Source organism: Eretmochelys imbricata, chromosome 1 (genome assembly GCF_965152235.1).
Source record: "Eretmochelys imbricata isolate rEreImb1 chromosome 1, rEreImb1.hap1, whole genome shotgun sequence".
NCBI lineage: Eukaryota > Metazoa > Chordata > Testudines > Cheloniidae > Eretmochelys > Eretmochelys imbricata.
The window spans coordinates 213,315,778-213,459,956 of NC_135572.1; the positions used below are offsets into that span (position 1 = coordinate 213,315,778).

The following is a 144,179-nucleotide window of genomic DNA, read 5'->3' on the forward strand; positions in this document are numbered from 1 at the left end:
GTTGTATGCCACTGCCATCAATCCCTTCCTCTATCTCCTCCGGAAGAGAATGAGAGGGTTGGTGTGTTGAGAGCCAGACTTGCAGGTGGTCCTGTCGGCATATGCCAATGACATGCACCTTGTGGCTCAGGACCTGGGAGGATTGGGCCAAAAGAAATCTGATGAGGTTCAATAAGGATAAGTGCAGGGTCCTGCACTTAGGACGGAAGAAGCCAATGCACAGCTACAGACTAGGGACCGAATGGATAGGCAGCAGTTCTGCAGAAAAGGCCCTAGGGGTGACAGTGGACGAGAAGCTGGATATGAGTCAACAGTGTGCCCTTGTTGCCAAGAAGGTCAATGGCATTTTGGGATGTATAAGTAGGGGCATAGCGAGCAGATCGAGGGACGTGATCGTTCCCCTCTATTCAACGTTGGTGAGGCCTCATCTGGAGTACTGTGTCCAGTTTTGTGCCCCACACTACAAGAAGGATGTGGATAAATTGGAGAGAGTCCAGCGAAGGGCAACAAAAATGATTAGGGGTCTAGAACACATGACTTATGAGGAGAGGCTGAGGGAGCTGGGATTGTTTAGCCTGCAGAAGAGAAGAATGAGGGGGGATTTGATAGCTGCTTTCAACTACCTGAAAGGGGGTTCCAAAGAGGATGGCTCTAGACTGTTCTCAATGGTAGCAGATGACAGAACGAGGAGTAATGGTCTCAAGTTGCAGTGGGGGAGGTTTAGGTTGGATATTAGGAAAAACTTTTTCACTAAGAGGGTGGTGAAACACTGGAATGCGTTACCTAGGGAGGTGGTAGAATCTCCTTCCTTAGAGGTTTTTAAGGTCAGGCTTGACAAAGCCCTGGCTGGGATGATTTAACTGGGAATTGGTCCTGCTTCGAGCAGGGGGTTGGACTAGATGACCTTCAGGGGTCCCTTCCAACCCTGATATTCTATGATTCTATGACTCAACACCGAACAAAAGTGAAATCCCATACAAGCACCAAAGCAGATACAGGAGAGTAAGTGTCAACTAGACATTTCAAAAATCTAGAAACAAGCGGATGAGAGAAGATGGCATCTGTTGGCAGATGTAATGCTAAAATAGAAGCCAGGTGAACTCACAGAACTATTTGAGAGCCCTGATTATTTCAAATATAGGAGTAGTCCAACACACCTGTAGTTTCAGTGTGATGGGGTGATAAATTGTGGGATTATGCCCATAGAGAAAAAATCTCTTCCACTTTCATTTGCATGTGGACTCCTTCTGCTACTCACCAAGATGGCTTGGACCTCTTGGGAGCACAGTTTCTCATGAGTGTTCAACCAGCAATCATCCATGCAGTAAGGTGGAGACGTGAGGTTTGGATGAAGAGATTTGTCCTGGTTCTGTGACAGAAGATCTGCCACTAATGGTAAAGTTATCAATGAACAGATGGAGAGGTGATGTAGAGCTGTGAGTCAATATTATCTTGGCAATGCTGGTGCTATGAGGAGAAATAATACTTTGTCCTGTTTCAGCTTCCTGAGACCTCTGGGAATGAGATGAATTAGAGGAAATACATACAGGAGCTAATTAGAACAGGGAAGAAGAAATGCATCTGTGATGGAACCTGGACTGTAGCCAGCCCTGGAGCAAAATCTCATGCATTTGTTGCTTAGGATGACTGCAAACAAATCAACTTTCAGGCACCCCAGCATCAGAAAATCTGGAGGAGGATGTCCTTCCTGATTGACCCCTGGTTATGGTCTGTGAAAACTCTGCAGAGGGAATCCACTAGTGTATTTCTGAAGGTGAATAGCCTTCAGGGAAATGTGGTGAATACACAGATTCCAAAGGAGAACAGCTTCTCAGCACAGCTGAGTCGATCTTGCATCTCCCTGTTAGTTCAAGTAGAAGGTGGCTGTAATGTTGTCTATGAGAAGTTGGACCTACTGGTTTACAATGGAGGGCATAAATAACGCACAGCCCCAATGAACAGCTCTGAGTTCCAACATCTTTATATGGAGGGAAACCTCCTGAGGTGACCAAACAGCTTGTGTTTGGAGATGACTGAGATGATAGAGGCTTCTGTTACCAAAGTCCAGGTCAGTTCTGGGGACAATCCTTGGGTCTAACCACCAATCCAGATAGTGAAGCACCCGGGCAGGTATGCAAATCCGCAAGTCCAGAAGATGCCTGATAGAACAATGCACCAAATGAAGCCAGGCTTACATATAGCAAAGATGAAGTCTGGCATGAGGCATTACAGACATCCACAAGGCCTTATGGCAGTAGTTCTCAACTCTGGTCCACCGCTTGTTCAGGGAAAGCCCCTGGTGCGCTGGGCTGGTTTGTTTACCTGCTGCGTCTGCAGGTTTGGCTCCCACTGGCCCCGGTTCGCTGCTCCAGGCCAATGGGGGCTGCAGAAAGCGGCACGGGCTGAGGGATGTGCTGGCCGCCCTTCCCACAGCCCCTATTAGCCTGGAGCGGCCAGTGGGAGCTGCGATCGGCTGAACCTGTGGACGCAGCAGGTAAACAAACCGGCCCAGCGCGCTAGGGGCTTTCCCTGAACAAGTGGTGGACCAGAGTTGAGAACCGCTGCCTTATGGCCTAGGAGCTGCAGATATGTACACACTGTCATTATAGGGCTGGATCTGAGGCCATTGGAAAGGGCAGCTATGGTTTGATACCCTTCTACTAGGAGATAAGCCATGGCTGTTGTGAAATCAAAGTCTGCCTCTATAAAAGGTGTGTGTTGAGTGGGTTGTAATTGAGACTTCTCCAATTTAGTTTCAGGCATAGACAAGAGAATACCTATCTTATGACCATGACACTGTCTTGGATCTGGTCTCTCAAAGCTGCCCAAACCAGCCAATCATCCAGGTAAAGGAAAATATAAATGTCCAAATGGGAGGTGGGCTTCTATCAGTGACATACACTTGGTGAAGACCCTCAGGGCTTATGACAAACCAAAAGGGAGCACTGTATACGGGTAGTGGTTGGTGCATACAACAAATAGAAGGTTTCAGAGTAACAGCCGTGTTAGTCTGTATTCGCAAAAAGAAAAGGAGTACTTGTGGCACCTTAGAGACTAACCAATTTATTTGAGCATAAGCTTTCGTGAGCTACAGCTCACTTCATCGGATGCATACTGTGGAAACTGCAGAAGACATTATATACACAGAGACCATGAAACAATACCTCCTCCCAACCCACTCTCCTGGTGATAATAGCTTATCTAAAGTGATCACTCTCCCTACAATGTGCATGATAATCAAGGTGGGCCATTTCCAGCACAAATCCAGGTTTTCTCACCCCCCCCCCCCACACACACACAAACTCACTCTCCTGCTGGTAATAGCTCATCCAAACTGACCACTCTCCTTACAATGTGTATGATAATCAAGGTGGGCCATTTCCAGCATAAATCCAAGTTTAACCAGAACGTCTGGGGGGGAGGGGGGGAGGAAAAAACAAGGGGAAATAGGCTACCTTGCATAATGACTTAGCCACTCCCAGTCTCTATTTAAGCCTAAATTAATAGTATCCAATTTGCAAATGAATTCCAATTCAGCAGTTTCTCGCTGGAGTCTGGATTTGAAGTTTTTTTGTTGTAAGATAGCGACCTTCATGTCTGTAATTGCGTGACCAGAGAGATTGAAGTGTTCTCTGACTAGTTTATGAATGTTATAATTCTTGACATCTGATTTGTGTCCATTTATTCTTTTACGTAGAGACTGTCCAGTTTGACCAATGTACATGGCAGAGGGGCATTGCTGGCACATGATGGCATATATCACATTGGTGGATGTGCAGGTGAACGAGCCTCTGATAGTGTGGCTGATGTTATTAGGCCCTGTGATGGTGTCCCCTGAATAGATATGTGGGCACAGTTGGCAACGGGCTTTGTTGCAAGGATAGGTTCCTGGGTTAGTGTTTGTGTTGTGTGGTGTGCGGTTGCTGGTAAGTATTTGCTTCAGGTTGGGCTGTCTGTAAGCAAGGACTGATCTGTCTCCCAAGGTCTGTGAGAGTGATGGGTCATCCTTCAGGATAGGTTGTAGATCCTTGGTGATGTGCTGGAGAGGTTTTAGTTGGGGGCTGAAGGTGATGGCTAGTGACGTTCTGTTACTTTCTTTGTTGGGCCTGTCCTGTAGTAGGTGACTTCTGGGAACTCTTCTGGCTCTATCAAACAGATTGATACTACAGGACAGGCCTAACAAAGAAAATAACAGAACGCCACTAGCCATCACCTTCAGCCCCCAACTAAAACCCCTCCAACGCATTATTAAGGATCTACAACCTATCCTGAAGGATGACCCAACACTCTCACAAATCTTGGGAGACAGGCCAGTCCTTGCCTACAGACAGCCTCCCAACCTGAAGCAAATACTCACCAACAACCACATACCACACAACAGAACCACTAACCCAGGAACCTATCCTTGCAACAAAACCCGTTGCCAACTGTGCCCACATATCTATTCAGGGGACACCATCACAGGGCCTAATAACATCAGCCACACTATCAGAGACTCGTTCACCTGCACATCCACCAATGTGATATATGCCATCATGTACCAGCAATGCCCCTCTGTCATGTACATTGGTCAAACTGGACAGTCTCTACGTAAAAGAATAAATGGACAGAAATCAGATGTCAAGAATTATAACATTCATAATCCAGTCGGAGAACACTTCAATCTCTCTGGTCACGCAATTACAGACATGAAGGTCGCTATCTTACAACAAAAAAACTTCAAATCCAGACTCCAGCGAGACACTGCTGAATTGGAATTCATTTGCAAATTGGATACTATTAATTTAGGCTTAAATAGAGACTGGGAGTGGCTAAGTCATTATGCAAGGTAGCCTATTTCCCCTTGTTTTTTCCTCCCCCTCCTCCCCCCCAGACGTTCTGGTTAAACTTGGATTTATGCTGGAAATGGCCCACCTTGATTATCATACACATTGTAAGGAGAGTGGTCAGTTTGGATGAGCTATTACCAGCAGGAGAGTGAGTTTGTGTGTGTATGGGGGTGGGGGGTGAGAAAACCTGGATTTGTGCTGGAAATGGCCCACCTTGATTTTCATACACATTGTAAGGAGAGTGGTCAGTTTGGATGAGCTATTACCAGCAGGAGAGTGAGTTTGTGTGTGTGGTTTTTGGAAAGAAAGGGGTGGGGGTGAGAAAACCTGGATTTGTGCTGGAAATGGCCCACCTTGATTATCATACACATTGTAAAGACAGTGGTCACTTTGGATGGGCTATTACCGGCAGGAGAGTGAGTTTCGGGGGGGGTGGGGGGGTGAGAAAACCTGGATTTGTGCTAGAAATGGCCCAACTTGATTATCATACACATTGTAAGGAGAGTGACCACTTTGGATAAGCTATTACCAGCAGGAGAGTGGGGTGGGAGGAGGTATTGTTTCATGGTCTCTGTGTATATAATGTCTTCTGCAGTTTCCACAGTATGCATCTGATGAAGTGAGCTGTAGCTCACGAAAGCTTATGCTCAAATAAATTGGTTAGTCTCTAAGGTGCCACAAGTACTCCTTTTCTTTTAACAAATAGAAGGTATTTCCTGTGGGAGGGACGTATTGTGACATGGAATTATTCATCTTGTAAAGGCGAGGGCAGCGCACCAATCTCCAGATAAGGAATGACAGAAGTAAGGATGACCATCCTGAACTTGGTCTTTTTGATGAATTGGTTCAGCTTTCTTAAATCTAGAATAGGATGGAGGCCCCCCAGATTTTTTCAGAATCAGGAAGTATCAGGAATAGAAGCCTTTCCCTCTGTGCTGGTGAGGAAATTCCTCTATTGCTCCCAATTACAGAAGAGACCGTAGCTCTTGAAATAACACTGTCTCATAAGAGCTGTCCCTGAAGAGGAATGGGGAAGGTGGGTTGGGAAGAGGAAGGAAAAGGAATTGGACAACACATTTCTCCTTTAGCGAGTACCCACTTGTTTAATATGATGTTTTGTCAAGCATGGAAAAAAGAGGGATAGGCATGATCCAAAAGGAGAATATATTGTTGGTACATTGTCCTTCATTAAAAGTGAAAATGACTGCTTTGAAGTCATAAACATCTGATGAGAATGCTTCAATCAAACACAGCTGGTGATGTCCAGGATGTCTTGACCTCTTCTTAGGGGTATAGTGAGGTCTGTATTGGAAAGAGGAGCTACAGTGATACTCCCGCCTAAAATTGCTTTCTTTTCATAACTGGGGTGTAAAACCCCTAAAGAGTGAAGTGTTGCACAAGAATCGTAACATGTGAATGGCGTCATCTATTTTTTTCAGAAAATAATATAGAATGGTCTAAGTCCTCTATTGTGGTCTGCAGCAACTTTCGGATGCCAGAAGCTTGCAAACAGGAGGAATGCTGCATGGAGACTGCAGGGACCTCAGAACTAGTGACAGTATCACCCACATCTATTACAGCCTGGAGGGATATATTTGGTATCTGAGGGCTGTAAGATGGCCCTCAAAATTCAAAAAATTCCTCGGGTAGTTTATCAGCAAACTTGGATATAGCAGAGAAATTAATAAAATCGTATTTAGATAAAAGAACCGATAGTTGGCAACTCTCATTTGGAGTGTGGCAGTAAAGTTTACAGCCATAGAGTCTAGCTTCCTAAACTCCTTATCATTTAGAGTGGATTTAGGATGGGTTTGGCAACAGTGCTCATTACAGCTGCTGCTGCCAGAGAATCAGGAACTGGACGAGTAAAGAAATGCTTGAAAACTTGCTGGGGAGCCCGATACCACCTATCCACTCACTCAGCAGCTGGGGGTTGTGACACTGCACCCCATAGTCGTCTTAGTAACATTATAATAATATGGTTATGGCATAATTATGATGCATTTTGTGCCAGATAATTCATGTGAGGTATCATTGGAAAAGTTATGATTTGCTGAATATGACTATCATGTTTGTATGCATGTATCATTTTTGTATCTGAAGTTATAAATACTATGTTTCTGTACTTCAAATGTAGCTACACCTGGGTAACGCCCACTAGACAAGATGCTTTCAGTCTAGATAGCTAATTTGGAAGGGCCTACTCAGGGCAATGAGCCATTAGGGAAAACAATGGGCCTTATGAGAAGCTTATCTCCCACTTAGTGAGCCTTCCTGAGAATGCTACAGACAGCCTTTCAGTAATGGCTGCTATGACTCTACAGGGACATGTGCTCAGACCACATGATGCTGGACTCCATCTTGGGATGTCAGTATTTTTCCACAAACCGGTCTGGGAACCAAGTTTTGAAACAAAGGGTTCCCTCCCTATGCTAAAGCTATATAAGGCAAGGAGTGACCTCATCCATCGTTCTTCACTCCTCCCATAAGAAGACTCCTGGAAACACCTGAGGAACAAAGATTGAACTGGGGGAAGTGTTGGATCCAGGGTAAAGGGATTTCTAGCCTGTGTATGAAACACCTGGGGATTCCAAGCTGCAAAGCAAGTGTAGTTTGCCCCTTAAGCATTGGTAGCCTGCCCGTACCATCAGTTAGGGTGAGAATCTGCTATTCATAGCCAATCTGTTTAGTATATTAAGCTTAGTTTGCATTTTGTGTTTGCTAGGTAATCTGCTTTGCTATCACTTAAAATCTCTCTTTTGTAGTTAATAAAGTTGTTTTTGTTTTAATCCAAACCAGTGAGCTTTGACTGGAGTGCTTGGGGAAAATCTCTGCTTGGTTATCACAAGTGTGCATGGTCCTCGTCACATTGAAAGAGGGGCAGACAGGGTGTTAAACCCATATACTGGCCAGATTTGAGCAGGGCAGGACGGTACTGCTCTGGGGTCCTAGGCTGGTAGTTAGAGAGCCTGTATGTAACCGCAGCTGGGTGTGTCACTACCTGTGTGAATGCTGGTGAAAGTGCAAGCTTGGAGGGCTGTGCAGCTTGTCACATCAGCAGTGTGACACACAACCAGGCTGGTGGGTCAGAGGGCTCAGTGGTACTCCAGTCCAGGTGGTACCCCTGGGGGAGCCCATCACAGGGGTGTCAGACCAGAGTCTGCCCAAGAGGCTTCTCTGGCTCTACTTAATAGGAAAGAAAACCTTTCCTGGATCAGGAGTTTGTAGAATAGCCAGGAGGGTGTGGCAGCAGCTGGGCTTTATTTCACACAGCTGCTCTCTCACTTTCACCTTACAGCAGTTGGTATTTTCCTCCTTCCCACAGGAGGTCCCTTGGCCTGGCATTGTATTTCAAGCAGTCTCTCTGCAGCTTGTCTTACGGCAGTCAGTATCTCCTTCCTTCAGACCGGAGATCCCCAGCATGCCTGCTTAGAGCTGGGGTTTAGGCCAACTCCAGGGCTTTAGCCAGCTTCTTCTTTAGCTGGCCTACTTTCCCCTCTCCCTCCCCCCCATTAGCCCTATTAGGAGGGTTCAGCAGGCAGCCAGTTCTATTGCCAGTGTGTGCCCTACTATGAGGGAGGAGAGCGCTTATAGGCAAGTCCCCCTCTGGAAGTTGATCCCCATGGTCTGGGAGAGGGGAGTCAGGCTTGGAGGCAGCTTCCTAGTCATTAGGTAAGAGTGGGTGGGTGCCACAGCATGGTATCCAAGCAGTAAAGAAATAAACTAAATAATCCAAGCTCTGTCCCCAAGTCTGTTGTAGCTTCACAGTGACAGCTAGGCACCTAAAGTCTCTGAACACCAACATTCACTGTGGGATGAAAAATTTCCTCTTGAACTTTCAGAGGAACAGATGGAACAGACAGATTATAGGAAAGAATCTCTGCCTGTAAGAGATGAAAACCTATCTTTACTTGGTTATGACACTAGGGGAGGAGAGTAAATCAAGTCCATCCTAGAAGGATATGGCAGTATTACTACAATGAGGAAATAGAAGCACTGAACATTCTGTATGAAAAGCAACTACAGCGTCTGCTCAGTTTTAGCACTTTCCTTGTTCTTTTAAGCTGTTCAAAATAGGCATTTTGGTGATAGCCCAATAAAAAAGTCAAGACAGATTTTTAGTATTACTACAAAATAATTTATTTGTCTTTCCTAAAGCATAACAGCAGAGGATTATAACATAAAAGCAAAACACATGAAGATCTACCACTCGCTCATCAACGAAGAAAGCATTTGTATGTTTTGTATCCTCCTTCCCAGGTCTCCTCCCTCTCCTAGGGTTTGGCAGATGCACTCTGAGCAACCTCATCTCTCCAGCGAGCTTTTCTTTCCATGTTTTGGGTTGTAAGGGATTCATGCCTTCCGACAGCCTACAATAGTATGATCGAGAGCAAACATGTTACTTATGGTACTGTAGAGATGAAGTTTGAACAAGCAATGAACAAACCATCTGGTAGTCTGAGCTATACCTCTGAAGAATACTCCCTTACAGAGATACAGCTCTCATGCCTAGATACTCTTTTGTAATATGCCAGCTTTAATGCTAGGAAGAGCTAGAGGGTTAAAATAAACTCTGAAGGCACAAAATCCTGGAATTCTTTTGGTTTAAGTTAATTATTTCCTTAGGGCTGAATTAAGCCAATATACTGATGGCTCTGGCAGATGCTTTCCCTTTTTCTGTTCAATGATAATTAACTTCTTTCTTCGTGGAAAGCCAGGAGAATTTGGAAATAAAGTAAAGGTAGATAGTCCATATTCTAGTAGCAACTGCTGCTACAGTTAAGAACAGCTTCCATTCTAATCCCCCTTCCCACTCACTCATAACTCTCCCAAATGTTCACCTCTAGGGTTGAAACTGCTTTTGGTTGGTGTAAGCATATCTGAACCACTGTTCTTAGGGATCTTTTAATTGCTTAACTAAAGAAGCTGACCTGAAAGCTGAATTTTAATTTTTGGAGAGTTTTACTCAGTATTGTTAACAGAAGCAACTAATAGTATAGGACAGTGGTCGTCAATTATTTTTTGTCAAGGTCCAAATTTCTTGGTAATGGTATAGTCAAGGTCCAGACCGACCCCCCCCATACCTAGCTCCCCTGCCCTCCCCTCGCCCCCATGACTGCTCTCCCAAGCTTCCCCATCACCTGCCAGCTCCCAGCCCAGAAAGTAAGGTGACCTTATTTGCCTAAACTGAAAATGGGATCCATGGGGCTGACCTGAGCTCCCTAGCATTGCTGATTGCCCCCTCCCCCAGAAAACATTCTTCCATGCCCCCAGTTGAGTCAAGTAACAGAGATGGGAGGAAGGAGGAGGGGGAGAGGAATGGGTATGGGCTGGAATCTGGTCAGCAAAGCAGGGTGCGTGTGTGTGAGTACTTCTGAGCTCGGAGCCAGGAGGTGAAGTTGCTGGACTATGATCCAGCTAGCTATGTGATGCCCCTTTGGGGGCTGGGACAGCAGAGGGGTAGGAAGGAGGTTCTGGGTGGCAGGAACCAGCAAGAAGACTCCAGAGAGAAACCCTGGGGAGATGTGGGGAGGACAGGATGCGGCACAAGTAGGTGACTGGAGGTGGACTGGGGAGGGAAAGAGGCCAGTGGGGGCAGGGCAGCTGGAGAGGGCTCTGGGGATGAGAGATTGGGAGGACGTGAGGCCAGCGTGGGGGGCTCTGGGGACTGTTCACGGGTGGGGGGAGCATGAGGTTGGGGAGGGTGGGCTCCGGGGACTGCTTGGGGGTGGCAGGAGGGTGTGCTCCAATCCATTTCCAGCCACACACACACACGGTTCTGCATGGCTTCAGCCCCAGCTCGGCTTCAACCCGAGCACAGAGACGACATGTAGTTGGGGGAGAGGGGGACCTCAGCCAGCCACTCTGCTGCACGGACACACAGAGTATAGCTGCCGGGACATGATGTCTCCTCACTTCTGGGCATATCCTCCAGAGGCATCCAGAGCAGTCGCGGGGGGAGGGGAATTGCGACCCCCGCATGCCCTGCCCGTGCATCACCTCTGCCCGCACAGTCCACTGAAAAGCACCTGGCGATACAGGTTTGGGTCACAGTCCGCCTATTGCCTCCCTTGGTAGGGGCTATAAAATGAATATTGAACTATGATTTAGCTAACAAGCTAGAAAATTGGTGAAAACAAACATTTAGGTGTTCAGAATTAAATCTCACAACCACGCTAGTGAGTATAAGTGTTATTTTCTATTGTGGGAAGGTGACTTTGGTTAGATTTTTGAAAAAGAGCCCCTCAGAATAGGGCCTCACTTGTGCCAATTGGTTATCAACTCCAGTGCTGCTAACACGGGGCGGGGAGTCAAAGCAAAAGTCAAAGATAATTTGGTCAGTTACTTCCATGCTAATTCACCAAGGTCTCCATCCTGATAGATCTAGTAGTAGTCAACCCTTTTAACCTACTTACCAATGAAGGATATTAGTTCCAGGATCTGACTAACACTCCTAACTACGTAAAACTACATTTATGAAGACTGTATAGATTGAGTGCTGTTTAAGAGGCTTGAATGTCGGTCTGCTTTATGTCTGTATGCACCTAGAAGTTGAAAGGCAGCATGAATCCTTTAAATATGGTAGACACAGGTACAGTGTCCTACAATCTTAGTTAACAGGAACTCATTCAGTTTAAAAGCTACTTTATATCAATCTTAATTTGAACCTGTTACAAAACAAGAAGACACACTGTAGCTCTGACACTCTTTAAATCACAACAGCACCTATACTTCCTTATCAGTTAGGTACCCAGTTTCAGGAAGTGGTAAATTAACTGATTTGAGTAGTCACCCAATAAAAAGAGAGAGAGAGAGAGAGAGAGAGAGAGAGAGTGTGTGTGTGTGTTTGTTTTTTCAGCTCAGTTTCCATTCACAGCAATCACAGGTAAGTGAAGAACAGCCATAACTACAGTGCTTTCTGGTGTCATAGTAGGCAACCCTGGAAAAGAGACGCACATAAAAGTGCCTATCTGAGAAAGATACTTGATGTCACCAGGACTCCCCCCAGCTGGCCAATCAAGGACCTCAGTCTTCTCCTTTCCTGGTGACTTTGGGGTTTTGGAAGTGATGTGCTGAAGGAAACAAGCAGTTTTATCCTATTTCTGCTGGGTGATCCAACTTCGTTCATCTTCTTGGAGGTCCTGCTGTGGACCAGTCAGATGGTGACCACTATTTCTTCCAAAGATTGAAAATATCCAACCAAAATAAGAATCCTCCTCTCTCACCATCCAGTCAGGGACCAAGACACCACCTTTTGAGCTCTTGCAACTGGAGCTGGAATTTTCTAGTATTTTTGTTCAACACATCTTGTCAGACCAGCTTGTATATGACAAGTTAGGGCATAGCTTTTGATACAACCATCTTGGGACAGACCCTGAACTCAGATTGGTTTGCTTTGGTCATCACCTTACTGCCACCAGTCGCTTCCCGTGAGTCCCTTTGTGGTGCATCCTTTGTCCATCTTTGCAGTTGTGCTTGCTCAAGTTTCAGTTTCTCCATCAACACTCTGCTAGCTGCTGAAGTATCTAGTTTAGCGTTCGTATAAATTATACAAAGTCCCTCCATATTCTCTGATGCTCTTTAAACTTGTCTCACAGTACATTTTACAATGTATTCACACATTCCAAAGCCAGAAAGGACCATTGTGATCATCTAGTCTTTTGAGTAATACAAGCCATAGAACTGCCCCAAAATAATTCCTAGAGCAGATCTTTTACAAAACTTCCAATCTTAATTTTAAAATAGGCAATGATGGAGAATCCACCACGATCCTTGGTAAATACCAACACTGGACACTTCACAAGTACTCCACAGAACTGCTAAGTTCACTGAATATTTTCATATATCCAATAGATTAGTAAGTGGGACTGGTTTACGAATACTTCCGAAAGCCAAAACTAATTAAATTTTGGATCATAACCCGACTAGTCCTACTTCCCAGACTGTGGAGCTTGTCCCCTCATGAATGTAGGCTGCAAGCTACTCAGGCACGGAATGGCTTTTAGTGTGATTTTGCACACTCAATGGGGATCTGATCAACTGAGCCCTGTAGGTTCCATAATTAATAATAATGCTAATACGCTCTGATATTCTCTCTCAGACTATTTCATCAGTGCTGCTCTGAAATAACAGCTTAGGAATAACATTACTGGATCCATGAGCATAATACACATTTGTTATTGACATTAGAAACCCATCCAAAGCATTCTGGGTAATGGGAACATTTCTGACAGAATGATCAAAAGGAGGGAAGTGATTATTCCCCTCTATTCAGCACTGGTGAGGCCACATCTGGAGTACTGCGTCCAGTTTTGGGCCCCCCACTACAAAAAGGATGTGGACAAGTTGGAGAGAGTCCAGCGGAGGGCAACAAAAATTATTAGGGGGCTGGGGCACATGACTTATGAGGACAGGCTGAGGGAACTGGGCTTATTTAGGCTGCAGAAGAGAAGAGTGAGGGGGGATTTGATAGCAGCCTTCAACTACCTGAAGGGGGGCTCCAAAGAGGATGGAGCTAGGCTGTTCTCAGTGGTGGCAGATGACAGAACACGGAGCAATGATTTCAAGTTGCAGTGGGGGAGGTCTCGGTTGGATATTAGGAAAAACTATTTCACTAGGAGGGCAGTAAAGCACTGGAATTGGGTTACCTAGGGAGGTGATGGAATCTCCAACCTTAGAGGTTTTTAAGGCCCGGCTTGACAAAGCCTTGGCTGGGATGATTTAGTTGGGATTGGTCCTGCTTTGAGCAGGGGCGTTGGACTAGATGACCTCTTGAGGTCTCTTCCAACCGTAATCTTCTATGACAAGTTTATTAAAAAACATGAGTAACTAAAATATCAGTTGTTTTTAGAAATAAAAACCTCAACATTTTGGCATACATCCATAATATGATTTTGCATGTTGTCTGCACTGCAAATCATGAAGCCCCTATGTATAAAACATCTGAGTGACAGGAGACCTACAGAAACAGCTTACTATACACTTTAGTTTTCAGCTCTGAGAGAAAAAAAAAGCAGTGACTGAATTAAAGGGAAGACAGAAATATCTACGTTTCCTTCAACAATTGTTTGTTTCTATTTAAAGATCAGGCTTTAGAAAGGGGGTGGGGGGGGTGGTCTGCCAGGACTGTTGATGGCAAATATTTGGGGGCAGATCCTCAGCGAGTGTAAATTGTCATTGCATCACTGCAACAACTTACTAAGGGTTGTGGTGGATTCTGCATCACTGAATTTTTAAATCAAGACTGGATGTGTTTTCTAGAAGTTACGCTCTAGGAATTATTTTGGGGAAGTTCTATGGCCTGTGTTACACAGGAGGTCAGACTAGGTGATCACAGTGGCCCCTTGCAGACTTGGAACCTATGAAACCGCAGTCACGTCCCCCCCAGTGTTGTCTCTGTTAAGCTACATAAATTGAGTTCTTTGAGTCTATCACTAACCTATATGGCATCGTTTTTAATCCTTTAATCATTCTCTTGAATCACTGAAGTCACTTCAAGAACGATTGTTCTCCAGCAGGCCAGAAAAGCTATGTAAGTTTACCACTTCTGTTCTCTTTGTTATCACAACAATGGTGGCATGCTGGGACATGTAGCTGAGCTGAGTCCGTGCACTATTAATCAAAGTTACACTTCTGATTATTCCACTCTGTGATCAAGTGTCATCATAAAAAACATACTATTTGGTTTAAGGTCTTTTTATTTACTGCGGGGGGGGGGAGGGGGGGTGTCTGCATTGGTCTCTGCCAGAAAGTGAATTTGTTTTTGGAAAGTCTAAGGAAAATCCCTTCAGTCATTTGTTAGTTTAGAGAAGTTGAAAAAAAAATGAACACTTTACCCAATATGCAAAGGTGTTGTACACCTTTTAATTTCAAGGTGGAGGATACCTCAGACATAGCTGAACTTTGACATTTTACAATATCAATAGTCTTGCACATGCTGGACCATCTTAGGAGCAAGACCCTTTGCCCGTATACAGCAACTTAAATTTGGGCCTTTCTACTCTGTGACCAGGTCCCACATCCTCCCTAAATAGTATTATTTGAATGTAGGATTAAATCAAGTGTCCCAGGTTGTCTATGTTTTCTCCCAAAATACAGTGGACCCTCCAGAGAAATTTGAAGAGATGACCAACCTAATCACTGCAGCATCTAAATGACTGAGAGGGGAAACACCACCACCCTCTTCTGCCTCATTTATCTATTGGGAGGGTCCTCATCCCTAAACTCCTCTCAGGATGACTTACTGGAGGTATCTGAGAACACACCGCAGTACCTCTTATTATGGACCCACCACCAGGAAATGACAGGCATCCTCAAATCCCAGTGAAGTTGTAACAACAGAAGTTGCACAGCATCTCACCTCCTATGTATGCACTTCCAGGAGTGCTACCTCAGCACTTCCAGGAGTGCTACCTACACACATATGAAGGGATAAAGTAGAAGTGTGCACATTCCCACAGAGGCAGAACTGCTGCATTTGTAAGAAATGTAGCTCTCGGTCTCTCCTGGGAGGGCACATTTTGGTGCTGGGTGAGTTTTGGGGGAGTCGTAGAGTGTTCATTTTAATTTTTATTTATTGCTTTAAGTAGTATTTGTTGTTACTTCATTACTGATCTCAAGAGAGATCTGAGGATTGTGTGATAAGGTTCAGCTCCAGTCAACTATCCAATACTGTACTCACCCGCTTTCCTTCAATGACCATCACGATGCATCCCAGTATTGTCAGGGCAATCATCAGGTAGCTGATCTTCACACGCAATTTATTTCGCGCAGCATCAATCAGCTCAAACCTCATGAAGCAAAGGGAGGCCAAAATCATTATCAGAGACCTTAGCTTCTAATCTATTGATATCTCTTGTCATGCTGATAAACAAGAATCCATACAATCTACTGTCAAGAAACTAGCATTTGTATCATGCCTTTTACCAGCACCTCCCAAAGCACTATCCCCATCTTACAGACAGAGAGAGGTAGCTTGCCCAAGACCACAGAATGAATCATTAGCAAAGTTGAGAACAAAACCTAGATTTCCTGACACTCCGTCCGTTGCTCTAATCACTAGACAATGCTGCATTTTCAGATCACTGGAATAGCGAATCCCTTTTGTTCTGCCTGACAGTCAAATCTTGTCTTCAGTAAGGGGGAAAGAAGTGTTTTCTTACCACTAGCTTCCCCCAGTGCTTACTGCAACCTGCTAATCCATGTAAAAACTACAAACCGCCTTCTCCACATTAGGATTTTACCATGTTAACACATGGTAGACCACCTTTTTTCTAGTTTGGGCACATCCTGAAAGTTTTCAGGGTAAAAAGCAAGATTAAACTGTGAAAGAGTTGAGCTTTTGGGGATGGGGATGCACCAAAACTGGTTTATATTTTTTTTTCCATTGGGCTTCAACACTCTGCACCATATATTAAACTTTTCAGCAAGATGACTTCCTCCAGCACTGGGTTTGGAAATGCTAGCTGCAATTAGAAACATTTTTAGAATACAGATTTCATGTCAGCTGTCTCCAATATGTTCACCAGCAATTTATACCCCTGGGAAAATCTGAGCAGCTCTTGGTAGAAATCTAAAACTTCACTTCCTACTGTCTTCTGGAACAGTTCTCAAGAGGGTTTAACTGAAGATGGAGGATTATTTATACCATGCAAGTGTTGCCCTGTAGAGACTTTCTTGCAAATTTTAGTACATCTTATCTAGATACACCCAACATCTGCAGCTATATCACTTGCTTCTGAACATTTGCAGCCTGGCCTACTGTTAACTCTTAAGGAGGTACAGTTCCCTACAAGGCCAGTCATCTTGATCTTCCAAATGCCCTCCATGGAGGGCAAAGAAGAAGAATTAAAGGATTTGTGTTGTAAATACTTCAAATATCAACAATGAGTCAATGGTCTCAGGTTGGGCTAAACATTAAAGATCATACAACTGAAATTTACTATTTCAGTTACAGCGGACCCCTACAAAAGTGAGTAGTGTTGGTATTAAGGATCTAGATGCTAAATAGGCCTCTGTGGTACAAAATTTGTAGGCGAGTTTTCTATAAACAGAGACATACAGAATTTAATAGAGACAATAATCTTTTAAAAACTAACCTATAGAGTTCAGAAAATGATATCCCTCTAATAGAATTCTAATACTCCAGAAGAGAGTTTGTTTTTTTTAAAAAGTGTCAGACTGGAGAAGTTACAGATGAGTGGAAGAAAGCAAATGTCATGCCAAAAAACGGTAAATGGCATGAACCAGGTAGATATAGGCCTGTTAGCCTGACATCAATCCCAGCCAAAATAACGGAACAGCTGATCTGAGACAGTCAAAAAACTAAAGGATGGTAATGTATTTAATGCCAACAAACATGGTTGACCATGGCAGAAAGGTTTTGTCAAATTAACTTTGTAATTTTTTAAGATTACAAATTTGGCTGATGAAAGTAACTGTGCTGATGATGCATATTTGGACTTCTGTAAGGCATTTGACTGCCTGACTTTCTGATTTTAAAAATTTGGCATAACAGCCAGTTTTCAATCCATTAAAAATATGCTCTAATTATTTTCTAACCAAGAGTGAGGAATCATCAATTGCAAGTGTTTCTAGTGTGGTCCCACAGCGATCAGATTCATAGAACTTAAGGTCTACCACCAGATCATTTAGTCTGAACTTCTTTACCACAGGCTATTAAATTTCACTCAGTTACTCCTGTATTGAGCCCTGTACCTTGTGTTTGGTTAAAGCATATCTTCCAGAAATACAACCAGTCTTGATATGAGGACATCAAGAGATGGAGAATCCGCTGCTACCCTCCGTTTGTTCAGGTGGTTAAATCAACCTCACGGTTAAAAGTACGTGCCTTACTTCGGATTTGAATTTGTCTGGCCTCTGTTTCCAGACAGTGTCTTGTTCTGCTTTTCTCCACTACTATAAAGAGACCTTTAATACCCAGTATTTTTCCCCCCTGTGGTGGATGCTTGAGTCACTGCTATTTAATAGGTTTTAGGAGTGACCTGGAAGGAAATATAAAATCAGTGCTGATAAGGTATGCAGACAGCAAGATTCTGGGGTGGTAAATAATGATAACGGCAGGTCACTTAAACAGAACAATCTGGATCCACAAGTACACTGGGCCAAAACAAAGAGCATGAATTTTAATACCTAAATACATTTCTGAACAAAGAATGTACCCCTTACTTTCTGGATGGGATATTTATCTTAGGATTGGTCTATACTTTAAAGTTAGGTTGGTATCGCTATGTCACTCAAAGGTGTGGGGAAAAAAACAAAACAAAAAACCCACAACCTTGCTTTTCAGCTATGCCGACAAAACCCCCTTCGTTGGTTCAACTATGTCAACAGAAGAAGGCTTTGATCAGTGTAGCTAATGTAGTTTGGGCAGGTGGTGTTCCTACACATACAGGAAAGAAAAAAAAAAAGTCTATGTAGGCTGCACATACAGTAGGAGGTTGTGCTGGCTCAGTTATGCCGACACAGCTATGCCACTACAGACTCCACGGTATAGACATACCTTTGAAAAGCAGTGACTCAGAAAAAGACTCAGTGGAATAGGGAGGTTACCTCTGTATAGAACACTAGTACGAGACCACCACTGGAATACTGTATCTAGTTTTGGTGTCCACACTTTAAAAAAAACAAAAGTTTAAAAATTGTAGTTCAGAGAAGAGCCAAAAAGAAGGACCTGAGGAGTGGAAAATCTGCCTTGCGCTGAGAGATGTAAGGAACTCTATTAGAATTCTTTGAAGGTATCAACAAGCATGTGGACAAGGGTGATCCAGTTGATATAGCGAACTTAAATATATATATAGTATACCCCCAAAATGACACTACAACATTAGAAAAATGAAGACACCACATTTTTTGAGCATCAATTGTTTTCTCCAATTTGACTCAATATTTCCACAGAAATTCTATCTTGGCACAAATTCATGCCTGTGGAATTTCAGGTGGATTGGTTTAAATGTAGAAAAGTCTAGCTTATACTGGTAGCCTTGATTCTGCCTTAGCTCTAGAGAGATGGCGTATGACAGTTAACAGTCCATCCGTAATATGATTTTATGTTACCAACTACTCTCGTGAAATTTTTAGGATTGGAGAATTCAGAGACTAATCAGTTATGCCATAGCAGAGCCTCCGCATGGCAGAATCCCCACTGTGATTTTAATCACTCTCATCAGGTAATAAATAAGATTAAACTGGCAGAGCGTCAGCAAAACATTCCACTACTCTGCTGCATATTCCTAGGTATGAGGCTCTTCAGTTCTTCAGCTGTCTTAAAACAGGGAAGAGTAGTCAAGACCTCCAATCAGCTAAGCATTTCTGTACCACTCTGTTCTGCTACTAATACACAGATGAGCAGATAGTCCTATAGGACAAGGGCAAGAGTCAATGGAGATAACACCAAATATGAGCCCCAGGATGATACAGGATGGGTTGCAGAGGATTGCAAGGAACAATAGGAATCGAGAGGACTTGCAGCCAGATGGAACAGGGGATAGACTGGAGAATCGCACTATTGCCAGGAAAAGGCAGGTCTATGTGGTTGGGGACTCATTACTGAGAAAAACAGACAGGCCTGTAACAAGAGCTGATCCAGAGAACAGAAGGGTGTGCTGCCTGCTGGGTGCTAAGATACGGGATGTGTACCTGAGGCTGAAGAGGATCCTAAGGGGAGCGGGAAAGAATCCATTGATTATCCTTCATGTGGGAACAAATGATACGGCTAGATTCTCACTGGAACGTATCAAGGGAGACTATGCCAGGCTGGGGAAGACGCTTAAGGAAATCGAGGCTCAGGTGATCTTCAGTGGGATTCTGCCTGTTCCTAGAGAAGGGCAACAAAGGTGTGACAAGATTATGATGATCAACAGATGGCTCAGGCAGTGGTGCTATAAAGGAGGGCTTTGGGATGTATGCTCACTGGGAAGCATTCATGGACAGAGGACTGTTCTCTTGGGATGGACTTCACCTGAGTAAGGAGGGAAATAGACTTCTAGGATGGCACAACTGATCAAGAGAGCTTTAAACTAGGAATTCGGGGAGATGGTTGGGAGATGTCTAGGTAATCTCCACACCATATTTTCTCTTTGAGAGGGAAGAAAATGAAGTAAGAAAGGATACAGCCGTGGGTAGAATGGACATAAGGTGGAAGGGCAGCGTACATACCAATCCAATAGGTAATATTGGCGGTAGAATGTCTGTGCCCAATTGGGTAAAGAATGTGAGCGAAACCAAACAGCAAAAATTAAGATGTTTGTACACTAATGCGAGGAGCCTAGGTAACAAAATGGAGGAACTAGATCTACTGGTGCAGGAAGTGAAACCAGATATTACAGGGATAACAGAAACATAGTGGAATAGTAGTCACCACTGGACTACAGGTATTGAAGGGTATGTGCTGTTTAGGAAAGACAGAAATAAAGGCAAAGGTGGTGGAGTAGCATTGTATATCAGTGATGAGGTAGACTGCAAAGAAATAAGAAGTGATGGAATGGACAAGACAGAGTCTGTCTTGGCAAAAATCACAGTGGGGAAGAAAGCTACTAGAGCCTGCTCTGGGATAGTGCTTGGGGTGTGCTATAGACCGCCAGGATCCAATTTGGATATGGATAGAGACCTCTTTAATGTTTTTAAAGAAGTAAATACTAATGGGAATTGTATGATCATGGGAGACTTTAACTTCCCAGATATAGACTGGAGGACAAGTGCTAGTAATAATAATAGGGCTCAGATTTTCCTGGATGCGATAGCTGACGGACTCCTTCACCAAGTAGTTCCTGAACCGACAAGAGGGGATGCCATTTTAGATTTGGTTTTGGTGAGCAGTGAGGACCTCATAGAAGAAATGGTTGTTGGGGCAACCTTGGTTCGAGCGATCATGAGCTAATTCAGTTCAAACTAAATGGAAGGATAAACAAAAAGAGATCTATGACTATGGTTTTTGATTTCAAAAAGGCTAACCAAAAAAAATTAAGGAAATTAGTTAGGGAAGCGGATTGGACTGAAAAACTTGTGGATCTAAAGGCGGGAGGAGGCCTGGAATTACTTCAAGTCAAAGTTGCAGAAATTATCAGAAGCTGGCATCCCAAGAAAGGAGAAAAAATTCATAGGCAGGAATTGTAGACCAAACTGGATGAGCAAGCATCTCAGAGAGGTGATTAAGAAAAAGCAGAAAGCCTACAAGGAGTGGAAGATGGGAGGGATCAGCAAGGAAAGCTACCTTACCGAGGTCAGAACATGTAGGGATAAAGTGAGAAAGGTCAAACGCCATGTAGAGCTGGACTTTGCAAAGGGAATTAAAAGCTATAGTAAAAGGTTCTATAGCCATATAAATAAGAAGAAAACAAAGAAAGAAGAAGTGGGGATGCTAAACACTGAGGATGGAGCGGAGGATAAGGATAATCTAGGCATGGCCCAATATCTAAACAAAATACTTTAATGAGGCTAATGAGGCGCTCAGGGATAATGGTAGGATGACAAATGGGAATGAGCATACGGAGGATATGGGAATCGGTAGATATTACCACATCCGAGGTAGAAGCCAAACTCGAACAGCTTAATGAGACTAAATCGGAGGCCTCAGATAATCTTCATCAAAGAATATTAAAGGAACTGGCACATGAAATTGCAAGCCCATTAGCAACAATTTTAATCAATCAATCTGTAAACTCAGAGGTTGAACCGTATGACTGGAGAATTGCTAACATAATTCCTATTTTTAAGAAAGGGGAAAAAAGTGATCCGGGTAACTACAGGGCTGTTAGTCTGACATCTGTAGTGAGCAAGGTCTTGGAAAAAATTTTGAAGGAGAAAGTAATTAAGTTTCAGAGTCGCAGCCATGTTAGTCTGTATTTGCAAAAAGAAAAGGAGTACTTGTGGCACCTTAGAGACTAACCAATTTATTTGAGCATAAGCTTTCATGAGCTACAGCTCACTTCATCGGATGTATAAAGTAGAAAGTACAGTGAGGAGATTTTATATACACAGAGACCATGAAAAAATATACATTGTATGGAGAGTGATCACTTAAGATGAGGTATTACCAGCAGGAGAGTGGGGTGGGGGGAGAGAAAACCTTTTGAAGTGATAATCAAGGTGGGCCATTTCCAGCACATTTCCAGGGTTAACAAGAACGTCTGGGGGGGGAGGGGGGGGGAATAAACAAGGGGAAATAGTTTCTCTTAGTATAATGACTCAACCACTCCCAGTCTCTATTCAAACTTAAGTTAATTGTATCCAATTTGCAAATTAATTCCAATTCAGCAGTCTCTCGTAGTTAAGGACATTGAGGTCAAATGTAATTGGGACAAAATACAACATGGCTTTACAAAAAGTAGATTGCGTCAAACCAACCTGATCTCCTTCTTTGAGAAGGCAACAGATTTTTTGGACAAAGGAAACGCAGCGGATCTAATTTACCTCAATTTCAGTAAGGCATTTGATACGGTTCCACATGAGGAATTAGCAGCTAAACTAGAAAAGATGGGGATCAATATGAAAACTGAAAGGTGGATAAGGAACTGGTTAAAGGGGAGACTACAGCAGGTCACAATGAAAGGTGAACTGTCAGGCTGGAAGGAGGTTACTAGTGGATCCTCAAGGATCAGTTTTGGGACCAATCTTATTTAATCTTTTTATTACTGACCTTGGCACAAAAAGCGGGAACGTGCTAATAAAGTTTACAGATGACACAAAGCTAGGAGGCATTGCCAATACAGAGAAGGACCAGGATATCATACAGGAGGATCTGGATGACCTTGTAAACTTGAGTAATAGTAATAGGATGAAATTTAATAGTGAAAAGTGCAAGGTCATGCATTTAGGGATTAATAACAAGAATTTCTGTTATAAATTGGGGACACATCACTTGGAAGTAACAGAGGAGGAGAAGGACCTCGGAGTATTGGTTGACCACAGGATGACTATGAGCCACCAATGTGATATGGCCGGGAAAAAAGCTAACACGGTCTTGGGATGCATCAGGCGAGGTATTTCCAGTAGAGATAAGGAGGTGTTAGTACCGTTATACAAGGCACTGGTGAGACCTCATCTGGAATACTGTGTGCAGTTCTGGTCTCCCATGTTTAAGAAAGATGAATTCAAACTGGAACAGGTCCAGAGCAGGGCTACTAGAACAATCCGTGGAATGGAAAACCTGTCTTATGAAAAAGAGACAAAGACCTTGGCTTGTTTAGCCTAACCAAAAGAAGGCTGAGAGGAGATATGATTGCTCTCTATAAATACATCAGAGGGATAAATACCAGGGAGGGAGAAGTATTATTTAAGCTCAGTATCAATGTGGACACAAGAACGAATGGATATAAACTGGCCATCAGAAAGTTTAGACTTGAAATTAGACGAAGGTTTCTAACCATCAGAGGAGTGAAGTTCTGGAACAGCCTTCCAAGGGAAGTAGTGAGGGCAAAAGACATACCTGGCTTCAACACTAAACTTGGTAAGTTTATGGAGGAAATGATATGATGGGATAGCCTAATTTTGGCAATTGATTGATCTTCAACTATTAGCAGTAGATATGCCCAATGGCCTGTGATGGGATGTTAGATGGGGTGGGATCTGAGTTAGCACAGAGAATTCTTTCCTGGGTGTCTGGCTGGTGAGTCTTGCCCACACGCTCAGGGTTTAGCTGATCGCCATATTTGGAGTTGGGAAAGAATTTTCCTCCAGGGCAGATGGGCAGAGGCCCTGGGGGTTTTTTGCCTTCCTCTGCAGCGTGGGGCACGGGTCACCTGCTGGACGATTCTCTGCACCTTGAAGTCTTTAAACCACGATTTGAGGACTTCAATAGCTCAGACATATGTTATGGGTTTGTTACCGGAGTTGGTGGGTGAGATTCTGTGGTCTGCGTTGTACAGGTCAGACTAGATGATCATAATGGTCCCTTCTGATCTTAAAATCTATGATTCTATGCTCACCAATAAAGCTATTTACCACTTAGATTCAGTGCTGATCTGCACCTTAAAAAGATAAGAATTATAGAGGATGTTCTGTCTCTGCATCATGTATTTACACAGGATGGACCATGTTTTAGAGGGAATCCCCAGATGTACTTATCTTCCCTGTGACATTCTATACCTTGAGGGAGTGTCCTGGAACCCCCATATTCCCCATTTGTATATAATCGTGATCTTAGCTATAAAACATGCCTTGTAAGGTATCAGGGGAAAGGTTATGATCTGCTGTAAGTCATTACTCTATCCATATATGTATATCATTAACACACATGAAGTTATGAGAGTTGTGTTGTATGGTTCTCACTAAAACGGGGGTGGGCAAACTATCTGGCCCGCCAGCCGATTTAATCTGGCCCTTGAGTCCCCGCTTCAGCCAGTGGGTGGGGTCGGGGGGGGGCGGTCGCTTGGCACGTGCATGCCACCACTCCACACGACTCCCACAAGCAGCGGCATGTCCCCCGTCTGGCTCCTACATTTACGGGCAGCCAGGGGGCTCTGCGTACTGCCCTCGCTCCAAGCACCGCTCTCGCAGCTTCCACTAGCCAGGAACTGCAGATTTCCAGGAGCAGCTTGAGGTAAGTGCTGCCCGGAGCTTGAACCCCTGAACCCACCCCCAACCCCAGCCCTGATCCCCCTCCTGCCCTCCAAACCCCTCGATCCCAGCCTGGAGCACCCTCCTGAACTGCACACCCCTCATCCCCAACCCCATCCCAGAGCCTGGACCCCCAGCTGGAGCCCTCACCCCCTCCTGCACCCCAATCCCAATTTTGTAAGCATTCATGGCCCGCCATACAATTTCCATACCCAGATGTAGCCCTCAGGTCAAAAAGTTTGCCCATCCCTGAACTAAAACATGCTGTAAGTTTGGGAATAAGCCAGATATTAGCTCCCCAAAGGCAACCACAAGGAAAGTAACCAACACCCTGGTGGAGTATCAATCAACCCATCAACCACCATTGTCCAGCAAGGGAGCTACAATGCAATGGCTCACCTGCATAAGGCCACACCAGGGGAATTGCTCAATAATGCCTGGAGACTCAGCAACGGCTGGTGTATATCCACTTTCCATTGATGAAGCGGTGAAGCAATTAATAAATCTGCATTACTCATCTTGAGCAGTGCAAGATGGTATATTCCTGAGATACAATGCTGGGAGGATTTGGCTCTGGTGCCTTTCTCTGTATGATTCATGAGTGGCTCTGGGAGCATTCATGCAATCTAGCTAGGTGTGAGGTTCCACATGCTGTTATGCTGAGTGATAACAGCACCTGGATGGGTTTTCTGCTGGTCACTAGCAAGGCATTGTGAGAGACAGCCCAGGCTGGAGAGAGTTCAGAGGGGCACAGTGGTCCCACAGGCCCTGTTACATTCCCAAAATGGTGCAAAGTTTAATTCACGAGGGGTTCACTTTTACAAAAGGATTTTAAACAGACATTGTCAACATAACACATTTGAAAAAGAAAAGTCCTTATCTACATTATTAACGCCAGGTGTAATTATTCAAAGAGGTTTTTTTAAGTACGATTTACATTTCATCCTGCCTAGACAGAGAGTCTAAAATGGTCAGTTTACTTTCTGGTTCTCACAGACGAACACAGGGTTTGCACTGAGGCTAGACTTGCTGCAGAGAAATTTTGACAACGTTTTATTTTCATTAGAGGCCTAATCTACTATTTAGTTAGTTTAAATCCCAAGTGAGATATAATTGATAATTGATTATAATTGATAATATAATTACTATTTATGATCATATGGTTTATATTAGGAGTCTCGTTTCAATAATTATTGAATGATGTACTTTTCATGAAACAAATATAAAACACTTTTCATGGACATTTAAAAAAATCAGGAAAATATTTTTATTCATACTAAGGTTTGCAAAAGGTTTTAAAAAAAATTAGGACAAAAATAGCTGGTTCAGGGTCTCCTTTATTGAAATGACTGCTACTTACTCATCTTCCTTTTGGGAGAATCACGAGGGAGCTAACTGCATGCTCTCTACATCAGGATATGGAGATCACAGCAGTGTTAGATTTCAATCATATCATGTTCCTGACGTCACACCTCTGCAGAACTGATACTCAGTCCTGTATACTTGTTTCTCGGTAGGCATACATTAGTGTACTTATAATTTCAGGATTGGCACTTACGAGACAGTCTCTGGTATATCATCTACTTTTTTGAAACGGCCTGCCCACAGCAGAACCTTCTTTTCCCAGTCTGAGGGCTTGTGTCCTGGCACTTTGAAGGTGGAATGCCCTATAGCAAATATGGAAGAGAAGACACAGTATACAGAATAATCATAGCTTAAGGAAACTGTCAGGGTGAGCAACACAAATCTGCAGGCATGAGCTGTGCTGTAACTGAAGAGGGAGCAGAAATATCACATGAGCACTCCTAGAGAAGCTGTAAGGGCATGTGGAACTGAACCAAGCTTAAGGTGACAGAACTTTACCCAGGGCCCCATGTACTCCACAATTCTGAAGGCACAGAATGTACTCCACAATTCTGAAGGCACAGCTTTCACAGAATCATTCCCCAGAATCAAAGTATTAATTTAAAAAAAAAATATATTGTGGGGCTGGTTCTCCACTGCCTTGCAGCTTTTATCATAATTTACACCTGTAGAAAGTGTGTATTAGCTATGTTACAATAAAATAGTATTTCCTAAACCGCTGAGCATGAATCAAAGAAGATTAGGGTTGGAAGAGACCTCAGGAGGTCAACTAGTCCAACCCCTCTGCTCAAAGCAGGGCCAACCCCAACTAAATCATCCCAGACAGGGCTTTGTCAAGTTGGGCCTTAAAAACCTTTAAGGATGGAGATTCCACCACCTCCCTAGGTAACCCATTCCAGTGCTTCACCACCCTCCTTGTGAAATAGTTTTTCCTATTATTCAACCTAGACATCCCCCACTACAACCTCAGACCATTGCTCAGTGGTGTCATCTGCCACCACTGAGAACAGCCTAGCTCCATCCTCTTTGGAACCCCCTTTCAGGTAGTTGAAGGCTGCTGTCAAATCCCCCCTCACTCTTCTCTTCTGGCAGACTAAATTAGCCCAGTTCCCTCAGCCTCTCCTCATAAGTCATGTGCCCCAGCCTCCTAATAGTTTCCGTTGCCCTCTGCTGGACTCTCTCCAATTTGTTCACATCCTTTCTGTAGTGGGGGGGTGGGGGTGGGGCAAAACTGGGACACAATACTCCAGATGTGGCCTCACCAGTGCCGAATAGAAGGGAATAATCACTTCCCTCGATCTGCTGGCAATGCTCCTACTAACGCAGCCCACTATGCCATTAGCCTTTTTGGCAACAAGGGCACATGATTGACTCATGTCCAGCTTCTTGTCCGCTGTAATCCCGAAGTTCATTTCTGCAGAACTGCTGCTTAGCCAGTCAGTCCCCAGCCTGTAACAGTGCATGGAATTCTTCTGTCCTAAGTGCAGGACTCTACACTTGCCCTTGTTGAACCTCATCAGATTTCTTTCAGCCCAATACTCCAATCTGTCTAGGTCACTCTGGACCCTATCCCTACCCTCCAGCGTATCTACCTCTCCCCACAGCTTAGTGTCATCTGCAAACTTGCTGAGGGTGCAATCCATCCCATCATCTGGATCTTTAATGAAGTTGTTGAACAAAACCAGCCCAAGGACAGACCCCTGGGGCACTCCGCTTGATACCAGCTGCCAACTAGGCATCGAGCCATTGATCACTACCTGTTGAGCCCGACGATCAAGCGAGTAGAAATGACCACCTTATAGTCCATTCACCCAATCCATACTTTTTTAACTTGCTGGCAAGAACACTGTGGGAGACCGTATCAAAAGCTTTGCTAAAGTCAAGATATATCATGTTCACCGCTTTCCCCATATTCACAGAGCCAGTTATCTCATCATAGAAGGCAATCACGTTGGTCAGGCATGACTTGCCCTTGGTGAATCCATGTTGAAGGACTAGCTCCAGAGATTCAACTTTCATTAAAATAAAAGTAAGTCTCCAGTTGCTATGGTTGAGAAGAAAACCTTTTAAAATGTGATTCAAATGTAGCCACTGCAGAAAAGTCAGCCTCAGTTTGTAGAGAACCTCAGACGTGAACTGCTTTACTCGTTTTAATGGGTGCTCACATGCCAATGACAACAATTTAGAAGCCAACATTTGGTTAACTATTTCACTGTTTTTCCAAACATGTAAGGAGAGGAAGTATGTTCTGAACGGCCTACCAATGTTTTCAATTTAGCAACATATGGTGGGAGTGAAGAGGATGAGATTGGTTACGTTCTCCTGAAGGTAGGCTCAGCTTTCAAGAGTCTGAGAAATACTGCACTACTGTAACATACTGGCTAAGTGTCATGTACTACCATTCTAACCTGGTAGCATTTCACATCTACTTTGCACAGCTAGAAATTACTACAAAAGAATGTGAAAAAGTAGAGAATAGGGTCTTATGTTTCTAGCCCTCACATTTGTGAGGACAACCTTGGAAACATGAACCAGGAATAACTAATGCATTTTGTCATCCTTTGTCAGCAAGCAGCCACAAAATATTACTTAAGACCTGTGAGCTGCCCACGTTTATCTCAATGAGTTGCTAATTATGAAACCTAAATATAAACTATTTTATAACCAACAATGTCACTGCTAATCATTGTAACAAGAACATTAGAGGGATGGAAACATACCACAGCTACGAACTACCCAAGGTGGATTAACAATTTTTTAAATGATTATTTAAATTGGATTTTTTAAAATGTAAATTAAATAAAGTTTATAAAAAAGTAAACCTATTTAAAATTGAAATTGGCAACTTATGTTAGATTTAAGGTTTAAACTTATTATAATCTATTACAATTATTTGAAGTAGCTACCAAAACATTAAGCAGTACATGTTTGCTGCCAAAGTTTTAAAGTCAGCCCATTGAACTAGTGTGGAACTCAATGCCTAAGCAGCGGGAAACAGAGTTTGTTGAAGTGCTAAACCAGCTTTTGAGAGCAGTAACCTCTTCCGCAGGAGCAGTGAGAATATTTTCATTTCACTCAACTAGTTCAGTTCAATGATTAGTTCATTCAAAGGCAAGAAACAAGTTGAGAGATGAAAAAGCAGGAAAGCTCGTTTTTCCTCTTCCAATCTGTGAATAAAAACTAGGTGTGAGGATGAAATCTACTAGTTCTAAAATCTCAAAGGACATGGTGACCAGAAACAAATTAGTTCAATACTAACTATAGATAAAATTATCTACCTATCTAAACTATTTAATAGATATACTGAACATTTAAGTAAAAAAACCAAAACAAAAAACCAAAAAAAGCATTCCGTGTCCTGGAAACCTAAGAAAAAAAAGTTTAAGGTAGTCTTTTAGTTATTAAATAAAAGGTAGAATGCTGTTTTGTGCATTTTAACTGAATCTGAATTTCCATCCAAACAGAGCTTGACACAGAATCACAAATAAAAATTAACCTAATAAACAAGAAATGTAACATTAAAAAAAAAGTTAAAATTAAGAATTAAACAGAAGTTAAGCTAATTGCTTAAATAAATGTGAACAGATCTAGTGTAGCCTCCTGACTAACAAAAAGAAGCACCAAATGTAATGCAAAGAGTAGATCTGGTTGCAAATCAGCATGTTGTAATGGTTACCAACCAATAAGAATCAACATTTCATTAGGGAAATAACTAAAAAATGTTAATGCAAAACATGATTAAAATTTATTATTTCAATCAGGTTTTCTGCTTGGTGATTTAAATCATGATTAAAATTGGTGATTTAAATTGCTTTGATCTAAATCAATCCATCCTGAAACTCTCTCTCGTCTTAGGAGGATATTTAATATTGATATCAGCAGCTATACTGATTATTTTTGTATTTAATTAAAATCCTCATTTTAAAAATGTTAAATGAAACTGCTACAGAATTTCCTGTCTGCGTCACAGTTTGCGATGGAGCACAAGCCTTTATCTTACCTGGCGATATAAAGAGCTCTTCTTAAGAGTACTGTAGGTCTCAGGACCATATGCCAAACCAGTGAAGTTGACGAGAACTTTGTCGTTGACTTCAGTGGGAACAGGATCAGACCCTCAATGCCTCTCTTCCAAACTCATTCTCCCGGTCCATACACAAGCAAAAGGGGGCAATTTATGCTTTGTTTTCAACACAAATGTGGCTAATGCCTCATATTTAAGAATGCTTTTTCACTAGGGCTGTCAATTAATCGCAGTTAATTCAAGCGATTAAAAAAAAATTAATCGTGATTAATCACGCTGCTAAACAATAGAATACCAATTGAAATGTATTAAATATTTTTGGATATTTTTCTACATTTTCAAATATATTGATTTCTGATACAACATAAAATACAAAGTGTACAGTGCACATTTTTATTACAAATATTTGCACTGTAAAAATGATATAGTATTTTTCAATTCACCTCATATAAATATTGTGGTGCAATCTCTTTATTGTGAAAGTGCAACTTACAAATGTAGGGTTTTTTTTTGTTACATAACTGCACTCCAAAACAAAACTAAGTCCACTCAGTCCTACTTCTTGTTCAGCCAATTGCTAAGACAAACAAGTTTGTTTACTTTTACAGGACATAATGCTGCCTGCCTCTTACTGTGTCACCTGAAAGTGAGAACAGGCATTTGCATGGCACTTTTGTAGCTGGCACTGCAAGGTATTTACGTGCCAGATATGCTAAACATTCGTATGCACCTTCATGCTTCGGTCACCATTCCAGAGGACATGCTTCCATGCTGATGACACACGTTTAAAAAAAAAAAAAAAAAGTGTTAATTAAATTTGTGATTGAATTCGCTGGTGGAGAATGGTATGTCTCCTGCTCTGTTTTACCTGCATTCTGCCATATATTTCATGTTATAGCACTCTCGGATGATGACCCAGCATATGTTGTTCGTTTTAAGAACGCTTTCACTGCAGATTTGACAAAACGCAAAGAAGATACCAATGTGAGATTTCTAAAGATAGCTACAGCACTTGACCGAAGGTTTAACAATTTGAAGTGCCTTCCAAAATTTGAGAGGGACGAGGTGTGGAGCATGCTTTCAGAAGTCTTAAAAGAGCAACAGTCTGATGCAGAAACGACAGAACTGAACCACCAAAAGAAAAAATTAACCTTCTGCTGGTGGCATCTGACTCAGATCATGAAAATGAACATGTGTTAGTCCTCACTGTTTTGGTTCGTTATCGAACAGAACCCGTCATTGGCATGGATGCATGTCCTCTGGAAGGGTGGTTGAAGCATGAAGGGACATATGAATTTTTAGTGCATCTGGCACATAAATATCTTGTGACACCGGCTACAACAGTGGCATGCAAATACCTATTATCTCTTTCAGGTGACATTGTAAACAAAAAGTCGGCAGCAAATGTAAACAAACTTGTTCATCTGAGCGATTGGCTGAACAAGAAGTAGGACTGAATGGACTTGTAGGCTCTAAAGTTTTACATTGTTTTATTTTTGAGTGCAGTTATTTTTTGTACATAATTCTACATTTGTAAGTTCAACTTTCATGATAAAGAGATTGCACTACAGTACTTCTATAAAGTGAATTGGAAAATACTATTTCTTTTGTTTTTTACTGTGCAAATATCTGTAACTATATAAAGTGAGCACTGTACACTTTGTATTCTGTGTAGTAATTAAAATAAATATATTAGAAAATGTAGAAAACATCCAAAGATATTTAAATAAATGGTATTGTATTAACAGTGCAATTAATCGCACAATTAATTTTTTTAATCACTTGACAGCCCTACTTTTTACCCATTGGCTCCGACAGTCAAACCAATAATTGGTCTGTTACACAGAGGGTCCAGTATAGATTATCACTGTTCACTCTAATCTTAAAGATAAAATCGAATACCAGACCTATCACTGACTTGAAAGGAAAAGGAATCCCATCTTAAAGGATGAACTAGGTCAGTGGCAAACTCAAAATGATCCTGCAGTGCAGAGGCAGCATACTTCTAGTGGATCACTGCCCTGCTGTGGGAAGGGCTCTGCTAAGGAATTCTCAACACTATCACAACACTCACAAATATAAAAACAGACTGATTGTGGGAAGGAAGTGATTAGTTACAGAATGCAACTGGGAGATTCTGAATGCATAAACTATCAAACAAGAACTCCTCTTAACCTACTAAGAAAAGAAGGCTGTCCCTAAAAAGAAAAAGCTTTCCTTTGATTAGTAATACAGATAGTCTTGGATTTGACATCTAAGTGTAAAGTTCTGTCTTTTGAGTGAGAGAGAAAACTTAAGTCCTTTTCAAAAGAGCAGAGCCTTGTATTTGACTAAATTCTTACTCAGGACATTCTGGCTACCTAAATACCTGCTAAAGTTTTCATTGTGCGAGAAATTTTTCACTTTCTGAACCAACTTGTTGGCTGACATTGCTATGAGCTTTTGAACTACCATGTTCCTTCCCAGAGATAGCTGCATTTCAACGTGATAATGACCCCTATGTATAGTCCGTACACCTGGTTGACACAAAACATATTGTGAAGAGTATCCTTTAGAATGAATGTAAAAAATATATGTAAGACGTTTGATCTATGTTCTTGATTTAATGATTATTTAGCAGTTCTTTACACTTGTTCCTCAGCCTGGTAGCTACTCTAATAGTAACACTGATACCTTTGAATCTCAGAGCAAAAAGCTTACCCCCTACTTCAGGCTTTTGTTTGCTCCCCTCCTGTGATTTACTGCAAAAACCTCTCTTGATCTTCAGATCCATTCCTTTAGTTGGTCTCAGAATTGAGGGAACATTCCTTTCCAGCATCTTAGTAGCTCTGCCTAGAAATCAGAAGAAAGGGGTGGTAATGGGCTGAACAGAATCCAAAAGGTAACTCAAAAATTTTCAAAGCAATCCGAGTAACCATGCAGATTTTAGAGTACTTAGAAGAGTTGAGCTTTAAACAGAAAACTGTTCTAAACTTTAATTACAGTAGACCTGGTTATCCATTACATTGAGATAGATTTTTTTTAAATATATGAACACATATGCAAGCACGTGTTTATACGAGGAAATTAGAAAAAAATAAAAATCTAATGCGTAAGGTGGGACAGACCTCCGGAGTTATAACAGAGACTGACAGAAAAAAAAGTTTGATATCTCAGCACTTCACCTGATCTTGACCATACTCTTACATAAAACTGCAGCATGGAAGCACTTTCCTAAACACTGACCCTGTAGGTATCATGATTACATGCTTTCAGATGCCTCACTTTCAATCCAGGCAATGCCACTTAAAGGAAGTGCACAAGGTTTTCACCAGGCTTGTCATACTCCAAAACTAAGGGTATGTCTACACTACGGAATTAGGTCAAATTTATAGAAGTCCATTTTTTAGGAAGTGATTTTATACAGTCGATTGTGTGTCCCCCACTAAGCGCATTAAGTCGGCGGGGTGCGTCCACAGTACCATGGCTAGCGTCGACTTTTGGAGGGTTGCACTGTGGGTAGCTATCCCACAGTTCCCGTAGTCTCCGCCGCCCATTGAAATTCTGGGTTAAGCTCCCAATGCCTGATGGGGCAAAAACATTGTCGCGGGTGGTTTTGGGTACATGTCGTCAGTCTCCCCTCCCTCCGTGAAAGCAACGGCAGACAATCGTTTCACGCCTTTTCTCCGTGCGGATGCCATACTGCTTTCAGCAGACGGTTCAGTAGGACTGCTAACCGTCATCATCGAACCACTGCTTCCGCTACAACTCTGCTCTCCTGCTCTTGTCTCACCATACCACAGCAAGCGTGCAGCCCGCTCAGCTCACCGACACTGCTGCTGTTGTGTCCTGGTGCTGCTGGCAGCAGACGGTGCACTAGGCCTGCAAAACTGGTCATCCAACCACCACTTCCTCTCCAACTCTGCTCTCCTACTCGTGTCTCGATAGCGAATTTCTCCATGTTGGCTGTCATGGGCTCCCACTTCCCTGCAACTCTGCTCTCCTGAATCCACCTCACAGGTCCTCTCGTTGTTCTCTATAAATATCTATTCTCGTGGCATCCGTCGTCAGCCACCGCTTCCGCTGCAACTCTGCTCTCCTGCAGACGCCATACCACAGCAAGCATGGAGCTCGCCCAGATCACCACGGCAGTTATGAGCACTGTAAACATCTCGCGCATTATCCTGCAGTATGTTCAGAACCAGAACCTGCAAGGGCAGGCGAGGAGGCGACAGCAGCGGAGTGATAAGGGTGATGAGGATATGGACACAGACTTCTCTCAAAGTACGGGCCCCGACAATTTGGACATCCTGGTGGCAATGGGGCAGGCTCATGCCATGGAACGCTGATTCTGGGCCCAGGAGACAAGCACAGACTGGTGGGACCACATAATGTTGCAGGTCTGGGATGATTCCCAATGGCTGCGAAACTTTCGCATGCGTAAGGGCACTTTCATGGAACTTTGTGACTTGCTTTCCCCTGCCCTGAGGCACAAGAATACCAAGATGAGAGCAGCCCTCACAGTTCACAAGTGAGTGGCGATAGCCCTCTGGAAGCTTGCAACGCCAGACAGCTACCCGTCAGTCGGCAATCAATTTGGAGTGGGCAAATCTACTGTGGGGGCTGCTGTGATCCAAGTAGCCAACGCAATCACTATCAAGGATAGTGACTCTGGGAAATGTGCAGGTCATAGTGGATGGCTTTGCTGCAATGGGATTCCCTAAAACTGTGGTGGGCGATAGATGGAACCCATATTCCTATCTTGGGACCGGACCACCTTGGCAGCCAGTACATAAACCGCAAGGGGTACTTTTCAATGGTGCTGCAAGCACTGGTGGATCACAAGGGATGTTTCACCAACATCAACGTGGGATGGCCAGGAAAGGTACATGACGCTCGCATCTTCAGGAATTCTGGTCTGTCTGGACAGCTGCAGCAAGGGACTTACTTTCCAGACCAGAAAATAACCATTGGGGAAGTTGAAATGCCTATAGTTATCCTTGGGGACCCAGCCTACCCCTTAATGCCATGGTTCATGAAGCCATACAGAGGCACCCTGGACAGTAGTCAGCAGCTGTTCAACTATAGGCTGAGCAAGTGCAGAACGGTGGTAGAATGCGCATTTGGACGTTTAAAAGTGCGCTGGCAAAGTTTACTGACTTGGTTAGACCTCAGCGAAACCAATATTCCCATTGTTATTACTGCTTGCTGTGTGCTCAACAATATCCATGAGAGTAAGGGGAAGATGTTTATGGCAGGGTGGGAGGTTGAGGCAAATCGCCTTCCTGCTGACTATGCACAGCCAGACACCAGGGCGATAAGAAGAGCACAGCTGGGTGCGCTGCGCATCAGAGAAGCTTTGAAAACTGGCCAGGCTATGGTGTGACAGTTCTGTTTGTTTCTCCTTGATCAAAACCCGCCCCCTTGCTTCACTCTACTTCCCTGTAAGCCAACTGACCTCCCCACTTCAATCACTGCTTGCAAAGGCAATAATTGTTGTTTCAAATTCATGCATTATTAATTTGTCACACAAATAGGGGGATAACTGCCAAGGTAGCCTGGGAGGGGTGGGGGAGGAAGGAAGCACCGGGTGGGGTGGTGGAGGAGGGAAGGACAAGGCCACACTGCACTTCAAAACTTATTGAATGCCAGCCTTCTGTTGCTTGGGCAGTCCTCTGGGGTGAAGTGCTTGGGTGCCCGGAGGGCTTCCCGCCCCCGCATTCTTGGGGGTCTGGGAGAGGAGGCTATGGAACTTGTGGGAGGAGGGCAGGTGGTTACATAGGGGCTGCAGCTGCGGTCTGTGCTCCTGCTGCCTTTCTTGCAGCTCAGCCATATGCCACAGCATATTAGTTTGATCCTCCAGTAGGCTCAGCATTGCATCCTACTTCCTCTCATCACGCTGCCGCCACCTCTCCTCTTGCTCCCGCCTCCTGTCCTCGCGTTCATTTTGTGCTTTCCTGGACTCTGACATTGCTTGTCTCCACGCATTTTGCTGAGCTCTTTCAATGTGGGAGGACTGCATGAGCTCAGAGAGCATTTAATCACGAGTGCGTTTTTTTTCGCCTTATCTGTGCTAGCCTCTGGGACGGAGATGATAGGGGGAGTGTTCAAACATTTGAGCTGCATACAGTTCTAGGGGTGCTCCTACCACTGTCCCACCCCTGTACGTGTACTCCTGCAAGGGGGGAGTCTCATGCAACAGGGATGACGATTCAGGGAACGAGGAAGATGAGGAGGAGGGTGAAACTGTTCTCCCGGACAGCCAAGAACTGTTTATCACCCTGGATCCAATACCCTCCCAACCCTCCCAAGGCAGGCTCCCAGACCTTGAAGGCGGAGAAGGCACCTCTGGTGAGTGTACCTTTGTAAATATAATACATGGTTTAAAAGCAGCGTGTTTAATGATTAATTTACCCTGAAGACTTGGGATGCATTCGCAGCCAGTACAGCTACTGGAAAAGTCTGTTAACATGTCTGGGGATGGAGCGGAAATCCTCCAGGGACATCTCAATGAAGCTCTTCTGGAGGTACTCCCAAAGCCTTTGCAAAAGGTTTCTGGGGAGGGCAGCCTTATTCCGTCCTCCATGTAGGACACTTTATCACACCAGGCCAGTAGCACATAGTCTGGAATCATTTCATAACAAAGTATGGCAGCATATGGTCCCAGTGTTTGCTTGCATTCAAGCAACATCTGTTCTTTATCTCTCTGTGTTATCCTCGGGAGAGTGATATTATTCATGGTCACCTGGTTGAAATAGGGGTATTTAATTAAGGGGACATTCAGAGCTGGCCATTCCTGCTGGGCTGTTTGCCTGTGGCTGAAAAGAAATCCTCCTCGCTGTTAGCCACACAGTGGGGGGAGGGGTGAAGCGATCATCCCAGAGAATTGTGTGTGTGTGCGTGGGGAGGGTGTTAAGCTGGGTTTGTGCTGCACGTTAACCCAAAAACCGCAGCCCCTCCTTTTAAATGGTCAACCCATTTTAAATGGCCAACCCAATGGGTGCTTGGTATGGGAAATGAGGGCGCTGCTGTTTGAAAACATTCCCACATGTTATGAAGGTTAAAGAAGCCAAAAGACAGTGGCTTACCATGGCTGCCTGCAAGCTGAATTCTGTTGCCTGGCCCTGCGTGTGTGATCTCTCACACCAAACCGGCAGCCCTCAATATAAGAGGCAAAATGCGACCTTGTACCGAAACCACATGTACTATGTAATGTTAACAGCTTGGTTCACCGTGAAAGAGTCTACCCATTGTTCTCTAAAATGTGTCTTTTTAAATACTTCTCTCCCTTTTTTTCCCTCCCGCAGCTGCAAATGTTTGAACACTCCCCCATCATCTCCCTCCCAGAGGCTAGCACAGATAAGGCGGCGAAAAAAAACACACTCGCCATGAAATGTTCTCTGAGCTCATGCAGTCCTCCCGCATTGCGGCTGTTTGCCTCTTTGGTAGGCTTGCCTGAGCTCCTTAATTTTCACACAGCACTGCTGCAGGTCCCTGTTATAGTCTCTGTCCTTCATGCCCTTGAAGATTTTTTAAAACATTTTGGCATTTCGTCTTCTGACCCAGCGATGTCCATTGCAGCGCTAATCCCCTCGTCGGGGAGGAGTACAAAAACTGATTTTAAGAGACCTTTAAGTCAACAAAAATGGCTTCGTTGTGTGGACGGATGCAGGGTTAAAACGATCTAACACTGCTAAATTCGACCTAAACTTGTAGTTTAGACCAGGGCCAAGTCAGAAACTTGAGGCAGAGGTAGCAATAGCAAAGCAGAAGTTTACAGTATTGAGACAGCTGCCTTATTGTGTAACAGAAGAAAATTCATATCTACAAAAAATAGGAACTATTTTGGGGAAATTCTATGGCCTGCGCTATACAGAAGGTCAGAGCAGATGATCACAATGGTTCCTTCCAGCCTTAGAATCTATAAACTGTTAGAAAAGTTATAATGAGGAAAATTCAGGCACTAAAAATCCTTTGCAAGGGCACCTTTAAAAAAAAAATGTTAGGCTTAGTCCCTTTTTACTCCTTATGCTGGATTAGTAAATAGGGTTTTTTCCCCAGTTTTTTTTTATTTTAAACGTTAGAATTACCTGGAATGTTAAGTCTAAACTTCCCTGGTTTTGCTGTAAGATCTCTGGGAGGACTCGGGAGTGTTTACTGTGACTCCTTAAGTAAAAGGGTAAGGGTGCTGATTCTTTAAAAAAGGCTTTGTTGACCCAAAATGTTAGTCACTAAAGTTAAACAAGTGTTAAGGGGGAGGAAGAGGAAACCAAACCCCCTCCAAAAATTTAAGTGTAACCACCAAAAAATATAAGGCAGCATAACTTTCATTCTCTTGGCTCTTGTGATGTCTTGGCTCTTTCACTAGTCCTCTAGACATAACCCCTTCCAGCCATGACAGAACCTGAACATCTAAATGTTAAAAACAAGCAGAAAAAACCCGCTAAACTTCAAAAGTTTTGGTTTTTTTTTTTTTTTTAAAGTCTTCATAAAGAAGCAAAAAAGGACATAAGTTCCAGGCACATTGGCCTTAAAGGACTTGCAAAGAAGCAATGGGTTTTAGCTCACATTGCTGTACTCTAGGAGATAGGACATGCCACCCTGTTCAATGTTGCCAAGCCTCACAGTATTTGGTATTTTTCTTAAAACCCCAATATGTGGAGTCAAGTGATTACATGAAATATCAGCTTTCACATAAAAAAAGTAAATTTTTAGCCCTGGTGGTTACAGAGAGCTTGAAAATTATGACCCAAGTATACCCTGAAGGTTCAAAAACTAGAAAGCAAATAAGAAACCAAAATGTATTTTCATCTCATGATTTTAAGTAAATCTCATTATTTCTGAGGGTTAATTCTTAATTTATTGAATGCTTTGGTTTGACAATATTGCTTTTGAACAAAGCAGAAATGAAAGCTGCAGTAACATTAACTCTCTACCTTTTGATCTTTAAAGTCTGCAATCACAGAGCTAAATTTGTGTATTGTTGTTCGGAAACTTTAGCGAAGGTCCTATAGATAAAAGCTTCATACACTGGGGAGGAAGAATAGTCTTGTGGTTAAGGCACTGGACTAGGACTTAGATGTGAGAATATGACTGGGTGCAAACCCCATTTCAGTTTAAGCCTGATGCCATGGATTTGCCAGCAACTGAAACTGAACAGCTCATTGAAATTTCCTGTGATCAAACTTATGCTCAACTTTCTCCCCCCTAGTTCCGGTTCACTGCCAAGAATGAATATCCTGCACTCTCAACATGCAGCAACATGCACCTTGATACTGACAGTGCCATTTGCCAGCACAAATTTGTGTGAAGCTGAATTCAGCACACTTCTGTCCATCAAGTTTTGGTATCAATCTACCATTGGTGTCACATCGGAGATTAGATGCGCAATTTCTATCACAGGGCTGGACTTCAAGAAGCTATGTCGTAATATGCGAGTGCTTGTGTCACATTAGAGGACACTAAACATACTTAATGTATTAATTTGTTGGTAACTAAGTTGTTTTGTTGCTGCCTGGGGTCACAGGAAACAGTAGGGCAGGTCTGTGCCAGGAAATTAGGTCAGTATAATTACCTTGATCATGGGTGTGAAAAATCCGCATCTGAGTGACACAGTTAAACCTACCTAACCCTTAACGTAGACAGCACTAGGTTAACGGGAGGATTCTCCTGTGGACCTAGCTGCCCTCTCTCAGGCAGGTGAAATACCTACACCTACAGATGAAACCTTCCTATCTTTAAATGTAGCGTCTTCCCTGCAGGGATGCAACTGTGCTGCTGCAGTGTTTTAAGTATAGGCAACCCCATTTTGCAACTAAGGGCTTATGCAGCCAAAAAGTTAGGGACCCCAATCTATGCCACAAATCAAGAGAATAATAAGCTGTTAGTAGGATGATCTTTTGTTGCAGTCATCAAAAGAGAAGGACTGGTGAAAAAGAGGAATAGATTTTTACCTCTGAAGAATGCAGGTCACATTTTCACTTCCAGTCCTTTTCATTAACCACACTGAGATTTTAAATGTTACACTGAAGCACACACTACAAAATATTTCATCACTAGCAGGGAAATTTTAAAAATTACTATTAATTAATTCCAGGGTTTCACCACTTCCCATGACTGAGATTTAGAGCAGGTCTAACATTATCTGACACTTTGGAAGTGGCTAGGGACAATGGGCCAGGGAGTCAGAATCTGGGGTAGGGCAGGGAGCGGGAGGAAGTGGTGCAACATTTGCTAGACAAAAAGAAAAGGAGGACTTGTGGCACCTTAGAGACTAACCAATTTATTTGAGCATGAGCTTTCGTGAGCTACAGCTCACTTCATCGGATGCATGTGGTTAGTCTCTAAGGTGCCACAAGTACTCCTTTTCTGTTTGCTAGACTATGCATCAAGGAAACAAATTAAGGAAGAGAGGTGAAACCCCATGGAATGAAGCTAGATAGAGAAGATGAAAGGGACGCTACTTGTCTCCACCACTCTCTGATCTGAAGTAGACCTGGCAAAGTTGGCTTTTCAGACCCTAGTTCAAGGGAGCCTCCGTCCTGACTAGAACATGGGCCCATGAAGTCTGAACGCCTGAACCTGAGTTTGACAGGCGCAGTGAAGCAATGAAGACTGGAACTAAAAGAGCAATCTGCGGTCTTGAACGCGGCTTTCCCCGCACGCCCAAGAGCCACGCGCTGGTCCCACCGCCCGCCGAGGCCCCCGCGCCGCACGTGCCGCTCCCCCACGCCACCCCACGGCTCACCACCGGATCAGCTTGCTGCCCCCCCCGCCTTCGCCCCCCCACGACACCGGCCAGGTGGCGGCGCCCCTGCCCGAGGCCAGGCTCCGCCCCATCGCTCCCGAGGTCCCCGCCGTCACTCACCGGCGGCGGCGGCCCACATGGTGCTGGCCCCGGGCGCGTCCAACCTCCGTCCCCGCGGGGTCGAGTCTCTCGGACGGTGCCAGGCTGGGGCGGAGCCTCTCCCACGTCACTACCCAGCCGCGACTCCGAGCGACGGGGCGCGAGAAGGGTCAGCCCCCGCCGAGTCCCTCCCTGGCCGCTCTGCGGCTCTGCGCCCGCTCAGCGAGCATGCGCCCTAGCAGCGCTGGCGCGGCCCTCCCCCGTGCGGGGCGGAGTCTGAGCTGGGGCACGGTGGGAGCGCAGGGGAGTCAAGCCGCTGGAGGCGGAGGCCGGACAGGGGCCAAATCGGGTGCAGGGAGAAGGAGTAGTGTTGCCCACTGCCTCACCACACCTACCCAAATACCCTGCCCCGCCCCTTCCCCTAGGCCCCGCCCCACTCGCTCCATCGCCCTGCCTTCTGTCACTTGCTGTGCCTCCCCCACCCTCACTCACTTTCACTAGGTTGGGGGGGGTGCAGGCCCTGGGAGGGAGTTTGGGGTGTGGGCTCTGGCCAGGAAGCGTTTACCTCTGGCGGCTCCCGGGCAGCGGCGCAGCAGGGCTAAGTCAGACTCCCTGCCTGCCCTGGCCCCACACTGCTCCCAGAAGCAGCCGGCATGTCCCTGCTGCCCTGGGGGGCAGGAAGATGACTCCGTGCGCTGCCTGTGCCCACAAGCAGCGCCCCCGCAGCTCCCATTGGCCTCAGTTCCCAGCCAATGGGAGCTGTGGAGTCAGCACTCGGGGTGGGGGCAGTGCGCTGAGACGCCCCTGACCCCGTCCCAGGGGCCGCAGGGACATGCTGGGGGCTTCTGGGAGTGGCGCAGGGCCAGGGCAGGCAGGGAGCCTGACTTAGCTCTGCTACATCACTGGACTTATAGCAACCTAAAATCTCCCAGTCTGGCTTCAGTGGCCTCCAGGAGATAGGGCCTGATTCTGTGAGACTTTTGGCGAACCCCGGGAGGGTTGGCAACCCTAGGAAGGAGCTGGAAGAGAGGCGGCGGTAGTGGCAGAGGGGATAAAACTTTCCACAGGTGGGGTGAACCATTGTCAGGGGAGCTGAGAGCCGTTGAACCAAACTGTAAACCCTGTATATGATGATGGTACAATGTGTTGGGTCACAGAGACCCCCTTGGTACTGTTATCTGATGTGCTGAAACTACCTCTGAGCCTGTTTTCTCTGTCAGCTTGGGACTCCAGAACCCTGCCTTTTTCAGCCAGACATGCCAGTCTGCTGCAACACAGACCCAGGTCTGGTCCACGCCCCACAAAGCTGCAGACTAAACAAAAAATACTCAGCAAGTACTCCTGTCTCCAACACACAGACACCCAGTTCCCAATGGGATCCAAACCCCAAATAAATCCATTTTACTCTGTGTAAAGTTTATACAAGGTAAACTCATAAACTGTCAGCCCTCTATAACACTGATAGAGAAATATGCACAGCTGTTTCCTCCCCCAGGTATTAATCACTTACTCTGGGTTTACTAATAAACAAAAGTGATTTTATTACATATAAAAGTAGGATTTAAGTGGTTTTAAGTAATAACAGACAGAACAAAGTAAGTTACCAAGCAAAATAAAACAAAACATGCAAGCCTAAGCCTAATACATTTAAGAAACTGAATACAGGTAAATCTCACCCTCAGAGATATTCCAATAAGCTTCTTTCACAGACTAGACTCCTGCTTAGTCTGGGCCCAAACTTTTCCCCTGGTACAGTTCTTGTTAGTTCCAGCTCAGGTGGTAACTCCGGGATTTTTCATGACTGGCAGCCCTCTTTGTTGTGTTCCACCCCCTTTTTATAGCTTTGGCACAAGGGAGGAATCTTTTGTCTCTCTGGATCCCCAAACCTCTTTCTAAATGGAAAAGCACCAGGTATAAGGTGGATTCCAGTTCAGGTGACATGATCACATGTCCTGTGAGATCCCAAGCCTCCATTCTTTCCAGCCTGACTCACAAGAACACAGGAAGGCTGACAAGTAAACAGAGCCATTTACAACCAATTGTCCTAGTTAATGGGAGCCATCAAGATTCCAAGCCACCATTAATGGCCCACACTTTGCATAGTTACAGTAGGACTTCAAAGTTATACTTCATATTTCTAGCTTCAGATACAAGAATGATACATTCATAAAAATGGGATGAACACACTCAGTAGATTAGAAGCTTTGTAATGATACCTTACAAGAGACCTTTTGAATAAAGCATATTCCAGTTACATTACATTTACACTCATAAGCATATTTCCTTAAAAAATATGGAGTGCAACATCACAGGTGGGAACCACTTCAAGCCAGGGGGTGCGGTAACACCCCTAGTTTCAGCCCTTTGGCTGTAGGTACTGGTTACAGAAACAGCGTGCAGGTGGCAGAGGGGCTTTGATTTCCCCCCTCTCAGGAGGGTACATCTCAGCATCTGCTTCCCAGGGCTGGGTTTGTAAATGCACCATGTCCTGGTTTGCTTCTCTATCTGAAATGAGAGATTGTGCTGGTAATAGAGATGGAATTTGGTGAGATATTTTACATGCACCTCCTACAAAAGTATATAATTGCCATAAGTGGTTTTTGCCTCTGCGGACCATTTTTTGGATAGTGGATTGGATGCGTATACAACTGCGCAGGTCTCCTGGTGGCACCTGTCCCATGGCATCTGGCTCAGGCAGCCCGGGGGAGGGGAGGGGCATACAGTGCACTCAGGACTTGCGGCGAGCAGCAAGTGGCTGGGGCTGGGGTGGAGGCCAGGGTTGGGGCTGTCTAGCACCGGTTCACTGTGCTGCTTCCTATCCAGCGGCTCAGGCAGCGCCTGCATCCCCTCCATGGCCCAGCCCGGCAGCACCAGCTGCACTCCCAGCCCGCTGGCTCCTGGGCAGCAGGGCCCGCCCCCAGCCACTGGGATTGTAATGGGCGTGGCTCCAGCACCCCACCCCTCTGCCCAGCTGTTATGCACATGCTGCTGCCATCGCTTGCAAGTCCCCGGGAGCAGCATGCGATGTGCTGTGCCTTTCCCCCACCCCATGCTGCCCCTTCTCCTTGAGACTCCAGCCCTTCCTCTCAGTCCCCTTGCTGCCCCTTCTGCTTGAGATCCTGCTCCCCGCTCACTCATCTCTGCTTCCCCACCCACCCTGCTAGCCCTTGTAAGAAGGCTTGCTGCTGTGGGTGCAGATACAGGTAAAAGACGGCTAGCGGATTGTGGGTTGGATCACAGGTTGGTTCTGTCGGATGTGGATCCACATTTTTGTATCCATGCAGGGCTCTAGTTTTAGAGTTTAAAAGACTCCCTCTCAGTGTATATATCAGCATGAAGACACCTAGTTCACAAATTTAGCTTACTTGCTCTTCTGATTGCCTGAATTGGACTGCCTTGTTCTTGTAATGCACTGAAAATACAATTTCATGCCTTTAAATTATTTACTTTTTAAAATGTTATTTTTATTACTGTTAGCACTTCATCATTTACCTTCGCTGACACTGTGCAGAGAGATGAAAAGAAAATGGAATAAACATTTGGAATTAAAAACTGTATGTTACAAAATCACAGTAAAAATAGGATGTTATACTAAAAACAATGAGATGTGACTGCTGAAGCTTCTAACAGCTATTTCCATTTTAGTAGCAGATAAATATTGAAAATATTAATGGTTGCTAGTAGCTTCAGCAATCACATCTCACAATGTTTCTAGTATAAAACTTCCTGTTCTTATTGCAATTTTGTAATTTACATTTATTTTTTTTTATAATACAAGATTGGTTCTTTTGGATCATATGATTTCAAGGCTAACTGATTTCCTGGGTTGGTGTCAAAACTTCTTCAGTTTCCTTTGATCTGCCAATGGGATTTCCTTTGTCAAGTGTTATTTTGCCTTTCTGTGCACCATGCTAGTGCTTTTTCATGTTGCCACTTGTGTATAGAACTTGATTCTCAAATATTCACTAAAGGCCACATTTTTAAAGGTTGAAAGCACCTAGATGATTTTGAAAATCCCACTAGTGACCTAAATACCTTTAGCAATCTGATCCTAAAGAGCCTTTCTTGTATGAAATAGTTTTCAAAGGTAAACTTCTACTGTAATATTTACTAATGATAGATGTACAACCCCAAGATAGATTGACCACCACTAGAATTCAAAAATGATGAATCATGTACCTGAATGTCATTAAATTAAAATACTAAATAAATACAATCTTGTTTTGTTTTATTTGTCTTTTTGTTTGAGCCTTTAGGATGCACTAGCTCCATACTTCTGCTGTTACCTTTTTCCATATACCTAAAATGGTTGTACATTCCTGTAACATTTAATACCATTTTAAACTTCAAGTAACAAGATTCCCTCCCTTTTTAATTTACATTTTATTTAAAATCCTTATTTCTGTAATCCCCCATCCTGCAAACGCTGAAGCACACAGTTTATTTTTCTGTTACTTCATTGGTTAGATACATAGTTCTTGTTTTTTATCTACTGAATTGTTTATATTTCTAATTGCATATTTTAATTTTATAGCCTTTTATGTGTGATACATGTTGTGATATAATACAGTTAAGTGATGTTCTTCATTCTGATAAGTTTACTGTTTTGTACAGCCAAAATCAAAGTTTTTTTAAAACGAATTATTCTGTTGCTCCTTTCACTGGTCGGGGCGGGGAGGGAGAGGGATGGCCATAATGCTTGTTATGATACAGACATTCAGGCCTGCCTGTAAAGGCCTATACTTTAAGAATGTAGGTATATGTTTATCATTTAGCTAGTAATAGAGGTATACAAGAAAAAATCTGTGTAAGGGCCTTCTCTCACTGTGACAGTCTGAGGCCCTGTTCTTAGGGCAATGCTTTTAGCTAAGCAGCAGAGGGAGCCATAAGCTGGGAAGCGAGACAAGAGGAAGGTCACATCCTCACATTCCAAACTAGTCAATATGGGGCTGTTAGGAAGGTGATCTGATCTATCACCTCCAGAGAAAGGGAAGAGCCTAGAAGATGTAAAAGGAAATTTAGGTTGATAGTTTTCTGTCTGGTAAGAACTCACTTATCAATAGACACAGCTGGGAAACCCTTATGTCTTTATAGATGTAGTGGTGAAATCCTCACTTCTGTATTGTTTTGTCATTATAGTTCCCACTTTGCTATTGTTTATTTGCATGGTCTCTGTCTGGTTCTGTGATTGTTTCTGTCTGCTGTATAATTAATTTTGCTGGGTGTAAACTAATTAAGGTGGTGGGATATAATTGGTTAGCTAATCATGTTACAACATGTTAGGATTGGTTAGTTAAATTTCAGTAGAATGAGTGGTTAAGGTATAGCTAAGAATATTACTATATAAATTAGGGGCAAACAGGAAGTAAGTTGGGATTCGAAAATAAGGAAAAAGGAACTTGGATTTAAGCTTGCTGGCAGTTCACCCCAATACACATCCAATTGTTTGCATCTTCCGACTTCGGGTATTGTTGCTCTCTGTTCATGCGAGACAGACCAGGGAAGTGGGAGAGTGAAGGAATAAGCTCTCTAACAGTGCTGATCTCACCTAGTTTGCCTTTTGGTGAAACCAAAGTGCCTTGTCCCCACTGTGGTTTTACAGTGGGAGAGCTAATGCATGTTAAGTGACTCCATGGTAGGGTGACCAAATAGCAAGTGTGAAAAGTCAGGACAGGGGATGAGGGGTAATAGGCGCCTATATAAGACAAAGCCTGAAATATCGGAACTCTTCCTATAAAATCAGGACATCTGGTGACCCTACACCATGGTAACAACGTACATTTTCTCAGCATTGAGGACACAGACTGTAATGCTGACTCAGATGTTAAATGCATCATAATTGTTCATGGCTCGACAAATCTGACACTGATTGTGTCAGTAACACTGTTCCTTTGCCATCAGAGTTATTTGCATTTGAATCTCTGCAGCCCACCCCCACCCCCATCAATGTCCTTTATTCCCTCCCCTTTACTTACTAAGGGCTTGCCTACATAGGCACAGGAAAGGTGTGAAGTTAATGCACATAAGTTACAACTCCTGAAGCCCATGTGGATGCTCTCATTCAGAAATAAGTGACTTAGTTTTGACCATAGAAGATTGCAGGAATCCTTTCCCAAAACACTGTAAATCATCAAGCTTTTGACCTGTCTTGAACATTTTTGTACAGTCCAAGTGTAACCCACATTTGATTTTTTTTTTTAGATCCAAAGAGAAGGAAGAAAGCAATGGAGCACTCATCTTAACTCTCCTGAGTGGTGCCTGAGCAGAAAAGCCTTTACAGCATTTTACAGGTATCAATTTTGACATGACAAAATGTCAATACATGGTTTATGGTTCAAATTTGATACAGGTTTGATTTAATTTGATAACAAGAATTGTCAAATAAATAGGCCTAATCAACTTTATTAATCAAAGATTATAAGTCAAAGATTAAAACAGCAAGGAGAAAAGAAGAACAATATGTTACCACTGATCTGGGAGACAGTTGTACAGCTGGCCATTTGACTCAATCTGAGCTTCACTCTGCCTCCATATATACTAGTGTTGAGGGTTTCACCATTTCTTTGTATTATTCCTTATCCTTCTTATCTATTACCTTTGACATATTTTGAGGACTTTTTGCTAGGCTTGCACAGTCCCTGCAGTACACAGGACAAAGTTTGTAACTAGTTTATTATCCTGTTTTTGACCATATTCTAGAAGCCAGCAAAACCTTAGAGACATCCCTCACCAGTTATAGATTGGTACAGAGGGCATGTTAGCTAAGCATCAGCAATATTGTTTGTATTGTCCTTGATCTTTGGAATATTTTTATAACTAACACTGAGATGACAATACTTCACATCTTCCTTTGGTTAAACAATTTAATGTAAGCAAAAGCATTTTGGAAGAGCTTAACATAAATCAAATTAACAGATATACAAAAACATATGTGATATTGTATATAATATTGTATATGATATTGGCTTACACCATAAACCTTATAGACTTTATCTGGCTCCATTCATATTTGCAAGATGGAAGATCAATAGCAGCCAACCACAGCAGAATACCTAAAGGCTGGAGGGTTGAGTGTATTTCTCAAGCATTGTACTCTCCTGCAGTATACAGAGCAAGAGTTATGCAAAGGTACAGCACCTAATTATAGTATAGTTTCAGCATGAATGTAAAGAATTCTAAATATAATGTACTATACTTATCCATTACTAGTGACTGTTTTATTCTGGTTACATAACATCTCCTTTTTAAACACATTTATAGCTACAACAACCAAATTTCATGATTTGATTCATACATTTTGCTTGTGAGCTGAATGCATCTATTTTCTATTAGTTAGCATAAAGCAATTTACATTCCTTGTTAATGATTCTGTTTCTGAGAGCAGTTTTCCCAATATATTTTGTTTACATTAGTCAGTTTTACAAACCTTGATAAAGTCCATTTCTTATCTGATAACTAATCTGCAGCAGTTAATACTGTACGAACTTTGCAGACTGAGTTTTTCCATTTTGCCTTTGGTCTGGCTACAAACATCAGAGGCTTGGTTTATTTCAGTCAAAACATGTAAGGTGATCTCACTCCTTCTCTCTGCCCTGCACTTATCAAGGCATTTTTCATGATGAAGAGAATGAAGGCCTGATAGTATCATGGTAGATCCTGCTGGGCCCATTGAGATTGTTGGCCTTCTTGTACAATGATCCCTTCTATGAACAATGGATATAGAGTGGTGGCACTCTTGTCCCATTAGAATGAATCAACTGATCCACATTTCTGGAGCTTCAAACTATAAAGATTCCTTGAATCTCAGCTTATACTTGCTTGCTAACCACACATGATGTGAACCTTATCGTTTACTAACTATGTGCTCCCAGGAAAATTTAATTTACAAACACAGCATTGTCTCTTACACCTTTCTACATTATGATGGAAATAAGAATTAGTCCATGATTGCAATATATAGAAAGGTCTGATAGGCTGTAATAAAATTATTTTCAGCTCACCTAAGACATTGAGATGTGCAAAGTGCGGGGCTAATCACCTGATCCAGAAACATCCAGAAATAGGGTGTTGCAGTTACTAGACATGCTCTGTATTTGTCTCTAAAGCTTTCATTAAAAAGAAAAGGAGTACTTGTGGCACCTTAGAGACTAACCAATTTCATTGTAGGCAAGCCACTTGGACTGTCACATCCCATTTACTGACCTGATAGCTCTGCCAGTCAGGCCTCAGGGGGAAATTTTATCAATATATCTGCTTAAGACAGTCATGTGATATCAGTGAAAGCGCATGCACATCTGCTGTGAGGGATGGGTTTGCTGAAAACACGAGAAGTGTTTTGAATAAAGGGAAGTCACTGACATTCTTATCAAGATCTGAAGAAGCCCGGTATGTACACTACATATTAGGGCCACTTTATAGAGACTTGGACTAGATTCACAGGTACATAGGCACCTACGGATTGAGGTACCTAAATCCCAGTTTTAAACTCCACTGGAATTCACAAAACTCCCAGTGAATCCTGTAGGTGCCTAAACTCAGTGCCTACATTTTCAGTACAAAAGTTCCCTAGGTGCCTAAATTGCTGCCTCTGAACATGTGCACTGCTGCCTCACTCTAGGCATCTGGATGCCTATCTCCCACCTAAGCCCCAGTGTGATTAACAATCGAGGAAAGACAGGTGGACAAATGCCTATCTTGCATGCAAGGCCTAATCTGGCAGGCATGCTCAGGGGCTGCCTGCTGAATGGATCAGTTCCCATTCAAAATCTGTCCGGAAGAGGTGGTAGTGGTGGCAGTGTTATTGCCTACCGTATAATTTTTAGTGCAGTGGTTAGACCACTCACCTGGGATTTGGGAGACCAGGGTTCATTCCCCCATTCTGGTAGAGGGAGAGAAAGAATTTGAACAGGGGTCTCCCACATCCTAGGTTAAGGCTCTAACCACTGGACTATAAGTTATAAGGTGGGCACCACACCATCACCTCTTCCTGTGGCCTCACTTATTCTCACAAGTGTAAATTTAGGCTTCTTAAGCTGCCTGACTCCAGGACAGGAGTTCCTAGTTGTGAATTGTTAGTGGAGATAAGCACTCCTAGGCAGCTCAGATTTAGGTTGCCAATTCTGTGAGGGGGAAGGGTTTATGACATACCCCTCATATCAGCATTTCCCATTGGTTAGTTTAGGCTAGTATGCTGGTTTTTGTTAATCCCATTCTAAAGTGCCTATCTATTCCCATTCGTTGCATAGGGAGCCTAAGCCTAGGTGCCTAATTTAGCCTTTGTAAATTGCAGTGGTGTTCCACTGATTTTCTAGGTCCCTGAAAGTTAGGCATTGTGATGCTTGGCACCACAATGCCTATGTCCCTTTGAGAATCTAGCCCTGAGGCCTTTTCCTCACTGCTAAAAAAGGTGATTTTTTTGTTTTTTTTTAAACATCAGGGTAACTAACGTGCAGGAGCTATTCTGAGGGGAAAAAAACACAGTGAGAATAAGGCATGTCTGTTTTAGCAATGAGGAAAAGGCCTGAGAAAATCTCTCTGAAATAAGTTTAGAGAGCAATATATTCATATATGCGTGCCAAAGTACAAAAGTGCAAATTTTGTGTTGGGAACTTGTACAATATGTGTAGCAGTAACAAAGCAGGGATGGGGTGGGGTCTGTATAAAGAACAATGGTAGATTTTTTGCCTAACAGCCTCTGAGTAAATGGTATTCATAAGTATTCCAAATACTGTTTACAATGCTTTATGCTATTTTCAATGTTTTATGTGCATTATATGTTTGTTTACTACAGAAACTGCAATTTACAAAGGAAAAAGACTAATAAAGATGTGACGGGATCCCCGGGTTGCAGCGTGGGACTGCTGTGCCCCCTTAACTCTCTCCAGCCTGGGCTTTCTCTCACAATGGCTCGCTAGTGCCCAGCAGCACATGCCTCCAGGCACTGTTATCTCTCAGCATAACAGCATGTGAAGCCCCACACCCAGCTAGATTGTATTAATGCTCCCAGAGCCATTCATGAATCAAACAGAGAAAGGGACCTGAGCCAAATCACCCCCAGCTCTCCCAGCACTGTATCTCAGGAATATACCATCTTGCACTGCAAGACAAGCAATGCAGATTTATTAACTGGTTCACCACTTCATCAATGGAAAGTGGACATACACCAGCCTTTGCAAACCTGAGCAGATTTGCCCACACTTCATCCAAAGTCTCTGGTAAAGATAAACAATTACACAAATTTATTGACTATAAAAGCTAGATTTTAAGTGATATTAAGTGATAAGCAAAAAGTCAGAGTTAGTTACCAAAAGAAATAAAATATAACCATACAGTCTGAGCTCTCAACCATATAGACCAGGCAACAACTAAATTAAGCAGTTTTTTTTCTCACCCCACTGGATATTGCAGCCCTTTAGTGTACAGATTCCACCCTTGAAATCTGGGCCAAACGCCTCTGTTGGTGTTGTGTCTTCTTCTCAGTGTCTTAGTTGCTTGTAGCATAGGTGGAGTCAGGAGAAGGTCAAGCCTGTGGCCACTCTGTTTTATACCCTTAGTCCATGTGCTTGGAAAACAAGTCCAGGCATGTCTGGGTACATGGCTAAGTATCCAGGCAAAGTTGAGCAATTCCCCTGGTGTGGCCTCATGCAGGTGAGCCATTGTATTGTAGTTCCTTTGCGGGACAATGATTGTTGGTGGGTTGATTGACACCCCACCTAGGTGTTAGTTACTTTCTTTACTAGGGAGCTAATATCTGGCTGGTCCCCCAACCTGCAGCATGCTGACAACCATACAACACAATTCTCATAACTTCATATGCATTAATGATACACATATATAGATAGAGAAATGACTTTCAGCAGATCATACTAACCTTTCCCCTGATACCTTACAAGGCAGGCTTTATATGTAAGATCATGATTATATGAAAATGAGGAATATGGTGGTTCCAGGATGCTCCCCCAAGGTACAGACTGTCACAAAAGCGATAACTCCTTCATTCAGGGTTTTACGTACAACAACCCTCAGGTTTAACTCTGTAGAGTGATTTTTCAAATTACAAAACTACCACTATTTGTGTCCAGATTTAAAGGCGAGGTTTCACAACAGTAGAAGATGCGATGGGGATGTCCCCACCACTCACAACGTGCTACCCACAGGCCAGCAGCTGAGGCAAGGCAGAGGCAGCAAATCGTGACATGGCCGCAAAAGCGAATGCCTAGATGCCAACAACTGCCGCCCGCGGCGAACTGTGGCGGGAGCAGCTCGTAACGTCACGCCGGCAGCCGCGGCGCTGCGGCCACGCTCCACGCACGCGAACTCGCGCCCTTGCTCCTCCCGAGTCACGTCCCTGCTCGCGCCACTCCGCGCGCTCTGCAAAGAGCGGCCGCGAGCGCTGCTAGCCAATCCCGTCAGACGCTCCACGCGTCACCCCCGCTGCCCGCTGATTGGCCGGCGTCGGGCTCCGCGGCCTCTCCAATATGGCGGCGCCCAGCGGAGTCCGGACCTGCGAGGACTTTGCCGAGTTCCAGGTACGAGCAGGGCCCGCTGGGGCCCCTCCGTGGCCGGGCGCTGCGCCTGGTGTGAGCCGGGCCCTGGGGGTGGCCGCAGCGGTTCCTGCCTCCAGCCGGGAGGTGACGGGAGCGGGTTGGAGCAGCCGGCTCTGCCCCACGCGGAGCCGGGGGGCAAATGGCCTCTTCCCCGCCCCCCACCGGCCTCCGTCCGCGCGGGGCCGAGGGAGCGGCGGGGTCCTCCCAGGACCCTGACTGACCGTGGGGCATGAGCTCCCGCCGCCCCGCGCAGAGGAGGGGAAACAAGGCAGGCGGGCGCCCCTCCCCTGGAGCGTGGGGGACAAGATGCCTCTCCCCTACTGGGAGCAAGGGGTGTTTCCAGAAGTTGGGGTGAGGCGGGGAGATAAGTGTCCAGTGGGGATCGGAGCCTTCTGCTTGTGGGGGAGGACTCGGGGGTGGTGAAAATTGCAGAGACTGGTCGTGGGGGAAGATTCTAAAGGAAGGTGTCTGAGGCACCAGGTGGGTGCTTGGGCCATTGTCTTCACCTATCCCTCCTAGTGTAGCTGCAATGTATACCAGCAAAAAGGTCATTTTTGCTAGTACAGCGTATACTAGTCTCTTATGCAAAATAAACAATACTGCCCAAAGCACTTTTTTTGCCAGTATAAATGTATCTGTCTTAAGGGACTTCCTGGTCTAGAAATGTTGCAAACCCTGCTTCCCCTCCAGCTAACCAACTTTAATGTCCAAGCAAAACTCTTAAGTGTAGACCACTCCTGAGATGGTATCTGAGCTTTAGGCAGCCCCCAGAAGATATGGAAATGTGTACTGTCTGATGTATCCACAGTAGTTGTAGCCCTGTCAGTCCCAGGATATTACAGTGACAAGGTGGGTGAGGTATTGGACCAACTTCTGTTGGTAACAGAGACAAACTTTTGAGCCACACAGAGCTCTGAGACCTGAAGATATTAGAAGAGATATTACCTCACCCACCTTGTCTCTCTAAAACCGTGTCTTCACTACGGCGATAAGTTGACCTAAGTTATGCAACTCCAGCTACGTGAATAATGAAGCTTACTGTTGTGTCTACACAGTGCTGGGTTGATGGGAGACACTCTCCCGTTGACTTAACTTCTGCTTTTTGTTCCCATGGAGTACTGGAGTCCATGGGAGAGCGATCTGCGGTTGATTTAGCAGGTCTTCCACTAGACCTGCTGTATTGACCCCTGGTTCTCATCAATCACAGCATCAGGGAGTGGGTGGGTAAGGGTAGACGTGTCCTGTCTGCCTATCAGTTCATTTAACTTCTGTGCATTTGACCCAAAAGGCCAAGATCCCTTCTTCCCGTGTTTGTCTGATGCTTGCTGTCAGTGCACAGATAGTTGTTTGTCTGGCTTTATATTTTTATATCTTGTGTGCTTGCTAGGTAATATGCCCTTAAAGTCTGGTTTGGCATTCATATTCACATGCCTGGAACTAGATTTTCTATGCAAACTCTCCGTAGTTTTAAGCAAAATATTCATAATTCCCCCTTCCCTGTGTCAATTTCACTTGTTATAATTGGATATTTGAGAAGTTAAATGTGACCTAATTTTTAGATTTCAGGGGTAGGCAGGTATGATAGAAGTGCACTGATACAATAGTATTACAATAAAAAAGGAAAGAATTCAGGCAACTGTATCTTTGATGTTGCTAAAGCACATAGATATCTGTCTTGAAGAAACAGTAGGCTCGCATGTGATCTCAAAGTATTTCCTAGTGGAAGAACTTCTTCTCTAGACTACAACATATTTATCTCTCCTTCAAATTATGCTATTGTGCTGCCTCTATTCTCAAAATGCTCTGTATGTTTTCCAGAAAAAGAACAAACAGCAAACATTTCCAGCAAATATATCTAATATGATTGTCCATGGCACTGCTTTCTTCTTTGGTTGCAGTTATGAGAGTGTTTTGTTTTATTTAAATAGAGAAAACAAAGGAATAGATTCCTCACTGCCTCACTTATCTGGTCTGTTGCATGTGCAACAGGTGTATCCTAGGTTAAAAGAATCACTCTTAAAATATTAGCGGCACATCACAGTACTTCCATGTTAGATTTCATGTGGGTTATTTACATTTAGAATAATAAATATAAAATACAAAATGTGACTGACTTACACCAGGAAAAGTCCAGGGGCTAAGTTCTGCATGATTCTGTGGCCATGGAATTTGCAGTTTTTCTAAGATGCTACAGAATTCAGTGGGTTTTTTTGCTGTGGGATTTGCCATTCTGCTGCACTTAGATACCCCAAATTGTGTTTACTTATTCGCATTACCATAGTGTTTAGGAGCCCCAGTCATGGACCAGGACCCCATTTTGCTAGGTACAGTGCAAATACAGAACAAGATGGCCCCTGCCCCAAAGAACTTTCTGTGCCTCTGTTCTGTGACTTTTTTGTAGCTGTCTCTTGCTCTTCAGCTTTTCTCAAAAGGGGGAGTTAGTTCGATTTCAGCATACACTGTTCTATGGAGCTAGGCAGCAGGGCTTTGAAAGCCATAGATGGGTATTCAGCTTGCAGCCAATGAGTAGGAAAACCAGAAGTGTTGGCCAGCCACCCTGAGCTGCCTCAGGGACAGCACAATAGCTGATTCTGGAAAGATGAGACGCTGCTGAAACCAGCTACGAGTACCTCTCTAGCACACAAACTGAGGGGAATGAGGGTCTTATGCAAGATACCTGCAGAGCAGGGGAGTGGAGCTGGGCAGCCTAGAGAACAAAGTGAAAATACTCAAAGGCAATCTCCCTGGACACTCAATAACAGACTTAAAAGTGGCAGATGAGGAAAGGCAGAGGCAGCAAATTGTGACATAGCAGCAAAAGAGAATGCCTAGATACCAATAACTGCCACCAGCAGCAAATTCTTAGCCTCCACGCAGGCTAACTCGTGCCTTTGCTCCGAATGATGTCCCTACTCGCGCTGCACGCTCCCCAAAAAAACCTCAAAAACAAACTTCAGTGAGAAACTGCAGAACTGGAATTAATTTGCAAACTTGACTCCATCAAACTAGGCCTGAATAAAGACTGGGAGAAGAGAAGAATGAGGGGGGATTTGATACCTGCTTTCAACTACCTGAAAGGGGGTTCCAAAGAGGATGGATCTAGACTGTTCTCAGTGGTAGCTGATGACAGAACAAGGAGTAATGGTCTCAAGTTGCAGTGGGGGAGGTTTAGGTTGGATATTAGGAAAAACTTTTTCAGTAGGAGGGTGGTGAAGCACTGGAATGCGTTACCTAGGGAGGTGGTGGAATCTTCTTCCTTAGATATTTTTAAGGTCAGGCTTGACAAAGCCCTGGCTGGGATGATTTAGTTGGGGCTTGGTCCTGCTTTGAGCAGGGAGTTGGACTAGATGACCTCCTGAGGTCCCTTCCAACCCTGATATTCTATGATTCTATGTTTCCCTACAAAAAATAATTTTACCTCTGATGTTCACCCCTTCTTGTCTGTTGGAAATGGGCCACATCTACCATGACTGAATTGGCCTCGTTAGCACTACAAAAAGTAATTTTCCCTCTGTTAATATTCACCCCCTCTTGTCAATTGTTGAAAATGGGCCACATCCACCCTAATTGAATTGGCTTTATTAGCACTGACATCCCACCCCCACTCGGTAAGGCAACTCCCATCTTTTCATTTGCTGTGTATTTATACCTGCCTACTGTATTTTCCACTGCATGCATCTGATGAAGTGGGTTTTAGCCCATGAAAGTTTATGCCCAAATAAATTTGGTAGCCTCTAAGGTGCCACAAGGACCCAAAACAATATTCATCCTCAAAAAATTCAGCAAAGACTGTTTCATGGATGGCACTTTTTTGTTTTTTTTGCTATGTTCTCCAGGTAACACAGCTATTCAAATTAAAAATTGCGTAATTGTACAGTTCCTCTCTAACACGGCTGCTACTCTGAAACCTCTAATTTCCCTGTCATTCAAGTATAAGCAAGGATTTTTATTTTTACATGCAGGATTTGCTCAGGGTGATGCGGACAATTGATGACAGAATAGTCCATGAATTAAACACTACACTTCCAACAGCTTCCTTTGCAGGGAAAGTCGATGCTAACCAAACCTGTAAAGAGCTCTACCAGTCTGTAAGTGTACCTATTCCATTATAGCTTTTTTTAACCAATTCGTGATGCTTTATTAAATGTAGTGTCCAGAAACACAAAATCACCCGTTCCCCAGCTTGTTACAAATTGCTAGCACAGCAGACACTCCAATATGCATCCACAACTGACCTACTTGACTTTTTATATAGCTAGTCCCCACACACGTAATGGCTGCTTTACGTCAGGAACACATGTGCAGAGTTTGTTGTTGTTTTTTTGCTCCACTCTAGCATTCTTGCAGGATATTCTGCTGACCATAGTATGTGTCAGACAGCTCATCCATTACTCCATCTAAATAGCAGGGCTAGCACATTTCCGCAGTACTTTCAAAGCAGTCTACTTCTATAAAGTTAAGGTCTTCACCTTTTCCTTTGTCTGATACTATTTGTTAAATTCAGTTACTTGGTATTCTGAACAACATTGCTTGCCAGGATATAGATTAAAGACTCAAAACTGATTCTTATGGGATCACAGACAACTGATTCTAAAGATTATAACAGCAGCCACCAGATCTAAAACCTTTATATCCTAGAAACTCCTCCCTGGAGCAGTAGAGCCTATACGGTGGTAGGATGTGGGTGGGAGTCAGGCTTAGCACGAAGTAAAGGCTTGTGTACATGTACAAGTAGCACCACTGTAGTACTTTAGTGAAGACTCTACTGTGCCAATGGGAGAGCTTCTGCTCTCAGCGTAGTTAATCCACCTCCATGAGAGGCAGTAACCCTGTTGACAGGAGAAGTTCTACCGGTCGACATAGAGCTGTCTACACTGGGGGTTAGTTCAGTATAACTACATCACTCGGGTGTGGATGTATACCAGTGTAAATTTGTAGCATAGACCGGACCTAAGGAAACAACAAAGCAATAGGGTGCGTCAAGGAGAAGCAGCGCCTCTGAAAGATTTGACCTGTCGGCTCTGTGTAATGGTGTAACCCACCTGTCTCTTGTCCCACCCTCAATCTACTTTGTTTCAGTCACTTCCTGTAAGCACTGAGGAATTTCAATTGTTGGTACTGAGCGGGAATATTATATCCATGAGATGTTTTCTTTAAAAAAAAAAAAAAAGAAAAAGAAAAAAGGCAGTTGGACTCACTTTAGTATCTTTATTGTGTCTTTCCCTGCTAGTGTTGTGCTCTTCTAGCACTTGCTCCATAGCTTGCTGTGTACCCTGCAATGTGAGCCCCTGTTAGCATGGCCCCAGCACAGAAAGATCAATATAGTTATACTATTGCTATTCGATTCCCCCACCTACCTTAGAATTGGAAATAAGATCTTGTATACAGCTGTCAGTTTGTGGGGAGTGGGATCCACTTCTGAGAGAAGGAAGGGGTATTCTCTCCTTGTGATGTACGGAAATGGGGACTTGTCACGTAAGCAGAAGTATAGGAGAGCAGTTGTGGCAAGATTGCTCTACCAACAAGGAGAGCTGCTATTGTAGCTGTACTGTGAGACTCAACACAGCATGTTTTGTTTTGTTTTTAAACTTGTTTTTGTAATTTAGCGGCTTTTTCTTCCCACAGGCCATTGAGCTAGATAATCTGATTATTTTTTTCTTCTCCAATTAGCTGATGGAGGCTCATGCCAGCAGAGAGAAAATAATCAAAAGCTGTATTGCTCAGACTTCCAATGTAGTAAAAACTCTTCGAGAAAAGAGGGAGAAGGCCCAGGATGACATAGCATTATTAAAGCAGCTCAGGCAAGAGCAGACAAAGGTGAGTGGTGGTACTTCCTGGAATTCATTCAGGGAGAAAGGGAGGGTTGGTGTTTCAGCTAACTGATTATTTCCATTGTGAAGATCTGTCATCCTGTACTGAATTTTAGCTCGTACAACTCAAGTTTGGCTACTTGTTGGCTTGGTTGGTGAGAGGGCTCCCTTCAGTCCACAAGACAGAACTGTGCACACTTTTAATCTATAATCTGTTATGACAACATGTAAAATAAACACAATTCATTCACCAAATCATAGACTACGGTCTTAACCAAATAACAGTCATTAACAGGTAGTGAATGTCACTCAAAAAAGGAAAGAGAAGCAAACCTTTGTTAAAGATGTCCTGACGGGGCCTCATAACTAGGGCCCTACCAAATTCATGGTCCGTTTTGGTCAATTTCAGTCACAGGATTTTAAAAATCATAAATTTCATAATTTCAGCTATTTAAATCTGACATTTCATGGTGTTGTAATTGTAGGAGTCCTGACCCAAAAAGGAGCTGTGGGGAGGGGTCACAAGGTTATTGTAGGGGGGTTGTGGTGCTGCTACCCTTACTTCTGCGCTGCTGCTGGCGGTGGCGCTGCCTTCAGAGCTGGGCAGCTGGAGAGCGGTGGCTGCTGGCCGGGAGTCCGGCTCTGAAGGCAGAGCCGCCGCCAGCAGCAGCAGCGCAGAAGTAAGGATGGCCTGGTATGGTATTGTCACCCTTACTTCTGTGCTGCGCTGAGAGCTGGGCTCTTGGGCATCAGCCACCACTCTCCGGCCACCCAGCTCTGAAGGTAGCAGCGCAGAAGTAACAGTGGTATGGTATTGCCCCCCTTATTCTGAGCCGTCAGAGCTGGGTGCCTGGCCAACAGCTGCCACTCTCCAACTGCCCAGCTTTGAAGTCAGCGTAGAAGTAAGGGTGGAAATACTATGACACCCCTCCCCCCAAAAAAACAACAACAAGAAACAAACAAAAAAAACAAAACCTTGCGACCCACCTGCAACTCCCTTTTGGGTCCGGACCCCCAGTTTGAGAAATGAAGTCTTCCCCCCTTGAAATCTGTATAATATAGGGTAAAAGTACACAAAAGACTAGATTTCACATGGGGAGACCAGATTTCACGGTCTTTGTGATGCATTTTTCATGGCCGTGAATTTGGTAGGGTCCTACTCATAACCTTTCAAAACTTGTGCCTGCTGAAAATGAAGATCTTGGAGAATCAGGGAAATAAACAAAATGCAAACACTAGCAAATATGGCAATACACAATTTAGTTAACATTCCAGAACCTCAACTCTGCCCCCTTGATCTCTGCCACAAGGGGTGCTTCAGAGAGGCGGCCCTACCAACCCCTCACTCAGTTTGTTAACAAGAGCTCAAACTATTGTTCCTAGTGAGGTCTGCCAACCTACGTCTAGGTCCCTGAGTCAATGGTGCTGCAAAAATACAGTGAGGATGGAAGTGTGTAAACAGGAGTGCTGATATTGGGGTTTGTGTGAGGTGTGAGAAATTGGCAGTTTTCATTAGACTGGGTAGAGTAATGTTATATTCCTATTGCTATCACCCAAGGGGTAGAGTTAAGGTGGTGTGTGGTATGGAAAGCATTACTATAACTGTACAATTCCTTCTTTTCTAATGTACTCCAAACAAAATAACACTTCCTGAATTTTGGAGGTGTCAGTTTGAAGGGTCTGCGGCACTGCCAGGCAATTGTAACTCCCCTTTAATCAAGTTTTTATTAATGTTCCTTGTTTTGTGAGGAGGTAGGGTAGTGGTGGGGTCGTGATGGGAAGGCTTTGGGCCACATATCACCACCTCTCAGGTACCGGCTGTGCCTTCCTTCAGGCACCTTATACAGCCAGTAGTACTGGAGGGGCCACAGTGAGAAAAGGTTGTAGCTGATCAACTGTGAGGAACACATACACCAACTTGGAGGTAGCATAGGGAAGGGAAGGGGACCCGCAGAGTCCCTACTCCATTTCAGAGACTAGCATGGGGGGGAACAGGTTTTGCATACGTCTCTACAGCATATGAGGTTTACAGAGGAGTGAAGTGCCCTGTTGATCTCAATGGGTGTTCTCTTCCCCACTTGGCCCATCTCAGTGCTATGTGCCTGTGCCCTGCATGAGAGCATACCTTTCTCATTTCCCTACTCCGTTTTCAGCACAGTGTGCGTGTGGCATGCATTGAGTGTACCTATTAGTTCCTGATGCAGGCTGGATCTGTTGTTCGCAGTGGTGCCTGGCAGGAGTTCACTGAGCCCTGTTTGGCCCATAACTGATTTGTCTTAGCCAGGACTCTTACATTGACCTCACTCGTGTCCTTGTCAACGTGACATCAAGTTCCTCCTATATTAGCCATACTGGCTTTCATATCCCAGCACAGTACTGCCACAACCTGCCAAACTATCCTAGGGCAGGACTTGGGCTGATGTGTAGATAGTGCTGGAGATACACTTCTGTGGTGTTGCACTTCCTCAAAATTCATACACCACCCATACTTCCAGAAGAAGTTCCATTGTGGCCCCAGACAGCAAGAAGGGAAGTGCTAATTGTCACACTCACAAATCTTCTGAGGAGAGGATTTGAATTCATGGTCCTTGTGTTAAAGGGCCAGCATCTGTTTCCCAAGCAACCAAATGTTACTCACTGTGCCATTGACAAAGGTGTTCCCTAGTAAACAATAGCTTGAAGAGGGGTGAATTGTCTGTAAACCTTTGTCTCTCTAAGGTAGATACTCTGTTACCAAAAGATGCTTGCCAGAACCTGGTGTACGCATCTGGAAAACCAGAAATCGAATATGATAACCAGTTTTGAAAACCAGTATTTCAAAGAAGTTATCATTGAATAATTGATCTGAGGGACCGTCCAGTGATGCAATCCTCATTAAGACACAGCCATAACGTTTTCCCTGGCTGTGGGGGGGTGGGGAAGTTATAGGAATTGATAAATGTTAAAAGCAGCTTTTAGGGGTATACATATGTCAGAAACGCTTTGACCAAATCATCCCAAATTTGCACCACAAAAGTCTAGTCTAGGCCCCAATGGGGCCAGTTTTGAACCAAGCTGAATTTTGAAATACTGCTTATACATAAAATTTTGCTTCAGACTTTCTTCCTCCCTTTTAGGAAGCTCCTGCATGAATGCTGTTTTGTTGGTTGGACCTGCCATGCATTGTACTCTTTAGAAAAGAATGAAAGTCAAATAAGTTCTGAATTATTAGGTTTTGAAGCTGGCTCTTGGCGCAGCACACTAAGGGTACATCAACACAGCAAAAAAACAAAAGCAACCCCTCACCCCTGCGTTATCCAGTATCAGAACCTGGGTCAACTGATGTGGGCTCACACTGCAGGGCTAAAAATAGAATCATAGATGTTCGGGCTCAGGCTGGAGCCTGGGTTCTGAGACCCTCCCCCCTCGGCGGGATTCACAGCCTGGGTTCCAGCTTGAGCCCAAATGTATACACTGCTATTTTTAGCCCTGCAATGCAAGCCCTGTGTGCTCGAGTTAGTTGATCCAGTCTCTAAGACTTGCTGCTGTGGGTTTGTTTTTTTCCCCCCGCTGTGTAGGCATACCATAAATGAGCTCGGGGCAGTCCACTTATATAAGCTTTTTTTTAAGACCAGGGGGGACCTTTGTGGTCGCATAGTCTGACCTCCTGCATAACACAGGGCATAGAACTTCCTTGAACTAAGTCCTGCTGATTTAAATAATACTGATTTAAAACACTTCCAGTAATGGGGAATCCACCACAGCCCTTGTTAAGTTGTTCCAGTGCTTAGTTGTCCTAAAAATGTGTGCCTTATTCCAAATCTGAATTTATCTAGCTTCAGTTTCTAACCACTGGATCTTGTTTTATCTTTGTCTGCTAGATTGAAGAGCCCTCTTATCAAATTTATGTTTACCATGTAGCTACTTGTAGATTGATCAAGTTATTCCTTAACTTTCTCTTTGATAAGCTAAATAGATTGAGCTCCCTGAGACATGTTTTTCAATCCTTAGATCGTTCTCATGTCTCTTTTCTCAATCGTCTCCAAGTTTTCAAAATTCTTCTTGAAGTGTGGACACACTATTCCATTAGCAGTTGCATCAATGCAAAATAACAGAGATAATGTAATCTCCCTACTTCTTCTCAAGATTCCTCTGTTTTATACATCCAAGGATTACATTCACCCTCTTAGCCATGGTGGCAAAATGCAGCTTTTGTTCTTCTGGTTATCCACCATGACCTCCAAATCCTTCTCAGAGACACTGTTTCCCATGTTAAGAGTTCTCCATCCTGTAAGTATTGCTAGCAGTCTTTGTTCCTAGATATATAACTTCACATTTGGACCTACTGAAACACATTTTGTTTGATTGTGCCCAGATTACTAAGTGGTGCTGATTGCTCTGTGTCTGTGACCTGTGGTCCTATTTACCATTGCCCCAATTGTGTCCTCTGCACACCATCATATAGATTTTGTTTTCTTCCTGGTCATTTGCTAAAAATGTTAAAAGTTTAGGACCAAGAACCAGTCCCTGCGGGACCCCACTCAAAATGTATGTGCATGAATCTGTTTATAATTATGTTTTGAGGCTTATCAATTATTCAGGTTTTAATCCATTTAATGTATATTATGTTGGTTTTTGTAGCTTTCTAGTTTCTTAATCAAACTGTCTTGTAGCACCGAGTCAAATGCCTTACAGAAGTCTATTACATCAACACCATTATCATCCATACTTGTAATCTTATAATAAAAAGATATCAAGTTAGATTAATAGTCACTTTTCCATAAACCCATGTTGATTGGCATTAATTATAAACTGAGTCCCATGGCTGTTACCGTATTAACTATGACAGGTTTCAGAGTAACAGCCATGTTAGTTTGTATTCGCAAAAAGAAAAGGAGTACTTGTGGCACCTTAGAGACTAACCAATTTATTTGAGCATAAGCTTTCGTGAGCTACAGCTCACTTCATCGGATGCATACTGTGGAAACTGCAGAAGACATTATATACACAGAGACCATGAAACAATACCTCTTCCCACCCCACTCTCCTGCTTTTCCACAGTATGCATCTGATGAAGTGAGCTGTAGCTCATGAAAGCTTATGCTCAAATAAATTGGTTAGTCTCTAAGGTGCCACAAGTACTCCTTTTCTTTTTGCGTATTAACTATAATGACTTTCTTTGCTAGGTAGCACTTTGTTCAAAAGAGCAAATCTGCCAGATTACAATGGTTGTATTTAATGTTGATGTTTTTCCATTGTCAAATGCTCAGTATAGCGGCTATGTTCACTACTGCAAAAAATGTAAGGCACTGTTTGCTTTTTATCTATCTCCAGTTTACGTAGTTTTTGAGTAACATAAGGGAATTCATATAGGAAAAACTTCATTTAAAGTTAATGTTCTGTTTTACTTGAGTAGCATTTCCTCAAATTCTGAAAAGCTAGCATATACACAGTCAGGGTCTACAATCGCGCTGTTGCTTTCTACAACAATCTTTTACTTACTACTATCCTCCTTCCACATTAACATGCAAGGCTTTATAAACTGCCATGCAGCTTTAACTCCAGCATACTGTCAGAGTTTAAGGCCAGAAGGAACCACCAGATCATCTAGTCTGATTGCCTGTATATCACCGTCCACTAAACATCATCCAGCAACCTTCATATTAAGCCCAACAACCGGAATAGATCAAAGTGTAGTACGAGCCTCAGAAGACTAAACTATTGTGTGCCACAGGCAGAGAACATGAAGGACCAGGGTGCACCAATGCCCAAAGCCTCTGCAGTGCAAAGTAATTAAGTGAGAAATACCAGATGATCCTAGCACATGATCCATGTCCCATGCTACAGAGGAAGGTGGGGGGAAAAAAAACAAACTCACTCGTCCTGGCCCTGAATATGGTAATCAATTAGAACCCTGAGCATGTGAGCAAGACCCACTGGCCAAGTACCTGAGAGAGAGGATTCCCTGGCTTACCCTTCCAGTATTGTCAGACATGGTCATCTCTGATGCTTTATAGGAAGAACACCCAAATCTCCCAGAATACATTGGGGAGAAAAAATTCCCTTCCAGATCCCTTCAGTGGACTGGATGAAGCCCTGAAGCATGAGATCTTAGTAACATAAGACATGAACCTGAAGAGACATCCAGGGCCGCTGAGCCCAGTTCCACACCACCACATGCAAATCTATGATCTAATCCCACTCAAATTTATGAAGCCCTATCTTAAAACTAATTAAGTTGTTTTCCCCCACAACATTCATTGGGAGGCTGTTCCAGAACCTCACTCCTCTAATGGTTAGAAACAATCTAATTTCCAGCCTAAATTTTTGCATGACCAATTTATAGCCATTTGTTCTTGTGCCAACTTTGTCCTTTAGCTTAAATAGCTCTTCATCCTCCTTGGTATATTTATACAGAGCAATCGTAGCCCCTCTCAGCTTTTGTTTGTCTAGGTTGAGCAAGCCAAGCTCTTCTAGTCTCCTCTCATAAAATAGGCCCTTCATTCCCCTCGCCCACTCAATCATCTAAGTCAATCTGCCTGCTGACCACAGTGGAATGCCGCTTTTGGGCTTGGGAAACAAGCACTGAGTGGTGGGATCGAATCGTGATGCATGTCTGGGATGACGAGCAGTGGCTGCAGAATTTTCTCATAAAGAAAGCCACATTCATGGGACTGTGTGATGAGCTCACCCCAGCCCTGCAGCACAAGGACACAAGAATGAGAGCCGCCCTGTCACTGGAGAAGCGCATGGCTATAGCAGTCTGGAGTAGCCAGCTTCCACAGTGCAACTGATCGGTTGCTAACCAGTTCGGAATGGGAAAGTCGACTGTTGGAGTCGTGTTGATGGAAGTGTACAGGGCCATTAATCGCATCCTGTTTCCAAAGACCGTGACTCTGGGCAACGTGCATGAGATTGTAGATGGCTTTGCACAAATGGGCTTCCCTAACTGCGGAGGGGTGATAGATGGCATGCACATTCCAATTTTGCCACCAGGCCACCTAGCCACCAAGTACATTAATCGCAAGGGGTATTTCTCAATGTTTCTCCAGGTGCTTGTGGATCACTGTGGGCATTTCATGGACATTAACGCAGGCTGGTCCAGAAAGGTGCATGACGCACGCATCTTTCAGAACACTGGCCTGTTCAAGAAGCTGCAAGTAGGGACTTTCTTCCCGGACCAGAAGATCACCGTAGGGGAACTTGAAATGCCCATTGTAATCCTGGGAGACCCTGCCTACTTCTTAATGCCACGGCTCATGAAGCCATATATGGGGCAACTTGACAGCAGCAAGGAGCGGTTCAATAACGGGCTGAGCAAGTGCAAAATGACTGTGGAGTGTGCATTTGGCCGTTTAAATGCTCACTGGCGCTGCCTCTATGGGAAGCTGGACATGGCTGATGACAATATTTCTATGCTTATAGCCGCGTGCTGTACGCTCCGTAATGTTTGTGAAGGGTGAAAGCTTCACTCAGGGCTGGACCACAGAGTCTCAGTGCCTAGAGGCTGAGTGTGAACAGCCAGAGACCAGGGCTATTAGAGGGGCACAGCACGGGGCCATAAGGATCAGGGATGCCTTGAGGCAGCAATTTGAAGCTGAAAGTCTCTAATATTTGTTGCTATGCTCGGGATTGCAGTGCTTGTAATACTAGGAGGTGCTTGGTGCATGTGATGCAAGAAGGGGCCTTAACATTATTGTATGTTGCTTTGCAGTGCTATTTTTGCTTTCACTTAATAGAATAAAGATTGCTTTCAAACAAACAATTCTTTTATTAAAAGACAACAACTGGAGGAGGAGTCAAACAAAAAAGTCAGCAGGGAGGGGAAGGAGGTATGGGGGAAGAAAAGCTCTCAAGAGGAGGAGGAGTCCCAGGACAGCTACAGATTTGTGTATGTCCAGGGATCATACCCAATCTTCTCCTTTGGAGTACAATGCACCCAGTGCTGTACTTCAGCTGGGCCAAACTGCAGATGGATGGGTGTTGAGTGCAGTGGGTAGTAGGAGCCCACACTGCTGGACTGTGAGGAGGGAGGAGTGGAATGCTGTGGGTAGAGAGTGGAGCCAGGGGGACAGTGTGTGTGTGTGTTTGGGGGGGGGGGTGCGTGGGAAAGAGTTTTGTGACAGCGGCTGCAGGGGAGGGCGGGTGCGGAGCTGCTCAGTTTGAAAGAGCTAGTCTCGCCTGGAGCGTGTCCACTTGGCGCTCCATAACTGTTAGGAGCCGCTCTGTGGCTTCTTTCTTGTTTGCCGCATTCTCCTTTCAGTCCTTTTCTCGCTGTCCTACCACTCCTTCAATTCCTGTTTCTCGGTGGCCAAGTACATTATAACCTCACGCAGAAAGTCCTCCTTAGTTCTTCATAATTTCTGTCCCCATACTTTCCACAGGAGGTGATCATTCTGGAAGATATCTCACAGCTGAGGGTGAGCAGGGAATCAAGGGAGGGTCTTCTCCAAGCCTGTGGCTTCCCCCCGGCGCCTATGCGGCTAGCCCGTGTGCAGCAATGGTGTCCTGGTCATGGCCCCTTTCTATCATGCATCATCTAATCTGTCCATAGGTAACATAATTCCTATGGCTGGAGCACAGCTGGACTGCACAGCTTCCTCTCCTCAAATGCCGATGAGGTCCAGCAGCCTGGCATTGCTCCAAGCGGGGGATTGCCTGGTGCGTGGAGCAGGCACATCCACCTGGAAAGATGCACTGAGACCACTGTACACATCGCCGAGCAAAGAAGAAGGGCACCTTCAAATTTGCAAAGGAACGTATGGGGTGGGGCTGACGGTTGGTAAGCCAAGAGCAGGGCAGTAGAGTTCAAACTGATGGCCAGAGAGCTCTGTAATTGCCATGGTGTGTACACTGGCACCACAGCGCTGTAGCCCCAGCGCAGAAAGCTCTACGCCTCTCATCGAGGTGTTTGGTTTTTTTAATAGCGCTGCAAGTGCGCTGAAACTGCTCACTAAGTGGCTTGGTAGTGTGTACACCTCAGGAGTTTAGTGCACAGAAACTTGCCAGTGTAGATAGGGCCTAAGAGTCTGCTCTGTGCATTCCTACAAAACTGTTTCAATGTTTGAAATAAAACACTGTGCTTGATGTAAAAAAACAAAACAAACCCAAACACCATTGTTAATGTTGCTATTGATAGTTAATCTCATTCTCTGAGGCAGAAATGTAGCAGCCTGCCGGCTAGTAACATTGTTAATGTTCCTATTGTTAGTTAATTGTCCCCATTCTCACTCAGTCCCGAGGAGTGTGAAACCTGTAAATGTTTTAAGGCTCTTTTACGTTGCCAGAATGTAAAGGAGCCTTATTATAAATGATAGGGAATCCTCAGCTAGGAAAATATATGTGCTTTCTCAGTTTTTTTTTTCCTGTGCCAAAGTGGCACAATGTGATTTAGATTACAGCTCAGGATTTATTTTACTTACCCATTTAAAAAAAAGACTTTGAGGGCAAATAAAACATTTATTAAGCAGTCAATAAAATGTCAGGACAATCAGAACCAAGTACTTCCCAAAGTACCCAGCCAGGTCCAGATGAAGTTACCAAAGGCAAAGGGATGTGAACGGCCTTCACATCATGCATCAAAAATGGTTACACCAGTTTCTCACGCTCAAGAATTCCCTACAAAAACTGTATTCGGATGGGGACAATTTATTTTGCACATCCTGCAATGTTGTTCTCAATTATGACTGACGGTCTGTAATTGTGGATCATTCTGCATTTTTAAAAAAACCAACATTTTTGACACAAAATATGCAGAATTTAAAAATCTTGTGTGCAGAATTTTTAATTTTTTGGTGCAGAATTCCCCCAGGGGTAAACTCTGCACTGGAGCTGTGCCATTTTGAATTCCCCCCTCCTTGAAAGTGCATGAGTAGAATTGTACACAGTATTCCAAATGGAGTCTTAACAGTGCCTTGTACAGTGGGGACCAATACTTCTCTCTGGAAATACATTACCTCATACATCCTAAGATCATATTTGCCTTTTTCACAGTTGCATCAACTTGGTGACTCAGTCATCCTGTATCAGTAACACACTTAGCTTTCTTGTATCCTCTGTTGCTTTCAGCTGATGAGCTCACAGCCTGTAGCAGAAATTCTTATTGTTAGTTCCTAAGTGAGTGGCTCTACACTTTGCACTATTGAATTTCATCCCAATTCGATTACTTCAGACCTCAGGGTCATCCGATTCTTGTATAATATTCCAATTCCCCACTGTATTGACACTGCCTTCATTTGGTGTTATCAGCAGAGTTCATTAGGACACTCCTACTTTTTGTTCCAACAACATTAATAAAAATATTAAATGAGTTTGCTCCCAAAACTAATTCTTGCAGAACTCCACTAATAATCTCCCTCCAGCCTTGATAGTTTGCTTGTCAGCACAACCTGCTGTCTTTTGCCCTTTTACAAGTTTCTTATTGCGCTCTTGTGCACCTTTTAATTTAATTTATTTCCCATATGACACCACATCAAATACTTTCTTAAAGTCCAACTATATTAGATCTACTACATTTCCCTTATCTAAAACATCAATAATCTTCTCAAAGTAAGATACTGTGGGAGTAGTCTGCCATGTGCTACCTTCAGTAATTCCATGTTGCATTACAGCCCTTTTTCCATATACTGCGATGCATTTAGTAATCCTTTCATTCAGAATTTATTCTGAAACCATACATACTATTAAGGTCAGGCTAAGAGGTCTGTAGTTGCCTGGATAACTTTTTTCCCCTTTCTGAAATATAGGTTGGCTATTCTCTGCTCATACAGTACTGATCCTAAATTGATAGATTTATTAAAATTCCTGGGTATTGGACCAGCGGTCTCATCTGCCAGTTCTTTCAGTATTCAGGGATGGAAATTATTCACATTCCCAATTTGAACAAATTAAGATCTAAGTCTTTCGCCTGCCATGTGGTAATCTTTGCTTCTCTACGCAGTTCCATCAGCCATCCTGCCTTCATGTCTGTGTTCTGTACTTTCACCTTTGTTGAAAATTGAGGCAAAGTATTCATTTAGTTTTAGGGCAATACTTAGATTATCTTTTATCTCTACCCCAGCCATACTGCATAGTGGCCCTTCCTCATCCTTCATTTTCTCTTTTTATTATATAACTACAAGCTAGAGATAAAAAAGTTTAACCGGTTAACCAATAAGCATCGGTCTTATTAGTTTCGGTTAACGATTAAACTGCGCTGCCGCATAGGGCAGTGGAACCCCACGTAAAATGTGCAGCATCCCCCGCACCCGTAGTTCCCCGCTTATGTGAACTCCTTAATGGTTAACCATTTAATGGATAGAATGTTAATAGGTTACACAGTTACTATTTATAAACCCTGTGTACATCCCTACTACAAACCTCTTACTATTAATTTCCTTTGCAAGGTCTAGTTCAGCTTGATTTTAATAATTCTAAATTTATTCCTACATTTTTCTGACCTCCAAGGCATATAGTTGTCTTTGATTGCTCCCTTTTTCCTTTCCCTGTATGTTCTGTGTTTATTCCTAATATTCTTTTTGCGGTGGTAATTCAAGTTAGGTGTGGAGCTCTTTCTTACAAGTGTATTCCCTTACATGGGTTTGTAAATTCTCAGATAGATTTTGTACCTTTGACTTAAAGAAATTCCAAGTGTTCTGAGTGCTAGTCCTTGAGCACTTCGGTCCCATTGACTTCTTGAATTAATTCCCTTAATTAACCTTTCGAAACCAAAAATCCTAGTAGCCAACCTTGTTTAGATTATCATTCCACTTAATTTAAACTGAACCAGTTTGTGATCACTCAGTCCAAGGTTATTTCCTATGACCAGCATCTATATAATATCCTCACTACTTAACAAAACCAAGTCTAAAATTGAATGACTTTTTGTTGGTTCAGTGACCATTTAGTGAAGAAATCTGTTGTTATCTATGATGTCCAGATACACAGGTATAACTGGGCTGTATCATTATGAGTAGCATTTATTCTCCAGTATAAGGACACGTTAAAAGTATAACTCTTTTTGAGGTGCATCCCTTGGAATTTTCTTTCAACTGAATGGGTCCTCTGGTCTATATGGTTGGTGATTTAGTGCACGGCAGGCTAGTGCACTGTAGATTTACAGCCTGGCTTGCTGTAAACTAGATCACATAGACAAGTCCTGTTTCACAGATAAGGCTACTCAGTAGTTTATCAAGCTTTGCAGGTGTACAGTATGGAGAAGATGGAGGATAGTAATAGATATAGGTACTCAAACTGTAAGCACAAACCTGGAAACTTTTTACTGATAAAGACTACAGGTGTGTACCTCATATTGAATAAAATGTTTAACTGTCTTAACTCTCTTAACCGTAGTTCCTTGAGATGATTGCCTGTATGAATTCATACTTTAGAAAATTCCCTCAATTTTCGAGTTAGCATTGTCATTTGTGGCTGTACATTTGTACTCACAGCCTTATGTTTGAGCCCAATGGTATCAAAGGGAATGAAAGTGCAAATTTGTCACTCGTTTCCTTCTGAAAAATACAATGCACAGCCTGAATAGTCCCTCAAAAACTCTGTGGCCTTGCCTAGGTTAGTATTTCAAATAGGGCTGTCAAGCGATTAAAAAAATTAATTGCGTGATTAATCTCAGTTAAACAATAGAATACCAACTGAAATTTATTAAATATTTTGGATGTTTTTCTACATTTTCAAATATATTGATTTCAATTACAAACAGAATACAAAGTGTTCAGTGCTCACTTTATTTTTATTTTTTATTACAAATATTTGCACTTCAAAAAACAAGAGAATTCTACAGAAAAATACTATGTACAAAAACCCCCTGCATTCAAAAACAAAACAATGTAAAACTGTGGAGCCTACAATTCCACTCAGAACTAAGACAAACAAGTTTGTTTACATTTACAGGAGATAATGGTGCCCGCTTCTTGTTTACAGTGTCACCTGAAAGTAAAAACAGGCATTCGCATGGCACTGTTGTAGCTGGTGTCGCAAGATATTTACGTGCCAGATGCGCTAAAGGTTCATATGCCCCTTCATGCTTCGACCACCATTCCAGAGGGTATGCACCCATGCTGATGAAGGGTTCTGCTCGATAACAATCCAGAGTAATCCCGACCGACGCATGTTCATTTTCATCATCTGAGTCATATGCCACCAGCAGAAGGTTGTTTTTTGTTTGTTTGGTGGTTCGGATTCTGTAGTTTCTGCATCAGAGTGTTGATTTTTTAAGACTTCTGAAAGCATTCTTCCACACCCCATCCTGATCAGATTTTGGAAGGCACTTCAGATTCTTAAACCTTCGGTTGAGTGCTCTACCTATCTTGAGAAATCTCACATTGGTGCCGCCTTTGCATTTTGTCAAATCTGCAGTGAAAGTGTTCTTAAAACAAACCACATGGGTGGGTCATCATCCAAGACTACTATAAGATGAAATATGTGGCAGAATGCAGGTAAAACAGAGCAGAAGACTACAATTCTCCCCCAAGGAGTCCAGTCATAAATTTAATTTTTAAAGAGCATCATCAGCATGGAAGCATGCCCTCTGGAATGGTGGTCAAAGCATGAAGGGGCATATGAATGTTTAGCATATCTGGCACGTAAATACCTTGCAATGCCAGCTACAAAAGTGCCATGAGATTCCTGTTTTCGCTTTCAGGTGACATTGTAAACAAGAAGCAGGCAGCATGATCTCCTGTAAATGTGAACAAACTTGTTTGTCTTAGGTCTGAGTAGAATTGTAGGCTCCAAAGTTTTACATAGTTTTGTTTTGCAGTGCAGTTATTTAACAAAAAAAATCTAAATTTGTAAGTTGCTCTTTCATGATAAAGATATTGCACTACAGTACTTGTATGAGGTGAATTGAAAAATACTATTTCTTGTCATTTTCACAGTGCAGATATTTGTAATAAACTAATGTAAAGTGAGTACTGTACACTTTGTGTTCTGTAAAAAGAAAAGGAGGACTTGTGGCACCTTAGAGACTAACAAATTTATTTGAGCATAAGCTTTTGTGAGCTACAGCTCACTTCATCGGATGCATTCAGTGGAAAATACAGTGGGGAGATTCATATACATAGAGAATATGAAACAATGGGTGTTACCATACACACTGTAACGAGAGTGATCACTTAAGGTGAGGTATTACCAGCAGGAAAGCGGAGGTGAGGGGGAAACCTTTTGTAGTGATAATCAAGGTAGGCTATTTCCAGCAGTTGATAAGAACGTCTGAGGAACGGTGGGGATGGGGGGAAATAAACATGGGGAAATAGTTTTACTTTGTGTAATGACCCATCCACTCCCAGTCTCTATTCAAGCCTAAGTTAATTGTATCCAGTTTGCAAATTCATTCTAATTCAGCAGTCTGTCGTTGGAGAGACTAAACTATCTAAACTACTAAATGCCACAAGGGGCCACAACAATGGTTCCCGTAACCCACCCAACAATATTGTTAATCTGTCCAGCTATACTCTTAGGCCAGCAGAAGAATCTGTCCTATCTCGGGGCCTCTCCTTCTGCCCCTCCACCCCCATGAACATGATACAGTTCTGTGGTGACCTAGAATCCTATTTTCAACATCTCTGACTCAAGGAATATTTCCAGCACACCTCTGAACAACATACTAACCCACAGAGACCTTCCTACCAAGACTACAAAAAGGAGGATTCTGGGTGGACTCTTCCTGAAGGGCGAAACAACAGATTGGACTTCTACATAGAGTGCACAGGCTGAAGTTGTGGAAAAGCAGGGTCACTTGCCCCATAACCTCAGCCGTGCAGAACACAATGCCATCCACAGCCTCAGAAACAACTCTGACATCATAATCAAAAAGGCTGACAAAGGAGGTGCTGTTGTCATCATGAATAGGTTGGAATATGAACAAGAGGCTGCTAGGCAGCTCTCCAACACCACTTTCTACAAGCCATTACCCTCTGATCCCACTGCGGTTTACCAAAAGAAACTACAGAATTTGCTCAAGAAACTCCCTGAAAAAGCACAAGAACAAATCTGCACAGATACACCCCTGGAACTCCGACTTGGGGTATTCTATCTGCTACCCAAGATCCATAAACCTGGAAATCCTGGGCGCCCCATCATCTCAGGCATTGGCACCCTGACAGCAGGATTGTCTGGCTATGTAGACTCCCTCTGCAGGCCCTACGCTACCAGCACTGCCAGCTATCTTCAAGACACCACTGACTTCCTGAAGAAACTACAATCCGTCAGTGATCTTCCTGAAAACACCATCGTGGCCACTATGGATGTAGAAGCCCTCTACACCAATATTCCACACAAAGATGGACTACAAGCCGTCAGGAACAGTATCCCCAATAATGTCATGGCTAACCTGGTGGCTGAACTTTGTGACTTTGTCCTCACCCATAACTATTACACATTTGGGGACAATGTATACCTTCAAATCAGCGGCACTGCTTTGGGTACCCGCATGGCCTCACAGTATGCCAACATTTTTATGGCTGACTTAGAACAACGCTTCCTCAGCTTTCGTCCCCTAATGCCGCTACTCTACTTGCACTACATTGATGACATCTTCATCATCTGGACCCATGGAAAAGAAGCCCTTAAGGAATTCCACCATGGTTTCAACAGTTTCCATCCCACCATCAACCTCAGCCTGGACCAGTCCACACAAGAGATTGCTGGACACTACAGTGCTAATAAGCAATGGTCACATAAACACACCCTATACCGGAAACCTACTGACCGCTATACTTACCTACATGCCTCCAGCTTTCATCCAGACCATACCATACGATCCCTTGTTCACAGCCAAGTTCTAAGGTACAACTGCATTTGCTCCAGTCACTCAGACAGAGACAAACACCTACAAGATCTCTATCAAGCATTCTTACAACTACAATACCCACCTACTGAAGTGAAGAAACAGATTGACAGAGCCAGAAGAGTACCCAGAAGTCACCTACTACAGGAGATGCCCAACAAAGAAAATAACAGAACGCCACTAGCTATCACCTTCAGCCCCCAACTAAAACCTCTCCAACGCGTCATCAAGGATCTACAACCTATCCTGAAGGACGACCCATCACTCTCACAGATCTTGGGAGACAGGCCAGTGCTTGCTTACAGACAGCCCCCCAACCTGAAGCAAATACTCACCAAGCACCACACACCACACAACAGAACCACTAACCCAGGAACCTATCCTTGCAACAAAGCCCGTTGCCAACTGTGTCCACATATCTATTCAGGGGCACCATCATAGGGCCTAATCACATCAGCCATCCTATCAGAGGCTCGTTCACCTGCACATCTACCAATGTGATATATGCCATCATGTGCCAGCAATGCCCCTCTGCCATGTACATTGGTCAAACTGGACAGTCTCTACGTAAAAGAATAAATGGACACAAATCAGATGTCAAGAATTATAACATTCATAAACCAGTCGGAGAACACTTCAATATCTTTGGTCACGCGATTACAGAGGTAAAGATAATTAGTCCAAAAAGCAGCTTTCACTCAATTTAAAAATAATCACACTTCTGTGAAAATGCTGTGCCTGCTATTGGTTTCATTACACAAAGTAAAACTATTTCCCCATGTTTATTCCCCCACCCCCACCGTTCCTCAGAGGTTCTTGTCAACTGCTAGAAATGGCCCACCTTGATTATCACTACAAAAGGTCCCGCCCCACCCCCGCTCTCCTGCTGGTAGTAGCTCACCTTAAGTGATCACTCTGGTTACAGTGTGTATGGTATCATATCATAGAATCATAGAATATCAGGGTTGGAAGGGACCCCAGAAGTCATCTAGTCCAACCCCCTGCTCGAAGCAGGACCAATTCCCAGTTAAATCATCCCAGCCAGGGCTTTGTCAAGCCTGACCTTAAAAACCTCTAAGGAAGGAGATTCTACCACCTCCCTAGGTAACGCATTCCAGTGTTTCACCACCCTCATAGTGAAAAAGTTTTTCCTAATATCCAATCTAAACCTCCCCCACTGCAACTTGAGACCATTACTCCTCGTTCTATCATCTGCTACCATTGAGAACAGTCTAGAGCCATCCTCTTTGGAACCCCCTTTCAGGTAGTTGAAAGCAGCTATCAAATCCCCCCTCATTCTTCTCTTCTGCAGGCTAAACAATCCCAGCTCCCTCAGCCTCTCCTCATAAGTCATGTGTTCTAGACCCCTAATCATTTTTGTTGCCCTTCGCTGGACTCTCTCCAATTTATCCACATCCTTCTTGTAGTGTGGGGCCCAAAACTGGACACAGTACTCCAGATGAGGCCTCACCAATGTCGAATAGAGGGGAACGATCACGTCCCTCGATCTGCTCGCTATGCCCCTACTTATACATCCCAAAATGCCATTGGCCTTCTTGGCAACAAGGGCACACTGCTGACTCATATCCAGCTTCTCGTCCACTGTCACCCCTAGGTCCTTTTCCGCAGAACTTCTGCCTAGCCATTCGGCTCCTAGTCTGTAGCGGTGCATTGGATTCTTCTGTCCTAAGTGCAGGACCCTGCACTTATCCTTATTGAACCTCATCAGATTTCTTTTGGCCCAATCCTCCAATTTGTCTAGGTCCCTCTGTATCCTATCCCTCCCCTCCAGCGTATCTACCACTCCTCCCAGTTTAGTATCATCCGCAAATTTGCTGAGAGTGCAATCTACACCATCCTCCAGATCATTTATGAAGATATTGAACAAAACCGGCCCCAGGACCGACCCCTGGGGCACTCCACTTGACACCGGCTGCCAACTAGACATGGAGCCATTGATCACTACCCGTTGAGCCCGACAATCTAGCCAGCTTTCTATCCACCTTATAGTGCATTCATCCAGCCCATACTTCCTTAACTTGCTGACAAGAATACTGTGGGAGACCGTGTCAAAGCTTTGCTAAAGTCAAGAAACAATACATCCACTGCTTTCCCTTCATCCACAGAACCAGTAATCTCATCATAAAAGGCGATTAGATTAGTCAGGCATGACCTTCCCTTGGTGAATCCATGCTGGCTGTTCCTGATCACTTTTCTCTCATGCAAGTGCTTCAGGATTGATTCTTTGAGGACCTGCTCCATGATTTTTCCGGGGACTGAGGTGAGGCTGACTGGCCTGTAGTTCCCAGGATCCTCCTTCTTCCCAATGGGTAACACCCATTGTTTCACGTTCTCTATGTGTATAAATCTCCCCACTGTATTTTCCACTGAATGCATCCGATGAAGTGAGCTGTAGCTCATGAAAGCTTATGCTCAAATAAATTGGTTAGTCTCTAAGGTGCCACAAGTACTTCTTTTTTTTTTTTTTTTTTTTTGCGAATATAGACTAACACGGCTGCTACTCTGAAACCTTTGTATTCTGTGTTAAATTAAAATCAATATATTTGAAAATGTGGAAAAACATCCAAAAATATTTAATACATTTCAATTGGTATTCTATTGTTTAACAGTGCTATTAAAACTGCGATTAATTGTGATTAACTCAAAAAAAAATTAATCACCTGAGTTCCCTGCGATTAATCAATAGCCTTAATTTAAAAGTGTGATGTTAGATGGAGCTAGATAACTTGATCTCACAAACATCTTATAAGGGAGAGCCCAAGTTTTAACTCTACCCTCTTAGCACATTCAAAAGTGCAATTATTTTATCTTGCCAAGTATCAGAAGGTGTGTTAATGAGATCAAATTAGGTTACTCTAGTATTACATCTTGTCTCGACAAGGTTTGTGATTTATCCCTTCTGCAAGAGGTGTGAGGAACGCTTACCTTTTTATCACAAACAAGAATGCAGTGTGTCAGTTCTAGGCAACTGTGCACCTCTGTTCCCTTTCTGTGATCTAGCAAGGGCACCCACTCTTAGGGTTCCATCTCACCAGCCTTCACCTCTTTTGAGCAAAGATATGTCTCTCTCCCTCCCAACCAGAGTATTTCCAGGCTGCATGGCTCCCTGCCTACACAGTGAATTCCCCAGCATAGACAGACTGCCTCTCCAGGTCTACATCTGTGCTTAGCTTTTCATAGCATTTGAAAGGTAATCAATTTGCCATAGATATCACACAGCTCCTTCTAAGCAAGTACATGTATTCTTAAGGTAAAATTATTACAGAGAAAACAATTAAAAAACAAAACAAAACCTACATGCTTGTTTATAAGCTTACCAGAGACCACCCTTTGACTCCAACAAGGGCTCTGGCTGGTGAACAGTACTTCAAACCAAAGGGGTTTTCCTATGGTTACAAGTTCATTACCACCTCGGCTCAGAACAAGCACCCGCTGAATCTGAGGGTCACTCTTTTATCCAGTTTGGGCCTCTGGTCTGTAGGTGATCAGCAGACAAGCTTTCCCCTCAGGATGCAGCTTCAAAAGGGTGGGTCCAGAGGTGAGAAGTTGCCTTCCCTACCTCCCAGGTGTTTCCTAGGAATCCCACTTAACTTTGTCTAGCACGTTGTTTCAAATAGTCTTTTGTAGCTCTTCACACTTCCCAAGGTTTACATTAGTGAGGTCTCCTCTTTAGAGACGTTATGTACAATTCTGTAATAATACACAAACTTTTGCATTTTAAATACAATGAACTAAGATGCTTAAACTTAATTCAGTGTGGTTTTTATAGGATATTGCAGGAAATTGCTGTATCTGTCTCAGAGTATCTGAAATTGTGTTCCAGAGGAAGCAGGGATCTGGATTCTGGTGGATGGCACTTCTCTGGCGTGGGGTCAGTCAATGTGCTTTTCCTCTAGTGGCTCTTATTCCCGGGATCCTCAGTAAGACTAGACCAACAGAGCTCCAGTCTTACTGATTTATGCCAACTTGGGCATGTCAATTTTAAGTTTTGGCTCTAGCATTGGAATCTCTGTTAAATGTCCTTCCTGATCTACTATCCAAGATCAAGGAGAAGTCTTCCATCTAGATCTGAAATCATTGAGCCTGTCAGCATGGATGTTGACTTGTTAAAGCAGCTTGGACAGCAGTTATTCCCTGGAAGTACAACTTAATCCTCCTTACATAAAAGATTTATACTTTGAACTTTTGAAATGGTAAAAATTTTCTGAATGGGTGTTTTGTGAAGACTTTAATCCTTATCAGTCCGCCATGCTGTTAATTCTAGATAATTTGTTATATCTTGAACAGCCTGGAATTTTTTTGAGTAATGTGAAAGTTCATAGAATCATAGAACATAATCATAGAATATCAGGGTTGGAAGGGATTCAGGAGGTCATCTAGTCCAACCCCCTGCTCAAAGCAGGGCCAATCCTCAACTAAATTATCCCAGCCAGGGCTTTGTCAAGCCTGACCTTAAAAACCTCTAAGAATGGAGATTCCACCACCTCCCTAGTAACCCATTCCAGTGCTTCACCACCCTCCTAGTGAAAAAGTTTTTCCTAATATCAAACCTAAACCTCCCGTTCATCTGGCAGTCACACCAGCATTCAAGAATACCTGTATTTGTACATCCTACTTCCAAAGGCTTTTCACAGATTGAGGTCAGATCATCTAGTTTGACCCCCTCCCTCCCGTATGATACAGCCCATAGAATCTCCCCAACATAATTCCTAGCGTGTACCTTTTAGAAGAACATCCAATATGAGCACCTGGGGAATGGAGGTTGTTCATAACTCTGAACAAAACGATATGGTGGTTCTTTCAAAAGTTTACAACTGAACATTGACTTAATACAACTTTGAAACTTTACTATGCAGAAGAAAAATGCTGCTTTTAACCATCTTAATTTAAATGAAACAGTTTCCTTTATCTTGTGAAATCTTTTTTTTTAAACTTTTTCTTTATTTCTGTAGTAGTGTATGTCTAATAGTGTACTGTGCTGTATTTGCTTCTTTTGGTCTTTGCTGCTGCCTGGGTGCGTACTTCTGGTTCCAAATGACGTGTGGGATTGAACAGTCAGTTTGTAACTCTGGTGTTCATAACTCTGAGGTTCTACTGTATTAAATATGTTCATGTGTTCATGAACAGCCACCTTGGGATTTGAGTTAAGTACTTAAAAAGGGAATCTGTTCGATCCTTGGACATAATGGTTGTAATATCATCTCTCCTTAAAGATTATGGGTAAGATTCTTGAAAAACCAGAGTTTAAGGTTAGGCTCTTAAGGGGAGCTTTTTCTAAGGCACAAATGGCAGCTTGGTGCCAAAGTCCCCTACCAGTGACTTTTCAGTGAGAGTTTGGCACTTTAACTGCCATTTGTGCCTTAGAAAATCTCTACCTTTAAATCCTTAGACTCAAGCAAGAGATCTGATTTTTAAAATTGCTGAGTTGTATCTCCCACTGAAATGCTTAGCACTTTAAAAAGGCAGGTCTCTTGGTATCTAAACTAAGATGTAAAGCCCAGCTTCAGGGACCCATTTTTGAAAATGTTGACCAGTAGCTACAACATCAGCTTGAAGTGTTTGAGATCCAAAACCTTATGGCTGACCCGCACATAAATTTTTCATAACGTTAACAGGTTTTTACACTGGCATGCTAATTTTTTTACAGAGATCTGTGATTTGCATTTCAGCCAGTCTATTCATTAACCTATGGGTTTTCCTCAAATCACATTCATTACCAAAAGAAACAAATGTATGTAGTCTGGATGTTGAGGACACTTGGTTATTATCTTGCCAGGACAAATCTTGGCTCAAGCTGCCTAGAGCGCTTGTAGCATGTAGTTCAAATCTAGAGAATAAATGTTCACTGCCAAGATACTACTTTTCACTTGATATAAGGCAGCTTCAACTGCATGTCTTCTAAGGGTGTCTTTGGAATGCTGTTACTTGCAGCTCCATTTCACCATTTACACAGCATTGCTCTTTGGGTCTGACTCCTAAAGCCAGTGTCCAATTCGGAAAGCAGTCCTCTAATCTCTGTTATAGGTAGAGCTGATAATACATGTAGTTATACCTCTTTATTCTAGAAGTTTTAGTAGCATATAATTTTGCCAAACTTTGAAATGTATGGGGCTGAATTTTCTTTCAGAAAGTTTCAGCAAAATTACTCAGCTACTTCTACAGATAAGGTTTGGGAAGAATAAAGAGCTTTGCTGCTAATTTTTTCTAACCATTTCCTCGAAGAGCTAGAGTGCCCTCTATAATTTTGAGACAGGGACTCAAAATTTATCAGGGAATCCCATTGTTGGGGTCAGAGAGGGTCTTTTACTGTCCCCGTGAAAATAAAACCTGGTAGGGCCAAGTCATAAGCTTTCAAAAATCCAAGTTTGTGCATGCCTTTAACTGTGGTGAGCTTGTTGACTGAGTGAAGCAAGGCCCCACGCTCATTTCAGTGACATTTTTCAGTGTAACACTTAAGTTGTGAACACTGCCTTTGATCACTGGGGTAAAGCATGTGTTCTAGTCCCAACTCTAAGTGGTATTAATTGTGTATTCTTTGACCCTTTTTATTGAGTAAGGCATCATACCTCTGTCCTGCAAGGGAGTCTTCTCTCCCGTTTTACAAGGGAAGCAACCGAGTTGTTGCCCAAGGTCCCTTCTGGCAGAGCTGGGGGTAGAACAGCATCTCTAATTGCGCAGACCCAAGACACATTAATTTAGTCACACTGCCTTTCAGAGTAAATGCACCAAATCTGTGTGGTCTAACTGCAAGAGCAAACTCCCTTCCAGAGCCAGGTATCCTGATCCCCAAGATTCCACTGTGTAGAAAACAGATGTATAAGCCAGTGGCAAAGTGTTTTCCTCTGCCTCTTGTGGCTGGCCTACTAATATTAATGCTATTAGAGTCACTCCTTTAGCTTGAGTGGCTATGCTCTGTGCTATGGCTCTATAGGACCTAGGTTGACATGTGGAGGAGTCAGTATGGTGCCACACACTAGAAAAAAGAAAATCCTTCTAAACTGTCTAGAAATTACACACAATTAAAGAATATTACGGTTGGAGTGCTTGATCTTGTAAAGTTAGGAAACGCCAGAATTAATATGGACTGTGCAACTTTACTTTGATCCAGGGTGGTAAAAACTGATTTAAAAAAAAAAAATAGAATTTGAGGTTTGAATTTACTAGAATCTATTAGAGACAAGGTGGGTGCACTAATATGTTTTATTGGATCAACTTCTGTTTCGAGCTACACGGAGCTGCTCTTTTTCAGTGCTGGTATGTGTGACTTGGGGTGCCCAGGACTGAGAGTCACCTTGTTACCTCACTGCATCCAGAGAGAGAGAGACAGAGAGATGCTGGTGCTTAACTCGGTGTCAGCTCCCTGAGAACACCAGCCTAGTAGCCACCCAAACAATCTCCTCAGGGCAACGCTAGCCCTCATTGCTTTGCAGGCTAACAATGCGTGCATCTCAGTCCCTGAGCTCCTTTGAAGCATTCCCCTGTGATATCCAGCCCCTGTCTCTGGCTACTTACAGGAATACCAGGTTTGCTTTCCCCAGGGGACAGTGTACACACCATGTCAAGGCTGATTCCCCACTCTGGCACTCGAGTGCAGAAGGTGGGGGCCCACAAGGATTCTAAAAAATTAATACTTGCCACTCCAGGCTTGTATTAAACTTCCAAGGTTACAGCTTTTCTCTGACCTTGGATTGGTAGATGCTTCCATCACCCACGTGCAAAACCCCTTTGAGAACCCAGGAAGATGCACTTGGGAATTCCTTCCTGTGGGGTACCCTCAAACCCTTTCATCCCTCCTCTGGGGAAGAGCGGAAGGGGAGGGGGGGGAGGAGAAAGGGAAGTCGGTTGTTTCCACCAGCTAATTAAACAACATGTGCACAAACCTCTTAAGACACACAAATCCAATTCTGTTCTTAAAAAAGGTAAACATTTTTTCTTTTTTTTTAAAGAAGAAAATACATCCGGGAACTTAGGCTTTTGCTAGATTTAAAAAAACAAACAACTACAAGGATTAAGCATCAAGAATAGCTCTTTTGAGGTCCAGCTTAAACATTACAAGCAAAATAAAAGCACCTGGGGTTAGCACAGAGGAATCCACAAGCCATAAAGAAATAAGAGAGAAATCTAATCGCGTCTTCCTAGACATTTCCTGATCTACTTACATATCTGCGGGTTTAGATGATTAGTTTCGAGGTATGATATGGATGATTTTTCATACCTGGTCCAAGCGTCTCATAGCATAACTGTTCCCTGTCTGCCTTTCCCCAAGAACAACAACTGACAGACAAAAGGGGAGTCTTGTTTCAATTTTGAAAAGTTCTAGACTTCCCATTGGCTCTTTTGGCCAGGTGCCCACTCACTTCCTTTTACCTATGCAGAGCAGTGAGACCTTTTAACCCTTTACAGGTAGAGCAATTAGAGAACTGCTACTGGCTGGCTGAGTGTCCATAAAAGGGAGCTACCTCCCCCTCTTTCATTTATCACAATACCAGTTTGTTCGAGTCATCTGAGGATCAGTTCCCATATATCACATCACAGCACTGAGATATTTATTGTGAAAACAATCAAATTTATTGTCAAGGATTAAGAGATAATGGAAAGAGGAAGGTTACGTATAAAAAAATCTGTACGTACTTTCTAGCGACTAAACTTAAACAGCATAACCATCTGCCTAAAAGGCATCTTATCTTGCCTGAATGTCCTTTGCAGTGCTTCAGAACCAGGATAAAGAGCTATCTTTTGGCCTTCTCTTTGTATCCCTCAAAATGCATATTTTGTCCCCAGAGTCAGGATGACCCCCAGGGTATTCCTTGGTGTGGACTTCATATGAAAACAGGGCTTCCATTGTGTTGGCTTCCTGTACGCTTGTACCGAGAGGCAGACAGTTGAATATGCATCCTTTGTCTGGTAGAAACCTGTTTGTCAACCTTGCCTTGATTCTGACATTTTTAGGAAGACACTTAAAATGTCTTGTTGTGTGTATTTATAGGTAGGTTTGTGGATGTGGGTACGTACACACACAGTATTTGTACACACATCTCATGCTGATACTCATGACCAGCATGACCCCAGCTTTTATTGAAGACCTCACGTGACATTTTTTATGGATAGAAAGCAGTGTGCTAGTTTGTCAGGAGTCGAACTCCTGAGTTTGTCAGGAGTTACTGTTACAGAGCAGTGAACCCTTTACCAGTTGGCATTGAGGGGTTTTTAGGGTCACATTATGTGAATTGCCAAGACTGTGGGGGCCTGTTCTTAATATCTGACTCTGAATGCTGTCTGTCTTCTCTCATACTTCTTGCAGTTGAAGTTGATGCAGTCTGAGTTGAATGTGGAAGAAGTAGTAAACGACAGAAGCTGGAAGGTACAGAACAGTCGTTGTTTTATTAAGTTTGTGATGTTATCTGTTTAAACTGATGCATGACCATAGTGCATCGGAGTGTTATGGAGGGGGTGAAGGGAGGAAAAAAGTAGGCAGTTCTAGGGAACTGGCTCCAAATCCCTACTTTCACCTCCCCCACTCTGAAGTCATTAGTTTACAGATAAAGAACCCTTCAACGAAACTGCGAAGGAAAGATAAAAACAGGCTGAAAGGTGTGCATGAGAGAAATGGGCTTCACCTGCAGGTCACCTATTCTAGTCTGATTCAGGTTTGTAGTGACCAAAAGTTGTTTCCCTATGTTTAATGGTTTCTGTGAGGTGAGTTGGTGTACCTCAGTGTAGCTCTTGGGGGATAAGTATCTGTTTCACAAACACCATCACATCTGGCATTATTTGGCCTTCTTGTGAGCTGTCTCAGTTGGAGATACCTAGGACTGAGTGGGCCAGGAAGACTGAACTCCCTTCTACCTCTGGAAGGAGCTTGTGCGTGTCAGGATGGAGGCACCCTTGTGCATTGAGGCACTGTGTAAGAGGGAAATTCTGCTGCCCGTACTATACCAGTTTTGTGGAAAATAGTCCTTCAATTTCTGGGGTGGGTAATCTAGCACCAAGATCATTTTAAAGCCAAGTACTAGAACTTCTGGGCATCTCACTTCTATGAAGTGAGCTGTAGCTCACGAAAGCTTATGCTCAAATAAATTGGTTAGTCTCTAAGGTGCCACAAGTACTCCTTTTCTTTTTGTGAATACAGACTAACACGGCTGTTACTCTGAAATCTGACTCCTAAGATCCTCTTCTAGTTTCAAATAGGGTAGAAAGCTTTCTTTGTCCAGTAATCCATATCTCATTCCAGTATTCCCTACAGAAAGGGGATTGATTCTCGAGACACTAATACTGATATCAGGCCAGGCTGTATTATACCGTCTGTTCTAGTACTGTGGAGTCAAGTCCCAGGCATCCTGTCTAAGTAAGCTCTGACCAGTAAGAGTTGTATCTCATTTTTAAATTCTGAAACTCCCAAGAGGTAAAAAAGAGGGATGCACAGCACAAGAGACAAAAAAAAAAAAAATTATGGATTTTTCTCTTGTTTGGTGCAGATGAGAGTAGGGAATAAGAAACCGGGACTCTGGGATTTTATCCCCACTTCTGCCAGTGTCTTGCTGTATGACTGAGGGCCTGGCTATACTTGCAGATGTAGAGCACTTTGAGTTAAATCAGCCTTCAGAGAGTGCAGTAGGGAAAGCGCTGCAGTCTGTCCACACTGACAGCTTCAAGCACACTGGCATGGCCACATTTGCGGCACTTGCAGCGGCATTGGGAGCGGTGCATTATGGGCAGCTATCCCAGCATGTAAGTGACTGCAGTGTGCTTTTCAAATGGGGGGGGTGGAGTGTGACAGGGAGTGTGTTGTGTGTATGTGGGGGGAGAGAGATGGGTTTTTGGGGGACTGAGAGCATGTCAGCATGCTGTCTTGTAAGATGAAACAGCAGCAGACCCCCTCCCCCCCCCCCCCCCCGGTCACACACAGCACTCCACACTAATGGCTTGCTTTGTCTCGGAGCAGATAAGCAGCCAGCTGTTAGAAACGGAGCTTTCAAAGGGCATATCCGCATTCCTGCAGCGATTCAAAAACAATGACAAGAGCGGCCACTTGACTTAAGGGGATTATGGGACGTTTCCGGAGACTGATCAGAGCGCAGTAATGCAACACCTCATTCACACTGGCGGCGCTCCAGCGAGGGTGCAGCAAACGTTTTTCCACTCGCCGAGGTGGAGTCCCAGCAGCGCTGTAGCCACGGAGTCAGAGCGCTCTGCGTGACTTGCCAGTGTGGACGGATAGTGAGCTAGTGCGCCGGGGGCTCCTTTATTGCGCTGTAACTCGCAAGTGTAGCCAAGCCCCAAGTAAATCTAATTTCCTTCTTCTTTAGTCTCTCTGGAACATCAGAGTACTATAGTCTTGTAAAATGCTTTGAACCCATTGGTTGAATTAGAGACTGTTAGTCTATTATGCAGTTGTGCAGCATTACAAATGGCTGCCTAATTGCCCAGTTTTGTAAGTGGCTGTTAAATTGTGTACCAGAACTGAAACTGTCATTTTTTAAAAAAAGTATGTAGCCCTTATGGCAGAAAAATAAACTTCAAAATGCAAATTAACGCTAACCAGTACCAGAGCTGGTTGCAAAATAGGGTTTGTTTGTTTTGTTAAAAGTGAAATTGTTTTCACTTCAAAATATTTTTTCAGAAGTGTTTCATGCTTTTGTCCAAAAAACATTACCAAAATGGTAACTGAGTTTTTGTTTCCTGCAAAGCAGGCTCTTGGTAAGTAAGCCATTTTGATAACTTTTTTTTTTATTGACCACTTTAATTTTTTTTTTTTTTTAAATTGCATTTGACAAACTGCATTCAGAGTATTTCAATCAGTTCTACCCAATACATTGATCTGTGTCTCAGTTAGGTGACAGACTGAAATAGTATCTTTGAGGGAGATATGAATTGCTCCCATCCATATCAGTGGGAAGCCATATCAGTGGGTAGCAGCCATGTTAGTCTGTATTCGCAAAAAGAAAAGGAGGACTTGTGGCACCTTAGAGACTAACCAATTTATTTGAGTATAAGCTCACGTGAGCTACAGCTCACTTCATCGGATGCATTCAGTGGAAAATACAGTGGGGAGATTTATATACACCGAGAACATGAAACAATGGGTGTTACCATACACACTGTAAGGAGAGTGATCAGGTAAGGTGAGCTATTACCAGCAGGAGAGCTGGGGGGCGGGGGAAGGGGAAACCTTTTGTAGTGATAATCAAGGTGGGCCATTTCCAGGAGTTAAAAGGAATGTCTGAGGAACGGTGGGGGTGGGGTGGGGGAATAAACATGGGGAAATAGTTTTATTTTGTGTAATGAAACCAATAGCAGGCACAGCATTTTCACAGAAGTGTGATTATTTTTAAATTGAGTGAAAGCTGCTTTTTGGACTAATTATCTTTACCTCATTCACCTCAAATTGGCAGTTACTAAGAAATGAATACTGTGTCTCTGGGGAACTTGGAAAGTAGGTGTGGCTTAGCAGAAAAAGGGTGCTGTTTTATGGGATTGTCTACTAGTAGAGGTGAATCTGGTTTATACCACCCATCTAGCCATCAAGGACTACGTTCACAAAGAAACTTAGGTGCCACTGAAAACCCCTGCTAAGCTGCCACCTAACCCTGGAGTCACCTAAAAATCACTCAGAGCCTACATTTCTGCCGTTAGGTGCATCAGGGACTTGAAGTTTCTTCCTCTGGGCATGTATACGGCTGCCTCAGTCTTGGTGCCCAGGTGCCTAGCTCATGCTGAAGCCCCAGCAGGATCCTCAAACCAGGTGAAACTAGGCATTACCCTGCCTGTCTTGCCTGCATGGCCCAATCTGGTAGGTGTTTTCAGAGCACGCTGAACTGCACACAAACTGGGAGGGGAGGAGAGGTGAGCACTCACCTGAGAGGTGGGAGATGCATGTTCAAATCTCTTATCAGGCACAGGGGGTATTGAACAGATCTTTGAAAGTAGAATCTGAAGCTGTGCACTTCGCAAACTTACAATTTTTTGCTGAGGTTGGTGGCAGGCCCTAAAGATCCTTTCCTTTCCTTTCCTTTCCTTTGGAACTCAATCCAGAGAGCATGGGACTGTGGAAAGGGACAACTCTGAAACAGTTTTAAGTACTTCTATAAAATGAGCCATAATTGGCTGAACACTAAATACCCTACCCTATCATAGAATCATAGAATCATAGAATATCAGGGTTGGAAGGGACCCCTGAAGGTCATCTAGTCCAACCCCCTGCTCGAAGCAGGACCAATTCCCAGTTAAATCATCCCAGCCAGGGCTTTGTCAAGGGCTTTGTCAGGGCTTTTTACCACCCTTCCTGTTGGTGGTAAGAATGTGTGTGACGCATGCATTACAGCTCACGCTATTTTAGGGTATGTCTACCCTGCCCACGTTACAACCCAGCGGCAGCGCTGTGACGTGGGCAGCGTAGTCACGCTGCGTTGCCGGGGCGCCGCTCTCCCCGCGATAAAAAGTAACCACCGCAAATGAGGGGTGGCAGCTTTGTGCTCCTGGCAATAAAGCACCGTCTGTGCTGGCACTTTTCAGCACTAAAACTTTTGTCGCTTGGGGGTGTTTTTTCACACCCCCGAACGACTAAAGTTTTAGCGCTGAAAGTGGCAGGGTAGACACAGCCTTAGATCTGAAAAGGTAAGAGTCAGGTCTGGCTCTTACTTAAGAAATCTCCATGATAAACCAGGAAAAGGTATTGAGTCTGAATCAATACTGAGTCAGCACCCCAACTTGAGTCTAGGTGGTGCCCTTGCCATTTTTCAGGGCTTGTCAGCACACAGACTGCTAACGGAATAACTAACCCAGTTGTAAGTTGTCTCTCTAGTTATTTTGGTGCCGAAGCATTATTTCAGTTGAGTGTTTTATTTCAAGTTAACTTAAATTGATTTCTGTAGTTGCTTATCCCAGTGAACTCCGATGGTTAATTTCTTGTATGAGCCAGTTGTATGGGGTTTAGTCCTCCAATTAGGAGGAATGGGAAGGTCATCTGAGCTTACTAGTTCTATTTACCAGATTTTAGCCACGCATGGTGCTGAAGGTGAGTGTTGCAGGTGGTAGTATGTGCAGCTGAAGGGGCAGACTGCTATCAAGTAGTCAAAATTATTTTGATCCAAAAACATTGAACTGATTGCAAACAGCATACAATAACTCTACACAGCTTTTACAGACTGGTGTGACCCATAAATGTAATCTGCATTTCACCCTCCACTGTAATGCCGCACCCCTGGTGGGCAACATGGCATCTGTTGAGCAGCACAGTGATACAACACAACAGATGAGCTCAGAAAGTAAAGAACAGCTGTATCCAGTTAAAATGCCAAAGTGAATTTAGACTGACAGAATGTAGTACGCCAGTGCTTTTCCTCTTGTGAAATGTGCCACAGGTGAGTGACCACAAATGGTTACGATCTAAATTTTCAAAACACGGCTGTTACTCTGAGATCTAAATTTTGTCTCATCTGAAAGTGAGCACCTCTAGTGCTATGCCATCTCTTAGCACCAGGCTGCAAGTGTTGGAATACTGACCTGCAGGGAAGGTGAATAGGCCCAGGGATCTGCGAGAGTGGTAATGATCATTAATGCTGCAAGGTCAGTCGTCAGTCATAGTTTTGACATGTGCACTGTAGAAAGGGAGAATTGCCAGTTCTGGCCCCAGCTTCTGTTGTGTTGAGGATGCTTATTACAAGGTACGACTCCCTTTTTATTTTGGTCTCCTAGGTATTTAATGAGCGCTGCAGAATTCACTACAAGCCTCCAAAGAGCCAGTGATGCAAGAGTGCTTCCCGTGAAGTTGTTCTACAATCATGAGAGCAAAGCTGAAGAGACATGGGGCAAGCTGAGAGAGACCGTTCCAGAACCAGGAGAACCCCACCTCATTTTGTTTTCAGACTCATCTAGTTAAAATCTCACATTCAGCTGATTCTCCTAATTAAGAGAAACCAACTCCTATTTTGTACAAAATGTGAAAAACTAATACATTTTATAACTATTAAAAAAAATTTCAGATGGAATGGGATACTACCACTTTCTTGAGTTCCCCAACCCACAGCAGCCCTAGAAGGGGAAGAGATAATAGAGAATTGCTCCCTCTGTTGTTGCACCAGGGAGGTCTTCCTGTATTACTGCTTTCACCTTTAGCATGGTGGATAAATGTAGTCTACCCTTAAGTGTGACCTGACTTGGTCAAAAAAATATAACTTTTATAGTTTGAACGAGTTTAGTGCTCAAGCAGTGCTCAAAGTAGGAGGCTAAAGGCTTTGTCTTGAACCATTTACCACAGGTGATAGTTCAGTAGGGTTATACACAGACACTGCTTTGCCAGTACACTTCAGTCCTGACCTGCAGACCCCCTATATACCATTCCTCTCCTCCCCAACCTGGATCTATAATATCTACTAATGCAGCTCTGGGTTTCTTTTTGAGCAGACACTGCTAACTGGAATAGACTGCATGATAGCTTTGTGATGGAGACAGGAATGAGACACCCAAATCCTTTTTCACCTATGACATTTTAACAGTGATGACTGTGTTACGAATTTTAACAACTGATGAAAGTATTAATGCCAAACTCGCTTTCTGAAGCATCTTTGAAACCAGTTTGATGAGCATACCAGTGCGGTAGGAGTTGGTGAGAGAAGAACTGCATCTCTAGACTTTAAATGTGCTTATTTGTGATATCAGTGAAACTGGACATAGTGTTTCGTACCTAAACTTTTCTTGGAAGATGAGCATCCTGTATAAGCAGCTCAGAATAGGGGGTGTTGAGTGGCTTTCATTAACTCACACACAATGTAACTCCCACAAGCTAGGCTATTAGGTATTCTGGGGTGGGTGTCCGTCTTCCCTGGTGGAGCTGTTCCACTTTTTATAAATTAAATATTCATTGAAAGCGAGAGTGACTTTATAACCTGGTGGCTCAACGGGTAGTGATCAACGGTTTAATGTCTAGTTGGCAGCTGGTATCAAGCGGAGTGCCCCAGGGGTTGGTCCTGGGGCTGGTTTTGTTCAACGTCTTTATTAATGATCTGGATGATGGGATTAATTTCACCCTCAGCAAGTTCGCAGATGACACTAAGCTGTGGGGAGAGGTAGATATGCTGGAGGGTAGGGATAGGGTCTAGAGTGACCTAGACAAATTGGAGGATTGGGCCAAAAGAAATCTGATGAGGTTCAACAAGGACAAGTGCAGAGTCTTACACTTAGGAAGGAAGAATCCCATGTACCGCCACCGACTGGCTAAGTGGCAGTTCTGCAGAAAAGAACCTGGGGATTACAGTGGACAAGAAACTGGATATGAGTCAGCAGTGTGCCCTCGTTATTGGGCTGCACTAGTAGGAGCATTGCCAGCAGATCAAGGGAAGTGATTAATCCCCTCTATTCGACACTGGTGAGGCCACACCTGGAGTAATTGCGTCCAGTTTTGGTCCCCCCTCTACAGAAGGGATGTGGACAAATTTGAGAGAGTCCAGCGGAGGGCAACGAAAATGATTAGGGGGCTGGGGCACATATGGACTTATAAGAAGAGGTTGAGGGAACTGGGGTTATTTTTTCTGCAGAAGAGAAGAGTGAGGGGGGGATTTGATAGCAGCATTCAGCTACCTGAAGGGGTGTTCCCTAGAGGATGGATCGAGGCTGTTCTCAGTGGTGGCAAGAAGCAATGGTCTCAAGTTGCAGTGGGGGAGGTCTAGGTTGGATATAGGAAACACTATTTCACTAGGAGGGTGGTGAAGCACTGGAATGGGTTACCTAGGGAGGCGGTGGAATCTCCTTCCTTAAAGGTTTTTAAGGCCCGGCTTGACAGAGCCTTGGCTGGGATGATTTAGTTGGTGTTGGTCCTACTTTGAGCAGGGGATTGGACTAGATGACCTCCTGAAGTCTCTTCCAACTCTAATATTCTATGATTCTGTAGCACTCACTGGGTTGGGGGAGACTTGGGTTCAAATCCCTGCTACAAGTCAGGGTAGTGGAGATTTGAATCTGGGTATTGAAGTTTGGTCCCCAGGTCTCTAGGCAGTCCTCAGACTGGACCACCACCCAAGTAGCTCACTGTGACCAGCAGAGCACGGGCTGGTAGAGCCTAGCTTACCAGAGGCACGGCCCATGAAGGTCTTTGTGGCAGAGTGCTGGGCAACACTCTCTGAGCCAGCAGGCTGGTCACTGCAGCTCCAATTAAAGACTGCAGAATAGACCTCTTTAAGAAGAGCTGTGCCTAATCGGAAAGTGGAGGGGAGCTGGAAGGCTAATTAAGCCATTAGGCAGAGGATACAAAAGGGCACAGAAGGAAATAGGAGAAGAGAAGCAGACAGTGAGAGAGATTACTCTTCCTTCCTTGCCTCAGGAGCTGAGGGCTCCCTATGACTGTAGGAGTATGGCTGTATAGTGTACAAGGGTGGTGGGAACCAACATTGTAAACAAATTCCACTGGGTGTTTTACCAGCATAAAGGTCTCTGAGCTGTTTGTGGACTCAAGCAGAGGCAGGAGTGAGTGGGCCCTGCCACACTCCTGATGGGAGGAGATGTTCAGCCTCTCTGATTGGCTTGAATCACTCTTTAAGCCCAAAGGAGGCACAGGAAGTTATCTGGTTGCCTCCTTGAGTGTTTTCCAGGCAGACTTACCCTGGGCTGGGCTGGGCTGGCAGGTGGGTGGAGAGTGGCTGTGCCCTGGAGATGGCAAAAGCAGGATGAATCACACAGAAGTTGCTGTAGAATGTGAGGGAGAAGGAGCTAGGAATGAAGAATGGATGCACGTTAGACGACAAGAACAGACACATCTGAAGAAGCAGCAGGAACAAAGGGAACAAAGAGTAGGGTGGGAAACCACAATATTGGCAGTGCCAAATCGCTGAATAAGGAAGTAAAGATGGGGCGGGGGGGCAAACCATCCACAGCTGTGAAAATAACATGTAAAGCAAGGACTTTACATGTCAGGATAAAGCTAGGATATCAGTTGTTTTGGTCTAAACCATGTATTCCACCCCCTTTGAGATTTTAGGAGTGTCAAAAGTTTGGATATGTGACAAATATGTGAAGAGGTAAAACAAAATGTGGTAAATGTGGAGGGGAGCATTCATATGAAAACTGCAGAAAAAGCAGACCTAAACTGTATTGACTGTGATGATAACACAGTACAGTGTATGAAGGATACATGGTACCTAAACAGGCTAGGGATTTACGAAGAACAAGAATTATCAACAAGATATCTGGACTTACACAGAAGCTAAAAGCTGCTAAAAAGTATTTAAAGAGACAAGTGAGGAAGGGGAAAACCAATAAGAGAAGAAAAGGAGTACTTGTGGCACCTTAAGAGAAGGTACCTTTACTACAACATAATGTCACAAAAGGTATGCTATATAAGAGAAATAGAGAAAGATATATTTCTTGAAGAAAGAGAAATTTGTAGTATTTATGATAGAAGTAATAAACTGCACTTCACAAGCAGAAAAGAGGACAGAAAGAATAAAGACTGTAATTAGGGCTGTCAAGCGATTAAAAAAATGAATCTTGATTAATCGTGTGATTAAAAAAAATTAATTGCAGCTAATTGCACTGTTAATAATAGAATACCATCTATTTATATAGAATCATAGAATATCAGGGTTGGAAGGGACCTCTGGAGGTCATCTAGTCCAACCCCCTGCTCAAAGCAGGACCGATCCCCGACCAAATGATTTAGTCGGGGATCGGGCCTGCTTTGAGCAGGGGGTTGGACTAGATGACCTCCTGAGGTCCCTTCCAACCCTGATATTCTATGATTCTATGAAATCATCCCAGCCAGGGCTTTGTCAAGCCTGATCTTAAAAATATCTAAGGAAGGAGATTCCACCACCTCCCTAGGTAACCCATTCCAGTGCTTCACCTCCCTCCTAGTGAAAAAGTTTTTCCTAATATCCAACCTAAACCTCCCCCACTGCAACTTGAGACCATTACTCCTTGTTCTGTCATCAGCTACCACTGAGAACAGTCTAGATCCATCCTCTTTGGAACCCCCTTTCAGGTAGTTGAAAGCAGCTATCAAATTCCCCCTCATTCTTCTCTTCTGCAGACTAAACAATCCCAGTTCCCTCAGCTTCTCCTCATAAGTCATGTGTTCCAGTCCCCTAATCATTTTTGTTGCCCTCCGCTGGATGTTTTCCAATTTTTCCACATCCTTCTTGTAGTGTGGGGCCCAAAACTGGACACAGTACTCCAGATGAGGCCTCACCAATGTTGAATAGAGGGGAACGATCACGTCCCTTGATCTGCTGGCAATGCCCCTACGTATAAACTCCAAAATGCCATTGGCCTTCTTGGCAACGACGGCACACTGTTGACTCATATCCAGCTTCTCGTCCACTGTAACCCCTAGGTCCTTTTCTGCAGAACTGCTGCCGAGCCATTCGGTCCCCAGTCTGTAGCGGTGCATGGGGTTCTTCCATCTTAAGTGCAGGACTCTGCACTTGTCCTTGTTGAACCTCATCAGATTTCTTTTGGCCCAATCCTCTAATTTGTCTATGTCCCTCTGTATCCTATCCCTACCCTCCAGCATATCTACCTCTCCTCCCAGTTTAGTGTCATCTGCAAACTTGCTGAGGGTGCAATCCACACCATCCTCCAGATCATTTATGAAGATATTGAACAAAACCGGACCCAGGACCGACCCTTGGGGCACTCCACTTGATACCGGCTGCCAACTAGACATGGAGCCATTGATCACTACCCGTTGAGCCCGACAATCTAGCCAGCTTTCTATCCACCTTATAGTCCATTCATCCAGCCCATACTCCTTTAACTTGCTGGCAAGAATACTATGGGAGTAGTCTGCCATGTGCTACCTTTGGTAATTCCATGTTGCATTACAGCCCATTTTCCATATAGTGCGATGCATTTAGTAATCCTTTCATTCAGAATTTATTCTGAAACCGTACATACTATTAAGGTCAGGCTAAGAGGTCTGTAATTGCCTGGATAACTTTTTTCCCCTTTCTGAAATATAGGTTGGCTATTCTCTGCTCATACAGTACTGATCCTAAATTGATAGATTTATTAAAAATCCTGGGTATTGGACCAGCGGTCTCATCTGCCAGTTCTTTCAGTATTCAGGGATGGAAATTATTCACCCTCCCAATTTGAGCAAATTAAGATCTAAGTCTTTCGCCTGCCATGTGGTAATCTTTGCTTCTCTACGCATTTCCACCAGCCATCCTGCCTTCATGTCTGTGTTCTGTACTTTCATCTTTATTGAAAATTGAGGCAAAGTATTCATTTAGTTTTAGGGCAATACTTAGATTATCTTTTATCTCTACCCCAGCCACACTGCATAGTGGCCCTTCCTCATCCTTCATTTTCTCTTTTTATTGTATAACTACAAACTAGAGATATAAAAGTTTAACCGGTTAACCAATAAGCATAGGTCTTATTAGTTTCGGTTAACGATTAAACTCCACTGCCGCATAGGGCAGCGGAACCCCACGTAAAATGTGCAGCACCCCCAGCACCCATAGTTCCCCGCTTATGTGAACTCCTTAATGGTTAACCATTTAATGGATAGAATTTTAATAGGTTACACAGTTACTATTTATAAACCCTGTGTACATCCCTACTACAAACCTCTTACTATTAATTTCCTTTGCAAGGTCTAGCTCAGCTTGATTTTAACAATTCTAAATTTATTCCTACGTTTTTCTGACCTCCAAGGCATATAGTTGTCTTTGATTGCTCCCTTTTTCCTTTCCCTGTATGTTCTGTGTTTATTCCTAATATTCTTTTTGCGGTGGTAATTCAAGTTAGGTGTGGAGCTCTTTCTTACAAGTGTATTCCCTTACATGGGTTTGTAAATTCCCAGATAGATTTTGTACCTTTGACTTAAAGAAATTCCAAGTGTTCTGAGTGCTAGTCCTTGAGCACTTTGGTCCCATTGACTTCTTGAATTAATTCCCTTAATTACCCTTTTGAAACCAAAAATCCTAGTAGCCAACCTTGTTTAGATTATTATTCCACTTAATTTAAACTGAACCAGTTTGCGATCACTCAGTCCAAGATTATTTGCTATGACCAGCTCCTATATAATATCCTCACTACTTAACAAAACCAAGTCTAAAATTGAATGACTTTTTGTTGGTTCAGTGACCATTTAGTGAAGAAATCTGTTGTTATCTATGATGTCCAGATACACAGGTATAACTGGGCTGTATCATTATGAGTAGCATTTATTCTCCAGTATAAGGACACGTTAAAAGTATAACTCTTTTTGAGGTGCGTCCCTTGGAATTTTCTTTCAACTGAATGGGTCCTCTGGTCTATATGATTGGTGATTTAGTGCACGGCAGGCTAGTGCACTGTAGATTTACAGCCTGGCTTGCTGTAAACTAAATCACATAGACAAGTCCTGTTTCACAGGTAAGGCTACTCAGTAGTTTATCAAGCTTTGCAGGTGTACAGTATGGTGTAGATGGAGGATAGTAACAGATAGTTATAGGTACTCAAACTGTAAGCACAAACCTGGAAACTCTTTACTGATAAAGACTACAGGTGTGTACCTCATATTGAATAAAATGTTTAACTGTCTTAACTCTCTTAACCGTAGTTCCTTGAGATGATTGCCTGTATGAATTCATACTTTAGAAAATTCCCTCAATTTTCGAGTTAGCATTGTCATTTGTGGCTGTACATTTGTACTCACAGCCTTATGTTTGAGCCCAATGGTATCAAAGGGAATGAAAGTGCAAATTTGTCACTCGTTTCCTTCTGAAAAATACAATGCACAGCCTGAATAGTCCCTCAAAAACTCTGTGGCCTTGCCTAGGTTAGTATTTCAAATAGGGCTGTCAAGCGATTAAAAAAATTAATTGAGTGATTAATCTCAGTTAAACAATAGAATACCAATTGAAATTTATTAAATATTTTGGATGTTTTTCTACATTTTCAAATATATTGATTTCAATTACAAACAGAATACAAAGTGTTCAGTGCTCACTTTATTTTTATTTTTTATTACAAATATTTGCACTTTAAAAAACAAGAGAATTCTACAGAAAAATACTATGTACAAAAACCCCCCTGCATTCAAAAACAAAACAATGTAAAACTTTGGGGCCTACAATTCCACTCAGAACTAAGACGAACAAGTTTGTTTACATTTACGGGAGATAATGCTGCCTGCTTCTTCTTTACAATGTTACCTGAAAGTAAGAACAGGCGTTCGCATGGCAATGTTGTAGCTGGCGTCGCAAGATATTTACGTGCCAGATGTGCTAAAGGTTCATATGCCCCTTCATGCTTCGACCACCATTCCAGAGGATATGCACCCATGCTGATGAAGGGTTCTGCTCAATAACAATCCAGAGCAATCCTGACCGACGCATGTTCATTTTCATCATCTGAGTCATATGCCACCAGCAGAAGGTTGTTTTTTGTTTTTTTGGTGGTTCGGATTCTGTAGTTTCTGCATCGGAGTGTTGATTTTTTAAGACTTCTGAAAGCATGCTCCACACCCCATCCTGATCAGATTTTGGAAGGCACTTCAGATTCTTAAACTTTGGGTTGAGTGCTGTATCTATCTTGAGAAATCTCACATTGGTGCCGCCTTTGCATTTTGTCAAATCTGCAGTGAAAGTGTTCTTAAAACAAATCACATATGTGGGTCATCATCCAAGACTACTATAAGATGAAATATGTGGCAGAATGCAGGTAAAACAGAGTAGAAGACTACAATTCTCCCCCAAGGAGTCCAGTCATAAATTTAATTTTTAACGAGCATCATCAGCATGGAAGCATGCCCTCTGGAATGGTGGTCAAAGCATGAAGGGGCATATGAATGTTTAGCATATCTGGCACGTAAATACCTTGCAATGCCAGCTACAAAAGTGCCATGAGATTCCTGTTTTCACTTTCAGGTGACATTGTAAACAAGAAGCAGGCAGCATGATCTCCTGTAAATGTGAACAAACTTGTTTGTCTTAGGTCTGAGTAGAATTGTAGGCTCCAAAGTTTTACATAGTTTTGTTTTGCAGTGCAGTTATTTAACAAAAAAAATCTACATTTGTAAGTTGCTCTTTCATGATAAAGATATTGCACTACAGTACTTGTATGAAGTGAATTGAAAAATACTATTTGTCATTTTCACAGTGCAAAGATTTGTAATAAACTAATGTAAAGTGAGTACTGTATACTTTGTGTTCTGTAAAAAGAAAAGGAGGACTTGTGGCACCTTAGAGACTAACAAATTTATTTGAGCATAAGCTTTTGTGAGCTACAGCTCACTTCATCGGATGCATTCAGTGGAAAATACAGTGGGGAGATTCATATACATAGAGAATATGAAACAATGGGTGTTACCATACACACTGTAACGAGAATGATCACTTAAGGTGAGCTATTATCAGCAGGAGAGCGGGGGTGGGGGGGGAACCTTTTGTAGTAGTAATCAAGGTGGGCTATTTCCAGCTGTTGACAAGAACGTCTGAGGAACGGGGGAGGGAATAAACATGGGGAAATAGTTTTACTTTGTGTAATGACCCATCCACTCCCAGTTTCTATTCAAGCCTAAGTTAATTGTATCCAGTTTGCAAATTCATTCCAATTCAGCAGTCTGTCGTTGGAGAGACTAAACTATCTAAACTACTAAATGCCACAAGGGGCCACAACAGTGGTTCCCTTAACTCACCCAACAATATTGTTAATCTATCCAGCTATACTCTTAGGACAGATTCTTCTGCTGGGCTATCTCGGGGCCTCTCCTTCTGCCCCTCCACCCCCACGAACATGATACAGTTCTGTGGTGACCTAGAATCCTATTTTCAACATCTCTGACTCAAGGAATATTTCCAGCACACCTCTGAACAACATACTAACCCACAGAGACCTTCCTACCAAGACTACAAAAAGGAGGATTCTGGGTGGACTCTTCCTGAAGGGCGAAACAACAGACTGGACTTCTACATAGAGTGCACAGGCTGAAGTTTGTGGAAAAGCAGCATCACTTGCCCCATAACCTCAGCCGTGCAGAACACAATGCCATCCACAGCCTCAGAAACAACTCTGACATCATAATCAAAAAGGCTGACAAAGGAAGTGCTGTCGTCATCATGAATACGACAATCTAGCCAACTTTCTATCACCTTATAGTCCATTCATCCAGCCCATACTTCTTTAACTTGCTGGCAAGAATACTGTGGGAGACCGTGTCAAAAGCTTTGCTAAAGTCAAGGAACAACACATCCACCGCTTTCCCCTCATCCACAGAGCCAGTTATCTCGTCATAGAAGGCAATTAGATTAGTCAGGTATGACTTGCTCTTGGTGAATCTATGCTGACTGTTCCTGATCACTTTCCTCTCCTCTAAGTGCTTCAGAATTGATTCCTTGAGGACCTGCTCCATGATTTTTCCAGGGACTGAGGTGAGACTGACTGGCCTGTAGTTCCCAGGATCCTCCTTCTTCCCTTTTTTAAAGATGGGCACTACATTAGCCTTTTTCCAGTCGTCCGGGACTTCCCCGGATCGCCATGAGTTTTCAAAGATAATGGCCAATGGCTCTGCAATCACATCTGCCAACTCCTTTAGCACTCTCAGATGCAGCGCATCCGGCCCCATGGACTTGTGCTTGTCCAGCTTTTCTAAATAGTCCCAAACCACTTCTTTCTCCACAGAGGTGGAGAAATGCCACCTACAAATGCAATGCCAGCTACAAAAATGCCATGTGAACACCTGTTCTCACGTTCAGGTGACGTTCAGTGACCTCCTCCCCATGTTGTGCTGCCCAGTGCAGTAGTCTGGGAGCTGACCTTGTTCGTGAAGACAGAGGCAATAGTTTTGGATATTTTCTACATTTTCAAATATATTGATTTCAGTTACAACACAGAATATGTACAGTGCTCACTTTATATTATTTTTTATTACAAATATTTGCACTATAAAAAAGCAAAAGAAATAGTATTTTTCAATTCACCTAATACAAGTATTGTAGTGCAATTCTTTATCATGAAAATTGAACTTACAAATGTTGAATTATGTACAAAAACAACGGCACTCAAAAATAAAACAGTGTAAAACTTTAGAGCCTACAAATCCACTCAGTCCTGCTTCTTGTTCAGCCAATCGCTCAAACAAGTTTGTTTACATTTGCAGGAGATAATGCTGCCCACTTCTTGTTTACAATGTCACCTGAAAGTAAAAACAGGCATTTGCATGGCACTGTTGTAGCCGATGTCGCAAGATATTTATGTGCCAGATGCACTAAAGATTCATATGTCCCTTGATGTTTCAACCACCATTCCAGGGGACATGTTTCCATGCTGATGACGGGTTCCGTTCAATAATGATCCAAAGCGGTGTGGACCAATGCATGTTCATTTTCATTATCTGAGTCAGATGTCACCAGCAGAAGGTTTATTTTCTTTTTTGGTGGTTTGGGTTCTGTAGTTTCCACATCGGAGTGTTGCTCTTTTAACTCTTCTGAAACTGTGTTCTGCACCTTGTCCTTCTCAAATTTTGGAAGACACTTCAGATTCTTTGGTCGAGTGCTGTAGCTATCTTTAGAAATCTCACATTGATACCTTCTTTGTGTTTTGTCAAATCTGCACTGAAAGTGTTCTTAAAATGAACAACATGTGTTGGGTCATCATCCAAGACTGCTATAACATGAAATATATGGCAGAATGCGGGTAAAACAGAAGGAGACATGCAATTCTCCTCCAAGAAGTTCAGTCACAAATTTAATTAGCGCATATATTTTTTAAACGAGCATCATCAGCATGGAAGCATGTCCTCTGGAATGGTGGTTGAAGCATGAAGGGGCATATAAATGTTTAGCATATCTGGCACGTAAATACCTTGCAATGCCAGCTACAAAAATGCCATGTGAACACCTGTTCTCACGTTCAGGTGACATTGTAAATAATAGGCAGGTGGTATTATTTCCCATAAATGTAAACAAACTTGTTTGTCTGAGCAATTGGCTGAATAAGAAGTAGGACTTAGTGGACTTGTTGGCTCTAAAGTTGTGCATTGTTTTGTTTTTGAGTGCAGTTATGTAACAAACAAACAAAATCTACATTTGTAAGTTGTACTTTCATGATAAAGAAATTGCACTACCGTACTTGTATAAGGTGAATTGAAAAATACTATTTCTTTTGTTACCATTTTACACTGCAAATATTTGTAATAAAAATAATATAAAGTGAGCACCGCACACTTCTGTATACACAATATGTTCTGTGTTGTAATTGAAATCCATATATTTGAAAACGTAGAAAAACATCCACAAATATTTAATAAATTTCAATTGGTATTCTTTTGTTTAACAGTCCGATTAAAAGTGTGATTAACTTTTTTGAGTTAATTGTGTGAGTTGACTGGGATTAATCGACAGCCCTAATTGTAATAAAAGCAGCAGAAAATTATGTGCATGCTAGTAATTTTGCAATAGAGCACATTCATGCATTTTTGAGTGAGGACAGTACTGTGGTTTAACTAATATGGTACTAACTTTTTGTTGTTGTTATTGGAATGTGCAAAGCCCAGTAAACCATGGTCAGGAACTAAAAAAGACTATTTCTGGAACGGAGGACAAACCTGATGTTATCTGTATACAGGAAACATGGTTAATGGAATAGCTGTCTCTTAAAGTCCCAGGATATGGTACAGTCAGATATGATAGAGAAATATGAACGGGCAGTGTGTACATTTATATGGGAAAATCTGTGTTATATTGAAATGAATGTAAAGAAACTAAGTTTTGAGTATAGTGCTATTGAAATTCCAAAGCAGAATAAAAGTACCTCTTTAAGGATCTATAATGTTTACAACCCCTGTAAAGATTTGGAGATCTTGGAATTAAAAGAGCTAATTAGAGATGTAAAGGGTCCATGTATTATATGTGGAGATTTGAATAGCCATAATGAATTATGGGGAAGTGGGAAATCTGATCACAATGGCAAATGTTTGGAAAAGTTTATTGATGAGCACCATCTGATAATACTAAGTAATGGAACACCAGTTAGGTTTAACTCAGTTACTGTTTCCTTTTCCTGTTTGGAGCTGGGAATTGCAACAAGTATAGCTAGTAAATGTAGCTGGGAAATTTACAAGGAAGAGGGAATGGGAAGTGGTTGTTTCCCTGTACTTAGTCTGAACCAAGGAAAGGATGATATTGAAGACACGACTAGAGGAACTCCTACTGGGAATTCTAAAAGGGCTGATTGGAAGCTCTTCTGGAGTAACTGTGACGAGTGCTTGAGCAACACGTGTATAAGTCATGAACACAGATGGTGTACTACAAACAAATACAGGGGTAGGATTAATCTACGTGGAATCACAGACTTGTAGGGGTGGAAGAGATCTCGAGAAGTCATCAAGTCCAGTCCCTGCATTGAGGCAAGACCAAGTAAATCTAGACCATCCCTGACAAATGCTTGTCCGCTCTGTTTTTGAAAACCTCCAATGATTGGGGATTCCACAGCTTCCCTTGGAAGCCTATTCCAGAGTTTAACTACCTTTCTATTTAGAAAGTTTTTTTTCATATATCTGACCTCAATCTCCCCTGCTGCAGATGAAATTCATTACTTCCTGTTCTGCCTTCAGTGGACATGGAGAACAATTGATCACCGTCCTCTTTATAACAGCCCTTAACATATTTGAAGACTGTTATCAGTCTTGCTGGGAGCTGGAGGGGGCACCACTCACTTGGGGGGCAGGAGGATGGAATGTAACAGCAGTGACCCCAGCCCCAGGGAAGGTAGAGACTGTTGTATTCATTTAGGTGGAATAAATGAACCCAAAGAGTCAAAGGTGTTAACATGACCCTAAACCTGTCCAGCATTAACCAGTTTTAAACAAGGCTCAGGGTTTGTTATATAGAGAGATTTCAGCCTTCTTAGTACCATGGCAAACACATTAGGAAACTCATGACAATTTATTAATTGAAACATAAAAAAGGAAAGGAATCAAAGCAAGGCAAAACCCACTGAAATTGAGTTATGCAGCACAAACTTAGTCAAAACCCATCAAAGTCTTTTTAGAAAGGTTGACTATTAGTATCTTATTGTGCCAAACAGCTTTCCTTGGTGGGGAAGAAAGGATTAGTTCTGTGTTTCAGCTTGAGTTGGGAATCATAGTCACTTTCCTGCTTTTGACAAAACAGACCCATAAAGAGGGAAAAAAGATTGGATAGTAAAAGATGGGGGAAATGCAGCTTTTATTGACATTGTTGGGATACAGGGCAGCTAGTCAGTCTCAGACAGATGCTTTGCATTAGCAGGTTGGCTACAACATCTGTTGCGCCAGATTCTGGTTCACCGCCCCGGTCAGGGATGTCATGCTGCAGAACTCTTTCTGCCCACAGTGCTCATGTGCTGTTTGCAAATGTTAACACCTTCTCTTTGCTAGGGCAAAAACTGGGTTTAGGTCGGGAATAACAAACAGGAGCTACCTACACCTGGCCTACACTCAAAACACTGAGTATACGCCACACAAACAGCCCAGACTTGCTAAATATCACTACTCCTTCACCCTTGCGCTGAAGATTCCTTCTGTGATGGTGCCTTCCCTTACCGTCCCTAAGCCCTGGAGACCACTGTCATGCAGGCCACCAGACTGCTGAAACTCCCCCTGGCAAGAAGACATCCTTGTCTGTGCTGTTCAACGTATTTATTAATGATCTGGAAAAGGGAGTAAACAGAGAAGTGGCAAAGTTTGCAGATAATACAAAAATGTTCAAGATAGCTAAGCCCAAAACTGACTGCGAAGAGCTACAAAGGGATCTCACAAAACTGGGTGACTGGGCAACAATATGGCAGATGAAATTCAGCATTGATAAGTGCAAAGTAGTGCCCATTGGAAAACGTAATCTGAACTACACATATGTAATGATGGGGTCTAAATTAGCTATTACAACTCAAGAGAGGTCTTGGCGTCACCATGGATAGTTCTCTGAAAACTTCACCTCAGTGTGCCAGCTGTGGACAAAATGACTAACAGAATGTTAGGAATTATTAGGAAAGGGATAGACAGAAAATATCACAATGTCACTATATAAAATCCATGCTGTACCCATACCTTGCATACTGTGTCCAGTTCTGATTGCCCCATCTCAAAAAGGATATGGTGGAACGGGCAAAGATTCAGAGGAGGACAACAAAGATCTCAAGGATATGGAGTGACTTACATATGAGGAGAGACTAAAAAGATTAGCACTGTTCATCTTAGGAAAGAGATGACTGAGGGGGGATATGATAAAGGTCTGTAAAATCACAGGTAAGTATGACTGGTTTCCAGCTATACACTTGTAAGTGTTCAGTGGTGCCTGGAGCCTTGGCATGAGCTTGTGCCTAAGCCTGCCAACATCACAACCACCACCTTTATAAAGATATAAAGCACTGTTTTTTACCTCTGGTAGACTGAATGATATGAGACCTTGAAATTGTAACATTATCTGTGGAAAAATACCTAAAATTTAAAACAAATTTTAAAGCGTAAAAACAAAACAAAAAAAACCAACCCACCCTAGAGTGATTCATATTAAATGAGGACATTGATATAATAGGCATCACAGAAATTTGGTGGAATTAGGATAATCAATGGGACACAGTAACACCAGGATACAAAACGGGGGAGGGATAGCTCAGTGGGTTGAGCATTGGCCTGCTAAACCCAGGGTTGTGAGTTCAATCCTTGAGGGGGCTATTTAGGGATCTGGGCCAAAAATTGGGGATTGGTCCTGCTTTGAGCAAGGGGTTGGACTAGATGACCTCCTGAGGTCCCTTCCAACCCTGATCTTCTATGATATTGGAAGGACAGAACAGGTCATGCTGGTGGGGGAGTAGAACTATATGTGAAAGAAAGTGTAGAGTCAAATGAAGTAAAAATCTTAAATGAACCAAACTGTACCATAGAATCTGTAGGGATAGTAATTTCATGCTTGAATAATACGAATATAGTAGTAGGGATGTCCTACCGACCACCTGACCAGGATGGTGACTGTGAAATGCTCAGGGAGATTAGAGAGGGTATAAAAATAAAAAACTCAGTAATAATGGGGGATTTTAACTATCCCCATTGTGACGGGTTGGACCCCCCCTTTTGGGGTGCCACCTGATGTACTGGGGTCCCACTAAGCCCACCCATTCCACTAGCCTGGGCTCCCTCATCCTGTCCTGCTGCACACAGAGGTAGGGACACACCCAGCTGTAGAATCACACAGAGTCTGCAATCAGCTCTGTGTGGGAAGAATCACCTTGGAGATTTCCCAGCACTCAGGTGCACACACCCTCTGGAGTGTAAAGCCAAAATTATATTGTCTTGTGCTGTACAGAGATCTATACAGTGTAAGCTCATGACATTCGTTCCCCCCACCCTCAATGTGGAGGAAGATATGCACAGCTTCCCCAACCCCCAGTTATGAATAGCCCAAACTGGGTTTTACAATAAGCAAAAAACAAGTTTATTAACTACAAAAGGTAGATTTTAAGTGATTATAAGGGACAACAAACAGAACAAAGCAGATTACTGAGCAAATAAAACAAAACACGCAAACAAAGCTTAATATACCAAAGAATACTGAGGGCAAATAATAACTTTCACCCTAAATGTTGTTTTAAGCATGTTGCAGAGTTTCTTGAAGGTGAACTGCATGGCTTGCAGCTTAAATCATAGAATCATAGAATATCAGGTTTGGAAGGGACCTCAGGAGGTCATCTAGTCCAACCCCCTGCTCAAAGCAGGACCAATCCCCAACTAAATCATCCCAGCCAGGGCTTTGTCAAGCCTGACCTTAAAAACTTCTAAGGAAGGAGATTCTACCATCTCCCTACGTAACGCATTCCAGTGCTTCACCACCCTCCTAGTGAAAAAGTTTTTCCTAATATCCAACCTAAACCTCCCCCACTGCAACTTGAGACTATTACTCCTTGTTCTGTCATCTGCTACCACTGAGAGCAGTTTAGATCCATCCTCTTTGGACCCCCTTTCAGGTAGTTGAAAGCAGCTATCCAATCCCCCCTCATTCTTCTCTTCTGCAGACTAAACAATCCCAGTTCCCTCAGCCTCTCCTCACAAGTCATGTGTTCCAGTCCCCTAATAATTTTTGTTGCCCTCCGCTGGACGTTTTCCAATTTTTCCACATCCTTCTTGCAGTGTGGGGCCCAAAACTGGACACAGTACTCCAGATGAGGCCTCACAAATGTCGAATAGCGGGAACGATCACGTCCCTCTATCTGCTGGCAATGCTCCTACCTATACAGCCCAAAATGCTGTTAGCCTTCTTGGCAACAAGGGCACACTGTTGACTCATATCCAGCTTCTCGTCCACTGTAACCCCTAGGTCCTTTTCTGCAGAACTGCTGCCTTACTACTTGGTCCCTAGTCTGTAGCAGTGCATGGGATTCTTCCGTCCTAAGTGCAGGACTCTGCACTTATCCTTGTTGAACTTCATCAGATTTCTTTTGGCCTAATCCTCTAATTTGTCTAGGTCCCTGTAGCCAGACAGTCAGCCCCCCCCCCACCCCCCTCAGACCAGCATTGCTGGAAACACAGGAGGAAGCCGGAACAGGGCACTTAACATATATTCCAGCACAGCCTTTGAAGCTGTGAAAAAAGCACAGGTGTGCTGCTACAATGTGCCTCTGGGAACATATACAACGATTAAGCTCACAGCAGGCAGAGGCCCTGTGACAGACATGGCTCTTAGTCCCTACTAAATAGCGTGATGCACACACACCAACATCCTAGGTGGGAAAATATTTACCCTGATAAAAGAAATGTCCAGTAGTCGAAACTTATTGTTTCTCTCCCTTGCAAGTGTAAACTACTCTTGCGAAAGCTGGCGTCACCCAGACAGACCAGCCTCAATTTGGCATAAGAAAGGAGAAAGAGAATAAAGGAGTACAGAGGTATAAGTAGGGGACCTACAGCACCATGATTTTGGAGTGCTTTTCACTATCTATCTGCTGGTCAGATAAGTGACAGCCTCCCAAGGCTTCTGCAGCTAAGAGGGTCCCTAAGCCTTGTCCCTTATTCGTCTTTCCGCGGAATTGAGTGACCGATCCTGGCTTGGCACCGCTGGAATCGAGAGATGCAAGGAGGGTAAGAAGCACCCACACCTGATCTCCTATCTTTAGTGTACACATATTTTGAAATAGAGCTCTATACTTTGTTTTCTTTCTTTGGGATTGTGGCTTCAGTTTTGTAACTTGTTTGTGTGTGTAACATCTCTACATTTAAATAAGTAGGCACTAGCAATTTTGTAACCACATGATTAGAATCTAGCTTAATAAATTTTGGTAACCATTTGTGCATAAGCCTGACTTGTTTTCTCTGGTTTACTGTAAAGCAGCCAACACAATTAAAGAACCTCAGCCGTTTTGGCTCTAAAGCCTGGCCATTAGGTGAGAGTACTAAGAGCCTAGCGTTGAGTTGTGCCGCCTCCACGGGGCAAACTCTTGGGGCACCTGTCAGTCAATCCTGGCTGCCCGCTGCGAAGGAGCTCTGAGCTCTAGCAGTTAAAGTCACGGGTGGTTAGGACCTTGGGGCATCCGTCAGCCTGGCCCGGGCTGCCCGCCGCGAAGGGACAGTGCGTCCTAGCGGTTAAAGTCACGGATGGTATAAACGGGCATAGCTGGCACCTCACCAAACATCCTTGGCCGTCGGCTAACAGTCCCTCTGTATCCTATCCCTACCCTCCAGCCTATCTCCCACTCCTCCCAGTTTAGTGTCATCTGCAAACTTGCTGAGGGTGTAATCCACGCCATCCTCCAGATCATTAATGATCATTAAATCATGAAACCTCCAGGTATTCCTTTCACAGGCAAGATCTTTCACACCTGGGTTCAGTCCCTACCCCCCTAATGCTCCCCCAGCTTAGTTGCTTTGTTTCTTCAGGTGTTTTCAGCAGTCTTCCTTCTTGGGTGGGGAGGCACTGGAGAAGAACCAAGATTAACTCACTCCGCAGCCTTAAATAGGATTTACATATGTTGGGAACCTTTTGTTTCCTAATCTGATGCCCACCCCCTTCCAGTGGAAAAATACCAGCAGCTCAGGATGGTATCCTGTACCAGGTGACATGATCACATGACCTTGCAGTGTTAAAGCAGCATCCCAGGAAGATTCTCAGGAAGGTGGGAGATTACTATCTTCAAAGTCCTATTGTCCTTCCTAATGGTCCATCCAGGCTGATTGCCTATTGTCTGGTGGACGTTCCCCAGATGCAAGCACTTTTGTAATTGATACATAGTCCATATTCCTAACTTCAGATACAGAAATGATACAAAAACAACAAGGAGTCTGGTGGCACCTTAAATACTAACAGATTTATTTGGGCATAAGATTTCATGGGTAAAAGAACACTTCTTCAGATGCAAGAAATGATACATACATTCAAATAGAATAATCACATCCAGTAAATCATAACCTTTCCAATGATACCTCACATGACCCAACTTGCATAAAACATATCTTAGTTATGCCATATTCATATCATAACAATAGGTCTCTGAAGAATATGGGGCATAATGTCACACCCATATTGACTGGGTACATGTCATCTCAGGACAGGATGTACCAAATGACTGGAGGATAGCTAATGTGATGCCAATTTTTAAAAAGGGCACCAGAGGTGATCCCGGCAATTACAGGCCAGTAAGGGTGACCAGATGTCCCGTTTTTATAGGGACAGTCCCATTTTTTGGGACATTTTCTTATATAGGTGCCTATTACCCACCACCCCCTGTCCCATTTTTTCACAGTTGCTATCTGGTCACCCTAAGTAAGTCTGACTTCAGTATCGGGCAAACTGGTTGAAAATATAGTAAAGAACAGAATGGTAAGACACAGAGATGAACATAATTTGTTGGGGAAGAGTCAACATGATTTTTGTAAAGGGAAATCATGCCTCACGAATCTATCAGAATTCTTTGAGGGGGTCAACAAGCAGGTGGACAAGGGGGAATCCACTGGATATAGTGTCCTCGGACTTTTAGAAAGCCTTTGACAAGGTCCCTCATCAAAGGCTCTTAAGCAAAGTAAGCTGTCATGGAATAAGAGGGAAAGTGCTCTCATAGATCAGTAACTGATTAAAAGGTAGGAAACAAAGGGTAGGAATAAATGGTCAGTTTTCAGACTGGAGAGAGGTAAATAGTGGTGTCCACCAGGGGTCTGTTCTGGGCTCAGTCCTATTCAGCATATTCATAAATGATCAGGAAAAAGGGGTAAACAGTGAGGTGGCAAATTTGCAGATGATACAAAACTACTCAAGAGAGTTAAGTCCAAAGCAGACTGTGAAGAGCTACAAAGGGATCTCACAAAACTGGGTAACTGCACAACAAAATGGCAGATGAAATTCAATGTTGATAAATGCAAAGTAATTGAAAAACATAAACCCAACTATACATATAAAATGATGGGGTCTAAATTAGCCGTTACCACTCAAGAAAGAGATCCTGGAGTCATTGTGGGTAGTTCTCTGAAAACATCCACTCAATGTGCAGCGCCAGGCAAAAAAGTGAACAGAATGTTGGGAATCATCAAGAAAGGGATAGATAATAAGACAGAAAATATCATATTGCCTCTATATAAACCATAGTATACCCACATCCTGAATACTGCATGCAGATGTGGCCCCATCTCAAAATATTTATATTAGAATTGGAAAAGGTTCAGAAAAAGGCAACAGAAATGATTAGGGAGATGGAACAGCTTCCCTATGAGGACAGATTAAAAAGATTAGGACTTTTCAGCTTAGAAAAGAGCCGACTAAGGGGGGGATATAATTGAGGTCTATAAAATCATGAGTGGTATGGAGAAAGTAAATAAGGACGTGTTATTTACTCCTTCTCATAACACAAGAACTAGGTGTCACCAAATGAAATTAACAGGCAGCAGATTTAAAACAAACAAAAGGAAGTATTTCTTCACACAGCACACAGTCAACCTGTGGAACTCTTTGCCAGAGGATGTTGTGAAGGTGAAAACTATAACAAGGTTCAAAAAAGAACTAGATAAATTCATGGAGGATAGGTCCATCAATGGCTATTAGCCAGGATGGGCAGGGATGGTGTCCCTAGCCTCTGTTTGCCAGAAGCTGGGAATGGACAACAGGGGATGGATCACTTGATGATTAACTGTTCTGTTCATTCCCTCTGGGGCACCTGGCATTGGCCACTGTTGGAAGACAGGATACTGGGCTAAATGGACCGTCTGACCCAGTATGGCAGTTCTTATGTTCTTACGACTGAAGATTACGTCCAGCATGTGACCAACTGCGTGGGTTGAACTAGAGATGCCCTCTGAAAGTCTTAGGGAGCCAAGTGAGGAGATCAGTGACTGGGCTTTTGCAGCTACAGCCTTTTGACATGCATGCATGAAAATGAATATGTGTTGGTCCACACTGCTTTGGATGGTTATCCACCAGAACCTGTTATCAGCATGGATACATGTCCTCTGGAATGGTGGTGGAAGCATGAAGGGGCATATGAATCTCTAGTGCATCTGGCACATAAATATCTTGCGTTGCCAGCCACAACAGTGCCATGCGAATGCCTGTTCTCACTTTCAGGCGATACTGTAAACAAGAAGCGGGCAGCATTATCTCCTGCAAATGTAAACAAACTTGTTTGTCTGAGCGATTGGCTGAACAAGAACTAGGACCGAGTGGACTTGTAGGCTCTAAAGTTTTACGTTGTTTTATTTTTGAATGCAGTTATTTTTTTGTACATAATTCAACACTTGTAAGTTCAACTTTCATGATAAAGAGATTGCACTACAGTACTTAGATGAATTGAAAAATACTATTTCTTTTGTTTTTTACAGTGCAAATATTTGTAATAAAATTAAATATAAAGTGAGCACTGTACACTTTGTATTCTGTGTGGTAATTGAAATCAGTATATCTGAAAATGTAGAAAATATCCAAAACTATTTAAATAAATGGTATTCTATTGTTTAACAGTGCGATTAATTGTGATTTTTTTAAATTACTTGACGGCCTAATTAATACATAATCTATAGATCAGCTACAATGGGTGCATTAACCAAGTTTACACTGTTAGATTTCCTTTAAATTCATAAATTCCAAGGCTAGAAGGGACCACTGTGGATAATCTAGTCTGGCCTCCTATGTAACAAAGGCCATAAACTTCCTCAAAATAATTCCTAGAGCAGATTGTTAGAGAGCTTATTCCTTCACTCTCCCACTTCCCTGGTCCACGGCACCAAGATGTTAGAGAGCTTATTCCTTCACTCTCCCACTTCCCTGGTCCTTCTCGCATGAACAGAGAGCAACAATACCCGAAGTCCGAAGGTGCAAACAATAAACAAAGTTTATTGGGGTGAACTTCCAGCAAGCTTAAATACAAGTTCTTTTTCCTTATTTTCAAATCCCAACTTACTTCCTGTTTGCCCCTAATTTATATAGTAATATTCTTAGCTATACCTTAACCAATCATTCTACTGAAATTTAACTAACCAATCCTCACTTATTGTAACATGATTAGCTAACCAGTTATATCCCACCACCTTAATTAGTTTACACCCAGAAAAATTAATTATACAGCAGACAGAAACAATCACAGAACCATGCCAATAAACAATAGCAAAGTGGGAACTATAATGACAAAACAATACAGAAGTGAGGATTTCACAACTACATCTATAAAGACATAAGAGTTTCCCAGCTGTGTCTATTGATAAGTGAGGTCTTACCAGACAGAAAACTATCAATCTCAATTTCCTTTTACATCTTCTAGGCACTTCTCTTTCTCTGGAGGTGATAGGCACTATCATGACAGGATTGTATTCCTAACAGCCCAATAGCACCTTCTTTCAATGTGACTACTTTGGAATGTGAGGATGTGACCGGTCGCTTCCCAGCTTATGGCTGCCTCTGTCGCTTAGCCAAAGGCCTTGCCTAAGAACAGGGCCTCAGACTGCCACAGTAAGAGAAGGACCTTAACACTGGCAGACAGTGATTTTGATTCTTTCTTTTATACCTCTAACTAGCCAAGTGATAAGAATACACCTAAATTCTTAAAGTACAGGCCTTTACAGACAGGCCTGAATATCTATATCCTAACACAGATCTCTTAGGAAAATATCCAATCTTGATTTTAAAAATTGCCAGTGATGGAGAATCCACCAAGATCCTTGGTAAACTGTTGTAACGGTAAATTACTCATTGTTAAAAATGTATGCCTTATTTCCAGTCTGAATTTATCTAGTTTCAATTTCCAGCCATTGGCTCATTTTATCCTTTTCTCTGGTAGGCTGAAGAGCCAATTGTCAACTCTTTGTTCCCCATGTAGGTACTCATACACTGTAAGTTAGAGGGGTGTGTGTGTGTCTGTGAATGCTGAAAAACAAGTATAAATGTCTGCGCGCCTTTTCTATAAAACTAGCTTGAGTGTATGCTTATAGCAGTTTATCTATACAAGATGGCTTGAATGTATGCTTAATTGTTTTGGGAAGGAGGACAGATGGGTGGATGTTGGTGTTGTGTGTTGAAGGGGATGAGCAGCATCCTTATCTCAAAAGTAATCAGCTGTTTTACATAAATAGTTCAAAAGAAATCTTCATTTTGTCTACGGTCGGGTGTATTAACCAATTTTACATTCTTAGATTTCTTTTAAGTTAGGCTGTGTATACGTACGTGTTTTTGGTATAAAATAATGCTGAAAAACAAGTATGAACATGTGCGTGTGTGTCGGTGACTTATCTATATAATAATATAGAATTATTTTGAATGTATCCTTAAAATGGTTTATCTATAAAATAGTTTACAAGTTGGCTTGAATGTATGCTTAATTGCTTTGGGAAATAGAGCAGGGTGGGGTGTGGAGGCATGAGTGGTGCTTTGTGTGTTGTATGTTTTGCTGAAAACTTTTAAATTTATTTGTCCTTCAAAAACTGTACTAAAATTAAGAGCCTCTAATACAATTTAAGCCAATAGGTGCTAATTTTCAATAAATACAAAAGGCTGTGAAGAACTACATTACTTTAAGTAGGAATAAGGGAAATTGTTCTAAAGATTAGGCATATCTTTCATTGGGGTCTATCTGCCAGTTTTTAAAGACAAATGCGAAAAGAATAATGTAGAAAAAGGAAATTTTATTCCTGGTGCAAAATTAGAAACAAGACTAATTGCTAAATGGACGTAGGTTTTGTAAAAAGTTTGATAAAGAATCTACATGCATGCTCATTTTGGAGGGTGGGTCATATTTCTTCAAATAAAAGGTAAAACACAAGGAAAAGAAGGGGTTAAGGTGGCAGCATGTGCCAGCATTCTTATCTCTGTCCTTTCAACAGTTAGAAAACCTTTCAGTTTTGTAATAAACAATAGAGAAATAAAAGAATTAAAGAGTGCTACGTTTGCACTCTTAGGGATAAACCAGAATTGCTGCAATGAAACCAGGGGAGAATGTGTGGTAATTTTAAGGCAAATATTGGGAAATATTTGGGTGTAGCTCAGTGTTCACAATCACTTCCCTAAGCACAAAGAGTCACACCCCAATTAGAGGTGTTGAAACTGGTGATGAGTCAAGAAATTGCCAGACCAGCCTGAACCAACTACCATAATTAATAGGGGTAGCGGAGTTATTTGTTTTCTGCTTTTCTGGTGTCCACAGAGCACTATTCACATAATGATATTTAAAGTACTCTCTCTCTTACTATTGACAATATTACATTTTTTTTAATTCTGTTTTGTTCCTTTCTTCTCTCCTCTCCCCTCACAAGCCTGACAATGGTAAACTCCACCTATACAAACCACATGGCTGTGTGACTAGATAATGTCAGATGTCTGACTATTCTTGGTCACATTTGCTCTAGATTTTGTTTGTCAGAGTTTCCAAACATCCTAAGAAGTTATTTGCCACTATGATGCCTGGAGGCTTAACCGAGACCAAAGTCGTGACTCCAGAAATCCAAGAGATTGCTGACCAGGTGAGTTGCATCCCATGAAAGATGCAAAACAGAAACTAGTAGCACAAAAGCAAATTCCAGAGAGATTATGGAATGAAGCTAAAATTTACTTTAAAATCGAACAAGAAGCATTGTAAAAGGAAGCCCTCTTGATTGATTAGAAGCATGTAGTATGTGGCATGGAAAAATTGCTAAAGAAGTGACTGCACGGACTCCAGTCCAGGAAATTCTTCGATTTGTATCTGCCAATGCCAGAAGGGACCATGTAGTCTGACCTCCTGTATAGCATAGGCAAAGAACTTTTCATTCTTTTAATCCATTTAAGGTGGACATGTTAATTGTGTATTGTTCTAGCTTTTTAATCAAAATGTCATGCGGCACCAAGTATAATGCCATAGAGTAATCTATTACATCAACGGTGTTGCCTTTTATCAACCACGTTTATAATCTCATCAAAAAAGATTTCAAATCCGTTTGAAAGGATCTATTTTCCATACATCCCCATTGATTGGCTGGCATTAAGTATAGTGATTTTCTTTAATTCATTATTAATCAAGACCTGAATCAGCTGCTCCAATTTCTTACCCGAGAACAGTGTCAGACTGGCAGGCCTATAATTACCTGGGTTACCCCATTTATCCTTTTTAAATAGTAGCACATTAGCTTTCATAGAATCATAGAATATCAGGGTTGGAAGGGACCTCAGGAGGTCATCTAGTCCAACCCCCTGCTCAAAAGCAGGACCCATACCCAATTAAATCATCCCAGCCAGGGCTTTATCAAGCCTGACCTTAAAAACTTCTAAGGAAGGAGATTCCACCACCTCCCTAGGCAACGCATTGCAGTGTTTCACCACCCTCCTAGTGAAAAAGTTTTTCCTAATATCCAACCTAAACCTCCCCCACTGCAACTTGAGACTATTACTCCTTGTCCTGTCCTCTTCCACCACTGAGAATAGTCTAGAACCATCCTCTCTGGAACTACCTCTCAGGTAGTTGACAGCAGCTATCAAATCCCCCCTCATTCTTCTCTTCTGCAGACTAAACAATCCCAGTTCCCTCAGCCTCTCCTCATAACTCATGTGTTCTAGACCCCTAATCATTTTTGTTGCCCTTCGCTGGACTCTCTCCAATTTATCCACATCCTTCTTGTAGTGTGGGGCCCAAAACTGGACACAGTACTCCAGATGAGGCCTCACCAATGTCGAATAGAGGGGGACGATCACGTCCCTCGATCTGCTCGCTATGTCCCTACTTATACATCCCAAAATGCCATTGGCCTTCTTGGCAACAAGGGCACACTGCTGGCTTATATCCAGCTTCTCGTCCACTGTCACCCCTAGGTCCTTTTCTGCAGAACTGCTGCCTATCCATTCGGTCCCTAGTCTGTAGCTGTGCATTGGGTTCTTCCATCCTAAGTGCAGGACCCTGCACTTATCCTTATTGAACCTCATCAGATTTCTTTTGGCCCAATCCTCCAATTTGTCTAGGTCCCTCTGTATCCTATCCCTGCCCTCCAGCGTATCTACCACTCCTCCCGGTTTAGTATCATCCGCAAATTTGCTGAGAGTGCAATCCACACCATCCTCCAGATCATTTATGAAGATATTGAACAAAACCGGCCCCAGGACCGACCCCTGGGGCACTCCACTTGACACCGGCTGCCAACTAGACATGGAGCCATTGATCACTACCTGTTGAGCCCGACAATCTAGCCAACTTTCTACCCACCTTATAGTGCATTCATCCAGCCCATACTTCTTTAACTTGCTGACAAGAATACTGTGGGAGACCGTGTCAAAAGCTTTGCTAAAGTCAAGAAACAATACATCCACTGCTTTCCCTTCATCCACAGAACCAGTAATCTCATCATAGAAGGCGATTAGATTAGTCAGGCATGACCTTCCCTTGGTGAATCCATGCTGACTGTTCCTGATCACTTTCCTCTCATGTAAGTGCTTCAGGATTGATTCTTTGAGGACCTGCTCCATGATTTTTCCAGGGACTGAGGTGAGACTGACTGGCCTGTAGTTCCCAGGATCCTCCTTCTTCCCTTTTTTAAAGATGGGCACTACATTAGCCTTTTTCCAGTCATCCGGGACTTCCCCTGTTCGCCACGAGTTTTCAAAGATAATGGCCAATGGCTCTGCAATCACAGCCGCCAGTTCCTTTAGCACTCTCGGATGCAACTCATCCGGCCCCATGGACTTGTGCACGTCCAGTTTTTCTAAATAGTCCCTAACCACCTCTTTCTCCACAGAGGGCTGGCCATCTATTCCCCATGTTGTGATGCCCAGCACAGCAGTCTGGGAGCTGACCTTGTTCGTGAAGACAGAGGCAAAAAAAGCATTGAGTACATTAGCTTTTTCCACATCCTCCGTCACTAGGTTGCCTCCTTCATTCATTAAGGGGCCCACACTTTCCTTGGCTTTCTTCTTGTTGCCAACATACCTGAAGAAACCCTTCTTGTTACTCTTAACATCTCTCGCTAGCTGCAGCTCCAGGTGCGATTTGGCCCTCCTGATTTCATTCCTACATGCCCGAGCAATATTTTTAGATTCTTCCCTGGTCATATGTCCAACCTTCCCTTTTCTTGTAAGCTTCTTTTTTATGTTTAAGATCCACTAGGATTTCACCGTTAAGCCAAGCTGGTCGCCTGCCATACTTACTATTCTTTCGACACATCGAGATGGTTTGTCCCTGTAACCTCAACAGGGATTCCTTGAAATACAGCCAGCTCTCCTGGACTCCTTTCCCCTTCATGTTAGTCCCACAGGGGATCCTACCCATCCGTTCCCTGAGGGAGTCAAAGTCTGCTTTCCTGAAGTCCAGGGTCCGTATCCTGCTGCTTACCTTTCTTCCCTGTGTCAGGATTCTGAACTCAACCAACTCATGGTCACTGCCTCCCAGATTCCCATCCACTTTTGCTTCCCCTACTAATTCTTCCCGGTTTGTGAGCAGCAGGTCAAGAAAAGCTCCCCCCTAGTTGGCTCCTCTAGCACTTGCACCAGGAAATTGTCCCCTACGCTTTCCAAAAACTTCCTGGATTGTCTATGCACCGCTGTATTGCTCTCCCAGCAGATATCAGGAAAATTAAAGTCACCCATGAGAACCAGGGCATGCAATCTAGTAGCTTCCACGAGCTGCCAGAAGAAAGCCTCATCCACCTCATCCCCCTTGTCCGGTGGTCTATAGCAGACTCCCACCACTACATCACTCTTGTTGCTCACACTTCTAAACTTAATCCAGAGACACTCAGGTTTTTCTGCAGTATCGTACCGGAGCTCTGAGCAGTCATACTGCTCCCTTACATACAGTGCTACTCCCCCACCTTTTCTGCCCTGCCTGTCCTTCCTGAACAGTTTATAACCATCCATGACAGTACTCCAGTCATGCGAGTTATCCCACCGAGTCTCTGTTATTCCAATCACGTCATAGTTCCTTGACATCACCAGGACCTCCAGTTCTCCCTGCTTGTTTCCAAGGCTTTGTGCATTCGTATATAAGCACTTGAGATAACCTGCTGATCGCCCCTCATTCTCAGTATGAGGCAGGAGCCCTCCCCTCACAGACATTCCTGCCTGTGCTTCCTCCCGGTATCCCACTTTCCCATTTACCTCAGGGCTTTGGTCTCCTTCCCCCGGTGAACCTAGTTTAAAGCCCTCCTCACTAGGTTAGCCAGCCTGCTCGCAAAGATGCTCTTCCCTCTCTTCGTAAGGTGGAGCCCGTCTCTGCCCAGCACTCCTCCTTCATGGAAGACCATCCCATGGTCAAAGAATCCAAAGCCTTCTCTCCGACACCACCTGCGTAGCCATTCGTTGACTTCCACGATTCGACGGTCCCTACCCAGGCCTTTTCCTTCCACGGGGAGGATGGACGAGAACACCACCTGCGTCTCAAACTCCTTTATCCTTTTTCCCAGAGCCACGTAGTCCGCAGTGATCCGCTCAAGGTCATTCTTGGCAGTATCATTGGTGCCCACGTGGAGAAGCAGGAAGGGGTAGCGATCCGAGGGCTTGATGAGTCTCGGCAGTCTCTCCGTCACATCGCGAATCTTAGCCCCCGGCAAGCAGCAGACTTCTCGGTTTTCCCAGTCAGGGCGGCAGATAGATGACTCAGTCCCCCGGAGTAGAGAGTCCCCAACCACCACCACCCTCCTCCTTCTCTTGGGAGTGGTGGTCGTGGAACCCCCCATCTCAGGACAGCGCATCTCATACCTTCCAACCAGCGGAGTCTCCTTCTGCTTTCTCCCCCCAGACATATCATTTGGTCCACTCTCCGCAATGGTACCTGTGGAGAGAACATAAAAGCGGTTAGTTACCTGTGTCCGCGTTGCTGGAACCCGGACATTCCCCCTTCTTCTTCTGGAGGTCACATGTTGCCAAGCTTCTTCACTGGCCTCTTGGCTCCGCTGTGCAACCTGCTCTAAATCTTTAGAGCTTTGTGCCTGTAGAAGCATATCCTGACTTTTGTCCAGAAAATCCTCCGTTTCTCGTATGCAACGCAGGGTCGTTATCTGTTGCTCCAGACCTTCAATCTTCTCTTCCAGTATGGAGACCAGCTTGCACTTTGTACACACAAAGTCGCTTCTGTCCTGTGGAAGAAAGACAAACATGGCACATCCAGTGCAGGTCACAATAGCTGAACCCCTCCCTTCCATACCACCTTCTTACTATGAGCTTCCTCAGAGAAGTTGGCAAGATGTAAGCCTCACTGGGCTCACTCCAGGCGAACTCCCAGGCAAACTCCTGCTGTGTGCTGCTCTGCTGTCGCCCGCTGCTCAGCTGGTTCGCCGCCGCTCCAGCTGGTTCGCCGCCGCTTCCAGTCTTCTGCTATTCTGCTTTCTTCCAGTCTTCTGCTATTCTGCTTTTCAGTCTTCTGGGAGCTCTAGAGACATTTACGGCTGTGTTGCAGATAGAACTATATGAAAGACAGCAAGCTCTAGTGGTCAGTACGGGCACCTGAAGCTGAGTCTACACTGCCTAATTAACCACCAGTACAGTTCCACGGGTAGTAGCAGCGGTAGAAGCACCTGTGTAGACAGGGTTTTAAGTGTCTTTACAACTGTGTCATCAAACCCTGATCTGTACAGAACTGGCTGACAGGGCAGTAAAAATATCATTGTTCTGCCTACACTGGTACTTGTGTACTTGGGCTCGTGGAGCTGCACCGGCGGTGAATCGGAGGTCCCATTTGCTAATGCAGAGCAGGCCAGGGAGTCAGGCTTTTGTTCCTATTGCCAGGGCTAGCTCTAGGGTCCCATTACTTGGGGGGCAGAGGAGGAGAGTGGGTATTTCGGGGGCCCTGTAAACAAATAACCTTCTAGAAGTCCAGAAGCTAGTTGGATCCCTGGAAAATCGTGGATTTTAAGAGTGTAAGAAAGTCAGTATTTTCCTGTGATTTATAACTTTGGCCTTTCTGACAATGATTTAGGGCCCCTTGAAGGTTATTTGGGCTGGGGGGTGAGGGGGAACTGTCCTGGGCCTGCCTGGCTCTGCTGTGGACTCACTGTGAGACCCTGGTCAAATCACATGGCCTCTTTGTGCTTCAATTTCCTCAGCTGTAAAATGGAGGGGGGCAGCGGAGGATAACACTTCCCTTCCGCACATGGGGACTGTTAATTCCTATTTGTAAGGCACATTGAGATTCTTCCTCGAAAGGCTCTATAGAACTACAAAATATTACTGCTGTTGTGTGTATGCTCACTGTAGAAACGTAACAGATGGTCTGTGTCCAAAAAAAATCTTAGAATCCAAGTTTAAATGTGCTCCCAGCATGTGTCAGAAATGAGGCCACAATTCTTAGTTTTCAGTGGACGCAAATATGGCACAAAAGGTGAATCTTCAAGTCAGATTCTGCTTTCATTCACACGGGTCAATTGAGGTTCCAAAATTGACTCCCCTGTTAAGTGAGAGCAGAGTGTCGCCTCTGGAGGGCAGATATGTATGATTTCTGAACTACTTTCAGGAAAGTGTCATGTATTTGGAATGATTTAAAGCAGCAGTTCTCAACCTGGGGGGCTGCAAGCAGGCTTCAGGGGGTCTGCCTAAATAAACCAGAGACAGGGCTGGCATTAGACTTGCTGGGGCCCAGGGCAGAAAGCCAAAGCCCAAGCCCTGCCACCCGGGGCTGAAGCCGAAGCCTGAGCAACTTAGCTTTGCAGGGCCCCCTGTGGCCTGGGGTCCCAAGCAATTGGCCTGGTTGCCACCCCCTACCGCTGGCCCTGGCTCTTAATCTACTGGATATGCAGACAAACAGTTGTGGCACACCGTGGGCTGTGGAATTTTTATAGCATGCTGGAGGGGCCTCAGAAAGGAAAAGGTTGAGAACCCCTCATTTAAAGCACTCGTCTGTTCAGTGATCTTTTAAACATGTAAATACAATTATTCATTGCTCTTTATTTTCTAAAAGGTGAAACTTTTACCTTGTGCTTAGATCTGTGTGTGCCTTGGAGAGGTAGATTTTGAATAGTACTTGGCATTTGTGCGTCACCTGGGAACTCCATGGTATTTCTTAGCAACAGAGAGCGTCTGACTACCAGACTGCTGACGAGAAGACGCGTGGTGGCTCTCACCCCACCCTTCATGCATCCTTTTATGGAAAGGGAAAGTGGCTGCCAGCAGAAAAATGTCATTGCCGATTGGCTTAAATACATGAATTGCCTTTGACTAGATGTTTTTAAAGAAATGGTCAAAGTTCCCAGTTAGCTAATGAATGAAGCACAATGGATTGTGGTTGGTGCCCTGGGACTGGTAGTCATGAGACAGATGTGATTCCTGTGTCAGCCACAGACTCATTGTGCGGCCTGACTTTGGGGAAGTCACTTCAGTGCTCTCTGCCTCAGTTTCCCCACATACAATGCTGTCATTATGTTGGATTTCATTGTAGTATCCAAATGCTCCTAAAAGAGGCTCCAAAGCAGACAATTAAAATCACAGCAAAGGGAAATGATGCTCTGCCGAAAGCTCTTCTGAGAGGAAAGGATTTTAGCCCTGATTTCCTCAGCACATACAAGGCACTTTTCATCTGGCAATCTGAAAGCACAAATCCCAAGCAGAGATGAGCACCTCTCTCTGGGCTGTCAGTCAGGTGCCTAAGTACCTTTGTAGATCTGGGCCCTATGCCCTGCCCCTCTTCTCTCCATTTTACTTTTGGCCAGCTTAGATGGCTCCCCACTCTGCCTGCTGGCTTCTGGGAATCCCTTTCTTAAGCAATTAAGTCTCCCCATACAATCCAGGGGGAACCTGGGTGCCTAACTCAGGGCTAAGAATTGCACTAGTCAGCAGGGTGCCTAAGATCCCTGATGAAACCTAGCCCCAAAAGCCCTAGCCCTTTCAATTTTGGAGAGGTTTTCTTGTAGCATTGTTGACCCCTGAGTGATACCTTCATTTCTACCCTAATCCTAGCTGAGTCCAAAAACAACAACCAACAATACATTTGTTCAGGAATGTATTACTTATTAAATAGGCATGAGCCAAGGGCTTCAAACTGTCCATCTGGGGACTAGGCAGCTGGCTGCTTGACCTCCCTTGAAGGGGTGCGCCCTTTCAATAAATAACTGATGGGTAAATGGTGCTTGGAGGTTGGGAAGGTCATGAATGGTGCGGGTGGAGGATGACAGTTTATTTGTCTGAGACAAGGACAGCTGGTGCTGAGGGGACACTTAACTCAACACTTCCAAAGAAATGGGAAGCCTGGGTGTAGTGTGGTGAATCTGCGGAGAGCAGCAGAAAGGAAAGGCTCCATGGGAACTGGGAGAATAGTTCATCAAGAGCGGGTGTATTGGGATTTTGGAAGGAGTATAGTGATTGCAGCATTTGGGTTGAGAGTGGCAGCCTGTGACGCACTGGAACAGCTGCTCCAGAGTTGACACTCAAGCAGAAGATGCTGCATCAGTGTGAAAGAGCAAGGCAGGGGGGCCCCCTATGAGTCATACCACAGAACTGAACTCTGACCAACAACCTCTGCTGCGTGCACGGAGTAAGATATTCAGACAGTGAGGCCTGAGGACCCCAACTTTTTTTTTTTTTTTTAACTGTCCCATAAAGGATAAACTGAGAACGACTCTGAGCTGTTGAGTGAGCCGAGGGTATTTGTCCTTTTCTGGCAGCCTTAGTAAATTAGTATTTCTTTTGTGCTGGGTGTCAGAGCTTTTTGGGACCCACTAGCTGTTGCAGTCCATGCTGCCTCACAGCTGAAGTCTCTTGAATGCTTTCCTCTGAGACACAGAACATCTGAATCTGAGAAGGGCTGATGTACCAGAGCACTCCAAAAAGAAAAGGAGGACTTATGGCACCTTAGAGACTAACAAATTTATTTGAGCATAAGCTTTCGTGAGCTACAGCTCACTTCATCGGATGCATTCAGTGGAAAATACAGTGGGGAGATTTATATACATAGAGAACATGAAACAATGGGTGTTACCATACACACTGTAACGAAAGTGATCAGGTAAGGTGAGCTATTAACAGCAGGAGAGCGGGGGGCGGGGGAAGTGATAATCAAGGTGGGCCATTTCCAGCAGTTGACAAGAACATCTGAAGAACAGTGGGGGGTGGAGGGGGAAAGAAACATGGGGAAATAGTTTTACTTTGTGTAATGACCCATCCACTCCCAGTCTCTATTCAAGCCTAAATTAATTATATCCAGTTTGCAAATTAATTCCAATTCAGCAGTCTCTCGTTGGAGTCTGTTTTTGAAGTTTTTTTGTTGAAGAATTGCCACTTTTAGGTCTGTAATCGAGTGACCAGAGAGATTGAAGTGTTCTCCAACTGGTTTTTGAACGTTATAATTCTTGATGTCTGATTTGTGTCCATTTATTCTTTTACGTAGAGACTGTCCAGTTTGACCAATGTACATGGCAGAGGGGCATTGCTGGCACATGATGGCATATATCACATTGGTAGATGTGCAGGTGAACGAGCCCCTGATAGGGTGGCTGATGTGATTAGGCCCTATGATGGTGTCCCCTGAATAGATATGTGGACACAGTTGGCAACGGGCTTTGTTGCAAGGATAGGTTCCTGGGTTAGTGGTTCTGTTGTGTGGTGTGTGGTTGCTGGTGAGTATTCGCTTCAGGTTGCGGGGGGCTGTCTGTAAGCAAGGACTGGCCTGTCGCCCAAGATCTGTAAGAGTGATGGGTCGTCCTTCAGGATAGGTTGTAGATCTCACTCCAATGACCCCATCAGGTGAGTGTAATCACAATAGTCTCAGGGAAAATTTTAAAAAGTCACTTGATTGTGACAGATATGACACTCACCTGCAATATCCTGGACAAAGCATATTGAATTAAGTTAGTATTATAGGAGTTCATTGAATTAAAAATGCAAACATTTATGTATGATTGAGGGATTGTACATAATTCAATGGGGGAGGGGAACCATAGCCCTCTAGGAATTAAGAACAGTGTGGGGAGGTGAGGCAAATTAATTCAGATTATAACACCACCTGGAGAGATACTTGTATTTACTGGTTAAAAGGATTTTTAGATAAATAATTTAAACTGACTTGGGGCCTTTTTTCTGATCCAGCAAATGGTCAGGACCTTCTGTCCAATCCTTGTGGAAAGCTTGGAAAGACTTAACCTACCAGAGCCCTAGGTTGGAGCTTGGGTGACCTCTGGTAAATTTTTTAGCATGTGTACATTTTTATTGAGTTAATGCTTCCTGTGTAATGCTTTTACCTTAAGAATAAATGTGCTTGCTTAGAAAGATCTGTGCGATAACCTGTCACTGCTGGTACTCCGTGTTCAGAGCCTGTGGAGAGAAAGCCACACAGACGCTGGCCTGTTTAGGCAGTGTGGCTTGCTGGAGATATCACCGTGTAGATTAGGAAGCTGTGCAGCCTGAACTCCCTGGCCAGGAGGGAGAGAGACATGCACCTTTGCCCAAGAGAGGTGATGCCTGAAAAGCTGGGGGCCTCCGCTTGGTGGACACAAGGGGGGACTGCAGGTGCAGTTGCCCTGAACTGTGATAGTGGGTACTTATCCTTTGAGAAGGTCATTGATAATGTCTCTGTCAATTCACTGATGAGCCCCAAACTTCCCTTCCCTTCAGATGTATGGTATCATGGGGAAACACTCCTTGTTCTACATCATATTTCTGAAGTACTGGCACTGAATAAATTTTAAAAATCCACGGCGTTTAAAGTTGTTCCCCTGCATAAACTCATCTACCCAAACCTGCCTCCAGCACAAGGGAGTCTTGCCTTTGCCAGCTGGGTGTTAGCTCCCTAACACAACCAGCCTGTCAACCACTCAGCCACTCTCCTCTGGGCTGTACAAGCCCTGCCTTTGCCCTGCAGATTGAACATAGGTGCACCCCAGCCTCCGAGTCCCTTTGAAGTGTCCCCTTGTGGTATCCAGCCCCTGATCCCTGGACACCACAGAAATTCCAGTTCCTCCACTCCAAAAGGAACAGTGGACCCCAGGTTTACCTTAGATCACAGCTCCTGTGGCACACCCAACACTTCAGTTCACTTCCAGTAAAACAAAAGAAAATGTATTTAAGATGAAATGGAAACAAGTGTGAGTAATGGAAACAGATGGTTCCATATTAACTGCAAACTCCAGTTAAGTTACCTTTCCTGTCTAATCATGTAGATTCTTAGTCCACAGTTCAGTGTTTTGCTGCATTTACTAGCCCCAAGGAGCCAGGACCCAATCTTTCATGAAGCACCCCTGCTCATGAAGGAGCCTCCTTAGTCAATGTATACAGAGCATCTTTCTCCAACCTGTGATACACCAAATCAGTCTTTTGTCTTTATTCAGCAAACATGCCATGTCCTATTATTCCTTTTCACATTCAAGTGGTTTCAATGCTTAGTTTGTCTTTGATGGTTTTTTCAATTGATTTTTCTGGGTTGGTGCCAAGGCAGACAATGAGTAATGCAATACATAATTGGCTAGCCCAGGATGGGTGACAACTCCCTCCTGCTTGAATTGTTCGTCACCGAGACATATTATTCCCTTGTCACTCACTTTCCCTCCAAGACCGCCATAAAGGCGTAAGTTTCAATACAGTTACATTGTTCTTTAAATATCACCCATACACACATCTCACACTGATTGTGGGTTTGATAAGTTACAAGTTTTCAAGAGAGACCTCACATGCTAACCTTCATGGGTGAATACCATGAAAGCAGTGTGTTAGGTGTAGTGAGTTTGTCAGGTCTAGACAGGAGTTGCTTGTAGAGAACAGCGAACCTTTTGCCAGTTGGCAGCAATGGGCCTCTGTATCACAGTGACCAAGTATCATGCGATGGCATACTAGAGGTGGTGCCTCCTTTAAGAGGGAGCTGGGTCAGACAGACTCTGAGGTCAGTGGATGGACAGGTGTTTTGGGGGAGATGTTTGCAGAAAACAGGAGCTTCAGGTGAGAGATATTTCAGGTAAAGCCAGGCAGCAATCCTAGTTTTCACAGGGGTGTGAAGCCTGGCTGCAAGGAACTGTGGAGCCTAGGGAATAAGGCTGCAAGATCTGAGTTGAGTTGAATTGTTTGTTAATAACATTTCCCTTCTTTGGGCCTTGCTTATGTGCTGCATGTCAGTCTATGTGCATTCTTTGGGAAGCTGAGAAGAAGAAACTGAGGCCGTAGACATACAATGAGAAGGGGGTTTGCTGACCCCATTACACCACCTAACCCTCTTTCTTTTTTCTACAGGTGAAGCCACAGCTGGAAGAGAGAGAGAACAAGACGTATCCAGTCTTTGTAGCCATAAAATATAAAACTCAGGTTGTTGCTGGAACAAACTACTTCATTAAGGTCAGTACTCAACAAAATCCCCCACTTCTTCCATCATTGCATAAGTGTTCTAATTGAAGAAGAACATAGGTATAATTCTGAGTGCCTTAAAGCAAGATGTTCAAATAGTGAGCAAACGTTGCAGGAAAGGGTTCCAATATGACTTTTAATCAAGGTAGGGATTACTTCCTGTTGGATGCGATTTCACAACAAAAATAGAAAAAATAAACAGCTTGTTTTGTGAATCTCATTTAAATCTGATCTTAGTATTTATAAAGCATGAGTCCCACTCTTTCAGCTAAAAGAAAAGGAGGACTTGTGGCACCTTAGAGACTAACCAATTTATTTGAGCATAAGCTTTTGTGAGCTACAGCTCACCTTAGCTGTAGCTCACGTAGCTCACGAAAGCTTATGCTCAAATAAATTTGTTAGTCTCTAAGGTGCCACAAGTCCTCCTTTTCTTTTTGCGGATACAGAATAACACGGTTGCTACTCTGAACTCTTTCAGCTGTATATTGTAAAATTTTAGAATTGCCAAGAGGGCGATCTCCATTCAAGGCTCTCCAACTGCTTTCTCAGCTCTCACCCTTAGAGCTGGCCTTAGGTGTTGTTTGGACAGGCGGACAAAACAATGGCTTTTTCATCCTGCCATCTCCAGGCCCTGAGAGGACATAGAATCCTCTTCACCATGATCAGCCCAGTAGGCACACGGCCAGCCTGGGGATTTTGGGGAGTGTTACTGAGAGGATTCTGTGGTATACACCTCAAACTCCTCTGAGCAATTTTAAAAACGGTATGTGTGTTTGTTTGGGAGTGGAACAGTGGAACAGCTTCAATAAGTGAGACAGAGAAACCTCCTCTTGAATACCTCATAGCCTACTGGTTAGAGCACTCTACTGAGAGGCAGGAGACCCCAATCAACTCCCTTCTGCACCTCAAATGAGGATGATATTGAACCCAGGTCTTCCATATCCCACCTGAGTACCCCCAACCACTTGGACTAAAAGTTATAAGGTGGGACACCACCATCTCCTCCTCCGGCCATTTTGCAAATCTCTCTCCCCCCCAAAAATAAAAAAATAATCAATTTGGAAATATTGCAACAGTTTGTCAGCATTTCCAAACAAATGTTTTTTGATTTGAGAGACAGTCAAAATTCACAAAAACTCACAAATAGTTTTGGTAGATTTGAAACTGCATTTTTTTGGTGAATAAAATATTTGTCTGAAAAATCTTCACCCAGCCCCGTGAGGGTGTTGGCTTGCTTCACCCCAGCATTCAGCTTTCTTTGCCCCCTCCCCCAGTGTCTTTGCCTACAGCTCTGGCCTTCCTCAGGTGAATAGGATTAACTCTTTCACTGCCAGCCTAGGCATGGGATCTGAGTGAAGTCAATGAGACTTTGCCTTAGGAAAAACTGATAGTTAAACCCAAACGTTTTCAATCAGATTTTTTGTAGAGCAAACTCTCATTTACTTCACTCAGATACCCAAGGTTATGTGCAAAAGCAGAAGATGAAGGGGTTGAGTGGGAAGGATAACTTTGGGGTTTGAAGAATAAGACCTAAATTCTGGCCAGGCATAAATAGGTGCAACTCCTGGAAAAGCCAATGGAAGTGACACCTTCTTATGGCAGAGCTGAATTTGGCCTTGTGAGGTCAGGGATAAAATTTCTATTTCTGCTGATCATCAGGAACACCCTAATTTGGACACACAAGCCTGTTTCTGCTCATACATGTGCTATGAAATGGGATAGTCTCTACAGACCAGGTTTAGGGTATTGAATGATACCGTGTGTGATTTAATTTTTACTTTGTAGCTATTCAAAGGTTCAGCACTTCATCTCCCCAAAACATCCCTTCATGAGAATGTGCTTAGTCCATGGCTGTCCCATTCTCCTTGTCTTTCAGGTCTGCATCAGCAACAGCACCGATGAGTGTGTACACTTGAAGGTGTTCCAAAGGCTTCTTTATCAGAACAACGGGCCCAGTCTCACCAGCTATGAGACGGGCAAAACCAAAAATGATCCACTGAGCTATTTTTAATGGGATGCTTGGGATGGGCTCTTCTGTTGCTCTTTCTGCAGACTCCCAGCTCGTACCGCCAGTGCCAATATATAAATGAAAATAAAATGAATCTGATTTTGAAAACTAAGTTTGTGTTTCCATGTTGCATGTAACAGAAGGTCTGTCTTGATTCCAGCAGTAAATAACTGCGGCTAACTTAGAAAAGGCCTCCAAGGAAATGTGCTGGATCTACCCAAATACCAATGGTTCAGCACTGCATCTCCCCAAAAAATGCTTCCATTAGCATCTGCTTAGTCCATGAGCTTGACTGTCCCATTTCTCCAGGTTTGCTGCTTTCTGCTAATGAGAGTACTAATGTAGAGAACTAGAAGAATTCTTCAGCCAACTCCACCTCAGGTAAATCTTTCACAGCAAAGACACCACCCACACCTACCACATCCCCACTGACAGTCACAAGAAAACAAGTCATCTGAATGGACACCCTACAGTGAAGAAAAGCACCCAGTGGATCATTACATCAATTGCTTCAGGAAAAAAAATCAACTGTGAAATCCTCAGACGTGCATTACATCAGGGCTGGCCAAACTTACTGACTCTCCAAGCTGCATACAACAATCTTCAGCCCCACCGGAGGTGCCTGCCAGAGCCCAGTGTTTCAGCCCCGCTCCTCTTGAAGCCCTGAGACACCTCCATCTCCCTGCTGCAAGGCAGCGGTCCCAAGGTCCCTGTCTCTCCCCTCCCCCCCTCTGATAGGTGGAGAATGTGGGGGTAGGGGTGGGGGGATCTGTGAGCTGCACTTTAACAGTAAAAGAGCCACATGTGACTCACAAGCCAGTTTGGCCACCCCTGCATTACGTCCACTGTAGTCTCTGTACCACCCAGGGGATAGTCCCTGAAATCCAGCCACCAAATAATGATCAAACCCATAGACGAAGGGGGCACTATTGTAGTCCTTAATCACGATAACTGTGTCAACAAGATCAACAGACAAGTCTCTGACACCACCTACAAGAAAGAACTAAAAAAAGACCCCACACCATAATTCACACAGGAACTTAAAGAAACTATCAAATCTTTTCCCAAATAACTCTTTTAATCAAATAATGTGGGGGTGCAGAGACACACAGGGACAGGGGCAGATGTGCCTGACTGAATGGGAGAGGCTTGGGGTCAGTCAGGGTCTGCATGGGAGAAGGCTCCCCAACTCTGTAACAATCCCCCCCCACCCTCCAAAAAAGAAACTATTCCATACTTCTCCCACCCGCACCGAAAAGCACTCCAGGTTCACTCCCAAGCTCCTTCCCTTTCTCTCAGCTCATCCATTACCCCTGACTCCCCCAAGCCTTTGCACTGCTTCTGAGGGGGGCGGGAAATACGTTCCTGTAGTTTAAATGAAGTACTTAAAGTTCTGTATTAATATGCTTAGTAAGGATTCTATTTGTCAAAAAAAAATTCCTGAATCTTTTTATTTGTCTGTATTGTTACGGACATACTTGCTGACAGAAACTGGCATGATTATATTGTGATATTTTTATAATTAATATATGCAGAATTGTAAAATACTGTGTGCAGAATTTTAAATTTTCTGGCACAGAATACTCCCAGGAGCATAGTAGACAAAGCCACCATATCACCTCTAGGCAAACATTTTTCAAAAAGCGATCACTCCATATCCGATCTTTCAAAACTCATTCTCAAAGGAAACCTGCACAACACCTTCAAAGGATGAGCCTGGGAACTTACATTTATAATGCTGCTAGAAGCTAAAGACCATGGATTTAATAGGGACATTAATTTCATGTCTTGTCACAACAATTTGGAACAGCACCTGCCTGCTAACTCTTTTTGGCCTACTTCAAACTCCTTTTACATAACCGTCTAACCTTTATTGCCCACTTCATTTCAAGTGGCCTCCTAAGACATGCATTACCTTTATGCTTAATAATAACGGTCCCAACTTGTATTTAGATTAGACACTCTGATTTTTTTTCTTTCCCTTGACTCATTAGCTCGAAAGCTTGTACCATCTATCAACAGAAGTTGGTCCAGTAAAATATATGACTTCACCTACTTTGTCTCTCTCATATCCTGGGAGCAACATGGCTACAACAAGGCTGCAAACACAAATTAAAAGTTGACAATGTCTCTTTTAACATACAAGCTCAAAATGCCCAAATACAAGTGTGGGAATTGTTGCTATAGTGTAAATTTCCCATTTGCGGGATGGAAAAATTCTCTCAATCAGTGCAGTAAATACATTCTTCTGTGACGCAAAGCAAACACACTTGCAGCTTATGTGAATGTGCAACTTGATGCTCAGAGTGACGTCAATACACCAGTATATAAACTGCACTGAGGTATTTACGATCTCCTTGATGCTTCCAGGGATACCAGCGCCACCTACACATTCAAATGTGCTGTCTTATATCCTAAGCAGCTGTCTATTTCAAGACCCTGAGCCCTTGATCTGGAGTCCACATCTTGGTGTGTAGCTAAAGAATGACACATAACGTACTGTGCTGGGCTCCCTCTCCCCCGTTAGGTGAGCTGCAGGTTGGTGGGGTTTGAGAGAGACACTGGTGAAAGACAGGGAAATATAGTGTTGATTTGAGCGGTGGCCCCTGTTGCCATCGCTCAGGGAGGCACTGCAGTGTTAGGGTCAGAGGCCCAGATCCTCAAAGGTATTTAGGAAGCCAGTGGAGGTTAGGGGCCTGGATACCGTTGAGGATCTGGGCACTCGACACTGAGTTGGTTGGATTTTTAGATCACGTGGTCTTGACTCTTTCCTTTGGATACCATTGATATTAAACCCTTCTCAGAATTGTGGGATGGGGAAGACCTGAACCCTTGCCAGCAAAAGAAGCACGGTCCAGTGAGCAGCTGCCACAGCTATAACCAAGAAAGGCTAACATGGAGCAGGCCAGTTCACAGCCACCACCACTCTCCATCCCTGTCCCAGAAGAGCAGGGTGAGGATTGTTCCTGCTGTCTGGAATTCACATATCAGTCAGGTGCGAGTCCTCAGATTGTGCACACGGGGTTTCTGGTCAGGGTCAGCATCACTGAAAAGCAGCATGTCACCCAGTCACACTCTCTCCTCGGACATCGACCAACACCTCCCCTCGCCTCCAGCACAACAGAATCGGATCTGTGCCATCGTCATTTTCACAGTCGATATCTATCTCCACTTCATCATCATCCACCATCACCCTGCAAGTTTGCCTTCAACTATCTCCCACAGGCCAGCCCCCTGCTCTATGCCCTTCTCATGGCTGGTAACAACAATAACCAGCATAGTATTCTGTTGACAGTTTCCCTCCCCCAGCAACATCTATGCCTGTCCCTCCCCACTCCACTGATGGAGCCAGGATGCCAAGGGATCCCATCTCAGGCCCAATTCTGCTGATGAGGCGGCCCTTGACCAGAACCCCAGCATGGCTTTGTGCTCCCTGTCGACCAGAACAAGGCCATGGTGTGGGAAATACTGGGCTGAAATGGGAGCATGCAAGAGGCCTCACAAGTGTGCTGGGGCTCATGGATCGACTAGCAAGGCCCACCTGAGCAATTACTTTAAAAGTAGGGTGGACCAGACCATCTCAGCCGTGGCTGTAAGGTTGGAACGGAATAGCAGATGCAGGACCTCCTCAGGGTCTGATGACACCTTCACGGACTGTTCTAGCAAGTGGAGTCTGAGCCTTGTAACTTACGACTTACTCAGTTTGCCTGTCTCTTTTGCTAGGTAGCACATCCACTGTGTATGTGTGTCTCTACGCACCCAATGGCCCAGGTAAGGGATCTTTGCTGTCCCCCCATTCTCCACTTTGACACCTTGAGTGTGAGGCTTGCCTCCCTGAGGTTTCTCAATACCTTCCCCACCTGTGCTTTGTGCTCCTCCCTGGTGTGGCTAAATCTAGTGATATCATCAACGTAGCTGATAGCAAAGTCCTCAACCCCATGTAATACCTGATTAACCAGCCTCTGGAATGTGGTTCTTGCATTAATTAATTAGAAGGGTAGTACTTTAAATTAAAAAAGTACGAAATCAGTAATGGATGCAGACTTCTTCTGTGACTCTCTATCCAGAATCCCTTGGTTAAATCTATAGTAGCTGTATTAGGAAGAGAGCCTGAGACATAAGCCCTTGTATGAGAGGCCTGGTATGAAGCAGGATCTACTCACAGAGTTTGGCAAGAACAGGGCTGATACTGCAGAAATACACATTCCTAAGAAGTGCTAGCCACAAAGTACTCATGATACTTCCCGATATGAAGTGGTACCAAAACATTTCAGAAGAGTGGTACCAGATATCGAGGGTGGTACAAAAACATTCACCAAGGATAACAGGCACACACCGACCCCTCCTAAAAGATAAGGTCAGGATGACTGTATGTAATAGAGATGTTCTGATTGAACCAACATGTACAAGGTGATGGGTGATAACTAGCCACGTCAGGGGGCAGTAATTATGTCAAAGGCAGTATGTAACTTGTTTGTATCAGGAGATGAAGATGTATCTCAGAGGGAGTATCTTTGCCCAGCTGAGGGGGGGAATGGAAAGTCCTGCTATTCACTGAGTTGCGTCCTTTTTCACAGGCATACTTGTCTTAGTATCCTCGTAGAGTCTGCCAGGTGCTATTACCATGCTTTGTTGACAATAAACCTGGCCTGGCGCCTTCATACCTTAACAGGTCTTGTGGTTATTGGGCAGTTTGCTCGAGGTCTGCTGTGCAGACTGTCTGTGCAGAGCTGGGGCAGCATACAAGGAGAACACACACCCACAGCCGGACATCTAACAACAGTAGCTAACTGATTGTCACACCATATTTCATGTATCATTTTTGTAGTAATTTTTCTTGAGCTCAACACCCCAGATTTTAACAAAGACTTGCATGAGCAAGGGCAGATAAGGAGTATGCTCCCTTGTAGAATCATTGATCCTGGAATCATTTCCTTCTCTGCATCTAGAGTATTGTGAATGCCCCATAAAACTTTTGACACGGATATTATCCAATTCTACATGAGAGTACCTGGGGAGTATTTCCCAGAATAGAGGAGTCCTGAGGAAGTCACAGTGGATGTGTCTCAAGCTACATTGTGGGTCACAATTCTTCCCACTTCATTTGCGTTATAGTCCCTTATTTTCCATAATCTTGGTATGAGGTTAAATTCGGCTTTTGCAGGAGCTAATATTAACTAACACGGTGGTTGGTACACATGGATGCCGGCATACATTGCTTTCTATATCTGTTTCCAGAATTTCTCTGATTCACTGTGTCCCATTATTTATATTGTATCAGCACAAGGGAGCACTTTCATGCCAATTTTTCAATACGTCTTAAACTAACCTATAACGGAGATCAAGTTAAGTGTCCCGAAAAAGAAATATGATGGGCTACTCACAAAGAACAGCCAAACGGACACCACTTGCCAAATAATCTCTTCTTCCTGAATGGCTCAGAAGTGAGGATTTTCTCCGATCTCACCTGCAGCCAGATTGGTGACATTTACATGTGAGCTATGATTGGTGAGCATTACTCACCAATATCAAACATTAGTTAAAAACAGTCATGTGATAAATGAGCCAGTCAGGTACTAGAATTTGTCTTGTGTATGTAAAAATATTTCCTTAGCATTGAATACCATGTTTTACAGTGCATGGATGCCAGGATTATATTAACATAAATTTCTCCTTTTCTCACACATGCACGCGCGCACACATACTCCTTGGGTTCCTCTTAGAATACAGAACATTCCTGACTTCAGAATTTGAGCCACAAATTAGTTCTGCCTTTTTCTGAAATCTCATTACAACAACAAACGGAGAAGGGCTCTTCTTTTTCTTCCTTGTGTTAATTGCATCAAATGGGGTCCACTCTACGAATCCTCTCCCTCCAAAGTGCTCTGTTCAATGCCACATCCTCTATCACACTACATGCGAACATGCCTTCCTTTATGACATCTCATCTCTTCTTGTTGGGTCAGCCTCTGTCTTTTCCCCCCATCAATTTTGATCTGTTGGACTCTCTTACCCATATAGTTGTCAGGACTGTGCTGTACATGACCAAACCATCTGAGCCTCCACTCCCTCATTTTTTTCATTTATGGATGTTATTTTGAGCATGTCTCTAACACACACTTTTTTGCTTATGCCACTTGTCCATCTCAACATTTGAATTTCTGTGCATCATTTGCTCATGTTTCTTCTTTGTTGCCCAACACTGAGTGGCATACATTAAAACTGCGCCCTGGTGGAGCTGCAGCATCCGGTGTCAGCCCGTTGTATCTCTGTTGTTTGCAGCTGGTCCCCCGCCGTAGCAAGCGTGGAGGCTGCCTGCCCTTGCTGGGCGTCTGCTCCTATCCTGTCCCCTCTCCTCTCCACTGAGGGTACGTCCCATCGCCAGCTGCCCATGTTGCTGCAGTTTCAGCAGGTAGTGTCCCCTGTTGGAGCCCAGGTCCAGCCCTCCTCCTATTGCCAGCCCCAGCAGCTTTGCCCTTAGTAGGGACTTGGGGAGGATGGTGACCCCCACCTCAGCGGGAAGCCAGCACCAGGGGACTAGATTGGTGTTGCTGGGCAAAGCCCTGGCAGGGCCCAGCCACCCCCTCCCAACAGGCCAGGCCAGAGCAGGGCCGCTCCCTTTCCTTCTCTCTCTGCTCACAGGGTTACAGGGCCCATTTGAGCAGAGCAGCAGCCTTTTGGTACTGAGACACCCGCCCACTGCAAGCGGAAGGGGTGGGGAGGGGACCCCACCTGCTCTGGCCCAGGGCCCCGCAAAACCTTAATCCTTCTCTGGCTCCATGGCACCAACCAGCGCAGCAGCCGTTACGCACTATCTGGCTTAGGGTTCCAGCCTCTGACCTGGCCAGGAGATAGGGCCTCAGGGGAGAGTGGGAGGGATGAAGAGGAGGAGGAGGTGGGTGTGAGTGTGTGTGGCTGCTGCCAGGACTGCCCTGCTCTGGGTAAGGCACTGCAGCTTGGTGGGGCAATGTCCGCCTTGCCTCCCCAACTCCACCCATGGGCTCTGAGCTTCTGCCCCACGGGGTGGTGGGGCTTGGGGACCCCCTGAAACTGGCTCACAGCCCCCTAGGGAGCTGCTGAGCCCCAGGTGAGAGCTGCTGATGTAGAACATCCCTGGCAGGTGTTTGTCTAACCTGTTCTTAAAAGCCTCCAATGTCGGAGATTCCACCATCTCCCTAATTGGTTCCAGGTAATTTGTTCCAGTGCTTAACAACCCTGATAGTTAGGAAGGTTTCTAATGTCTAACCTAAATCTCCTGTGCTGCACTTTCAGCTAATTGCTTCTTGTCCTGTCCTCAGTGGTTAAGGAAAACAATGTATCACCTTCCTCCTTTTACATATTTGAAGTCTGTTATCATGTTCCCCCTCAGTCTTCTCTTCTCCAGACTAAAGAAACCCAGTTTTTCCAATCTTCCCTCAGAGGTCATGTTTTCTAGACTTCTAATCATTTTTGTTGCTCTCCTCTGGACTTTCTCCAATTTGTCCACATCTTTCCCGAAGTGTGGTGCCCAGAACTGGACACAGTACTCCAGTTGCGGTCTTATAAGTGCCGAGTAGAGTTGAAGAATTACTTTTCCTGTCTTGTGTACAACACTCTTGCTAATACATCCCCAAATGATCCCTTTCCCCCCCAACAGTATTACATTGTTGATGCATATTTAGTTTGTGATCTACTAGAACCCCCAAATCTTTTTCTGCAGTACTCCTTCCTAGGCAGTTATTTCCCATTTTGTATTTGTGCAACTGATTGATCCTTCATAAGTATAATCCTTTGCCTTTGTCCTTATTGAATTTCATCCGATTTAATTCAGACCATTTCTCCAGTATGTCCAGATCATTTTGAATTCCAATCCTATCCTCCAAGGCGTTTGTAACCCCTCACAACCTGATATTGACTGCAAACTTTAAAAGTGTACTCTCTCTGTGATTATCCAAATTATTTTTGAGGATATTGAATAGAACCACACCCAGAACAGGCGTCTGTGGGACCACATTCGATACGCCCTTCTAGCTTCACTGTGAACCACTGAGAGCTACTCTCTGAGGGTGGGTTTTCAGCCACTTGTGCAGATAGCTGATAGTAGGTTCATCTTGGCTACATTTCTCTAGTTTGTTTATGAGAAGGTCTTGTGAGACGGTATCAAAAGTCTTCCTGAAGTCAGCCTCCCCAGGTCAGCTGCAGGTGTTTCACTGCTGTGTAGCTGTACCCACAGAGTTTAAGGCTAGAGGGGTCCGTTATGATCCTCTGGTCTGACCTGCTGTGTGACAGAGGCCACAGAATTTCTCCCAGCAACTGCTTCAGTGGAGGGACAGTAACTTGGGGTGGAACTAACTCAGTGTTTCTCAAGCTATTCAGGGAGAAGACCCCTTTCTTCAAAGCCAGAATTCTTGGCAACCCCTCATATTTGGGAAAAGGAAGAATAAACAATGAGTCAGGGCTAACACTGATACGCCCATAGAGTTTATTTGTGTGTGTGCTTTGAGAGGTTGGCAGAGAATATTTCACCTTGAAATGTCAGGATGAGTGGGGAGCAAGACTGTCTTTGTTAAAGGTTGTAATAACATTTGCTATACCCTGCAGCCATTGCCTTTTGTGGTCCCCTGGAGAAACACTGAACTAACGCAGGTCTTTTGGAAAGACGTAATGGCTCAGTGGCTAATTATTCTCACTGTTAAAAAGTTGCACCGTATTTTCAATTTGAATTTAACTGTCGTTCCCCCCCACCCTTTTGGATCTCATTCTGTTTTGTGTCTGACCCAGCCGTACATGAGGCGTATGGCAAAAGGGGCTAACACAATGCCTTGCGCTGGGAGCTGGTGCACAGCTGATTATCGACAATGATGCCTGAGTCCTTCTCAGAGTTCTTGCTTTCCAGGATATAGACCCTTTAGTGGAGAAAATAACAATGTGGAATCATGTATTGATTCAAACACATAAAAACTTGGTTGCAAACAGAGTTACTCAGAACCAACATCCAGCTCAAAACTACAAAAAAAGCGAATAAAGCCATGCAACTACATGCAGAATTTGTTCTCATCACATACACCCCCCCAGTCACTCACCAGAGAGCCTACGCCTACCACAAGCAATTCAACTGTTACCCGCCATAGTCACCAAGGTGACCCCCAGGCAAGCCCTTTGGGATGACAGTGGCCCTGTGTGATTTGATTTAGAGCTCAATGCTAAATGAGTATACAGCTGTTCTCTATGTTAAGTATTCCAAGGAGCTGGGCCAGATTAAAGCATAAACCCTGTTGGCTTGTGCCTTGAGCCCCGGCTCCTGGAGTCACATGATGAGGTCAGGAAGCTAGAGAACAGGAGCGGCTAACAGGGGGGTTTTGGGAGGGAGTTCTCCAGGTGAAGGAGGAGCAATTATGTGACCCTGGGGGTAAGTTTGTTGTCTGTAGTGTGTGTGTTTGTGTTTGTGATGTGCTTGTTGCTTGACTGAAATATACCGTGTGGTCTGTTTGTTTGGGGGACCGTGTGCTGACCGTGTGTGTGCTGAGCCTAGCGGCCTGCTAGGCATGGCTGAGAGCTTCTTAACAAGGCTTTGATCCCTAAGCCCTTTAGCACCCGTCAATCCTTAACCAGCAGGCGTGGCTAATCAGGAAGACCAGGGCATTAAAAAGCCCACTCCTAATCGACCAGAGGAGCTAGCGACCAGGAGCAGCTAACAGGGGAGTTTTGCGAGAGAGTTGTGAGGGGAATGTGGGGCGGGGGACGGGCACTAGATACACTTAACATTCTTTAAGCTTAAAGCCAAACACCCCTGTTAAATATAAAACAACAGCAAAGGAACGAGCTTCAGGAGAAAAAAGATAATGCAGGCAGAAGTCCAGCAACAGAGTGGGAGCTATCCAGTTTATTGCAGCCAATGCAGCATGTATGATTACCTGCCCTATGGGCAGGTGGCGTATGTGTACATTCGGTGCAAGGAGCTCCTGGCTCTTAGAGACCGTGTACGGGCTTTGGAGACCAGAGTGGCTGAACTGGAGGAGCTGAGGGAGACAGAGAGGTACATAGATGAGACTTCCCAGGACACCGTAGAACGGCCCCACCCCTGGTCTGACAGCCTCTGTGCTGTTGAGGGGGATGAAAGTCTCAGGGAAGGAGAACATCCAACTGGAGCAGAGGGAAATGATCCCATAGTTGGGACCCTCCTTCCAGATGATGTTGTGACTTGCCTGCCTGGTGTGAAGGTTGCGGATCTCTCAAGACATCTAGCTAGACTTATGTGTAGTGCTGGGAGGAGCCCATGGTGATGGTACATGTAGGAGAGAGGTCCTGAAGGCCTCTTCCTAATAACTGGAGTTCCCTCCCCTGAAGAGGTATCCTCAGTGCGATAATGCGATAATGCAAAAATCAGCAAAGTGCTGAAAACTATTGCAGATGCAGGACATCACTCTTGGTGGAAAACACTATTAGGGTGGTCACCTTCTGCAACTGGTATGCTAAATATAATGGTTCACCCCATTGTGGTGATCATTGGAATCCAATTGGCTTTATTAGTAAGCATAGTAGCTTTGGCTTGCTGGATGAAGAGAACTGTTCGAAGACTACAGGAAGCTGGCATGCAAAGTCAAATAAGGCCCTTGTTAATTATACCCAGGAGGCAAGCCCAAGCTCAGCAGGTCTGAGTATTGGACTCCTGGAATAGTAATGATGGCTTTGGTAAAAGTGTCATTAAGAAGGGGACTGTAAGGCTAAGGCCTTCTCCTGTAGTCATATTGTAAGGCCAAAGGCCTTCATCTGCAGCCAGATTAAAAGAGCAGCCAAGCAGCAGCCATTAGCTGAGAAGCAGGAAGTCACATCCTCACATTCCCTCTACATTACATTAAACCAATGTAGTATCAAGCTGTTAAAAAGGAGACCCCCATCCTATTGGCACCCACTATCACCAGATAAAGAAACACATCTTAAGATGGTTAAAGAAAACTTAGTTTGATGGCATTCTGTCTGTCAAGAAATCACTTATCGAGAGTTGTGGTTGTGAAATCCTGATTTCTTTATTGTTTTGTCATTATGGTCCCCATTTCCCTATTGTTTATCTGTGTGGTCTCTGTCTGGTTCTTTAATTGTTTCTGTCTGTTACATAATTAATTTTGCTAGGTGTAAATTAAGGTGGTGGGGTAGGATTGGTTAAATAATTTTGTTACACTATGTTAGGATTGGTTCGTAAAATGTTAGTATAATGATTGGTTAAGGTATAGCTAAAAAGAACTCAAATTTCACTATATAAACTGGGGTCCAAAAGGAAGTTCTTTGGGAACCAACTCTAGGATGCAGCCCCAAAGATCAGAGCTGCCAGACCTCAACACTCTGCCAATGATACTGTGCAGAAACTGGAGTCCCCCAGATGGACCTGATCCTGACTGGCCATCAGGAAAAGTTCATCTGTCTTACTGGGAGTGGTGAGCACTGTATGTGTAGCATGGGCAGTCTGTTTTTGGTGATTGTTAATAAATAGAGGTTATGTAGTATATGACTGCGTAATGCTCTTTCACTGGTAAAAGGTCCTGCAAACCTGCAGAAGTAGTATATACCCGGAGCCCTACGTACTGGGAAAGGGTGTGGGTACTTAAATTGACCAGGTTAGTTACACCCTGAGCCCTACGAATTGGGTCCGGGTGGCCCTGAGCCCTACGGATTGGGTAAGGGTAGGTGCTTTTCGCCTGGAGCCCTACAAATTGGGAAAAGGTGGGGGTGCTTAAATTAACCGGGTTACGCCTGGAGCCCAATGGACTGGGAAAAGGTGGGATGCCCTAACGCGTGCAGATAACAGTTTTAATGCAGGAAGGACGAGATCAACAATTCCAGCCTGTCATGTTTCTCAGCAAAAAAGCCTTCTGAGAGGGAAAGCCACTGGTCAGTCTCAGAAAAAGACTGTTACGCCATTGTGTGTGTAACCCTTCTGCCCGTCAGAGTTGGCAGCAACAAGGGCCGGGTTCAATATCTAGGGGATCCATTCCAATAACACAATGCAAACCGGCTCGAGCCCCCACCCAGTGACCTGGGACAAATATATACCACCCCCGCTGGGCGCCTCCAAGAGGCAATACTTCCCCTCTCGCAAGCACATAGCCTGAGTGTAGCAAAAGCCTTTTAATAACAGAGAGAAACAATGTGGCATTATGTTGGGGAAACACCACCAACAGGATTCATAACACAACCCATGAGCAAAAAAACCCCACCCCAGGCAAACTGGGGCATGCCCTTTTCCCTTTGGTTCTTGAGTCCAGCAACCCCAAATCACCCAAGGTCCCAAAAGTCCAATGCCCCAAAAGTCTCTGTCCCTGGTCAGGGCAGCCCCAGAGTTCGAAAGTTTATCTGCGGAGCTTTACCTCCCAACCTGGGTGGAAATGGGACGGGGGTAAGAGGCACCTTACATGATCTGAAGCTGACCGCCCCACAGCTCCATAGCAGCGCTCCGCTCCGCCAGCCGCCCCACAAACTCCTTCGCTCCGCTGCGCTCCGCTCCGCCCCACGAACTCCTTCGCTCCGCTGCGCTGCGCTCCGCCAGCCGCCCCACGAACTCCTTCGCTCAGCTCCACGACCCACAAGCAGCTCCTGCCATCCACACACTGCTCCGCGTTGAACTGCTTCACCAGCCGTGCCGCAAACTGCTCCACAATATATCTTCAGGCTCCCCCACTACTTAACACAACACTCAGTGATTTCAGCTCTTAGGTGAATTCAGCTTGTAGTAGGGGAGCCCCAGTGCTGGTGCACTGTCAGCCCAAAGTGAGCTCAGCAGCCTATAACTAGACTTCTAATGAAATCAAAATTAGCTCTGATATTCCACAGTGGAGAGAGGAGGAAGTGCAATTAGCATCTAAGGCCCTCACCAAGGGGCCCATGCCACCAAGTATTAATACTTGTCCCCAGCCTCTCTCTATTCACACAGTTTTGGAACCCATGACCCTTGCCTAGCGAGTGCTACTTAGTTGATGGTGAATCCCTCCATCATAACAAAAGGCCACGTACAGTTCCAAGCACAGTTCCCATAATCAGGGTAATAACAATTTATTCTTCCTGCCACAATAACAGAGACACTGGGGATCCCACAGCAGCCAAAGTGACCATTTGGGCAGCTATGGTCTCATTCTAGGCGTGGTGGGTGTGCCTATGCAAATGACATCGGCCCCTGAAGTTCTTTTCCACAACTTGCCACACCTCACCACCAGATGTCAGGGTGGAGCTCATCCTGACACTGCTTACATCCTCCCCCCAGCCGAGACTTTGTCGTCCCGACAAATCACACCCCCTTTATACCAACTCATTGGTTTCCTCCAAAGGGCCTCAGGAAGCCCACTTTAGCTTCCACAAGCCTGTGTGCTAAATGTATTGGCTCCTCACTAGTCACCCCAGGTGCATCATAAGTTAACCGTTTCACTGGTCTTATCACCCTGTCTCGTCTATTGAGAATCTCTGTTGCCGAGGTAGGGGGAACATCCTCTTGAGTGACGGATGGAGAGGCTTCCCTGGAGGGTCCCTCGGCTACTGGTGTAGGCCCCTGCACTCCTAGTTCTAACGCTGGAGGGTCCAAGGTGCCCAGGACATCCTCTACCTGTCTGTCCCCATTGTCCAGTAACCTGTGTGTGTCATCACAGGGGGGTCTCATCAGCAGCACCTGGGTATCAGAAAGGGGCCTAAATAGTTCCGCCATTGGGTTTAGGGCGGAAGAGGGAAAACTCTCGTTTGGTTCAGCTGATCGAGACTGAAATCTTGTCTCCATCCCAGGATACACCAGGGTTGTGTCTTCCTCCTCAGACTCACTCTCAGATGTGCAGAATAGGGGTAAGTTAGCTGCAGGGGGCCCACTGTCTGTGTTGGATGGCGGCTTTGGTCTAGCACCTCTGTTCTGCCCGGCGGCCCTGCCGTGGCCCATCTCATAAGGGGTGCTTACCAATTCCCCCACAGGGAGCAAAAGGTTTCTATGCACCGTCTTTATTTGCCCTGGACCGTCTTCAGGTTTGATCTTGTAGACCGGCAGATCTCCCAGCTTTTCCATCACCAGGTAAGGTATTGCCTTCCATCTGTCAGCTATCTTGTGTTTGCCAGCAATACCCAAATTTCGCAGCAGGACTCTGTCCCCCGGCTGGAGCTCCTGCGAACGCACTCTAGCATCATATCGATGTTTGTTGCGGTCTGCGTTCTTCCGAGCCGCAGCGGTAGCTAAGCGATAAGCATCCCGCAGCTTTTCTCTTAGTCGGGATACATATTGCTGATGAGTTTCATAGCTATCTCCATCCTCTGATACACCAAAGCACAAGTCTATGGGTAATCTTGGTTCTCGCCCAAACATCAAGAGATATGGGGTGACTCCCGTAGCATCGTTCTTTGTGGCATTGTAGGCATGCACCAGAAATGCGACATGCTGGCTCCAGGTTGCCTTCTGCTCTGGTCGCAAAGTTCCCAACATATCTAATAGGGTTCGATTGAACCTCTCTGGCTGAGGATCACCTTGGGGGTGATAAGGCGTTGTCCTAGACTTTTTAATTCCTGCTATCTTCAGCACCTCCTTCAGAAGGTGACTCTCAAAATCCCGCCCCTGATCAGAGTGTATCCGAGCCGGGAATCCATAGACTGAGAAATATTTGTCCCACAATACTCGAGCAACGGTGGTGGCCCTCTGATCACGTGTGGGATATGCTTGTGCATACCGTGTAAAATGGTCAGTCACTACTAGAATGTTTCCAACATTCCTCTTGTCTACCTCTACAGACAAGAAATCAATGCATACCAACTCCAAAGGTTTGTTGCTGGTGATGTTCTTGAGATATGCAGCCCTCGTGGGCAGAGTTTTCCTTTGAACACATCGAGCGCAAGTCTCACATTTCCTGTGAACATCTTCAGCCATTCGGGGCCAATAGAACCTACTACGAATAAGTTCCAGGGTCCTCTCCATCCCTAAATGCCCAAAGTCATCATGCAGGGCCCTCATGGCCAGGGCTCTGTACTTTTTTGGCAGTACTAGTTGTGCTCGTTGTTTTTGTAAAGGGTCAGTGGTCATTCGGTGTAGCACTCCCTGAATCAGTTTTAGTTTGGTCCATTCTCTCAATAGTAGTTTACCCTCCGGGTTAGGTGGGACAACCGCAGCTGGGCTTCGCCCCTCCCTTTTGGCAAGTAGTGTATCACGAATGTCAATATCTTGCCGCTGGGCTTCTTGCCAGTCAGCCGCATTGAGCATGGGCAAAGGAGATTGGTCTAATGCAATATAGTTCACTGAAGCAGAAGGCATGCATTCAGGGGGCAGGCCCAAAGCTTCTGCAACACATCCCTGAAAGCCCTCACGGGCCTCTGGCTCTCGGCGACTCACACTGCAAATAGCTCTCACTCCATCTGTGGGTATCACAGCAACTTCTGGAGCCTGCGGACGCCTGGACAATGCATCTGCATCTACATTGCTTCTCCCTGATCGGTACTGAATGCTGAACTCATAGCTAGCCAAGGCAGCCACCCATCTCTGCCCTGTAGCATCCAGCTTAGCACTTGTTAACACATAAGTCAGTGGATTGTTGTCTGTCCACACCTGGAACTGAGCACCATACAAGTAGTCTCGAAATTTCTCAGTGATGGCCCATTTCAAGGCCAAAAATTCCAGCTTGTGGGTGGGATAGCGAGTTTCACTATCAGACAATCCTCGGCTGGCAAAGGCTACAGGTTTACATTTGCCTTCCACTTCCTGGTACAGGACTGCTCCCAGACCCTCCAAACTGGCATCAGTATGCAGGATAAATGGTTTGCTTGGGTCAGCAAAAACTAGGACTGGAGCATGAGTTAGGCAAGTAATGATTTCTCGAAAAGCCCTTTCACATCTCTCATCCCACCGTGGCCCAAATGCTGCAAAGGGGCCATTGTGTCTCTGCACAGGAGGCTTTGGGGACCTCCCCTTATTCTTGGACTTAGATTTGTTCTTGCTGGACTGATGTCCCCTGGTAAGATCATTCAGAGGCTTTACAATCGTAGCATAGTTTTTCACAAATCTGCGGTAGTAGCCACTAAATCCAAGAAAGGTCTTGAGTTCTCTGTAGTTACTTGGACGTGGCCATGTAGTGAGTGCTTCTATTTTATCAGGATCAGTACTCACACCTTCTTGGGACACAATGTGACCCACATACTTCACTGAGGTTCTGCAGAACTGGCATTTGTCAATTGAAAGCTTCAGACCATAATCCTCCAACCTATCAAGCACTTTAAGAAGTCTTTCTTCATGCTCCTCTAAGGTTCTTCCAAACACAATCAGGTCATCCAAATAAACTAACACTTGCAGTAAATTCATGTCTCCCACAACTTTCTCCATGAGACATTGAAAGGTGGCAGGTGCTCCAGAAATCCCTTGGGGCATGCGTTCGAACTGATAAAACCCTAATGGGCAGATGAAGGCTGTCTTCTCCTTATCTTCTTCTCCCAGAGGGATCTGGTAGTATCCACTTCGAAGATCCAACACAGAGAACCACTGGCTTCCCAGCAAACAGTCTAAGGCATCTTGCACTCGAGGCATAGTGTACTGGTCGACCACAGTACGGCTGTTTAGGGTGCGGTAGTCAATACACATCCGGATTTTCCCATTCTTTTTGCGGACTACCACAATGGGTGAGGCGTATGGGCTACGGGACTCTGTAATGATGCCATTCGCAGCCAGCTCCTGAAGATGATGTCGCACATCTTCCATCTCAGAGAGAGCAATCTTCCTAGATCTCTCCCTGAAAGGTCGAGAGTCATGTAGTCTGATATTGTGCTCTACTCCTTTTGCACATCCCACATCCCACTCATGCAGTGAGAACACCTTGGATCTTTCACAAAGTTTCTTCCTCAGGCGATCTTTCCAGTCCTCGGACACTGGTGAATCTCCAAAGTCAAACTTTGCTGGGTCTATTGTCGGAACTTGAGTTTCACACTGGGGTTTTACAATCGACTCAGGCTCAAAGAGGTCTGCTATCTTTTGTCCTTGCTTCACAACAACATCACGACTCGTTTCATTAGCAATCAGTATAGTCACCCTTTCCTGGGCTTCAGCAGGTAGGGTTATGACTCCACTGGGGACCAACACTCCTTCAGGGAGCTCTCCTCCCATCGGCTGCTCTATCATTGCTAATGTCCCTTTACTGCCTTTCAGACAGGTACTCATGACAAGCACTTCTTGCTCCGTCCTTGCAGGCACTACTAAGGGGGTTGTGCCCGCGTACTTCAGTGCCCCAAGCGGTAGCTCAGATGTGTCCCTTTTAGCGCTCTCAATTTTCCTATAGGCTTCAGCACAAAGCGTATGGATCATCAGGGTATTCAGGTATTGGTCCCCAGCCCGCCTTCTGCAGTAATCCGCGAGTACCTTGAAGAGACTGGAGTTGGTCCCTATCAGCACAGACACATCAGAAGTCCCTTTAGGGTCAGGGCATATTAAGGCAGCTGTGTCTACCTCTTCTCTTACCCCAGCAACCTCCTCTGGGAATTCCAGGTGCACTATGACATACCCTTGATAGGGGTATTCATCCATGCTGAGGCCACACAGGCCAAGGCCAGTCAGTGGCTGTATAGGCAGGTGCCTAAGCATCTGTTGGTAGAATGACTGAAATATAATAGTCACTTGAGATCCAGTGTCAAGCACTGCTTTACACTCCACCCCTTCAATCCTCACCGTGACCTCTGCTCGAGGCCCTATCAGTCCTGCAGGGATCCCAGCTGGACAGTCTTTTCTGGGGGAATCTTCAAATCCTGCAGACCTGGGGGGTCCCCGTCCCCAGACCCTCTGGCAGCTACCGGATCTCTCCCAACTGATCCTCAGCTTTCCATAC

At 44.0% G+C, this 144,179-nt stretch overlaps 3 protein-coding genes and 1 long non-coding RNA gene across 7 annotated transcripts; 2 read left to right on the plus strand and 2 right to left on the minus strand.

The window, feature by feature from the left end:
* Positions 1-8,944: 8,944 nt before the first annotated feature.
* On the minus strand, positions 8,945-51,225 carry FAM162A (family with sequence similarity 162 member A). Of its 2 annotated transcripts, none has more exons than XM_077823447.1 (5): positions 51,006-51,225; positions 32,491-32,622; positions 25,963-26,071; positions 15,511-15,619; positions 8,945-9,199 (listed from the first exon to the last, which is right to left on the minus strand). In XM_077823447.1, the coding sequence occupies exons 2-5, from the start codon at positions 32,606-32,608 to the stop codon at positions 9,104-9,106; spliced, it is 432 nt and encodes a 143-aa protein (XP_077679573.1). In that variant the 5' UTR covers positions 32,609-32,622; positions 51,006-51,225; the 3' UTR covers positions 8,945-9,103. The 2 variants fall into 2 exon arrangements, with proteins under 2 accessions (XP_077679573.1, XP_077679572.1); XM_077823446.1 differs by lacking the exon at positions 51,006-51,225 and adding an exon at positions 40,637-40,791.
* Positions 27,902-30,175, minus strand: LOC144268552 (uncharacterized). The gene is made up of 2 exons (XR_013346787.1): positions 29,770-30,175; positions 27,902-28,936 (listed from the first exon to the last, which is right to left on the minus strand). It is a non-coding gene; the product is annotated as an uncharacterized LOC144268552 (long non-coding RNA).
* Positions 51,226-52,036: 811 nt separating the features above from the next.
* On the plus strand, positions 52,037-89,603 carry MIX23 (mitochondrial matrix import factor 23). Of its 3 annotated transcripts, XR_013346752.1 has the most exons (6): positions 52,037-52,143; positions 56,124-56,249; positions 57,832-57,978; positions 83,057-83,116; positions 86,389-86,545; positions 88,450-89,603. XR_013346752.1 is itself a non-coding variant. In XM_077823432.1 (5 exons), exons 1-5 carry the CDS (start codon positions 52,093-52,095, stop codon positions 88,498-88,500), a joined length of 435 nt encoding a protein of 144 aa, XP_077679558.1. In that variant the 5' UTR covers positions 52,037-52,092; the 3' UTR covers positions 88,501-88,781. The 3 variants fall into 3 exon arrangements, 2 of the variants coding, with proteins under 2 accessions (XP_077679558.1, XP_077679566.1); XM_077823432.1 differs by lacking the exon at positions 86,389-86,545 and having other exon boundaries at positions 88,450-88,781; XM_077823440.1 differs by lacking the exons at positions 83,057-83,116; positions 86,389-86,545 and having other exon boundaries at positions 88,450-88,802.
* Positions 89,604-112,557: 22,954 nt separating this feature from the next.
* Positions 112,558-126,390, plus strand: LOC144268546 (cystatin-A-like). The gene is made up of 3 exons (XM_077823480.1): positions 112,558-112,630; positions 124,269-124,370; positions 126,256-126,390. Exons 1-3 carry the CDS (start codon positions 112,565-112,567, stop codon positions 126,388-126,390), a joined length of 303 nt encoding a protein of 100 aa, XP_077679606.1. The 5' UTR covers positions 112,558-112,564.
* The last annotated feature ends 17,789 nt before the right edge of the window (positions 126,391-144,179 follow it).

Coding starts and splice junctions, on each gene's coding strand:
- FAM162A (XM_077823446.1), bottom strand. Junction 15,620..25,962: donor GATATACCAGAGACTGTCTC/GTAAGTGCCAAT, acceptor TTGCTTCATGAG/GTTTGAGCTGATTGATGCTG. Junction 9,200..15,510: donor TGGTCATTGAAGGAAAGCGG/GTGAGTACAGTA, acceptor ATACTATTGTAG/GCTGTCGGAAGGCATGAATC.
- MIX23 (XM_077823432.1), top strand. CDS start 52,093: ATGGCGGCGCCCAGCGGAGTCCGGACCTGCGAGGACTTTGCCGAGTTC. Junction 57,979..83,056: donor TCAGGCAAGAGCAGACAAAG/GTGAGTGGTGGT, acceptor TACTTCTTGCAG/TTGAAGTTGATGCAGTCTGA. Junction 83,117..88,449: donor TAAACGACAGAAGCTGGAAG/GTACAGAACAGT, acceptor TTGGTCTCCTAG/GTATTTAATGAGCGCTGCAG.
- LOC144268546 (XM_077823480.1), top strand. CDS start 112,565: ATGATGCCTGGAGGCTTAACCGAGACCAAAGTCGTGACTCCAGAAATC. Junction 112,631..124,268: donor TCCAAGAGATTGCTGACCAG/GTGAGTTGCATC, acceptor TTTTTTCTACAG/GTGAAGCCACAGCTGGAAGA. Junction 124,371..126,255: donor GAACAAACTACTTCATTAAG/GTCAGTACTCAA, acceptor CTTGTCTTTCAG/GTCTGCATCAGCAACAGCAC.